Here is a 127,939-nt window from a genome sequence, read left to right as displayed (position 1 = left end):
TGGCTCCATGTCTTTCCTCATGTCTGGTTCTCCCCTAGGTTCTCCCTCCAGGATGTGGGAATGTTCCACAGGACATGCTGTCTGGTACCCACCATCTTAGCAAGGAGGGCATCATGCTCCCATGTCTCCATTAACTGCAATGTCCCACCAGGGCACAATTTCTGGTCTGGCACTCACTGGGATCTGGTGAAACAGGTCTCTTCCTCTTCTCCAATTTACACTCCTCTCTGGCTGTTCCTCTAAGAGGTCACTGTCTGAATCGCTTCCTGAATCTCATGAGTCTGCATCTTTTCCTCCCCCACTGGAAGCCATGAGGTCCCCTTGGCCATGGTATAAAGTGCCCCAATAGTACTCAAGGCCCAACTTGCAGCATTAAGCCTTCTTCCACCCCTTCCTGCTATCCTGGGGAAGACTCTGCAGCTCCCTCCTCTGGAAGGAGATCACATTAATCTCTCCACCATTGCTTTAATCTTTAATCACAGGGTCTAGAGACCGTCTAAGTGGTTTTTGTGATGTTGGTAGTGGACACTGGTTAAATGTTTAAGCCCCTTCATAGTAGCCAAAACGTGGAAACAACCCAATGCCCATCAACGGATGAATGCAAAAACAAAATGTGGTCTATCCCTAAAACAGAGTATTATTCAGCCATAAAAAAAGGCTGAAGTCCTGATACATATGATGTGCATGAACCTCAAAAATATGCTAAGTGGGGTACTCCAGACACAAAGGCTACTTATTTCATTATTCCATTTATATGAAATACGTAAAATAAGTAAATTCATGGAGATGGAAAGCTGATTACAGGCTGCCATGGACTGCGGAAAGGGTGAATGTTTAGTCGGTGTGGGGTTCCTCTTTGGAGTGACTAAAACGTTCTGGAATCAGATAGAGGTGGCGGTTGCACAACATGGTGGATGTACTAAATGCCACTAAATCATTCACTTTAAAATCATCTAGTTTTAGGGGAGCCTGAGTGGCTCAGTGGGTTAAAGCCTCTGCCTTTGGCTCAGGTCATGATCTCAGGGTCCTGGGATCGAGCCCCGCATCGGACTCTCTGCTCAGCAGGGAACCTGCTTCCTCCCTTCTCTCTCTTTGCCTGCCTCTCTGCTTACTTGTGATCTGTCTGTCAAATAAATAAATAAAATCTTAAAAAAAATCATCTAGTTTTAAAGGAATAAATAAATAAAAATCATCTAGTTTATGAAAAAATCATCTAGTTTATGTTACATGAATTTCCCCTTAATTAAGAAAAATGACTTAAGTTCTTCAAAGTTATTCAAATGCCCATTTCACCACTTGACCTGTTGCTGCTTCCGCTTGCTCCTCCCTCCAATGAAGATAACAACATTTCCTAGCTCATTTGGTGGTTTTGAGAATGCACTGAATTAATGCACACAGGGAGGCTCTGTCCCCAGTGTGTGGTGAGCAACTCTTGGATACTGGTCAAAGTGAACTCAGCCAAGGGCCGAACGCTGCCCAGGCAATCCTTTGACTGGTCAAATGACCTCTAGGCTTCAATTTATAGACGCACGATATCAAGTTGTCTACCCAACCCTGATCAAGTGGGCGACTAACCCTGAGGTCCCAGGGAAAGGCCATTAATGTGCAAGCGAGGAAGGAGAAGTGTAAGGCCTATTTCAAGTCTTCACATCCAGGGGTTTTGTTTCACTTCCCCCTCTCTCATCGCCCATTCCCATGAGTCACCAAGTTCCCGATCTATCTCCTCCCCCCCCCCCCCCCCCGCATGCCTGGATCAGGTCTTCTTGACCTTTCTCCCCAGGACCATTAAAACAGCTGCCTCCTCAGCCTCTAGGTTCCCCATTAGGCCATCTATTCCTCCCCTGCTAAACATCCTTCTGTGACTGCCCCTCTCCCTCCAGATGAGGGGTCAACTCCAATGAGAGCAACTCAGGAATTTTCACAATCTCACTGTCACCTACCACACCCTTTTCTCTCAACCACCATCCTTCACACACCTCAGCCACATCCTTGTCACTCCCAGAACATCCATGCCCTGTTGTGCTCTCCATGCTTCCTTCACATGGTTCCATCTCACTGCAATAGATGGATAAAGGGGTTTCTCCATCTTTATGGCACATACTTATCTTTTGAGATCCCCCTCAAATCCACCTCCTCAGACAAGCTGCATTTCCTCCCTGATTCCCACCCCCTGCGCTGTAGCTTCCCATGTGTTGGATTAGGGCATGGTTTAACAACCTCAATGCTATTGGTATTTGGGCATTAGGGACTGAATGATTCTTCATGGTGGGGAGCTGTCCTGTGCACTGTAGGATGTTAAGCAATGGCCTTGGCCTCTACCCCCAGAATGTCAGGAGCTTCCTCTACTCATCTTTGACTACCAAAAATGTCTCCGAACATTGCCAAGTGTAGATGGAGTGGGGAGGTTGGTGCACAAAGGTCACTGCTTGAGAAGCACTGGGTTAGTGCCACCCTTCTCTGCACTCATACAGATACTTCAACAGAATGACCAACTTTCTCTAGTTCTTCTTTTCAAGGTCACCACAAACACCACTTCACTCCTGGCCAGTTACAAAACAACTGAGTACAGTCCGTTACTTTGCATAACATCTGTGAGGGACACCTTGAGAAATCCCTACTTTTCTTCCCATTTCTTCATTCTCCAAACTTTTACTGCATGCCTATTTGGGGAACACCAAGGCGAAGAAGATAACTGTTTCGGCCTCAGAAGAGCTCAAGTTCATCCATTGGATTCAGGGAAGGGACAGAAATACACAACCTTTAAAACACAGCATGATGAGGCCTCTATAAAGATGGGAATAGGATATTAAACAGATAAGTTGAGCCCATGGTCTGAGGACACAAGGGTGAAAGCTCTGACCTCTGCCTCAGAGGTGGGAAGAGGGTTAGAAAAGGATTTTGAGGGGAAACTCTTTTCAAGCTCCATCCTGAGGGGCAAGCAGGAGTTGGCCAAGCCTAGGAGGAAAAAGCAGCCCAGGTAGTGATAACATCAGATACAAAGCAAGGAAGTGGGAGCTGACCTGGCAGCTTTTTGGGCAAGGACAGTCAGTTTGCAATAGGTGGAACCTGAGGTGAAGGAGACAAGGTTAATTTTCCCTCTGAAACTCTGGCTGGCATCTGGTCTCCAAGGGCCCCCTGTAGCCAGGCTGAGAAAGCCGGGCTTCATCCTCCAGTCTGCCACATTAAAAAAATAAATGGATTTAGATAGAAACTTTGTTCAAAAGGATTATTGCAACAAGAAAAGGAGGATTATTGCAATAGGGGAAGGAGGATTCCTCTTGCCACAGAACAAGTTTGAATAAATCTGAAAAGAAGGAAATGATTCAGGGCATCTTTTCTGGTCACAGTGGAATGAAACTAGAAATTGATGACAAGAAGGAAAACTGGAAAACTCACAAATATGTGGAAATAAAAAAACACACTCCTAAACAACCAGGGTGTCAAAGAGGAAATCGCAAGGAAAACTAGAAAATAACTCAGGCAAAAGAAAGATAAAACACAGAATACCAAAATTCATGGGATGCAGTGAAAGCAGTGCTCAGGGAGAAGTGGAAAGCTATAAATACTTACCTTAAAAAGGAAGAAAGACTTCAAATAAATTGCCTAACTTCATGTATTAAGGGTCTAGATGAGGAAGAATAAATGAAACCCAATGTTAGCAGAAGGATTGAAATAAAAAGATTAAAATGGAGATGATTGAAAGAGAATGGAGCAACAATGAGATAATCAACAAGACCAGAAGTTGGTTCTTTGAAAAAGATCAGCAAAGTTGACCTACTTTTACCTAGAGCAACTAAGAAAGTAAAAGACTCAAATTACAAAATGAGGAATAAAAGTGAGGACATTATTACTGATTCTACCAAAATAAAAAACGATTATAAAAGCATACTGTGAATAATTGTACACTAACAAACTGGGTAACCTGGACAAATGAAGACATTCCTAGAAACACATAAACACTAGCAAGACTCAATCATGAACAAATGGAAAATCTGATAGATCTATAATTAGTAAGATTGAATCAGTAATCAAAAACCTTCCAACAGGGGTGCCTGGGTGGCTCAGTGGGTTAAAGCCTCTGCCTTCGGCTCAGGTCATGATCCCAGGGTCCTAGGATCGAGCCCCGCATAGGGCTCTCTGCTCAGTGGTGAGCCTGCTTCCCCTTCTCTCTCTGCCTGCCTCTCTGCCTACTTGTGATTTCTCTCTCTGTCAAATAAATAAATAAATAAAATCTTAAAAAACAAAAACAAAAGCAAAAACAAAAACCTCCCAACAAAGAAAAGCTCAGGATCAGATGGTTTCATGGGTGAATTCTATCAAACATTTAAAGAATTGGGAATGCCTGGCTGACTCAGTTGGTAGAGTATGTGACTCTTGATCTTAGAGTTCTAAGTTCAAACCCCATATTGGCTGTAGAGATGACTTAAAAATAAAATCCTTAGAAAAAAAATAAAGGAGAATTAATACCACCCCTTCTCACACTCTTTCAAAAAGATCAAAGAGAAAGGAATATTTCCTAACTCATTCAATGAGGCCAAGTTTATCCTGATGGCGAAGTCAGATAAAAATTGAACTTCAACAACTATCACATGATCTCCCTGATATAAGGAAGTAGAGAAGCAACATGCAGAGTTTGGGAGGTGGGAAAAGAATAAATGAAACATGATGTGATTGGGAGGGAGACAAACCATAAGTGACTCTTAATCTCACAAAACAAACTGAGGGCTCCTGGGGGGGAGCTAGAGGGAGAGAGTGGTTGGGTTATGGACATTGGGGAGGGTATGTGCTATGATGAGTACTATGAAGTGTGTAAACCTGGCGATTCGCAGACCTGTACCCCTGGAGCTAATAATACATTATATGTTAATTTAAAAAATTGAACTTCATCAGAATTGAACATTTTTGTGCTTCTAATGACATTTTTGACATTGTGAAAAGACAACCCACAGAACGAGAGAAAACATTTGCAAATCAGATATCTGAATCTGGAATTTAAGAAACAAAACAAATGAACAAACAAAAAAAATACAAATTTTTTAAAAAATTTTTATTTATTTATTTGACAGAGAGAGAGATCACAAGTAGGCCAAGAGGCAGGCAGAGAGAAAGGGAAGCAGGCTCCCTGCTAAGCAGAGAACCCGATGTGGGTCTCGGTCCCAGGACCCCAGGATCATGACCTGAGCTGAAGGCAGAGGCTTAACCCACTGAGCCACCCAAGTGCCCCCCCAAAATACACTCTTAAATATGGAGAGCAAATTGGTGGTTGCAAGAGGAGAGGTGGTGGGGAGATGAGTGAAGTAAAGAATGGGAATTAAACTATACAGTTAAGGTGATGAGTAATGGAGTATTGTTGCTCCATTCTCTTTTAATCATCTCCATTTTAATCTTTTTATTTCAATCCTTCTGCTAACATTGGGTTTCGTTTATTCTTCTTCATCTAGTTTCTTAATACATGAAGTTAGGCAATTTATTTGAATTGCACATATACAATTCTATATGTACTCTATAAGGGTTTGTAAGATATGTACTCTATAAGAGTACATATAGAATTGTTGAACAACTATATTGTACTCCTAAAACTAATACCTCATTGTATGTTGGTTAAACTTCAGTTAAAAAACATAAAAATAACATTACCCTTCAGGAATGTGCAATTAAAACTACAATAAAGTATCACTACAAAAACACCAGAATGGCTAAAATTAAAAATTAGCTATTACCAGGCGTTGACAAGGATGTGGAGCACCTCTAACTCACAGGTTGCTGGCGTTAAGTGTAAATTGGTTCTTCCACTTGGAAAATTCTTTGGCAGTATCTCACCAACTAAACACATGCCTAACCTGAAATTTTTTTATTGCTGTTTTCCATTTAAGAAATATTTATTGGGGCGCCTGGGTTAAGCCTCTGCTTTCGGCTCAGGTCATGATCTCAGGGTCTTGGGATCGAGCCCCACATTGGGCTCTCTGCTCAGCAGGGAGCCTGCTTCCCTCCTCTCTCTCTGCCTACTTGTGATCTCTCTCTCTGTCAAATAAATAAAAATAAAAATAAAAATCTTTAAAAATAAATAAATAAAATATTTAAAAAGAAAGAAAGAAAGAAAAGAAATATGTATTGACAAGTACTGTGGGAGATACAAAGATGACTCCAACGCAGATCCTGCCCCAAAGGAGCTTACAGTCTGGTAGGGGAGATAGAACATGTACAGGGGAGACATGGTCAGAGCTATATTTCAGTAAGATGAATCTGATACTGCCAACATGAAACTTTGAGTTCCTGTCCCCTCGGCTTGTCCAAGATTAAATGAAAACATATCGATGAATATTAAATATCCTCAATATTCCAAGCATGCAAGAAACCACAGTGAAAAAAGACAAAACAAAACTTTGCTTACAGTGAGTTTACCTTCTAGTGAAGGAGTCAAACCATAAGCAAAACTGTAACTTAGTGGCAATAAGTGTTTTTGAAAATGTTCAGTGGAAAAAGGAAATGTTCAGTGGTTAAGAACGTGTTTAATGAGCAGAACTCATTAAACGAAGTTCTGAGGAACTCAGGAACTTCCTGAGTGAGGAAGGTAGTAGAGTAGTTTTCATTAGAAACATCAAGAAAAACTTCTCTAAAAAGAAAGCATCCGGGGCGCCTGGGTGGCTCAGTGGGTTGAGCCGCTGCCTTCGGCTCAGGTCATGATCTCGGAGTCCTGGGATCGAGCCCCGCATCGGGCTCTCTGCTCAGCGGGGAGCCTGCTTCCTCCTCTCTCTCTGCCTGCCTCTGCCTGCTTGTCATCTCTCTCTGTCAAATAAATAAATAAAAATAAAAATAAAAGAAAAAGAAAAAGAAAGCATCCACATTCCCACAGCACCGCCTGATTGGCTCAAGTCCTGCTTGCGGGCTACAGCTGCCTCATTGATTGGCTGCAGCGTGAGGACGAGTGCAGCCTTTGATTGGCTGCGGAATGGGTGTGTAGTCGCTGATTGCCTTCAGGGTAGGCCTATCCAGTCGCTGATTGGCTGTAGAATAATCCCATCAACTGCTGATTGGCTGCAGGCTAGGCACACCCATCTGAGGCGGTAGGGCAGAACCAACCGAGACTCCAGGCTCCCCCACAGCCTTCCCCGCGCCGCAGAGCAAAGTCTCTTGGCGTCACGAGCCTGTCTTAGCTTGTTGGCTCTTCTGGCAGCCGTTGAGTGCGAGATTTGCGTTGGGCCTGCCCGGACTGGGCTTACAGGAAAGCGGGGCTTCTCAGTCAGGCGGTGGGTGCCCGGTTCAGGAGTCAGGTTCGTTGGGGGTGGTGGGGGGCGACACCTTCAGGCTCCAGGGCGGCGCCTCGAGTCTCTGGTGGGGGGGGGGGGTCAGTCAGACGCGGCCGCCCCCTGAGAGCAACCACCTGCTTTTCAGTCCGTCCGTCCGTTCATGGGGCCTGACTGCCTTCCGCCTGCCACCTGGTGGGTCACCTGGTCAGCCTCAAGGCCCCCCCGGGGGTCACCAAGCGGTCGGTTGGTAATGATCATATTAGTGCCTTTAGGAGTCCACAGGTCATTGGGTTGCAGACCAGTGAATGAGTTAATCCAATAATCCGCCTGCTCTGTAGCCGTCCTGTTAGTTCACACGCTCCCTCTGAACCAGTCCCTTAACAAGTTAATCCCCAGGTAAAGCCCTCAGTCGTTGGTCCCGTGGTTATCCCAAGTGAAAGCAAGTTAATCGGCTTCACTGTTAGTCTCCGGCATTTTCTAGAAAATCAGCTTTCCAGTCAGCCTAAGTAGGTCTGTCGTCCAAAAGTGAGAGCTTCCCTCAGCAAGTCTGGAAAGCCCTCTGGGCCGCTGGGACTCCGCCAAGGAAACGCGCAGACGCAAGAAAGTGTGCTGAGGCCCATCTAGCCAGGAGCCCTTGGAACAAGAGCCGAAGGTAAACTGGAGAGGAGAAATGATGGGCCCAGGGAAGGGTAAAGGGGAGGAAAGCAGCTGGGATGCCTGAGGAGTCATCCTGCGTGTAAAGCCTGGCAGAAAAGAGCATCAATTAATTAGCATTTTAGAGTTGGATGGATCACTACATCTCAAATCATAAAACCCACGGGTGTTACAGATGAGGAGACCGACGGAAAAGCAGCAGAAAATATTTGACCAAGGTTATTCAGTGATTTACTAGCAGAGCCTGGGCCAGAACCCAGACAGGGTTCCCACGTGCAAAATGGAGTTTTAAATCGGAGAAGGTTGGGTATGGGCAGTGCAAAAAGGGAGCAGGTGTGGCTTTCCTCCATCTAGCTTTCTGCTCAGATGTCACTTCCTCAAAGAGGTCTTTTCTGACCACCCTATCTAAACTGTCTCCCCACTGTCCCCCATCCCATAATCCTCTATCCTATTATCCTGCATTATTTTTCTTGCATAGTACTTAATAGCTATCAAATTAGCTTGATTGCAAACTTGTTTACTGTCTGCCTTCCATACTAGAATGAGGACAGGCGCTGTCTCATTCTTGGTTACCACCTTATCCCCATGCCTGGCATAAAGGAGGTGCTCAAAATGTTGGTTGCTGGAGGGAATGAAGGAGCGTGCCATCACTAGGGACTGGGCTTCTTGAAATTCATTAGTGGGAGCAGACTGTGTTTGGAAGTAGAGAGCCTCCGTAGAGTGGCAGGTAGTGAGATCAGAGAAACAAAAGGAGAGGGCTATTACATGCAGAACTTTGACTTTTTCTCTGAGATGAGAATCACTGGAGAGTTTTGAGCAGAGAAGGGCCAGGAGCTTGCTGAAATGCTGGTAGGTTCCCTCCGGCTACCACTGTGGGGAATAGAATGGACAGGGACTAAAGGTAGAGCACAAGGCCAGTGAGCAGGTTACTGTAGCAACCGGCTACATGGTGAGAGAGGATGGTGGCTTGGGCCAGGATGGTCACAGTGGACTGATTTGAAGTGGTGAGATTTTGAATATATTTTTAAAACAGTGCCAGGATGCCTGGGTGGCTCAGTTGATGAAGCGTCTGCCTTTGGCTCAGGTCATGATCCTGGGGTCCTAGGATCAGGTGCCACATCAGGCTCCTTGCTCAGTGGGAATCCTGCTTCTCCCTCTGCCTGCCGCTCCCCCTGCTCATGCTTGCTCTCTCTCTCTGACAAATTTTAAAAATCTTTAAAAAAATAAAATAAAAAATAAAAGCTGTTCCAACAGGATTTTCTGACATGGCTATGGAATTTGAGAGAAAAGAGAGTAGTCAAAAAGGACTCTAAGGTTTTGATTCTTGATTTCTTCCTAGGTACAATTTCATTTGATTTAGAGATGTGTTTCCTAAGTTTGAGGTGATTGATTTTTTTCCTTCTTCTGAGATGAGAGTAAGGATGCTTAAACTTTTAATTTTACTTTCTACACTTGCCTGTTGGCCAAAGAATGTAGGTAGTTTACACATTTTCTGCTCTCTTGAAAGTTGGTGTGCGGCGGTGCCTGGGTGGCTCGGTTGGTTGGGCATCTGCCTTCGGCTCAGGTCATGATCTCAGGGTCCTTCTACTCCCTGCTCAGTCGGGAATCTCTTTCTCTCTCCCTATGCCCCCCTGCTCTGCTTGTGCTCTCTCTCTCTCTCTCTCTCTCTAATGAATAAATAAATCTTAGAAAGAAAGAGAGAGAGAGAAAGAAAGATAGCCAGTTGGTATGGAGAAAGAGGAACTTGAGTTTTAAATCTGTCTCTAACTACACTTGCTCAGTGCATTGAGAAAATCACTTATTTCTCCAACCTTCAGTTTCCTCCCCCATAAGGGGGAAATCATAAGACTTAATTCCTCAGAGTTTCTGGAAATAAATGAAGACTAACCAAATGAGAACAAACAAATTACTTACTCAGAGCTTGCTGTAACAAGAGAGTCAGCCACCAGCCCTTGCATTCGGCCAGTGACTCAAAGGCAGGCAGCATCATGGGAAAAAAAAGTTTCTGATAGGGTCAGATTAGAGACTGTGATCATGGCGAAGCTGAAGTTTAGCCAGTTAGAAGTGGCAGCACCTTATGTGATTGGATTGGGAGCAGATTTGACTTTTTTTTTATTGGTTCTCAGCTGGAAGCAGGGGCCCAAAATAGGGAACTTGGTACTCATTGACAAAGTTCTGAGTGTTCTGGGCCAGTTGCTGCAGAGACTGTGATTTGTGGACTTCCTGGACTTGTGACTACAAAGTGAGGCTCAGGGTCATATACGCCACATAGTTGAGGCTCAAGTGTCACATACGGTATGGCCATTGTCTGTATATTCAGTCTCTCAGATTGTTGGGAGGAATAAATGGGATGATGTATGTGGGAAGTTGCAGGATTTTAGTAGCTAAATAAATATTAGTTTAAAATATATTGAAATTTCATTATGGTCTAATTATGCAATCCTGTCTTTGTTTTCATTTACTAAGTCATCTTTATGAAAAGAATTGGTTGTAATACATGAATGCAAACTTCTGTGGCAAACAATGCCAAAGTGTATGAAATAAAACTGACAATCCTACTTCATTTTTTCTCTAATCACTGCTCCACTCATAGGTAAGTACTGGTACCAGCATATTATGTATCTTTTCAGATCTTTGTTTTATTTATGTATTACATATGAACATATAACTTATATATGAGCATATATATTTACATGTAATACACATATATAAAGCTTTTGTATAAATTACAATGATCAAATTTTCATTTACATGAAATATTTCAGACAAATAGAAAGGTGTAAAATAGTATTAGAGCATATATCTGCTACCCAACTTAAAATTTAAAGCACTGCCTCTTGTGTCTCGTTTCCCCAAATATATTTCACCCAAACTTGGAAATAACTGCTACCTTGGATTTGGCACTTATCATTTTGTGTATTAACGTATTTAACTTAGCCTGAAGAAAGGTCTGGCCTTTGCCCTTGGCTTCTGGAAGATCGTCTCTTGAAGTCCCTAGAATGTCATGCCTGATAGGATGTTTTTGTTTGCCTGGAGGCATCACACTGAATAGTCCAAAAATGTGATTAGCGGCAGGGGCTAGCCACACCAGATCATGTAATATGATTTAGAATGGGGTCTTTGGATCATATGGTATCAGATCACCTTCATAAGGAGCTGGAGCTGGAGGGTCACCTGGGTGGCTCAGTCAGTTAGGTGGCTGTCTTCAGCTCAGGTCATGATTTAGGGTCCTGGGATCGTGCCCCATGTCAGGATCCTGGCTCACCAGGGAATATGCTTTTCCCTCTCCCTCTGCCCCTCCCGCTATTCCTGTGCACGCTCTCTCTCAAATAAATAAAATCTTTTAAAAGAAAAAGAAGCAGTCGCTGGAGATGGAGACTTAAGATCAGCCACAGGGCAGTCAATCATGACCATATGATGAAGGGCCACTAAAACCTCTGGGCACCAGGCTTGGGTGAGCTTCTTTGGTTGTCATATTCCATGCATATTGTCACACATCATTACCAGGAAATGTTAGTTATACTATCCATGACAAGGAAAGGGCAGCTGGAAACTCTGGTTGGAACTTTCCTGGACTCAGCCTATGTGATTCTTCTTTGGGCAGATTTTAATCTGAACCCTTTAGTTGCAACAAACAATAACCATGAGTGTAACAGTTTTCAGGAATTCTCTGAGTATTTCTGGTGAATTATCAAACCAAAGAGTAGTCTCAAGGACCTTAAAACTTGCAGTTGGTGTTAGAAGTGAGGGTGGTTTTAGAGACATTTGAAATCTGCAGTTGATGTCAGAAGTGAGGTCATCTTTTTAGACTATTCACTAACTTCGCAGTTGACATCAGAAATTTGATTTGTGAGAACTTGGCTCAATGAAACATAAGTGTTGGGAAGCGCAAGCCCAAGGATGTGAAGTCAGGAGAGGATGAAACTTTCTTGTCCCCATAGTCAATTGTTGGCACAAAAATGCAACTGTTCTGCAAATAGTTTTAGAAGGTTAATGTTACCAATTTTTTTAAAAAAACTATATGGATCCAACTTTGTCTGGAAGAGTTGACTTACTGGATGCATAAAGAAATTCAGAATCTCAAGAAACAAGCTAACTATACAATCTTTTGGTTATTTTTATCTGTAATAGCAAAAATGAAAGTAAAGAAAAGGGCTAACACTGGGCCAAGCTTAGGCTCCGTCCAGTCTGAGCTATGGCTGCTAGCTTCACATCTGCTATTAAAGAGAAAAGCCATGTTGAAACAACAGGTAGCAAATAAAATTAGAGTGATTCACAGGAGAAAGAAGAAAGATGAAGGGGAGGGGTCCCTGGGTGGCTCAGTCAGTTAAGCATCCGGGTCTTGATTTTGGCTCAGGTATGATCTCAGGGTTGTGGGATCAAGCCCCGTATTGGGCTCCATGCTCAGCTTGTCCCTTCCCCTTTACTCCTTCCCCCAGTCATGCGATCTCTCTCTTAAATAAATAAATAAAACCTTAAAAAAAAAAAGGAAAGATGAAGGGAAGTGTCAAAGGAACTCATCCCAGTGGAGAGAGAAATTTTTTAAAAGATTTTATTTATTTATTTGACAGAGAGAGATCACAAGTAGGCAGAGAGGCAGGCAGAGAGAGAGGAGGAAGCAGACTCCCTGCCAAGCGGAGAGCCCAATGCGGGGCTCCATCCCAAGACCCTGAGATCATGACCTGAGCCAAAGGCAGAGGCTTAACCCACTGAGCCACGCAGTCGCCCCTGGAGAGGGAAATCTTTAAACACTTACTAAGAAATAGAGTGAACATTGATGGGGTCAAAACAAAGATCTTAGTGCAGCGCTCTTGGGAGTTTAGGTGGGTGGGGTCAGGGGGGAAAACCCCAGATGGTCTCTCAACTTTGAAGGATCTTAGTCAAGTCTTCCATAGTTACCCTGGCCAGAGGAATTTCAAAAGCCAGAAGGCAAATGTGACAATGGGACCCTAACTTCAAATTGCCTGAGGTGATGATTCCATTATCTAATCAAGATAAAGATTGGTAAAAAGATGGGGGTCCCTTGGCTCCATGCCCAACTGGAGACTCAAAGCCATAGGTACATTAGTGGTAAAATGATCTGGAGAAGAATTTCTGGGACTCTTTAAACCAGGAGGCCCATGCATTGTGAGTCCTAGTGAGAATTATAGTTAGATTGGGAAGATATGAGAATACAAGGATTGAGGGGATTAAAATGAGGGTTTAGATGAAAAATGGAATACTTGAACAGATTTTATGTAAAGCCATTGTGTCTCCTCCTTTTTCTAAATATAAGTAGATACTGTGTCTGAAACAGGACATGTATTATGAAACAGGAGGCATGTAAATCCTCCCTTCAACCACTTTGATAGGACATGCTAAATGGGAACCAATAAACTTGTCCAAGCTCACACAGGTTATTAATTTGAAAAATATAAGATATCTGATGAAAAAAGCATGTCAGAAGCCTAGTGTTTGATTGGTTTATTTGGATTTTGGATGACACATATTCAACATTTGGGGATATGGCTAATCCCAAACCATAAAATTACTAGAATGAAGTCTTGGAGTCCTTGTGCAGACAAAAGCCAATGAGCACCACCCAGTGGCCACTCCTGGGATTTTTTTAAATCAGAAAATTTCCATTTGAGAGACAACGAGCTGATATTGGGCTTTGATTGAACCTGCCCATAATACTAAAGGAAGTAAAATAATCCTGAAACCTAAAGTACTCATAATTATCTTCGGTAATGTTGGATAAACATGCTAATTAGGAAGGCCATGCCCAGAGGAGTTCAGTAATAAAATGGAAATGGTTTATAGAGGAACAAGCTACCAAGGGAATATGAGGAGGTCCTCAACGTATTCACGAGCAGGTGGTCTCCCCTCACCCTTAATTTTTTTTTTACCACCTGAGGAGCTGCCAGATCCTATTGCCACTAGGGTGATAGCAGTGAATAGCTCTCGAATGACTAACAAAGAGCTGTTTGGTTTATGGAAGGCTGTTGCAAGATGAATGGTTTCCTTTGAGTGGGAAATATCAGCAATGGTATGCTAGTAAATATTTGATAACCAGATCTCCAAAGGGAAAAAGAAGCCCTGAATTGTAGCATTGCCAACTTCCACTGTGTAGACACTCTGACCGTAGACAGTTTCAAGCTACCAACTCATGATATGAAGTTAGGAAGAGATCCAGTAACACACCATTATGTAGTATTTCCATCATACAAATACAATAGATGTAAATAACCTCAAGAACACAGATAACATTGAGATGTGCTAGAAAAATTAGGCAGTAGTTTCAAGTAATTACTGCCTTTGTTTTTAATATAATTTGTGAGTTTATATAATTTAAATCATAATAATGGCTGTTTGACAACCGGCTTGCAGTATTCTTAAACACTTAATAATCAGCTTTATAAAAAAGTTGGTTTATGCAGCTTATTATTATGGATATTATTTAGAAACCAAGATATAGGTGCTAGGGATTTTTATCACTATGGATGCGTCATTGCTTCTAGGCTATTTCAATGAACAGAATATGGAACTAGAATTTGTTTTTTTCTTTTTTTCTTTTTATTTTTAAAGAAACAATACTTTTTTTAAAAAAGATTTTTTATTTGACAGAGATCACAAGTAGGCAGGGAGGCAAGTGGAGGGCAGGGGTGGAAAGCAGGCTCCCTGCTGAGCAGAGAGCCCAATGAAGGACTCAATCCCAGGACCCTGAGATCATGACCTGAGCCAAAGGCAGAGGCTTTAACCCACTGAGCCACCAAGGCGCCCCTAGAATGTGTTTTTTAAAACCAAGAGTTTGTACCAATATTGCTAATTAAATTTAAACTTTACTTTATTCTCTTAAATTATTGTATTTTATATTATTTTTCTTTCTCATTACTATGAAAATCTTTAAAACATAAGTAGTTTCAAAATTATAATACCAATACTGATAGCTTTCTTTGTCTCCCTTAAAACCCTTTGTAGGGTTTTAAAACCCTACAGCCAGAGGCCTATGTTCAAAGGTTACTTGAAATAGATATTCTTCCAGAATTGTTCTGTTATCATTGTTTTCATTTGTTTACTAGATATTGTTTGTGCTCAATTTTAGGGTTTTGCTTTCTTTTTCCCTTCTTGGTTTAAATGACCTTTCTGAACAATAAAATATCAGTATGGTTGGGAAGGTTTTTTTCTTTGACCAGATCCGTGTCACCTGACTACCAGGATATACATGTAAGGGAACCTGGGAACATTAATATTTATTATCTTCAGTCTCTGTAATGGAGGCAACAGGGACAATGGTGCTGTAATACACGTTGAGTCAGAAGCCAGCAGGGTCTGCCCCAAAGTCTTATAGACTGGGGACACATCCCCTCATCCTGCCTTTTCCAGGAATTAATGCAGAAATGAGGGACTCATGGCCCAAAGAGGGAATGGATTCGTCTATGGTCCTCCAGTGAATCAGTGACATAGCTTACATAATTGGTGTTCAAATCCTGGGCTCTTGCTCTTAAGTCACTGCTTGTCAAAAAAGTGGGGGGGAGGTGAGGATTGTTTCATAAAAAGGGAGACTGACATTTGAACATTTTATCAGTGACTATCAAAGGTCATTTTCTAAGCTCTTCTGAGGTCACAAAGGTCTGTTTGATGTAGGGTCTTGCCTGAAAGAGCTGAGTCTCAGGTAGATTCTCTTCTAAGACACTTCGTTAGTTTCCCAACAAAAGTGACCTGACCAAATGAGAGTTTGTCTTTCTCATGTAAGGAGATGGACAGAGATAGGCTGTGAGGAGCTGGTGCAGCAGTTCCACAAGGCCGTCAGGGACCACGTTCCCCAAATTGTTCTGCAAGAATGTCCTTCATGGGCGCCTGGGTGGCTCAGTGGGTTAAGCCGCTGCCTTCGGCTCAGGTCATGATCTCAGGGTCCTGGGATCGAGTCCCGCATCGGGCTCTGCTCAGCAGGGAGCCTGCTTCCTCCTCCCTCTCTCTCTGCCTGCCTCTCTGCCTACTTGTGATCTCTCTCTATCAAATAAATAAGTAAATAAATCTTAAAAAAAAAAAAAAGAATGTCCTTCATGAGTGGCATTCATCCTTGTGCTTACGTCATGGCTGCCAAATGGCTGATCGACCTCTAGTATCATACCCATATTTCAGGGAAGAAGGAGAAGGAAGTGACAAGGAAGAAGGAAATGAGAATATCAAGAAAGAAAATCTTTCCCAGGAATCCCCAGCTCACTTCCACTAAAACAATGTCAGGTGCCCCATCTTAACTACAAAGGAGTCTAGACAAAGTGGTGCTTTAGCTTTCAACATTGCACCCCTAAACAAAGTTGGATTTGTTAGGAACGGGGAGCAGGATAGGTAGATGTTGTCTGGCTGCACAAAAACAAGTAACTCTAGTAGGTGGAGAAAACAGATTCTTTCCTCAAAAAACAACAAATGAAAAAACTTAGTAATTCTTAAAGGGGAGAGATTTACCCACTTCTGACTGGGTGGGCAGATCAGGAAAGGCTGCCTGCAGGAGATGGCACTGAACTCAGCTCTGAAATTGAAGTAGGATGTGAATGCGGATGGAGCAGAGTTGCAAGAGGAAAAGCTGTGGAAGGGAGAAATCCCTGAATGACTGGAAAAGAATGATGAGGGTGAACATTGGAGAAGGCGGCATTTTCCCTTTGGCATCGAAAATGTTGGCAAAGGCACAGGGAGACAGAGAGCAAGGGTGAGGCAAATTGTGGAGAACCTCATTTACAAAACAAAGAAGTTTGGACCTTTTCTTATCAGCAGTAGGAATTCCTGTTCATTTTCGTTTTCCCAAAGGATCTGTTAAGGCTTTTCCACCCTCTCCATCCCTCACAACCCACACAGTAACTACAACATGTCATTCTTTCCCAACCAGCATTCCAGGCTCCTCCCTGGCCACCTGGCCAGAGTTGCTCCAGTCTAGGCCATTTCTCCTATGTCCGCAGTGGGTTATTCCAAACACCCAGATTGGCCCTGCCCCTCTGAGGTACACAGCCCTTCCATGAATCCCTATTAGCTTTGAGACAGAACCCAAAGACTCTGTAAATGGGCTCCTCCCAAGTGGGCTAGGACTAGGAGGGAAAGACCAGAGGAGAGAGAAGGACACGTGGCATTGGGGCCTCAGAGAGGTCGTAGGGGAGCTGGCTGTCCCTTGATGCTCTTGAACGTCTCATCCCGTATGATTGCTGCTTCTGAGGGCGAACAGGCTTCCGGGATGACCAGAGATTAAAGCCTGTGGCTTGCTAAGAATACTTTCTGCTCTCCTATCTCCACATCCTCTTTCAGTTACTCATCTTCTCATCTTCTGAACCACACGGCTCTGATGTGAGAGCCAGCTGCGGCGAAGACTCTAGCCCCTCCTCTTCCTGAGGACCCCTGCTGCTGCCGATGGCAGGTCCCCTGCCACAGCTGGGTGAGTGGGACGAGTGAGTTCTGGAGGTGCCTGAGGCTCCAGGACTGGGGCGGCCTGGGCTGCAGGGGTATGAGAAGAGAGGACAGAAGTGTGTGGGGTACCAAATAACCAATACGGACTAGTTATCTGTGCACTGGGTTCTGGCAGGGCTGGGAGCAGCTGGGGTGAATAGCAGATTGGGCCAGAGAGCATAGTTGGGAGTGAGGATGGGCAGTCAGCCAGGGTTGAAGAGATGAGAGCATTAGGAGCTGGAAGGCCCAGGGTTAGTCAGGTTGCCCATATCTGCCAGCCACTGTCCACAGGCATGCTTTCCCAGATGTAAAAATAATCCAGAGGACAGCAGTGGGGGAGTCCCTGCAAATTCTTCATCCCCCCCCCAAGTGACCCAGATAAAAAATTCAAATCAAGGGCTACTGTTTAAGAGAAAATTAACCCTTTCTTCTAGTAACCTCAAACAACTCCAGTGGAAAAGTATGTGGAAACACTAAGAACTGATTCCTCATTGGAGACCTTGTAGAGAGTGACCGTTCCTTATTAACTGACAAAGTCACCAAGTGGACAATATATCCTACCTGTTCTACATAGAGTGAGGCAGGCTCAAATGTTCTTACCCAGAAAATGCCAAAACAATCTCTGCTTAGGATGAATGCTCAATCAAAGCCAACCTGGGGCTGGGAAGAAAGAAGTCTAGAAAGGTGTTATGTTTATTGAGTGGATAACACTTTACCATATATTCAGCTAGTAACACTGTCAACCTTAGGGCATTCATTTTTACATCCATGATAGCAGGATACAGGTTCAGCGAATACCCCTATTTTCCAAACTGGAAAAGAACAAAGAGAGGGGAAGTGACTTGGCCACCAGCGTCCAGACAGGAGAAATTGATCACAGGTGGAGCTAGGAAGGAGCAGAGCCTGAAGGATGGAAGGAAGAGGAAAGTAGGAGCTGAGGCGGGGAAGTCTAGCCTGGGGCTAGGTAAGGTAAGGAGTAAGGACAGGTAAGGAGTCAGCAGAGCAGATCCTCAGAAAGTTCCCTTGCCGTTAGTCAGGTCCAGTGTTCACTTTCAGGCCAGGTGAGGAAGAGGATGAAGAGGAACTGGTCTGTGAAGCCTGCCTCCTCTGGGCTTCCAGAAGGTCTTTCCAAAGCTCCTTGGGAATCACAAATAAGGAGAAGGCTGGGTCCTGGAGAAGTGGAGAAAGGAAGTCAGGATGCCTTGCTAACTGCTGACCCTCCCTCCCCACAGCACCCACCAGGCTACTCTATTCCTCTTGCTCCACGGAGAGGACTCTGCAGTGCAGCTGTTCCTTCCATGGTATCCCCACACCCTCCGTGCAGTGGTGGATGGAAGGTTCTCTTGTAGATGAGAACAACCCAGATGGCGACCTCCAGGTGACTTCCACCATAATTGCCCCCTGGGCCAACAGCACCATCAGCTTGGCGGAGAAGCCAAAAAAGAGCACGAAGCTTCTCTGTAAGGGGAAGAACCGAAATGGAACCCATGCTTTGAGCATCCTACTGATACCAAGTGAGGATAGAGGGGGCCCAGTGACTGTGTGAGGAAGAGTGAAATGGGGAGGAAGAAGAACTTTGACTCCAATTCCAAGGCCTCAGGAGAGAAGCCTTTCTCACAAACTCTCTTTTTCCAGGAAAGAGTCCTTCATCCAGCAAGACCTTCATTAACGGGCTGATCCAGGGCATTGTCTACGGAACCATTGCAACAGCATTGATGTTCCTCTGCTTCTCCCCACTCATGTGAGTACCAGGGCTAAAATTCTACCTGGCAGGCCCTGCAAGGCTGCCATGGAAAAGGAAAGACAGGACCCTTGCCCCCAAGGAGCTTAGAGTCTGGCAAGGGAAGAGGGCAACAAAATGGTCACCACAGTCCAGGGCCATCAGGACAATGCTGAGCCACATACAGGTCCTGAAGACAGAGGTTTTCAGCAAAGTTCATAAAGGAGAAAGTAAAGCAGGAAGTGGCAGCCCTGGAGAAGGCAGCGGAATCCCCAGGGTACTGTCTGAAGTGGGCCTAGGGGGGTTGAGTACTCATTTATTTGGTGGAAAGTAGTATATATGTATCCCAGAGACACATTTGAGGAATTGCCAGTGTCTTTGTACAATGTCAGGTACATTGAGAGTGATAGGAAATGGCTAAAAATGAAGTTGAAAAGGCTTCTTGATGTTAGTTCATAAAGACTCTTGAAAGTTGGCTAAATGTATTGGCTAGAAGCCCAGAATGAGAAGGGCAGAGTTGCCAGAGGTCAGGCCAGAGAGTTTGGCAGGGGGGCCTCTGGCCAGTCCAAGTGTCTTGGACTCAATCCTCAGTTGAGAGCCATGGAACAGTGCTAAAGTGGGAAGGAAAGCTCCTAGGGGAAGGTGTCTGTACAGAAACCAAAGAGCAGGGGCCCAGTGGCATGAAGCGAGGCCGGAAGTTGTTGCCATAGACTACACAGCAGAGAGCCAGGTTTGAGCCAGGCAAGTGATGAGGGGCAGTCAAAGAGATGGGACTTGGGACTGACTGACTATAAGGGGTGATAAGGGGAGAGGCGCAAAGCAGCAGGGCAAACTGGGGAGCTATTTTTAAAGTGTAATTAGATGGACTTAAAAACCAATAACAATCCTTTACAGTTTGCAAAGCTCTTTCATAGCTGACCTCATCTGAGCCCCACAGCCTGATAAATAAGATCTCCCCATCTTACAGGGGATAAAACCAATTCCCGGAGAAGCTGTATGGCTTGCCCTCGATAACACAACAAGCCAGTGGTGTCACTGAGGCTCTAAACCAGAACTTCTGGTCAAGACTGGAGCCCATTGCTGGGCAGAAAGCCAGAACTAACCAGGGGAGGGGGGTGTCACTTCCTTAGAATGAAATATATCAGAATGAAGCTGACAAAGGAAGTTGCAGCAATCAAAGCAGAAAACAACCCTACAGTCAGACCAAGCCAAGAAGCCAAGATGCCTCTTAAGCCTGAAGAGCCAGGAAAATCCACAATCAGCTCATCTTCAGAGAACCAAATATTGGTGGGTATCCATTGTGTCTGGAATCTAATCTATCAGAATGATGGCAATAAGACTCACAAAGAGAGGTACATACAGTGTTTAAAGGAATTATCCTCAATCCTACAGGGCATCTAGAATACCAGAATGTGCTGCCAGATCATCTTATAGATGATGAAAAGAAGAAGGATGAAAATTAAGAGAAATAGAGACTAATTAGAATCAGCAATGTACACACACACACACCCCTCACACTGAATCCATATTGAGAAGGGGGTCAAAAGAGCCAACAGTGGTTGTGACATCAGAGTAGAAACCAAAGGCTTTGGTCTCTTGAGTTTTTGGCAGGCTGTGCTCAACACAGTCTGTAGATGCCACAGACCCAAGTTAGCCAGAGTGCTTGAAGAACAGCCCAAAACCAAGGTACTCCTAAAGCCAGGGTACTCTCAAAGCCAAGGTACTCTTTCATTTACCTTGGACCCCATATCCTCAGCAGGGCTTGGAAGAGACAGGCCTCACTGTTATTTACCATTTATAAGTCTTTGGGATCAGAAATGCCCTGCTGCCCTCCTTACACACTGCACTAGGAACTCATGTTCCTTTGTGGATAAACCATGCATCTTAAATTCCAACAAAATTCCTCCATGTTGGGCAATGCTGGAGTCTCGGAAATGGGTGAGACCTGGGCCCTGCCCTCAGAGAACAATCGGGCTAGTAGGAAGGTAGCCTTACAGTAACAGGGCTGAGATGGGGGTTATGGTTGCCCAGAGGAAGGAGGGACTAACCGTACCTGGGGAAGTCAGGCAGAACCTCCCAGAGTCTGAGGAACACTGGGTGGGCTCCTGGTGCTGGGAATGTACATGGAGGATCAGCAGGAAAAGACAGGGTTGCATACTCCAGCCATGAGATTCTGAGAAAAGGTAAAGCCAGTGCTTGCTCCACATTACTGTAGTTCTGTGATCAAAGAGAGAGACAGGAAATTTCCATTTTAAGATTTGGATACCTCACCTCTAGACCTGTTCCAACATCCTTCTTTCTTTGCCCTGCTCTGTAGCATCCCTTACCCTAAACTTCCAGAAAAAGCAAAATAAACTGGAACTGGAACTGATGACACCTGTGAAGACTACATGCCTACCTGGAGTCCCCACTGTCCATGGAATTATCACAGTCTACAGATTTCTCAGCAGCCCCAGAAACCCTGGAGTCTATGACAAACCCAAAGATCCCTAAAGCCCCACCTGTCCCTCACCTTGGTTCTCCATTGAATAGGGTTACTTTGGGACCTGGTCTTAGAACATTTGACAGCAGACTCTATGATTTGCTGTTCAGGTTAACTAGAAGAAATATGCTCTGGTCTGGGATGGTGTCAAAGGAAGGGAAAATTAATGTGAGATCATGGTCCACCTAAAAGTAGCTTTTGAGCCCCTACTGTGTGCCCAGAACCTGTTGGGCACAGCAAAGATGGCGCTGGCCTGCCTTCTCTTCCGGCTAGAAAAGGCGCCACCGTGGCAGTATTGGCGCCAACGTGGCGGTTTCGGTTCCGCATATCTCTGACTACGTAACCAAACCCCATAGGCTCTCTCCCCGCTGACCTCATTTCCCATCCCCTACCCAATATAAGCTGCAACCCCGCTCAATAAAGTGAGATCCTGCTTCGACAGATCCCCCGAGCCCGGTGTCTTCTGTGGGTGCGTTCCGGGTTCGCGACACTTGCCATCCCGCTCAGCCCCAAGGAGAGGCCTCCGGCTGGCCCAGACGCTCTCCTCGTGCCTGTCAGCCCGCAAAACCTACCGGAGTCCGACAACTGGTGCCCCATGTGAGGACCCTCTCCTCGTTCTTCTCGCTGACGGGCCAATCGGTCTTCGGGTGAGTGTACCCCCATAAATTATGGGGCAGTCATCTTCCAAAAGTGACCCTGCCCTCGAATCCCTGCGTTTCCTTTTGAGAAGCCGCGGTCTTTCCCTCACCGATTCCCAAGCCCTTAAGACATGGGAGGCCTTTGTTAAGGTGGTTCCTTGGCTTCCGGAAGGTAACCTTTTTGATTGGGACACGTGGGATCGTATTGAACAGCTAATCCATAAAGCCCACATAAACAGGGGGGAGATACCCCCTTTGGGTACATATCCTACTCTGGCGGCACTAAAGAGTTGCTTTCCACCCAGACCCCCAAAGGGGCTTAAGGAGTCACCTTGCCCCCCGAAATCTTGCACCCCTCCCCCTTCCCAATCCGAGGCAACCAAACTCCCTTCTGGGACGCCCACTCCGACTATATCAGACAAGCCACAAGAGAAGTCTCCCCCTCCCGCCTCAAACATTCCTGACGGCCCCTCCGCTAGACCCAAAAAACTCTATCCCCCTCTAAACCCTTTTGATGAAGCCCCTTGGCCCCCAGATCTCCAACCCAAACCTCGAAGTAAGAGCCCCCCTGTGCGACCCCCCTCCACTACAAAAACAAAAGGGGGAATCCCTTCCCCCACATGATCAACTCAAAAGGGCACTGTTCAAATTTTTCAAAATACGACCTTATTGTCCCCCCCCCTTCCAGAACATACCTCCCCTGAGCCCTCCAGTTGTTCTCTCTTCCCTATTAATGTTAACCCAGGGGGTAACCGTCCAGCTCCATGGTACCCATGGGAGCCTGGGGACCTTAAGGAGCTTAAAAAGGCAGTGTTTGGGGACAGGCTTTAATGGTCTACTCCCCTTCGTCCTCCCCTTCCTGGGACCCATCTTAACCCTACTCCTCCTAGTTTCCTTTGGCCCCTGCATTATAAACAAGTTGGCCCAATTCGTGCAAAAGAGGATGGAAGCCATTCAATTAATGGATGTCCAAGTACATTATCAAAGATTGGCCGCCCATGATGAAGACACCTACTAATAGCGCCAACGACCTTTATTGGCCAATGACGGGTAAGACCCCATGAAGACCAGGGCAACCTAAGACAGGCCTTAGAGGAAAGTTCCCCTTGTAGCTGCCTGATATTCAATGACGGGTAAGACCAATGGGAGGGACAGAACAACCTAAGACAGAGGACATACCTTTGCTGTATGACCCTCAATGACGGGTAAGTCTGTTACCTCACCACTGGCAACCTAAGACAGAAGTCATGCCTACAAAAACAAAAGGGGGAAATGTTGGGCACAGCAAAGATGGCGCTGGCCTGCCTTCTCTTCCGGCTAGAAAAGGCGCCACCGTGGCAGTATTGGCGCCAACGTGACGGTTTCGGTTCCGCATATCTCTAACTACGTAACCAAACCCCATAGGCTCTCTCCCCGCTGACCTCATTTCCCATCCCCTACCCAATATAAGCTGCAACCCCGCTCAATAAAGTGAGATCCTGCTTCGACAGATCCCCCGAGCCTGGTGTCTTCTGTGGGTGCGTTCCGGGTTCGCGACACTCGCCATCCCGCTCAGCCCCAAGGAGAGGCCTCCGGCTGGCCTGGGCGCCTCCTCCCCTCGGCGGGGAGCCCAACAAGAACCTACTGTATGATCAGGCTTTAGACCCATCATACATGGATTGAATACCAACTTCAGGGCTTAGTGGCTATATGTCTTTGGATAAGACCTTTCAACTCTGCCCTGAGAGATACATGGGTGGAGAGTGAGTGAAAGGTGGTGTCCAGAGGTAGAGGTGGAGAAAAGACACAAAGTGAGTCCAAGGGCCTAGAAGGAGTCTATGCACTGGAGTTTAGATGGAAGGCTGAGTTCCTGAGGTCCCTGAATGCTAGGATAAGGCATTGGAGCTTTATCTGGTAGGATCTTAATCCTGACTCCCTTAGAATGTAAGTTCCACAAGAACAGGGATCTTGTCTTGTTTTCTGCTTGTACCAGCAGCACCTAGAATGGTTCTTAAAATATAAAAGACTCTCAAAAATGTTTGTTGGATAATTGAGTGAATGAATGGAGGGGTGGGTGGGTGGATTATAAGCTGTTGCAAGGTTTGAAGCAAAGTAGTGGCCGGATTTGCCATGATGTGAATGGAACTAGAGGGTACTATACTAAGTGAAATAAGTCAGTCAGAGAAAGACAAATACCATATGATTTCATTCATATGTGGAATTTAAGAAACAAAACATATGAACATAGGGCAAGGGAAGGAAAAAATAAAATGAAAGTTGAGAGGGATGCAAATCATAAGAGACTGAACTCTAGCGAACAGCATTGCTGGAGGGGAGGTTGGTTGGAGAAATGATAATTGGGTGATAGACATTAAGGAGGACACTTGATGTAATGAGCACTGGGGTTATATGCAACTAATGAATCACTAAATTCTCCCATTGAAACTAAAAAAAAAAAAAATAGTGGCCAGATACATAGTGAAAGATCATTCTAGGAGTAGTTATTGAAGATGTACTTAGAAGAAGACTGGAGGCAAAAAGACCACTTAGGAGGTCAGTGGAATATTTTTTGGCTAGGCTGAAAGGCAGTCATACAAGGAATGAGAACAGGAATCTGGCATGAGAATGGGCCATAGCTGTGTACTGTTCCCCTCAGAATGGATGACATTCCCTTCTGGTGCAAGGTGCTGGCAATTTTCAGAGGCTACGAAAAGGGTCATCTCTTCCTTGGGGCATTATTTGTGTGTAAATCCAATGGTTCTCCATCCAGCACTAATGTGGTTATCCTGTAGGCAAGAGCAGATATTTATATAAGCCCTCACATGTATGGACACCCTTTTGGCATGTGGTTCACACATTCCACAGAGACAGGAGCACACACTGTGCCAGATAATGAGTGAACAAGCCAGATACTGGCCTTTCCTCCATGAAGCTCGTGGTCTACACAGGTTCACAATGAAGAAATAAATGCAAAATTGCAGCTTAATATATTGACAAGTGCTAGGAAGAAAAAGTACCTAACACTATGAGAAAATATAAGGGACCAGGGGAGGAACCTAGTTTGGATTAGAGAATTAGAGAAGGCCTCTCTGAGAAAATGACATTTGTGCTGAGGCCGAAAGGATTATTAGAGGGTCAGCAGATTCTAGGCTCTGGGATAGAAGTTTAGTGAGTCCAAGAGCCCAGAGAGGGGATCTATGCACCCGAGCCCAGATGGAAGAGTGAGATCCTGAGGTAACAGGCCTTTCAGGGCTTCAAAGTGTCTGGTGAGAAGTTTTTAAGTTTTATCCTCACTCATGGAGAGAGGGTTATTTCCTTGTGTGCTTTGTAATTTCATAAAGCGGGCTCCTAAGGAGTGGAGAATGCCATCTAGAAGAGAAACGGGAGAGAGGAAGGGAACTAGGTTGAGAATAGGTCGGGGATAGGTTTTAAAAAAAGATTTTGACAGAGATCACAAGTAGGCGGAGAGGCAGGCAGAGAGAGAGGGGGAAGCAGGCTCCCCGCCCAGCAGAGAGCCTGATGTGGGGCCCGATCCCAGGACCCTGAAACCATGACCTGAGCCGAAGGCAGAGGCTTAACCCACTGAGCCACCCAAGCACCCCCCATGATAAGTTTTGACAGAGAATGGAGAACTGGGTCTTCCTCAGGTCTCTTGGTCCGTTGGTGAAGGAGACTCTACTTGCAGGAAGGAAAAGGGGTACCAAGATGCCTTCTGATGGGCCCTGAGGGTCAAGCACTTGGCATTTTGTTCCTTGGTAGATGGAACATCCCATCACCTGCATGCCCACAAGTACTGGCTTGAGGGAGGAGTGTTCCTTACAGATTGCCCCACGTCTCCAGGGCCGGCCGGGGTCTCGAACCTCTGGCTCAAGATAAACGAAACACCAGTAACTCCAAGCTCTCTCAAGCGCAGGAGACCAACGGTTCTACTTCATGGTTTCTCCGTGTCCCAGCAGCCCCCCACGCGCATCCTCAGGCTCTGATTGGCTCTGGAGAGATTCGTGCACGCTTACTGGTATGCCTGAGGGGTGGGGCTTTGGGGGAGCAACATCCCCACGTGACCTCAGGCCCTTGGGACGTTGGTAAGGCTGGGGACTCACATGCCACCTAATGAACTTGTTATGAGTGAGCTAATCAGTTAGGTTTCCTCTACCTTAGTCCCTTCCCAGTGAGTCACTCAGTAGTTGTACACATGCTTATTGCACATGTCAGTTGATCTGGGTTGTAGGAAGCCATTAAATCAACCAATCAATTCCTCCCTCTGGAAAGTAAGTTCCTGTAAGTAGTAAGTCAGCCAATGGTGAGTTTGGCTAAGTCCGCGTGATGCCCTTAACTGAACTCAAGGAGGACGTTGGGTTGTCACGGAAATAGCAGAGTGAAGACGTGCTGAGGACAGTCCAGGCTGGAGCTGTGGGCACCCAAGACGAGGGTAAGTCTGGAAAGGGAAATGATTATTTAGCGGGAAGAGGAAAGAGGTTTTTTTGTGGAGACAACCCATGGCTGCACCAGACCCTGGAGAAGGGAAAGAGACGTGGAAAAGATCGTAATTTTGAAGTCAGAAGGACCATTACACCTGGGCAATAACACCTGCTCCTTTTACAGATGGGGAAAATGGGGGGGGGGGGGAACCAGAGAGGGAACAGCACTGTCTAAAGTTTCCAGCGAGTTACTGGCAAAGCTTTATCTGGAATCACCTCCAGAGTTCTCCTTAATCTTTGATTTGAGGTTGTAAATAAATCACTATATTCAATTAGATTCTGAGGATTAATTTCTAATTAAATTTTTTAATTTCAAAAATAAAGACCCAATGTAACTGAAAGGAGAACTAGGCTAATCAACCCTCCCCTCTCAGTAACTGAGCAAGCAGATGAAAAGAAATGGTATGGATATAGAATACCAGCAACTGGGGTGGCTTAGTTGTTTGACTCAGTTGGTTAAGCATCTGCCTTCAGCTCAGGTTATGATCCCAGGGTCCTGAGATTGAGCCCCAGGTTGGGCTCCTTGCTCAGCAGGGACCCTGCTTCTCCTCTCTCTGCCTGCCACCCGCTGTGCTTGTGCTCTCTCTCTGTCAAATAAATAGATAAAATCTTAAAAAAAATACTATCAGCCAAATTGACTTAAGTGACATTTATAGACTATCCCATCCAACAATATAGAATACACATTGTACTCAATAGCTCCTGGAACACTTAGACCATATTCTGAACTATAAAGTCTCAACAAACTCAAATGAATTGTAATAATATAAAGTATGTTTTCTGACCCCAGTGGAATTAAACTGGAAACTAATAGTTGGAAAATCATCAGGATATGTGATTTTACATTTTTTTCAGACAAGAACCTTTTTAAGACCCTGGAGGACACAAAGATCTATTTGATGTAGGATCTTTCCTCAAGAATCTCACTCTTGGATAGTTCTCTTGTAGGATATTTGACCAGTTTCCCAAGTAAAGAAACAACCGAATGAAGAGGAAGCATATTTGTAGGCTGTACAAGGTGAATATAGCAGCTCCACAAAGCTGTCAGGGAACCAGGACCACTATATTGTTGTTTACGGTATCCTTAGTCTGTGGCTTTGATCTTTACGGTTATCTCATGGTTGTCAAATGGCTGTTCCACCTCCAGCATCACATCCATATTCCAGGGAAAGAGGAGGAGAAGGAGCAAGAAGGGACAGATTTTGGAAAAGAAGAAAGCAACAAAGAGAAAGTAGTGCTGATATCAGAAAAATAGAAATCTCAAAAGTCTTTGGCAGGTAGCCTCATGGTTGGTATTCTAAGTAGACAAGTCTCTCAGAATATTTGCTTAATAATAAATCTAGCAGAGTCCAAAGTTTTTATTTGCATTGCACATGTGGGAGAAAAGAAGAGTACAGTCCTACAGATGGGTGTACAATTTAAGAAAACAGAGATGTCAGTTACAATATTATTGTTATCAGAGCAAGAAATTATCAAATAAGACAACTGGTCAGAATTCTATTTTATTTGGATATCATTTTCATAAGACATGGAATAATTTCTAATGTCTTTAGAGTCTCATAAGACCACTTTATTTAAATTGTTCTTCCAAGGGCGGATTTGTATCAACAGAGAACAGAACAAGTCAGCAACAGTCATGAATATTCATACAAAACTGTATATTGCAAAGGAGAACATAAATTATATTCTTATAAACATTCTCAGTTTTGTACAATATCAAATCAAATTCCTTGAGTCCTTTTATAACACAAAACAATATCTTTTGATTTATAGCTTCAGGGGAAGTGAACATCTTTTTCAATTCTTTCTAAGACTTGTTTCCTTTCATTATGAAAACTTATTTTTTTAAAACCAGGGTCTGGAATTCCATTAGCTAGCATTATATGCAAAAAAACAGACCTTCAGAGCTCAGTTGTAATGGTAAAGAAAGTAGGGTAAATGCTGAATAGGCTTTTATCCACACAAGACATTTTTCTTGTACTTGTACTGGTATTGGCCACAACAGTCATAGAGCCATTCCTGGATGTAGAGGAGGCAGAGAAATAAAGTTTTTTTTTTGTTTGTTTGTTTTATTTTGTTTTGTTTTTAACTGGGAGTTGATCATCTGAACAAATTTAAAATTATAAGTATACACAGGAGGGTGGTTATCAGGTAGGCATTTCTCAGAGTTTGTCTGAGACATTGCCCTAAAAGAGATGAATGGATAAGGATATTGAAGTGAGTCTAGGAATGGAGGCTTCTTTCTGGTTGTGGAGATCATGGAAGGCTACCTGATGGAAGTTCATTTGACCTGGACTTAGAAAGAGGGCTAGGATTGAATGTGGGCAGAGGGGAGAGTTGCAGAAGAATGTAGTGAAAAGAAAAGTGGCCCAAGTAAACATACAGAGACAGGAATGTATATACTATATGTGGAAAGGTACTTCTCTCTTTGACAGGCAAAGAATAGCAGAGGCTAGGGAAAGAAGCAGTGGAGATAGGGCAACTTTTTGAGCAAAAACATGGACAGCCTCAAATGCAAGGCAAAGGAGCTTGGAATTTATCCTGTTGACCTAGACATGTCTTCTATTGCTTAAATACTACTTAAATATATTCTGTCCTCTCCACCCGCATGGCCACTGTTTCTTCCTCTTGAACTGTTTCTTTCTCCTTGATGCAGATCTATAGTGATCTTATGACACCCAAATATGTTCCCCATGGTTCAAAACCTTTGAAAGTGATTTTCACGACTTCCCCCATCGACTTGGGAGAGAGGTCAAGCTTCTCAGTCTGGCAGTTGAGGTCCTTCAAAGAGGGAAGGACCTGGGGGTAATGACAAGAGGAGAAAGAAGAAAGACATGGTACTGGGGCTCCAGAGAGAGTCTCGGAAACACTGCTCTATCCTTGAAATTCCTTAGCATCTGTTCCCATGAAGCTCCTAATTCTCAAGGTGAACAGAATTTAAGAGTGGTTGAAGAGACAAAAGCCCCTAGTAGGCTATGAATTTACCTCAACCTACACCCCATGCCTCTTACTGCTGATTCTCTTTTCAAATCCTGCCCTCCACAATATATGGATGAGACCTGAGTCAGCAACTGGATAGGTCCTGGCCCTTTTTTGTCCCTGAGATCCTGTTGGTACTTATGTCATTGCCACTGTTATGGTTGGGTAAATAGAATGAGAATCAGGGTTGGAGGTGTCTGAGGAAGTGAAAAAAGAGTGGGGGTGAGGTGGGTATGGGTGGGGAGTGGAAGACAGTGCTGAGTAAGGTGAAGACATAGAGAATTAAGTACTTGATAAATAATAAATAATAGACGTCTTCCATGTGCATATTCTGTGACTCACAGTGTGTCCCATTTCATCTACCCAAGAGCTCCCTGAGGAATTATTGTCCTCATTTCACAGATGAGGAAACAGGCCTTGGGAGATTCAGCAACTTTGCCACAAGTCATTAGAAATTTCGCTATTGGAGTACCCAACTCCTCTGACTCCTAATTCCATTTTAATGCCATGCCCATGCCACTCCAGAACTTCAATGATAGATGTATACACATCTGCTTTCTCAACACCATCATCTATATAGTAGGTGTTATTAAGTCACGTCTTAGAGAAGAGAAATAGCATGGTGTTCCAGAACCAAGAGTGTTGAGATCCCTTGTGGTGATGTTTTGGAATACTGGACTTAACATGTAGAAAACCAGGTTCTAGTTGATGCTGTTACTCCTTTCTCTGTAACCTGAAGCAGACCTTTAGCCTTTCTGAGCCCCAGCTTCTCCCCTGTCTAAGGGACTATAAAAAACCATTATCAGGATGGCTTAAACTGATTTCTATGAAGGTGTTGGAAAATCTATAAACAATTATACAGGTCAGTAATACAACCATAATTTTAGGATGGCATTACTAGAAGTGGCCTCGGCCTCCTTCCATTTTATACATAAGGGACCTGTCACCTGGGAAATGAAGAAAACAGTGAAAAGAATACTTGTTCAGTGAGAGCCAACAGCTAAGTTACAGTCTACAATTATTATAGAGAACTATGTACATCTTTAGTTAATATCTCTTAATTCCCACAACACTGTAGTATTGGTAGTATTGTGCCCATTTTTCTGATTGAGAAACTGAGATTCAGAAATGGAGCTACATGGCCAACCTCACAAAATATAATTACTACCAACACTAAGAACAACAGAAAAACCCAGCAGGCTAAATTGCGGTGGTACACTTAGGAGTCCACAAGACCACCCTCAGGTTCAATGATTCACAAGGAAGACTCACAGAACTTAGCAGAACTGTTATATTCTCAGTTGCAATTTATTATAGCAAACAAATGGAGATTAAAATCAGCAGAGGGAAGAGGCACGAAGGGCAGGATTTAGGAGAGACTAGGCATAAACTTTCAGTTGTCTTCTCCCAGTAGAGTTGTGCATACAGTATTTATTTCTCCTAGCAATAATGTTTGGCAATATGCCCAGTGTTGCCAGGCAGGGAATCTCACTCAGCTTTAGTGTCCAGGGTTTTTACTGGGGGCCTGGTCCCATAGGCATGGCTGACCTTAGTCTCTGGCTCCTCCAGAGGTCAAACTGATACCACATATGGCCCAAGGTCCCCTCCATAAATCACTTTGTTCATATAGACTATCCAGCATGACCCATGGCCCTAGGTAATAGACACTCTTATCAGGAGGACATTCCAAGGGCTTAGAGGTTACCTCCCTAGAACTGGGAAAGGGTCAAATCTTTCTAGGGTAAGCTTAATCCTTTAATGCACAAGTGGGATACTGGAGGACACTAGGTTAGTCAGTTTTTCAACTTAAATCCCTCCCCACAGGGTTACTTTCTCATGTTTTGGTGGAACTCAAGAAGATACAAGTAGAAGATGTGTGTAATCCTTTGAATATTTGAACTTCCCAAGGAATACCCAAGCAATTCTGTGCTCATGGCCTACTGGCTCAATAAAAATATCAGGTCCTGTGTAGCTATAAATCAACCCAGTGCTACCATAGATAATAACACCAAGGGCAGATTCCACACTATTTGAAATCTTGACGAACAAGACTGTACCCTGCTGATCCACAATGTACTTAAAAGGGACACCATGACATACTTATTCTGTGCAGATCTAGAACACAAGAGTCCTTCCTGTAGGAGGATATAAAACTCTCCATATCAGATGACAATCTCATTCAAATGGGTGGTTTGTAAAGGAGCAAGTCCAAGAAGATGTTCTGGTAATTGTGTGGTTTTTACTTCATAGAGCTTTATAAAATCCTATGTATTTCGTTTTTACAATAATACAATATATGGTACAATTGATAGCTTTATTTCTTTATTGATAGAAATACAAAGAGGGGGAAAGTGATTTGCCCCACACCATCCAGCAAGTAAGAGGTGGACAGGGAAGCAATCACAGATCTGCTGGAAAGGGCAGAGCCTGAGGGGAGAGTTGGATTGGGAGGGAAGATGCACTGTAGGAACTGACCCTAGGAGGTCTGGGCTTGGGGACAGGTAAGGAATCAGAGGCAATGTAGATCTCGGAAAATTCTCTCACCCTTAGGCTTGAGTCCAGGATTCAGGTTCAAGCTCTGCCTCCTTAAGGAAGTCTCCTCAGTTTGCTCACCTAGATAGTGCATAGAAGGGATATATCCATGTGAAAATATATCCAACAGTAACAGTATCAGGTTCCATGAGGTTATCAGAGTGGGGAGGGTGTACCAGGTGAACTTATGGGTGAGAAAATGCTTTGTAACCTGGAGACACTGGTGGGTCATTGAAGTATCCATGAGGATCCCTTGTTTCAGTCCAATCTGTCTTTCCCTTCAGGGCAGACCCAGAAACCAGAGCTCCACATCCTAGAGATTCTCGTGGCTGGGGATCCTATGATTTTGACTTGTACCATTAAAGGCACCGAAAAGAAAACAAAGCCCCTTTCCTTTCCTGGAATTGACCCACCATGTTCACCAGCACAGATGGCTCCAGCAACTCCTCCTCCTACTGCTGTACCTCACCCTGAAGCCTCAGGATTATAACACCACCCTCAGATGTCATTTGAATTTCTCCGCAGCTATGTTCTCTGGAAGTGCCGGGGTTGTATTCCAAGTGATCTGTGAGTGCTGGTGGGCAAAGGAAGATCCAGAGTCTGGGAGAAGTGGTGGGCTCAGGAGAAATTCCCGAGTCCTGGGGCAGGGTTGGGTGGGAGGAGTCTGGCAAGCTGTCACATCTTTACCAGGCTTCAGCGGCTGAAAGACCAGAGGTAAGAGCTGAACAAGAATCAGACACAGGTGAGGAAGAGGATGAAGGGAAACTGGTCTGAGAAGCCCAGCTTCTCTGGGCTTCCAGAAAGTTTTTCTGAAGCTCCTGGGGAATCAGGAATAAGAATAGGAATAAGGAAAAGGAGAAAGTGGAGAAAGGAAGTAAGGGTGCCTTGGTGACTACTGACCTGCTCTCCCCATAGCACCCACAAGGCTGCTTAATGCTTCTTGTTCCTTGGAGAAGACTCTGCAGTGTAGCTGTTCCTTCCATGGGCTCCCTACACCCTCTATGCAGTGGTTGTTGGAAGGTGTTCCTGTGAGTGTCAACAACACAAATAGCATCTTCAAGGTGACTTCCACGGTAATTGGTGCCTGGAACAACAGCACCATTAGCCTCACTGGGGAGCCAGATTTACTCATGAATCTCCGCTGTGAGGGGAAGAACCAATATGGCATCCATGCTTCACGTGTCTTCCTACTACCAGGTCAGTACGCAGGGGTCTACTGACTGGGCTAGAACAACAACACCGGGGCATCAAAATGAGGATGGGCACAGGGCCAGAGGAAAGAGTGGTAGCTCAGACTTCACAGCCTTAGGAGAAAATAAAATACCACTCTCACTTCCCTCTGATTCCAGATAAGCATTCAGGTTCCAGTGTGTTCGTGAAAGGGCTGACCCAGGGCATCATATATGGATCCATCATCTCCGCACTGTTCTTCTTCTTCCTTGTCCTCCTCATGTGAGTATCAGGTTAAAATTCATCATCAAGCCTTTTCCAACACCTACTACATTTATTTATGTTATTTATTTCCTTCATTATAATCCTTCCAATCTGTTCTTTTTGCCCCCTTAACATGGTCTCTTGTATCATTTAATTTAGCCAATCTTCTTCTCCCAATATGTGAGTGTAAGGCTATCAGTTTCCCTCTAAGTACGACTTTAGTTGCATCTCACAAACTTTGGTATAAAGTATTTTAGTATCACTTGGTTAAAATAGTTCTAATTTCCATTTTGATTTTTAACCCAGGAGAGATTTTCTTAGACAAAGCAATGTATTCTAATGATCCTGTTTTCTTTATTTCTAGCTTAAATCCAATAAGTGGATTTAATACTATGAATTATTTCAATTCTTTATTTTCTTTGTGGTAGTTTTTATAAACATTCCACACAGGCTTAAAAAGAATGTGTATTCTACACTTGATGAAGACTGTTTTCAACAGATACATAGGCGTTTTCTTTCTTTCAGATACATAGGCTTTAAATCGAGTTCATCTTTTCTAGTTGTATTGTGACTTCTGCTCAGTGCCCTTCTCTGCACTTCTCCTCCCATCCCTGCTCCCTTCTCTCACCAGGCTGACATTTACTCATCATTAAGGGCTCAGCTCACAGCCTTTACATTATGTGTTCCAGGAAACCTTTCCTGGCACTGGGCTGGGTGCCTTTTCAGGGCCCCCACAGCCATCTGGGCTTTTGGATAGTATTAGTGCTAATGTAATGGTTCTACTCTGATGTGACTAAGTGTGGGTATCTGTTTTGTTTGTTTGTTGTTAGGTACATCTGCTTTGCCTCTTTCATCTGTGCTCTCGTGTCTGTTACCTCCATCAGTTCCTTTCACTGTGGGCTTCTCATTTAATATTTCTCAGATTTTCTTTTTTCCTCTGTTTGTCCTTTTGCCCTATGTCCTGCATTTTCTAGGGATATAGACAAGAAAGCAAGTGCTAGGTTAAAGGTCCATACAAGGGAGATACTAAGGGGACCCCACCCTTCAGAATCTCCATCCTTGTAGGGGAAGGTGGCATCCATACTGCATAGAAATCCTCCCACACAGGACACCTGGGTGGTTCAGTCAATTAAGTGTCTGACTCTTGATTTCAGCTCAGGTCATGATCTCAGGGTCCAGGGACCAAGCCCCACATCAGCTCCTTGCTGAATGGGGAGTCTGCTTCCTTCCCTCTCCCTCTGGCTCTCCTCCCCACTCTCTCTCTAAAATAAATAAATCTAGGGGCGCCTGGGTGGCTCAGTGGGTGGAGCTGCTGCCTTCAGCTCGGGTCATGATCTTGGGGTCCTGGGATCGAGCCCCACATCGGGCTTTCTGCTCGGTGGGGAGCCTGCTTCCCACCCCCCTCTCTGCCTGCCTCTCTGCCTACTTGTGATCTCTACCTGTCAAATAAATAAATAAATAAAATCTTTTTAAAAAAATAAATAAATAAAATAAAATAAATAAATCTAAAAAAAAAAAAAAATCCTCCCACACACCCCCGAGAGCCTTCCCCAATATGATGCCTTATCAGTATTACAGATGTTTTCTTTCCTTCCCCTCTTCTCTTATCTCCTTCCCCTCACTCGGCAACAAGTTTTACCTACTTCACAGGAAAAAAGCAACTCCCAACACCTACAGAGTTATTGCCACTGGCACTGGTGATTTACTTCTTGCCTTTTTCAGAGAAAGAGGCATCCCTCTTCCTGTCCAAGGTTAGCCTCACCTCCTTTGCCTGGGAATCCATCTCCTCCACACTCCATTAATCATCTCTTCTGTCTCCTAAATTTTCAGTCATTCTTTCTTCACCAGTTCTTTCTCTGAAGGGTATAAACGTGCCCAAATCTCTCCAACCTCAGCCCCACAAACACCCTCTATGTACCATCCAATTTTTTTTGAGAGAAGAGCTTACTCCCACTGCCTGATTCTCATCACCCTTACATTCGTCAGTCCCCTACAATCTGCTCACTAGCACCACGCCATTGAAATGGCACTCTCTAAAGCAGTCATTTATCTTTATTCTCAGAATTATTCTCAAAATCCAATGGCAGATGTTCTATATTTTTCTTGTTCACTTTAGGTAGTGTTTATGATTCTGGTGGGTGGGGTGAGGCCCTCCTACCCATGGGCTTTTTTTTTTTTTTCACAGTGAAGGAGGATGGTGAGGCCATCTGCTGAAAGATGTGGGTGGGAGCAGGGGTGAGGGGAAGGGATCAAGAAAAGTGGTGATGGGGATGAGATGATTGGAATAGCCACTGAGGAGAATGAGTGGGATCCACATGAAGACAAGGGAAATAATTGGTGACCAGCAGCAAAGGTCCAATGGTGACTGGAGATTGTTCAATATTAGCGGCAACAATGCCATTGCTGTGTGATGTTTCCTCCCAGTAGTGGTCATTGGAAGAAAAAGAGTGAAGGGTGGCATTGATCTAGATTTGGGAATTTGCAGGCAGGATGCCATGGAAGGATGATGGGGTGGAGCACCAGAGAGATATGAAAGCTGGGGGAAAGAGCACTTCGAGTGGTAGCCATTGTTCCCCGTGAGGCAGGGAAAAAAGGAAGAGAAACCAAGGTGCTAGAGAATGTGGTATCTTGGATCCGAAACCTCCGTCTGTGAGATCAAGGAACAGAAACCAAAGACTGAAAGAGAGCATAAGGAACCTGAATAGGACAGAAGGAGGCACAGCATAGAGTATTGGGATTTTAAACTGTCGTAGGTGGAAAAGTTTTGGGGAATAATGCATGAAGGATAATGGTTAAAGGAGATAAGTCACATTAGTTAGGACTCTTCCAGTTGTGAGTAATAAGAGCTGAATTCAGCAAGCTCAAGGAAAAAGGAAACAGTTATTGCTATATGTTGCTATATTATAGTCCCCTAAACTTAGTGACTTTAAACAATGGTCATTTTAGTATATCGCACAATTTCATGGATCAGGAATTTGAGTAGGGCCCAACTGAATGATTCTTCAGCTTCCTATGGTATCCACTGAGGTCACTTGGTGGTATTTAGCTAGCTGCTGGGCTAGGGCAGAGGGTCCAAGATGACTACACTCTCATGCCTGACATTTTGCTGTGGACAGCCGGAGGACGGGACTCACCTGGGCCCCTCTTACTTTCCATGCAGTGTTAGAGACTCATCTGTCATGGTCCCTTCCAAGGCAAAGTTGCCAGTCCTTTTAAGGCTAGGCCTGGAATTGATAGAATGTCACTTCCATCATATTCTCTCAGAACAAGTCACAGACTGGCCAAGATTCAAGGGGAAGGGAAAATAGACCCCATTTCGCCATGGGAGGAGTGCCAGAAATTTGCAGCCATCTGTACATAATCTGCTACAGGAACATATTGACCATCTGTTAAGTCTAAGACTTCAACAACAGAGATTTATTTTCTCATGGTTCTGGAGGCTGGAAGCCCAAGACCCCAAGTGTCAGCAGGATTGGTTTCTCTTAAGACTCGTTGGCTTGCACATGGCCACCCTCTTACCACTTCACCTGATCATCCCTGTGCACACACACACCTGGTGTCTGTCCCTCTTCTCCTTTTTTTTTTTTTTTTAAGATTTTTATTTATTTTAATATTTTTAAAGATTTTATTTATTTATTTGACAGACAGATCACAAGTAGGCAGAGAGGCAGGCAGAGAGAGAGAGAGGGGAGGAAGCAGGCTCCCTGCTGAGCAGAGCCCGATGCAGGACTTCATCCAATCCCATCCTGGGATCATGGCTTTAACCCACTGAGGCACCCAGGCACCCTGGATTTTTATTTATTTTAGAGAGAGGGCAAGAGAGAATGAATTGGGGGAGGACATGAGAGAGAAGGACAAGCAGATTTTGTGCTGAGTACAGAGCCCAGTACAGAGCTCCATCCCACAACCCTGAGATCATGACCCCAGCCAAAAGCCAGAGTCTGCCACTTAATAAGCAACCCAGGCACCTGTCCCTCTTCTTACAAGGACACAAGTCCTATTGGATTAGGACCCACCTAAAAGCATCAATTTAACTTAATCACCTCATTGAAGATCTTATCCAAGTACAGTCACATGGATTAGGGTCTATCCATATAACCTCATTTTACCTTAATTACCGTTTTAAAGGTCCTTTCTTCAAAAACAGTTACATTCTGAGGTACTGGGTGTTGGAATGAATTGGGTGGGATAAGGAAGACACAATTCAGCCCGTAACAGGGAATATTTATACTTCAGACATGGCTGGATCTAGGTATGCATATGACATTAAGAGTCTGCTGTCCCCATGCCTTTGCTCTGCTTCCTTCTGTGTGTACTTGAACCCTGGAGGCGCTCTCCACCTAGTGGCAAGATGGCCAGGAGCAGCCACATGATTGTATCCTATCTCAGCAACTCTAGCTGAGACAGGACTTGTCTTCCTCTTGAGGATATATCGGTCCAGAGAAGACTCTGATTGTCCCTGCTTCAGTCACAGGGCCATCCTCGACTAATGTTTAGGTGGGTGAGGTACTTTGGTGGGCCAGTCCTAAACTTGCCTACTGTGCCATTCCAGTCCCATAGAAACCATAATAAAAGCTCCCACATGTGCTTCCCCCTTCTACTTCCCTGAGCAACCCTGGAGCTTCCCCATGTGGCCCTGTGTGGCATGGTGTGTCCCTCTTGGGAACTTGGAGAATTTTTTTTAAAGATTTTATTTATTTATTTGTCAGGGAAAGAGAGAGCACACACAAGCAAGAAGAGAGACAAAGGGAGAGGAAGAAGCAGACTTCCTGCTAAGCAGGGAACCCAGCACAGGGCTTGATCCCAGGGCCCTGGGATCATGATTGGAGCCAAAGGCAGATGCTTAACCAACTGAACCCCCTAGACGTCCCACCTCTTGGGAACTTTGAATAACAAACTGTCTGTTCAATGGCAGCCATTCCCCAATCTGTTAGCTTCATTACAGCTGAATCCAAACAAAATCCCATGTACATTCCCACTTCCGGGGAAGAGCCAGACTGAGCAAAGCAGGGGGACCAATGAGCAGGGCAATTGCAGTTGCCAGGGCAAGAAAGGAAGGGAACCAGTTATGTAACCAATGATACATCTACACAACAGAGCACCACGCAGCTGTGAAAAAGACTAAGGAGGCTGTCAATGTACTAACATGCACAGATACAGTGGAAATATTAAGAGAAAGAAAAAAGGTGTAAAAAATTAGTCTAGAAAAAAAAATCATATACATATTGAGACATCACAGGGCTGGGAGAGAACCTGAATAAAGGCACCACCATGAAGGGACTTGGTTGGGGAGGGCTGGGACTTTGTCGTGAGGGTGCTGGGGAGCCATGGGATGGTTGGGAGCAGGGAAGGTATAGGTCAGCTCTGGGCCAGGAGGCTGGAAAAGAAGCTAGGAAGAAGATCCAGGCCAAGAGAGTGGGTATTTGTATGCCTGGTTGAGGAGGAGAGGGAGTTGCTGGTCACAGAACTAGCAAATGGAGGGAAAGGGTCTGGGTCTTCTGACCCCCAGCCCAGGGCTCCTTCTGGGAACAAGGAGGGGACGGGGAGATGGAGCACAGTATTAACCACAGGGCTCATTACTTTAGAGTGAAGATGCTTCAATGGTGGGAGGACAGGAACATTTCCAAGGCTAAAGAGGCCCCAATTATCCAGATACCAGAGTTGCTGGAAGAGCCAGAAACAGCTGTGAAGTCTGAAGCCAAAAGCACTGAGCGTCAGTTGGAGGTAAGTCCCTGGGCTGGGACGGACACCAGACAGACTGCTGCCCAGCTGAGGCCAGCTGAACTCCACATCCTGCCTAAACTCACCCACTGCCTGTTGACACCACCAGGGAACACTCTTTAGAAACAAAGATTGTCCGGGACCCCTAGACTTGCAAATCCAACCCCTCAGGGTCAGAGCCCAGAGGTTCTGCACTGCCAGCAATGTCTCGGACTCATTCTGACACATGGCCACTGGCAGGACTGGGCCTTACCCGAGTGTCTGTCTGGTGCCTCAAGCTGAGTCCCCTTCCAGCAGCAGAGTCCCCTTTGCTGTGGTTGGTGAAGAGCCTGAGGGGCTCTGGGCCCAGCCCCTGCCCCAGTTGGGAAGGCAGACTTGGCCACAAGTGGCTGCTGCCCTTCCGGGAGTGAACAGAAAATACTAGGGCATAGGCCTTATTATTATTAGTCTGCTCAAGGCTGCCATAATGAAGTGCCCCAGACTCAGGAACTTAAACAGCAGGCCTTTTCACAGATCCGGAGGCCAGAAAACCAAGATCAAGGTGTCGGCAGGGCTGGTTCCTTGGGAGCGCTCTCCTCAGCTTATAGACGGCCACCTTCTCCCTGTGTCCTCAAGTGGCCTTCCTTGTGCACGTGTCTGTGTCCTAATCTCTTTATGTGAGGACACATGTCATAACGAATTAGGGCCCACCCTAATGGCCACAGTTTAATTTAATCATCTCTTTAAAGGTCCTGTCTCCAAATAAAGTCAGTGAGAGGTACTGTGGGTTAGGGCTTCAACATATGAATTGTAGGGGGAAGGGGCTTACAAGGGGGAGGGCACGGTTCATCCGATGACACAGGCATCAAGGAGTTAGTCATAGCTTTCCATTGGGGGGTACCCAGAGAGGGTAAGGGCTTGGCCAAGGCAGAAGAATGCCAGGATCTGGTTCTCCCACAGTCTAGGGCTCTTGAGCCAGAAGGACTGACCACGGGCAAGAAAGCTCCCAGACTGATCAAGACAGATGCGTGGCTCTCAGACGCCTAGATCCACTAGCCCGGTCAAACTTCCCAGACCTACAGAGCAGGAGCAGTATCTCCATCCAGAGACTCTAAGACCAGAAGTCAGCGCCAAGAGCTCACACATTCACCCCACAAGGACTCCCATGCGCTGGACCTGTTTGTCAGTCCCCTCCCCAACCAAGGACCTGCCTACTCTCTGCCCTTGAGCAACATGGTCTGGACAGGCCTGCCAACGCGCAGGACCACTGGTGACATACACGGGACCCTGGCGGGGAGACAGCACTAGCAGAAGGGCTAACGCTATTGTCCACACGGGCACTGTGACCCAGAGTGACAGTGACCCTCCTGCAGCTTCAGGCACTGCCAAGCAAAGCTAGCCTCCGCACTCTGCAGAGGGAAACTGAGACCCGTGGAAGGTAAGTGCCTGAAACACTAAAGAAGCCCAGAGGTCTCTCTGCAGGGACACTGGAGATCACGGGGCCGCCCTCCACACCCCCAAGTTGCAAATAGGGAAACAGAGGCTCACAGTGTCTCAGGCCACACAACAAGACTGCACAGCCCAGGACACCCCTCCCCCAACCCAGGACCCTTGCTCCCTGGAGCAGTTGTCCCTGTCCCCTGGAAATTTTTTCCTGACCTTATAAGACTATGGTGCGGAGGCTGCAAACTCAAAAGCCCACAGGGGCCGGGCAGGTAACAAAATAAGTGCCCCTGATCCACATGAGAACCGAGTGGTCCTGAGAGCAGGTGTCCCACCTGAAGGGGGAAGCAGAAAAACTCAGATCCGACTCTTAACCTGTCCCCTCCCCCAGCAGGAATGAGATCTGCTGGGTCTTCTAGTTTCTCTTTTATCTATTTATTTATTTGTTTTCAAAAAAATCCAGACATCTAGATTCCAGTGTGAAATTTCTGGATTCCAACTGTTAGTAACGGTTTTTAAAAAGCAGCACGGGCCCCCAAAAAGTCATATGTGGACCTATCATTTGCAAGTCTCATCAGAACCATAGACTTGGAGGAGACACCTTTCCTCTAAACACACCTCTTGCCCAAAGGTATTGTTATTCAGAATGCAAATGCCTTGCCCAGTAGAAACAGAATCCCCAGACCCTGGGCAGAGGCTTGGGTCTGGAAGGATGAGGAAGAATTATTTAGACGGAGAAGGACATTCCAGGAATTCATTCATAGGTGTTACTGCAAACAGCTGTGGTGTCCCCATGTGGCAGGCCTTGGGTTGGGGACACCGGTGAGTGAGGTTCATGTCCTGCCCGCAAGGCATCCCCTGGTCTGGCTGCGGCCTGCAGGGTCAAGGCTGCAGAAAGGGGGCATCAGGGAGGGGCAGGGGCCAGTACTGGGAAGAGAGAGTAAGACTGGGAGAACTGGGAGCTGGAGCATTGCCCTCTGATCTGGGCAGACATGCTGGGAGCTGGGAAGCCACAAGACGGAAAGTGGGGGACCTGGGGTGCTCCAGCGAGGGCAGCACAAGCAGGGGGCAACAGTGGGAAGGAATGAGCCAGTCAGGGCACCCCAGGCTGGCCAGAGGAAGCTCCTCTGCTCTTGGGCCTCAATCATCATCCAGCCGGCTCTCAGAAGCAAGAGGGACTGCTGCCTGAAGGACACACAGGGCAGGGACAGCACCCTCGAGCTCAGCTTCGGAGGCCTGGCAGCCTGCCAGTTTCGGACTCAGGGATACCTAGCTCAGGAAAAAAATATGCTGTCCCCATGTGTGGGTGGCAGGGAGCCAGCAGCAGCTCCGCAAATGAAGATGAGGTTGGAAAGTGGATCTTTGACCAAGGAGCAGCTGCCCTGCAGGGTCTCTGGTTCGCCACCCACCCCTCCTCATCACTCTCTGCCTCCGTTGCCACCCCTCTCTCACCCACTCCCCCTGTTCCTCATCTAATACACGTTTTCCCAGGGCCCCCAAGTGCCACACTCATGCTGAGCCCTGCAGGGACACCGGCATGGGTCCCTCCCAGTGCAGACTGAGACACAAGTGCCTTGCGGGGAGGGGACTGTGAGTGGGGGACCACTGAGGTTCAGAGATGGATGCCCAAGCTGCTGAGAACCTTTGTCCATCAGAGGAGGATGCTTCTGTCCCCATCTAGCCTGAGGTGACTACTCACTCCCCAGGACAAACCTCCGGTCTCTGATCGTGATATAACAGTCACTCATGTCACTGGGCAAAGCTTGCTATTTCCTCACTCCACCTGAGGAGAAGATCATGGGGTAGATGGACTTTATAAACAGCCCTCCCTCATTCCTTCAGGAGATGACAGGCACAACCACGACGATGGCACTGGCCAGCACCCAGTGCCTTATGGGCCCTTAGGCCTTCATGCACAGAGCCCAGCAGCACTGTGCAAAGGGTCTGGTGGTCAAGGGCATTTTACAGAGGAGGAAACTGAGGCCCAGAGAGCTTGAGAAACCTCCCTCAGGGGGCGGGGCGTGGGAAGGAGGAGAAACCTCCCCAAGGTCATACCTCAACTTTATGAGACAGGAGCTGGTCCCCCAGCTTTTCCCACAAGGAAGCTGACATTCAGAAAGGGGAGTGTCCTTGCCACCTGCTCCCCCACTTCTGCCCTCTCCTGCCCACTCCTGGGAGCCCTGTCCATCAGGATGACTTCTGCTGATCATCGGGAGACCTGAAGGCTGCAGTTCAGGCTGGGGAACGAATCTCTCTGGGAGCAAGTCCCTACCCCCCACCCATCTCATTCTCATTCAACAGCCCCCATCTAGTTCCCTTCTCAGTTAACCCTTTTTGTGCCTACACCTTGCTAGGTTTGGAGGATGGTGGAGGACAGGGCTGCCACTGTCCCTTCCTCTCCTGGTTAGGGATCCTCACTGGTCACTGCAGTGGGGCTGTGGGCATGTGAACCTTTGTGGCCGGCCATGGGGCGCTGGAGCTGGGCTACCGGTGATGGGATCCCAGCACCGCCCTGAGTGTGGGCTGATCATGCACCCCGTTCCCGGCTTCATCTGAGGAATGGGAGCATAACATCATGTGTTACTGTGAGCTGGGAATGTGTTCATGGCTGCCTGGCACCAAGCAGGGCACTGGGGCCACCAGAATGGCAGCTCATGTTTGTTGAGCTCTGTGTGTGCTCCAGGTCCTGTTCTTAACATGTTAAGACCCATTTGTATCCATCAGCGTTCAACCCAAGAAACAGAATCAGTAGCTGACCCGTATTAAGAGATTCATTGCACGGAATTGGCTTATGTGACTGTGGGGCTAGGCAGGTCTGATGTCCTCCAGGCAGGCAGTTGTCAGGCAGGCGGGAGACTGTCAGGCACAGGATCTGTTGTCCCCAAGCAGAATTTCTTCTCCTGGGAATCCTCCTTTCTGCTCTAAAGGACTTTCAACCGACTGAGTCAAGCCCACCCAGATAATTGAGAATTATCTCAACTGATTATATATGTCAGTTACATGTACAAAATACCTTCAGGGCAACAGTTGCTGGGGGTTTGACTGATGGAGGACTCTGGTCCAGCCAAGTTCATGGAAAAAACTGGCCATCCCACCATTTGATCCCCACCCTAGCCCTGTGAGGTGGGGGCCATTTTGCACATCCTCTAGAGAGGGACAAGGAACCTGCCTGATTGAACACAGGTGGAGGAACTGGGAGCTGGGGCTCGGACACCCCCACCACCCCCACTCTGCCTCAGGCAGTGAGTGTCTTCAACTGCTGTTACTAACACCTAGCACAGTTCCAGGGACCTGCCAGTGACAGGAAAAGGGAAAGTATATTACAAAGTGGGTGACCTTGGCTGACCTTTTGTGGGGAGGAAGCCAGTGAAGAGGGTAAGGAGTTATTCTTCCAAAAAAATGTATTGAGAGCTCTACTGTGTGTGAGGCACGGAAGGCATAGCACCCATGGGGGCAGACAAAGTCCCTGCCCTCAGGGAGCTTAGAGTCCCATGGGGGAGAAAGACACTAAGCCAGTGAACAAGAATAAATAAATGGGATACGTGACAAGTAAGGGGTGGTAAAGAAAACCGTGGGTGCCCCTGGCCAAGGGGCCAAAGGTAGAGGTGGAAAACGTCTCTGAGGAGGTGAAGGTCTTAGAAGAGAGTCTAGGCAGAGTGCAGAGATGAACAAAGGTCTAGGGGCTGAGTTGCCAGTGTGTTTGCAGAGAGGAAAAAAGTCAATGCAAGAATTCTCCAGGAGGAAGCTGCAGTTCCCACAGGACCCAACTGAGAGCCCCTTGAGAACCTACAAACACAAGGTGTGGGCCACTTCCAACACCACCTGTTCTGATTTTAACTGCCAGCTTTTTGCTTTAGTGAGTTCCTCACTTTCAAAGAGGCTTAGCAGGAACAAGTTACGAAGGGGAACAAAAGGAAAAAGCAAGACCCCTGCCTCATCCCACTCCCAAGAGACAACCACGGTTCCTGGCTCCTGTGTTTCCTCCCAGAGCGGTGGTTCCTCAAGGGAGCAACTTTGTGCCTCCCTGGGGACACTCTGGGTTGTCCTGACCATTATGGGTGGCAGGAAGAGAGCTCCTTACATCTAGGGCTTGAGTCCTGGGTGCTGTTCAATATCTTACAATGCCCAAAACCTGATGAACACCGAGTAATAACACAGCCTGTGCTAGCCTGGGACAGCCCCTCCAGTAAGGTTCTGGTTTTTGTTTTTTTTTTTTTTTTTTAAGATTTTATTTTACAGAGGCACAAGCAGAGGGATTGGAAGAGGGAGAAGCAGGTCTCCTGCAGATCAGGAAGCCTGATGCGATGCAGGGCTTGGTCCCAGGACCTCCAAGATCATGACCTGAGCAGAAGGCAGCCACTTAACGACTGAGCTGCCCAGGTGCACCTCCAGTAGGGTTCTTAAACACACTTCCTGATAAGGATGCCACTTACAGAGGTATGCACAGGGTTAGGGATTCCAGGATCCAGCTACAGAAGGAAAGGGCTCCTTCCAGATTCTGCTGGATCCTGGAGAAACCAGGGGGAGAAATGTGCCCCTGGGGCCTCACTGAGAACCAGGGCTAGAGCAGAGGAGCCACCCGACAGGAACCAAGGAGAGCAGCAGGCAGGGAGGACAACATTCTCCAGCCATACTCCAGTGTTCAGTCTGTGCCTCACTTTGGCCAAACCCCCCTTCAGGTCCAAGGGGGAGGGGCTTGTGTCAGAGGAGTGGAGGATGGTGGAGGGATGCGGTGAGAGGCTGAGTAACGGTCTCCAAAGATATCAGAGCCGAATGCCTGGAACTCATGAATGCTACCTTACAAAGGGAAAATGGTCTTTTCAGATATGATTAAATGAAGGATCCTGAGGTGAGGGGTTTATCCTGGATGACCCAAGTGGGCCCTAAATACAATCACAATACCCTTATATGAAGCTCCAAGCTCCAGAGCTTGGAGCCACGCAGCCTCAAGCCAAGGAATGCAGGTGGCAACCAAGAGCAGACAGGCAGCGAACAGATTCTCCCCTGTCCCACTCCAGAAGCCTCCCTAGGGAGCATAGCCCTGTAGACATTGTGCTTTTGGCCCATGGAAATTGGTGTTGGACTGCGGGCCTCCACAACTGGGAGGGAACAACGTGTGTGGTTTTAAGCTACCATGTTTTTGGTAATTTGTTACAGCAGCCACAGGAGGCCCGGGCAGATGGGGATGGTGATAAAGGGAGAGACAGCAGCACTGCAGAAACCATGAGAGCTCTCCCTCCTGGCTGGGTGCTGGGATGGGTGCTGTTCCAATGTCAGGAAACTCCCTTCATGCTCTAGCAACTCCAGGAGCAGGAATTATTACCCTCAGTTTTTTGGGTGTTGAAACGAAGATACAAAAATATTAAGTAAATTGCCCTACCAAGCATTTTCTTTTTTAATTTGAACAGGGAAAATTTAATATAAGGAATTATTAACTTTAACAGGTAATATTCTATAAAGGGGTAGGGGAATACCATAGGATTCAGGCCCAAGGAAGGAATGAACTTGGAAAGGAACCTCCCCACCAAGGCTGAGGTGCAGCCCACACTGTAAGATATGTGGTTGTGGACCCCTGGACGGTGGGGAAGTTGGCTGGCTTGCCCAGACCAGAGCTGGTCCACAGATGCTGAGCAATCAGAGAATACCCCTCCCAAGTGCTGGCAGGATGAGGCTGGAAAGACAGCTTCTAGGACATATCAGGAAGGAATCAGTTGGGAAAACACTGAAAGTTGATGAGCTGCCATCCACATGGGCACCACTGAAACCTGATGGAAGTGAGCTCATGTGTCACTGGTGACCCTAGATAAGAGCAAGAGGAAGCCCAGGGAAAAGTCAGAACAAGGGAGAAGCCCTGTTCCTTCTGCAGTGTCCCTCAGGCTCTCTCTACTGACAAAGCTTAGCAGCCAACTCACTGCAAAGGGAGATTATTTAAAGGTTCCAGCCCTATTCTTGACAAGCAGGTAGCAAAGGTTGGCTTTGGAGCATAGAGGCAATAGAAGTAGTATGATTATCTGTTCATCGTGCCAGGTCCGGGAGGGATGGGATATTCTTTTTCTGTGATAAGCAGATACCCTGTGTGTGTGTGTGTGTGTGTGTGTGTGTGTGAAGTGCCTGTTCAAGTCTTTTTGCCAAGTTTAAAAAATTAGTTGTCTCTTGTTGATTTGTAGTAGTTCTTTATATATTCTGGCTACTAGTTCATCATCAGATGTACATATGACACATCTCTTCAGCCATGTCTAAAGCTTTGGGAAATTAGTTCTCTATGTCTCTATTTCCTCATCCATGAAAAAAACACAAAACACACCTTATAAGGATGTCATGAAACTTCAAGGATCTAATATCAAAAAAGTGCTCAGAGAGGCGCCTGGGTGGCTCAGTAGGTTAAGCCTCTGCCTTCAGCTCAGTTCATGATCTCAGGGTCCTGGGATCGAGTCCTGCATTGGGCTCTCTGCTAAGCAGGGAGCCTGCTTCTTCTTCTTTCTCTCTCTCTTTCTCTCTCTCTCTCTCTGCCTGCCTCTCTGCCTACTTGTGATCTCTCTCTGTCAAATAAATAAAATCTTTAAAAAAAAAAAAGTGCCAGAAAGATGCCGGCACATAGTAAACACACACACGTGTTGCCATCAGCCCTGGCATGGGCCAATCCAAGAAGAGGAATCCCATCCTCATCCTAAGTTTGGATGGTCCTGAGTTCAAGGGGAGCAATAAATGATCTTTGCCAGGGCCACAGCAGATTCTGTACAGTGGTGTACTGATGAAATGACCCTCCAAAAAAAGGTCTGATTTGTAATGTTTGCTAGTTGCCATGGTATAAATACTCATTTCACAGCCAGTTTCAAACTAACAGTGGTTTAACATCCAGTTTGCAAAATTACTGGCAATCTAGCAGTCAGTACTCCAGAACCAGTGCAAGCCATCTGCAGTGTCCCCCTGGGTCCTGTACCACCTGGTGGGGTTAACTTGGGTGGATCTCTTCTTCTCTGTGGATCTTCATCCCCTTATCTGCCTAAATAGGACAAGTCATCCAACTCATCCCTGCAGTACTGATTTAGTGAATACCTTCTATGTGTCAATCACTGGGTTTGGCTCTGGGGACGCAGACCTGAGCAAAAGCAGAGAAGACCCTCCCTAGCAAAGATATTCTGAAGGTAGTGGTTGTGTACTGTGGTTGGGTAATGACTGAAAATAAACAGCAAGTTCATGAAATAAGGGAATCATAAAAGCAATGGACAAAATAAAGCAGGTATCCCATCTCTTGTGTTGGGAGGGGGTTTACTTTGGTTAGCATGATTGACAAAGTCTTCTTAAAGGTGACATCTGATATGGGGTACCTGGATGACTCAGTCAGTTAAGCATCTACCTTTAGGTCATGATCCCAGGATCCTGGAATTTAGCCCAGCATTGGGCTCCCTGCTCAGCTGGGAGTCTGCTTCTCCATCTTCCTCTGCTCCTCTTGCTGCTTGTTCTCTCTCTCTCCCTGAAATAAAATCTTTAAAAAATAAAGGTAACACTTGATAGAGTTTGGTGCCAATGTGGTAGGAAGAGCATTCCAGCAGAGGGAACAGCCAGTGCAAGCACCTGTGGCTGCCACAAGTTTGGCTTGTTTGAGGAACAGAATGAAAGCCAGAGCAGCTGGAGCTGAGTGAATGTTTGATGTGGGGGAGGGGCATCGGCTGGTTTATGTGTTCAGTGGTTGTGCATCTGAAGGTGGAGGGTGGACCAGGACACTGGCTGCTGTAGTCAGAGCAGTCCTACAGGGGGAAATGGTGGCAGCTCAGACCAGTGAGATTACCCAGGACAGGGAGGGGTGGACAGAGTAGAGACCGATTTTAAAAACAGAGCAGGCTGCTCTTGCAGACATCCTGGATTGCGGGGGGGGGGGGGGGGTGATGTGTTTGTGCAGTACAACAGCCCCTGTGGGGTGACTTCAGAAACTCCTGCCTGCACCTGCCAAGACACGGTGGAAGCTGAGACTTATCTTGCTTCAGAGGTCAATGCAGGGGACAGGAACAGGGACACCTCACCTGGCAGGCCCAGAGGGAGGACCTTACTAAGTGACATAGGGAAGACATTAAGGCTTGAAGTGATGGCCAAGAAAGAATTCTTGAGACATCTTTGGTGCAAAAAAAGTAGTTTTATTAAAGCACAGGGACAGGACCCGTGGGCAGAAAGAGCTGCACTGGGGTCATGAGGACTGGCCCATTATATACGTTCAATTTGGGAGCCAGTTAGGGATATGTGTAAGGCTCCCAGGTATTTTGGAAATGAGGTTTCCGGGATCCGGAAAGGGGTTAGCTATTGTTAGGAAAATGTCATTTATTTATTATTGTTTAATAAAAACTAGGTCATGAGACCCTTCAGATGTATGTAGGTGGGTCATATGCTTGGAAGAGATTGTCAGCATGTCTCTTGAGGGGGTGGAGATAAAGGAAGTTTCCAAAGGAATCTTTATTTGTTAAAGTAAACTTACAGGATCCTGGGGGCTGGGCTAAGATTGCCTTTTGCCCTTAGCAAAGTATCAACATCAAGGCAGCTGAGTTCCTAGAGGAATGTCACTATGCCTGATTCAAGGACTTGTCAATGGGCTGCAGACAGTAAGGAAACTTAATAAACTTTATTCTGCCTCTGTTTCCCACATCACCTAGTAAGTGTGCGCCTGGTGGAACCAGGAGGAAAGAACTAACCACAGGTTTTTGGGACGCCGGGCAGAGCCAGCTATGTCCCCAGGATCTCTTCTGTTTTCAATAACTTTGGGAAATAGAAATTATTCCCTCTTGCAAGGCAGCCACAGAGGTTCTGGGAAGAGATGTGACTTGTCTAAGGTCACACAGCCAAGTAAGTGAAAGAATGGGGAGTCTAGATTTTCTGCACCTTACCATCTCCTCCCCACTCCCACGACCAGGTCCCCACTCCTTCCCCAATTCCCTCTGTTATGCTGAGGAGGAGGACTGGAGTAAAGAGAGAAAAGGGAATTTTACCCCAAAAGTCAATGTTATTCCTGAAAGTAGAGAAACTGAACCGTGTCCCACAAGAAGAACTGTGCCCACAAGAAAAGGAACTGGGATCCTAGAATCCTGGGTCTGAGAGAAGAGGGGCTGGGGGCCTGGACTCCCGGGTCTGAGGGAGGAGGAGCTGGGACTGGACTCCCGAGTCTGAGGGAGGAGGGGCTGGGGGTCTGGACTCCAGGGTCTAAAGAAAGAGGGGCTGGGGACCCGGACTCTTGGGTCTGAGGGAGGAGGGGCTGGGGTCCCAAACTCCTGGGTCTGTGGGAGGAGGGGCTTGGGGACCAGACTCCTGGGTCTGAGGGAGGATGATATAAGGACCTGAAGCAGAAAGGAGGTGGGCTCAAGAAGAGTCCCCGACCCGGGGTTCTGGGGATTCGAGATGGGAAGACGTGGGGACGCCCGGGGCGGGAGGGGGTAGGGGCCGGGCCGCAGTAACAAAGGCCTCTCCCTCCAACAAGCAACCCCCCCTCGGCCCCGCCTCCCCGGCCCCCCGCCTCCCCTGATTGGTCGGCCTTCCTGCCCGTCAGCACCGCCCCCCTCCCCGGGTCTGCAGCAGCTCCGGCCGCCTCGTCGCGCCCCCCCAGCCCCCTCCCCCCGCCCCCGCCGCCCCCCGGGCCGGTGCAGCCGCAGGCGGGGTCCCCCTCCCCCTCCCCCTCTCCCCCCGGCCTCGCGCGCCCCGGACCGGCCCCCCCTTTCCCCTCCCCCTTCGCGCCGCCGCTGCCGCGATGCCCCCCCCTGCGCCCGGGGCCCGGCTCCGGCTTCTCGCCGCCGCCGCCCTGGCCGGCCTGGCCGTCATCAGCCGAGGTACCGCAGCGTCGGGGGCGGGGGGGCTCGGCCGGGAGCCGGGGTCCCGAGCGGGGATTGGGGGTGGGGGGCTGCATCCCAGGCGGGGAAGGGGAGGCCCCCCGAACGCTGAGGTCTGGGTCCGGGGGCGGGGGCTGCACCCCCTGGCTGGGAAGGGGACGCCCGGATTTGTGCCCCGGGGGCAGGGTTCCGCGTCCCGGGGCTGAAGCCTGGGCCTAGGGGCGGAGGTCGGCTTCTCCCGGCAGGCGAGAGGGTCGCGGACACCTGATCCCGGCCTGGGGGCGGGAGTCTGCGGCTCCGGATCAGGGAGAGGGATCAAACGCTAAAGTGCTTGGGCAGGCTCTCTGAACTGAGTTGGGGTGTGGAGGGGAAGGGGATGCCCCGTCGGGGGTTTTCATCTCTGAGTGAAGACAGTCCCTGAGGGGGTCCTGGCCTGAGGGCTGGGGTGGGCGTTTCTGGGCAAAGGTGGGGGGATGGTGTCTTCCCAGGGTCTGTAAAAGAAGGCGGCAGGGGTATCCACAGACCTCCTTCCCAGGGCCAGGAAAAGAAGAGGGGCTCTGGCCTCCCAGCTGGGTCATCGAGGTGGGGAGAAAGTGCCCGCGTTTGGGAGGTTGCAGTTATGTAGGGGAATGGAGCTGGTGATCCAGGAAGTTGGGGGTGCTGGGCTGGGGACTCAGACGCAGGAAGCTCTGGCTGAGTAGCAGGGTTCAGAGGCTGGACTGAGGATGAGAGGGGCAGATTGGGAAGGGAGGGAAGGAAAGGGTTAACCTGGGGTCAATGGGTTAATCTCAGCCCTGCTGAGAGTGGGGAGGAGTGGGGCTGGGGGTTGGTGTGTGGAGTGGGGAGGGGCGAGCTGGGCAGTCTTTGGAGAGCGGATGTGGATGGCTGCTGGGACCCTGTGGCTCCCCAGTGGGTTGGCAGCCAGGGATGGTCCAGGATGTGCCCCCTGGAGAGAGGAGGCAAGAGCAAGAAGGTGGGAGGCAGGGATCAGGGTTAACTCAGAGCTTCTGGAGGATTCCCCCAGGCCCTGCCTTGAACCAAGGATCACAGTCAGGGACACACAGTCAGGGACAACCTAGAGACCTCAACAGTCTCAAGGAGGCAGCCACTCTCAGTCTCCCACCCACACAGACCAGGTCTCGCACAGACACATAAACACCCGTCACCGGTCTGACCCAGAGCTGCGCCTGCAGACACCCACAGTCACACAAACAGAGCCCAGTGCGCAGGACCCCCCAGCCCGAGGGCCTCAGCTGACTGGAGCCTCAGTGGGTTGGAGCAGGTTCCAATGTTCCTCCAGCCTGACCTGTCTGAATCACCGTCTGACGCTCTGTCTGTCTGTGTCTCTCTGCCTCTGTCACTCGTCTCTTTAGGTCATTTCCAGAGGCTCCCTAACTCTGGGGGATATCCCGCTTGTCTCTGTCTCTGGGTCTCTGTCTCTCCATCCCTGCCGTCCTCAGTACAATTTCACATCTGCCCTCCCTGCCTTGGGCCCTGCTTCTCATCGTCACACACACGCACCTGTCTCGTCCTGGCCCCCTTATTCTTCGATCGTTTCACTCCTGGAAAATCACGTCCCATCTTGGTCCCTGACACCTCCCATTTTTTGTCCTTGTCCTTTCCTTGTCCCTTGTCTTCTCCTTCTTTCCATGTTCCTCATAACCTCGTGACCCCCATCCTTCTTCCCCTCCTCCCTTCACCACCCCTTCTTTTCCTTCAGTCTCAAGATAACTTCCCATTTTCTACTTTGAATCTTCCAGATCCCAGAAATTGCTGTTGTACACACATCCTGGGCTGGGAGCTTCTTGGAGCCAGGAGGCGGTCTGTGACCTAGGACCAAGTCCTCTCCCACTGCCAGGCCTTGGGTTCCCCATCAGAGACTAGGGCAAGAGGCATTGGGGGTTGGTCTGAGACAGATCTAAGTGGCAGCAAGCAGCCCCACCCACTGACAGCTGGGGCTCTCTGAGAAAAAGCTGGGTGTGGGGGGGCATACACAAAATTGCATTTCCTCTCCTCACCGATTCATTTGCTCTTTTTCACATTCCAGAAGGAATGCATGCAAGTGAGCACACACATACATCCTCTACAAGTATGTATTAGAGCAAACCCCACCTTGTCCTGGCCCCGCCCCTCCAACATGCACTCCCTGCACTCTCTTGAGAAAGCCCAGGTCACGGCTTCCCTCACTCAAAGTCAGACACGCAGAGTTGAACACATGTAAGGTGTTGGTTTGTTGGCTGATGCTTTCCCTGAGACAGAAACAAAATAAGCCCATTTCTCCGCAACTGGCTTTCCCCCCCCCCCCCCCCCACTTAACTTAAGCTCCCCGGCATCCAGAGATATGGTTCTATCTTTAGTTTCTTTTCTAAATTCTTTGTGCCAACACTCACACTCACACATACATATATTCACTTCTAGCCGGTGAGGGGTGCTGGACGGAGTGGGGCAGGCAGAACAGGGCATGCTGGCCACTGTCCATGTTCCTCTGAGCACCTGGTCTGTCCGGACTGGATATTTGAGCACAGAGTCTCTGTTCTGGGCACTGGGGATGTGTATATACGCGACAGTGAGCAAGCCAAATGAAGTCAAGGAGCCCTCAATCTTAGTGGGATGGAGAGAGATCAAAACCTAGAAACAAGAAAAACAAGCAAATAAGTAAACAGGTAATCTCAGAGAGTGACGAAGGGTAGTGTAAAGAAATTAAGAGTGATTTCAGGGACGACCATGGGAGCTCTGGTGGTTGAGAGAGCCCTGTCTGAGCTGCAGGGAGCAGAGTTCAGAAGGAAAGGAGAGAAGTCAGCCTTTAAAAGATCCCAAGGGAACAGTGGAGGCAAAGGTCCTGAGGGGGGAACCAGCAGAAAGGAGCAGCCATTATATAATGGATAGTTCCAGGGTTCTTGGCTCAGGGAGTCCAGACATCTGTCCTGGGAAGGCCCCTACACTTGGAGGTCAGCAGAGAGGAAGGGGGATCTGGGGGTGGCAGCCCCTTCTCCCCAGCTCTTCTCTGCCAGAGCCACACCCCCTCCCAATGCATCCCCCACCGCTCCCTGAGTCCAGCCTCACTTCTGCCACAGCTCCCTGAGTGACCGCCACAAGTCACCCACCCTTGTGGGCCTTGGCTTCCCATTGGTGGGTTCCAGAACTGTGGAATCCAAGCTTCCCCCCACTGGAGAGTCCCAGCTTCACCAAAGTTCCCCCTTTGAGGGGTAGCAGGAGGTGCTTATCTCCAACCAGAGGCCCTCCATCTGTTAGAAATCTCTTTCTCACTTAAGGGGAGGAAACTTACCTACATGTGACCTTCATCGCTTGACTTATCAAGGGGTATGAAGGCTACTAGTGCAGACTGGCATGGACCCGAGTGGGTCCTTCCAGTCACCACTGGCCCCCCAGACCAGCTGGGGCACCTGTCGCACCACCATCCCATCAGCCAGCACACGTGGGGGCTGTGGGCAGGCACTCAGCTAGCAGGCTCTGCATTGAACCTGTTGCTTGGGTGACCTCTTGTCATCCTCCCCACCACCCGCAACACCATGCAGGAGGCACAATTATCATCCCTACTTACACAGGGGGAAACTTGAGTCCCGGGGAGGTGAAGGAATTTGTGCAAGTAACTGGCGGTGAGGGGGCTCGAACCCCGGCAGCCCGGGTACCCAGTCTGTTCTTTCAGTGGCCTGGTTATGCTGGCATGGTGGTGTCAGAGCAGATGCTGACAGGGCAACCAGACATGAGTCGCCGACTCAACTCTGGTGGGTGCAGGGCATAGAGCAACGGGTCCCCCACCCCCACCCCCGGGGGACTGACACCGAACCCCAGATAGCAATAGATGTTTCTTAAAAAAGAAGGTGCTGTTAAGAACAGTTAGCATTTAGTGGACCATTCCTGCATGCTAAGCGCTGAGCTAAACATTTTGCTTGCATGTTCTCATGGAATGCCCCACAAAACCCTTAGAGGGAATGACTGTTGGTTTTTTTTTTTTTTTCCTTTTTATAGATGGGGGAAACTGAGGCTGAGACTGTCTAGGGCTCACCCAGCCAGGAAATGGTGGGGCAGACATTTGTTGTCTTAGCACAGATTCCTCCCGGCTTTCTTATCCAGTCTCTCAGGACCATTCATTCTTCCTACAAACACTTCCCTGTTCTGGGCTAAACCCAGCTCTGGGGGACACAGCCAAGATTCGGGCTGGGCAGGCACCCCTGAACACTGTCCCAGCTGAGTTAGAGGGTATCCAGTAGAAAGGGTTGAGATTCTCTGTCTTGAGCAGTCAGGGAGGCCCTCCTGGAGGAGGGGGCATTTGAGTTTGGGTCTTGAAGGATGAATAGCAGTTCAAGAGTTGGAGACACATGCTGTACGTATCTCTTTACATTTACTCTTTCAATAGGTATTTCCCAAGGCCTTCCAGGGTCAGGCCATATGCTGGGAGATGCTGAGGATACAGACCTGAGTTAAACCCAGGCTCTGCCCTCAAGAAACTTCTAGTCTGAAGGGGGAAACAGACAACAGATGGCCACCATGGTGTGATATGAGCTTTAATGGAGGTAGTCCAGGCACTGTGGGAATACAGACCAGGCTTAGAGGGGGTAAGGAGGGCTTCCCAGAATTAAGGGAGAGTTTTCTAAGCAGAATTCCTACAGAGTGGATCTCATGTGCACTGGCTTATTTATTTTTACACTAAACATCTTTTGAGGCCTCCTGTGGGCCAGGCCCAGAGCCAGCAATGCTGGAACCCTGGAGGTGGGTCAGACCCAGGCCTCTCCCTGAGGGGCTCCCATCTGTTGAAGGACACATGCTCAGACAGGATCCGGGGTGAAAAGGACCGAGACAGAGGGAAGAGCAGTGCTCAGGGACTGAGTGGGTATGGAATGACTAACCCAACCCCTACTTCCACTTACCGAAGCCCAGGAAAGAGCAAGGACTTACCCAAGGTCACACAGCAGGGAGGAGGGTCCTGATTCTGGAATCTGGGAATTGTGTGAGACAGGCATGCAGATTCATGACACAGGGACCAAAAATCCAAGACCTGTCTGAGACATGGATTCCTTCATCTCTTACCTCCTGGGACTGCCCTCAGCTGAGCCTGGAGCTGGGCGTGCTGGGGATACAGATGGTCTGAGCCAGGCTCTGCCCTGCAGGAGCAGGTGGGAGAAGCAGATGACTCGGATCCAGGGTCCCCTGGGAGCTGTCTCTCCTAGGAGAGGCGTCATTATAAGAGACCCTTGGAGAAGGAGAAGCATTTTTGTCATAAGCGGTGGGACAGAGGGACCAGGAGAAAAGTGGGGAATGTGGACCTGGGTCACACACCCAGGGAGACAAAGCAGGAGAGTGACTCCAGGGTCTCGGACCCAAGTTGAGGGGGGCTGAGTTTTGTCCTGGGGGCAGGAGGGAGCCACGGGAGAAGCGGAGGCAGCTCTGAGTGTTAGGAAGATCTCTCTGGAAGGAGTGTGTGTCTGTTTCCGTCTGCCAGGACATAGGATTGAGGTCCGCCTGTGTCTGCGGGCCTTGCTCTCGCCAGCAGCAGCTGGTGTAGCCCAGGACTTAGCTCGGGAGCCCTGGGCCCCTGAAGCCTGGGGGACCTTGGACAGCTCCGTCTTCACGACCAGGCCTCCTGTAACCTTGGACAGTGGCTGTCACCGGAGGAGGAGGGGGGATTTTGTCCCCTATGGGGCATCATCGAGCAATGTCCAGAGCAGTTGTGATCGTCACCACTGTGAAGGGGGGCAGCTACTGGCATCCAGTGGGTAGATCCCAGGGATAGCGGTATGGAGCCCCTACAGTCCCTGGTGGGGACAAGACATTCCCTAAAGGGGAGAAGCACCTGTCCTCAAACGTCAGTGGGGCCAAAGTGGAGAAGCCCAGGTCTGTGAGTGTGTGAGCAGGAGTATGACAGGTCCCGTGGCATGTGTGTGTGTGTGTGGGAGGTGTGTGTGTGTGTGTGATCTGATCGTCGGTGACAGCGTGACTGCCTGCACCCGATTCTTGGCCCAGGGTGGCTCCTTTGTATTTGAGAGGCTGTGACAGGGTAACCGTTTCCTCGCACACTGTAGCTTTCTGCACGACTTTCCAGAGTGCAGGGGTGGGGGGTGGTGAGCATGGCCCTTCGGCTGGTAGTGTCAGCGTGACTAATGAGGCTAGTGTGTATGTGTGTGTGTGTGAGAGAGAGAGGGAGAGAGAGAGAGAGCCAGCAATGGCCCCCAGATGGGGCTGTAACCAGTTGCATGTAGACAGCCCCCACCTGCGTGTGGGGCTGTTGGTGTCAGTGCGACGGTGTGGGTCTATCTGTGTACAGTGGGCTGACCTTCTGCTGGGCATGGGTCCTGGGCTGTGTGTCAGCAGGAGTGTGTGTACACGGGGCCCCCGAGCAGGCCCCATTGCCCTCTGGATGTTGGAGTGTGAGACTGTTTCCTGGCCCAGCCTGGGTTCTGCGTGTCTTCCCTGGGCCCCGGCGATGTGTCTGTCTCTGTGCGTGTCTGTCTGCTGGCCGTCTCCTGCTGTTACCATGGCTGTGTGGCCGTGTCCACTCTGCACAGCTCGGGTGCAGGCAGGCCCCTTCCCTGCATCCAGAAGTGACTCTGGCCACGGGGCGGGGCTGCAGGGCCCACCCCAAACCCCAGGACCTGGGGAGCCCTCCACACTGGCTCTGCCCCAGCCCAGTCCTGAGGGGCTGCTGATGGGGCCCATGGGAGTCATTGGGGCTGCATGGGCAATTAATTCATTAGATTAATTAGCTCCTCATGCGAGGGCGGGGGCAGGGCAGCCCCATGCTGAGCCCTCCTTCCCCAGGCATCCAAGGTCATCCAGCCTCTCCCCACCCCTGTGCGGCTCCATCCGCCTCCGCCTCTGTGTGCCCAGCCCCCACTCCCTGGCCCTGGTCCAGCCCACTGGCCACGGTCCACAGACATGAATAGATGGGGGTGTGGGCTCTGCTGGGCGATGGTGCCCATGAGCTGCGCTGGAGGGTGCGGGCTGGCGTGGGTGTGTGCCTGCAGGTGTGCCCCGCAAGCACGGGCAGGCGGGTGTGTCTGAGTTGCGTCCTTGTGGCTGTACACAGGGCCCAAGGGCGAATCTGTGCATCCGCGATAGCAGCGTGTCTGAGTGGAGACATGCACGCGCCTGTGTTGGGGAGCATGTGTCCGCATTTCTGTGTCCGTAGGTCTGTGTACACATGTGGGTGACTGTGTATTTCCCTGTGTTTCTGAATTGCTATGTGTACATGGATCTGTGTGTGTGTGCGCCATGAGCCTGAATGTGTCGGTGCCTGTGTACGTGTACATCTGTGTGTCTGTATGTGCACCTGTGTGAGTCTATATATGGCTCCGTGTGTCCTTGAACTTTGAGCGTGTGTGTGTGTGTACACTGTGAATATGTGAGCAACCGTGTGGACACGTGTGTGCATGTCTGCATACACATTTATGCGATTGTGTATCTGCGTACGTATATGGGTGTGCCTCTGGGCATGACCTCTGTGAATATGTATATGTGTGTGTGCACGCGTGTGTCTGTGTGCCGTGATTAGGATGTGGTCTCAGTGTCTTTGGAGGCATGTAGGCCTGTGTATCCCAGTCTGTCTGAGTCAGCGCGAGCTTGCGGAAAGGGACAGGCTGCGTATGTTTGCTCCGAGTGCGTCTGCAGCACGTCTCTGGAAACATCGATGACTGCGTTTGCCACGGGGTGTGGGAAATGTCTGCGGGTGTCCAGACGTGTCCAGTCCCCGCTGAGCTGCCCTTCCTGTCCACAGGGCTGCTGTCCCAGAGCCTGGAGTTCAGCTCTCCCGCGGACAACTACACAGTGTGCGAAGGTGACAACGCCACCCTCAGGTACCTCTGATCTCAGGGACTCTGAAATCACCCAGTCCCGCTCTGTTGCCTTCCTCAGAAGACAATCCTGACTTGCACGGACAGCCTGGCCCCTGTCAGTCAGGAGAGGTGGTTAGGGGCATGACACTGGGCCTGGTTCTGTGCCTGGGCCTGGGTGTCCCCATCCGTGAAATGGGTGGAGGGATGATAACCACTATGAGGGCTGCCACAGGGATTCAAGATTTTGTACACACATTCCAAGTTCGGAGAGCACAGCACACAGTGACCAATTAACAGATGGGAGCCAGGCTTATTCCCCCCGCTCAGTGCTGCTCCCTACGCTAGGTCTGCCCTTGCTCTGGGTCTCTATCCCCCTCTCCCTGGGTCTCCATTCCTCATCTCTGCATCTCTGCCTGTCTCTCCCAGAGTGCTCCAGATACTTTTCCAGTCTCTAGCACACAACATTCACTCAGTAACCATCAGCTACCCTTCCTTTGCGCACTTGGGCTCAAACTCGAGGCTCAGTTTACCCACCTGTAAAGTGGGCCCAGTCACTTCTCCCACACAGGGCTTCAGTGGGAACTGGCGATGCAGTGAGCCTTCCTCTCCCCACCTCTGAGCCCCCACGATGGCAGAACCTGGAGGGCCTTCTGGGGTGGAGGAGAGAAGAACCCTCCACCCTTGTCCTCCCAAAGCTGCTTCATTGACGAGCATGTGACCCGTGTGGCCTGGCTGAACCGCTCCAACATCCTGTACGCGGGCAATGACCGCTGGACCAGTGACCCGCGGGTGCGGCTGCTCATTAACACGCCCGAAGAGTTCTCCATCCTCATCACCCAGGTGGGGCTCGGCGATGAGGGCCTCTACACTTGCTCCTTCCAGACCCGCCACCAGCCGTACACCACTCAGGTCTACCTCATCGTCCACGGTGAGCCCTCGGCTGGGCCTTGGGTGGCAGAGGGGACGGAGGGCACGAGGGAGAGGGAATCCTCACATCCTTGCCAATTGTCTGATCCCTGATCCTGGGGATACATGGTGTGGGAGGCAGACACACACCCTGCCCTCGCAGATTTCAGCCAAGCGGAAGGAGGGACAGCCACCCAGAAAGTGACCTTTCAGCATGACAGCTTCTAGGGCAGGAGAGCTGCAGGGGTGAGGGGGTGCTCAGGGAAGACCGGCTCCCCTCAACTCTGTTTACTGAGCACCTACTATGTGCTGGCAGTGCTCTAGGCGTGAGGGTTGGAGAAGGAGCCAGGCGGGTTCTCCCTACCCTTTTGAAGCTGACTTTCTAAGGAGGCGGCTTCCCAGACATAACATCTGAGCTGAGACCTTCAGCTGGGTGCAATGCTGGTACCAGACATGGGGCAGCGCTGCAGGGATTGGGGGGAGAAAATGAGTCGGGTGTGCAGAGCAGGTCCCATGTGGCTAGATGCCCCAGAATTCAGAGGGAAAGGTGGGCAGGAAACAGAGAGATCAACAGGGGACAGAGCTCAGGAGGACAGGGAGCAGTTGGAAAGACAGAGACCCAGAGACAGAGACAGCCCAGGGGGCCCATGACAAGCCCCGACTCAGAAGCCAGACCACCCAGCTGCTGAGGAACCCTGAGCAAGCCAGGCGGCCTCGGACTCCTCATCTGTAAAATGGGATGACTCTGTCATGTATCAGATCCAAGACATGGTCAGCTGGAAGGGGCATCTTTATTTTATGCTCTGCCAAAAAAGAAAAGAGAAATAACCCCGCCAATTAAACTCTGGCATTCTATGTTGGCAGACCTTCCTGATTGGAATAAGGTTCCAGTGGGTGGGAGAAACAGACATATGTGTTAGAATTGATGACTATAGCGACATCTACCCCAGGGGGTGGCAGGGTGGTGAAGGTTTAATGAGCTAATTTGTGTAAAACACTGAGAACAGGATTACCATGCCAGAAGCACCGTATGAGTATTTGTTATAGAAATAAATTGTCTAAAATAAGAATAATAACAATTAATAAATAAAAATAGACAGAGATAAGGTGGGAGGAGTTCCGACCAGAAGGCAGAGAAACCAAGTTGGGATGAAGAGGGACAGAGAGAGACAGAGAGACAGAGACTGCAAACGAACAGGAAAGAGAGACCAGCAGTTAGACAAGGAGCCAGACCCAAGAGTCAAGGGAGAAACACAGAGGAATTCTCAGAAAGATAGAGAGAATGTTGGCTGATCCCCTGGGTATAAGGGAGGAGGGGCTGGGGGCCAGGGCTCTTGGGTCCTTGGAGGCCATATTCGGCCTCTCACTGACCTCTCCCCTTCTGGCCTGCAGTTCCTGCCCGCATCGTGAACATCTCCTCGCCTGTGACAGTGAACGAGGGGGGCAGTGTGAACCTGCTTTGCCTGGCCGTGGGACGGCCGGAGCCCACAGTCACCTGGAGGCAGCTCCGAGGTGAGGACCCCACCCTGGCCCCAAACCCCTTTCCCTACTCCGCAGTCCGGGCCCCTTGATCCCCCTTATCCCTAGCTAGATTCCCAGACTCCCCTTTTCTTCCATCCCTCATTCCCCCAAACCTTGTCATGACCTGCTTTCCCCCTTCCCCACTGACCCCGTTATGTCACCAGCAGCCCTCAGAGCCTCAGAGCCTTCAGCACCTGCAGGGCTGAACCACTGTCTCTAATTCACTTGCTGGACCCCAGCCTGCTCCCTGTCCCCACCCCAGTAGCCCTGGTCTCTTCCCCACCGGCTAACTTAATTCTGGGTCCTCAGTCCCTACCACTAACCCTAAGTCAGGTTATAACCAGTGGCCCCTGCCTCTGTTCCCATCTCCTGGTCATTTCACTACATCTCCTCTGCCAGATGCTCTAGCCCAGCCATTCTCAGACTGTGGTCCCCAGATCAGAAGCATCGGCATCACCGGGAGCTTGCCAGAAACACCCCTTCTGGACCCATTGCAGGCCTAATTAGAAATCTCCCTCACCCACCGTCACCACCACCAGTCTGTTTTAACAAGCCCTTCAGGTGATTCTGGTGATGGAGCTGAGAACCACTACTCTAGGATCCCCCCAAACATAGCCCCCACAGTACCTGAACGTGATATGCAGCACCTTGTGTGCCTGGATCTCCACCCCCACCCCCCAGATCCCTAGACCCTCAGTCACTGGGACTTTAGAGAGCAAAGGTGCCAGTCACTCTATCCCCGAGACCCAAGAACCCAATAACTCAGTCTCAGATCCTGGATCCTTTCACACCAGGTCATCTGAGCCCCACAGTCCTGGGCTTGAGATCCTGGATCCCTAGATGCCCTTTGTCCCAAAGGGTCTTCCAAGCCTGGTGATGTGTCATGAGCCCCGAGATATCTGAATTACTGATCCCAATTACTTGATCCTGATTCCCTGAACCCAAGAATAAGCTCCCAAAACTCTGGACCACCCCCTCTTTTGGTCTGTAGTTTCTGGATCTTTTTGAGCTCCCAAATCCTGGGATCCCCCCAACTGGGTTCTGTGAGCCTCATGATCTTAATGGTGAACTCCAGATCCCTGGATCGGTTGCATCCCCAAATTCTAGGACTCTCCCCATTGGGTTCTAGTTACCAGGCTCCTGACCCTCATTCCTTGCCCCACCCCTAGCAGGAGATCCCAGGCCGGGATCCACACCCCTGCCCCAAACCCCTCCTGGCTCACACTGACCCGGGCACTCCAGGCCCTGCGGTGCCTGCCCCGCTGATGTGTGTCCGTGTTGTGCCCGTGTTGTCCCGTGTTAAGTGTTTGTGTCCGGCCCCGCCCCCTCCCATTCCCTCCCCGAACAGACGGCTTCACCTCGGAGGGCGAGATCCTGGAGATTTCTGACATCCAGCGAGGCCAGGCCGGGGAATATGAGTGCGTGACTCACAACGGCGTCAACTCGGCGCCTGACAGCCGCCGTGTGCTGGTCACAGTCAACTGTGAGCCCCCTTGGCACTGCTCATGAAAGGGGGGCAGGCCCTGGGTCCCTGGGGAGGAGCATGGGAGTGCTGGACGCCTGGAAAGGAGGGAGGAGGGGGATGGGGACAGAACCCCTTAGACCTCACCTCGCTAGGAGAATTCACTGAATCTTGCCCCTGGCCAGATCCTCCAACCATCACGGATGTGACCAGTGCCCGCACGGCCCTGGGCCGGGCTGCCCTCCTACGCTGTGAAGCCATGGCCGTGCCGCCTGCGGACTTCCAGTGGTACAAGGATGACAGACTGTGAGGACAGCACCCTGGCGTGCTCTGCGGGGTGGGGGTAGGGGGAAGGTAGCCAAGCCCTAGATCCCGAGAACTGGGGATCCAGCTTCTAGGGGATGGGGTCCTCTGGGCCCCAGGGAGGTCTTGGGGAGCTTACTGAAATCTTGGGCCCCACAATATGAATTTGGAACCTTGTCTCTTCGAGCTGTTCAGGGAAATTTGGGGGTCGTTGCTCATGATATGGCGAGGAAGCTTCAGAGACCATTGGGGTTGAGGTCCACCAGGGTCTGAGAGCCTGTAGAGATTGGGGGCACACACTGGGAGAGTCCAGTGACCCTGAAGGGTAGGGGTGCCTGGCAGGGGTGCCTGTGGGAGTGGTCCGGGGACCCATGGGGAGCTAGATCCCGAAGCTAGGGGTCTTTGAGGTAGGGGGCAGAATGAGGGGCTGCCGAGAAATGGGGGAGGATGAGAGTCGGAGGGGTGGAGTGGGATCTGCACCCCGAGGGAGTCCCACGCCAGGGTCCCATGGCCCAATCCCTGACCCAGATCCCCGGCAGGCTGATCAGCGGTGCAGCCGAGGGCCTGAAGGTGCAGACGGAGCGCACCCGCTCGATGCTTCTCTTCGCCAACGTGAGCGCCCGGCATTATGGCAACTACACGTGTCGCGCCGCCAACCGGCTGGGAACGTCCAGCGCTTCCATGCGCCTCCTGCGTGCGTCCGATCGGGAGGGGGGGGGCTGGGGGGGGGACGAGGCCGGGACTGCCCCCAGACTGACCGCGAACTTGGGAAAGTGACCCAAGCTGAGACCCAAGCAACGTGACTGAGCGAGAGACGCATCCATTCAGTGGATGTCGATTCCTTGAGGGCCCACTAGGGGTCGGAACTGAGACTGGAATGGTAAGAAGCAGCCAGCCCCGCGGAGATCTGCGGGAAGAGTTTTGCAGGTCGAGGGAAAGCTGTAGGTACGCAAAGGCACAGCAAGGAGGCTAGCGTGACCTGGGCAGAGTGATCACCGTGGAGTCTCAGGCTAAAGAGGGAAGGAGAGGCAAAGTCTCATGGGCCATGGAAAGGATTTCGGATTTTATTCTATTGCAGGGTGAGGCCCCTGGAGGCTGCTAAGCAAGGGACTCACCAAGGGGTTGACGGTTCTGAAGAGTCACTGACTGCTGTTTGAGGAATAGCCTGTAGGGGGCGCAAGATGGAGGCCAAGGGACCAGGGAAGGGGCGACCGCGGTAACCCAGGCCTGGAGCGGTGGCGCAAAGTCGCTGTGGCCTGGAGATGTTTCGAAGGCAGAGGGAAGCAGGAAGTGGAGTCGAGGCAATCGCAGGTGTTGGCTCCAGTAGCCGGGAGAAGGGGAACGTAGTAGTAAAGTATTGAAGTGGGGGCCGTAGCCAGTCTAGGGAGACAAGCCAAGGGTCCCGTGTCCAGCGCGCTGACTGCCAGACGCTTCGTAGCCATACTGGATAGTATCTGTACTGGATGGACCTCCACGACGTGAAGATCTGAGAAAGACAGGGGCTGAGAGAGGGACTGAGCAGCAGAGTGAAGTCATGTTCGGCGAGATGCTGAGACTCAGATCAGAGTGGGAGAGCAGGCACACTGAACAAAAGCCCCAGGAAAGCCCCTAGAGAGGGAGGCTCAAAGACACCCTCAGAGACAGGGCAGACACAGGGAACAGCGAGACACACACGGGGTCTCCCCTTCCCAGGCCACCCCTGTGACGCTCTCTCCTTCCCCAGGCCCAGGATCCCTGGAAAACTCAGCCCCGAGGCCCCCGGGGCCCCTGACCCTCCTCTCCGCCCTGGGCTGGCTGTGGTGGAGGATGTAGGAAGAACCCAATGCAGCTCGCCTCCCCCTGCGCGGGGCCTGAGGCCAGGAGCGAGAGAGAAAGGGAGAGCAAGCACCGTGGGTCTCGAGGGGGCGGAAGAGCTCTCTGCCACCGAGGAGAAAGAAGAGAGGAGGAGGAGGAGGAAGAGGAGGAAAGCTCTTTAGAGAACCCATCACTGTGAGGGATAACGCAAAATTATGCATCTTTCTACAGCCATTTTCGCCACCGTTCACGTTTCCGACTGTGACCCACCCCTGGCCACCCCACACCCCTCTCTTAGCTCAGGCTGTCAACCGGATCGTGTGTATGTAGTGGATGTGTGTGAGCATGAGCCTGCACGCGTGTGTATGTGTGTGGGGGGGAGGGGCTCAGCAATCTTCCCTCCCCCAAAACCCCCACGCCTACTGCCCCCAATGCTGCTGCCTCTCACCTCTGGCTGGAGGTAGGTATGTGGGCTTCGTGGCAGAAGCTGTGAGGATTTCCAGGATTTCCAGGCTCCCCCGTCCCCAGTATATGCACGCACAGCACCCCCTCCCCTCTCTGTTGAGAGTGTGTCTCCTGGGCCGGTTAGGAGTGAGGAGGGGTGTCGCGCACTTGCCTGTCAAGCTTTCATTCAGCCTTTGTGAGCAGGTGGGAGAGCTCCGTCTTGGCTCTGGGCCTCCTTGCTGTCCACCATCAGCTGCCTGCAGCCCGAGCGAGGCCCTGTCACTGGCTCAGCAGCCTGAGACCTTCCCACTCTCTCTGCCCCCCCTTCCCTCCCTTGACTTTCTGGCCCTATCTGGGCCAATCGGTGCTTCCATCCAACTGTCAGACTGGTGCCTGTGGTCACCTGTCTGTCTCAGTGCTTTGCCCTACCCCACCCCTAGCTCCCCTCAGCCTGCTGCAGCCACCCACAGGTGTGGGCTTGCTGGTCTACCACCCCCGACCTCTCCACCAACTGTACCTCCCAAAGGCTGACCTGACCGCCCTCACACACACTCCAATAGACACACACATACCAGCGACTGTGACCAGCAATAGCCCCCCGGCTCCAGCTGTCCTGCAGCTGGTGACCAGCTTATAGTTCCCTTGAGAGTGGGCAACTTGTCAGGAGGAGGCGCTGAGAGGCTGTAACTTCAGCTCTGATGGGAGGAATATGCAGTATGCATACCACTTACACAGAGTGGGGAAGAGAGAGGCATCACAGACATCCCCAGTCCAGACCAAGATGTCAAGTCGCCAGCTCTGACTCCTGGGAGACCCGCTAGAAACACTCACCCCAAACCACACACCCAGAGCTTGGGGAGGAAGAGATCAGAGCAGGGGTGGGGGGAGGGGGGCAAGGGGCAGTGACTGTACCTCAGACGGGGGCGTGGGCCCCATCCCACATTGTCTTCCATCCCCAGGGTCCAGGGGGTTGAGGAGGGGTGGGAGAGGGACACCAGGGAGGGGGTGGGGGGGCCCTGGGGGCCGTGTGTTCCGACTCATGGGGAGTGTTGAGACCACCACACCAATAAACGCCTTTTTCCAAAGTCTCTGCCTGCAAGTGTCAGGGTCATTAAGGATTTGGGTGAGTGGAGGGCCAAGGGTCTTTTGTGGTGCCTCCTCGGCATCATTTCTACCCTCTCTCTCTTAAAGTAGATTTGAAATTGACCCATTACACAATGATGTGAAATCTATCTAGATATGCACCATTGCTTTTCCCTGTTACATGGAAGATCTTGGGTCTGTGGGAATAGCAGTGGTGGGGAAGGTAGTATGTACAGGCCGAGAATGGTAGAAACACTAGAGTATAGAGAAGAAGGTCTAAAGAAACTGAGTCCATGGTGACATTGTTTGAGTAGCTGGATCAAAGCTTACCTGATGCCCACCTTCATTTATATAAGCAATACACTCCCCTGAAAGTATAAGCCAGTTTGTGTTAGGTTTCTTACCATTGATTAAAAAGGAAATGAAAAGTCTGATATAGAAAAGATATAGAGGACCCAGGTACCCAGTACCCCGGGCTTCACCTTTCCAAAAAGATCCAAGAGCTCTATTTCCCTAAAGGCCTCTTTCATCCCAATCTTGAACCAGAATACCTCACTTTTATCCTTTTCTTCCCTGAGACAGATGCATTAGTTTATTCCTCCTTTGCTAGAAGACCCACCTCCCATGATATAAGCTGAGATGTTTGGTTTCCCAGCTTCCCTTGCAGTGATGTGGCTAATTTGGGGTCAATAAGGCAAGTTTGCTAATGGGTTTCCAGGAAATTTCTTTCCTCACTCACGAGGCTGGTTGAAGGAAGGAGTGTGGGAAGAGAACCTTACTCCCTTTTGTCTTCAGATACAGTTGCATGAAGAGGTGATGTCTGGAGCTCTAGCAGCCATATTGCCACATAAGACAATATGCCAACCCGGGTCGCTATGTTGCTGAGCCAGCCTGAAATCACCACTTATTTTGACACTGTTTATTTTGTTACTTGCAGCCAAGGGAATCTTCACTGATGCACTCCCTACATTTCCAATGAAAAACCCGGCTAAGAGAGAAAAGGCATCACGCTGGGGAGAACAGTGGTAAGCCCAGCCTTCACTGGCGCCAAAACATTTGCTCAGTCAACCAGTGTTTATTGATTGCCTGCTGTGTGCCAGGCTCTGTGTTAAGTGCTGGGGATAATGACATGGTCTCTGCCTTCATGACATACTCAGCTGAAGGAGGGAGGCAGAGAGTATACGAGTTTAGTACATACAAATTTATGTGAGAGAAGCCAGAGGTTCAGAGGTTGTGAGACTGAACCCATAACCAAGTCAGCCTCCTAAGCTAGTAATGGTTACATTTTTAGGATTTCTGGACCCAATTCCAATATTGGGGGGATCCCCCCACACACCAGTTTTCATACACCAGCAGGTGTCTGAGAATTCACCTCCATTCTGACACCATCTCTCCAAAGATAGCTTGAGATTCCAAAGGTGAAGAGTCCCTCCTACAAGACTGACACCCCCATTCCCCACTTCGGATTCCAGCTGCAAGCCCCAAACTGCTACCCGGGCTTCTGAGAGACTGCCTACAGCTGGAGGTTCCAAAGACCTCTTCTTTGGATTTGATTAATTTCCCAGACTGGCTGCAGAACTCAGGGAAACACTTCTTACATTTACCAGTTTATTAAAGGATATGAATCAACAGCCAGATGAAGAAATACCCAGGGCAAGCTCCCAAACAAAGGAGCTTCTGTCCTTGTGGAGCCTGGGACCCGGCTTATGGCACAGGGGAGCATTCTGGTTCCCCCAGCATGGAAGCTCTCCGGAAAAGGATCCAAGAGCTGGCCTCCTGGGTTATACGAAGGCTTCATTATATTGTTATGATTGACTAAGTCACTGGCCATTGGCTGATTCAACCTCCAATCCCTTCCCCTCCTAGAGGGGCGGGCAGGGAGGGGTGTGAGAAAGTTCCAGTCTTTTAATCACAGGTTTGGTCCTCCAGGTAACCAGCTCCCCCTTTGGGTCAGGTCCAAAAGTCACTTTCATTAATAACAAGCCACTCAATTCGCCTTTAGGGCTCTGAACCGTTTTTCAAGAACTGTGGATCAAGCAAGACCAAAGATATCTGAGAAACATATTTTGGTCATCTGAATGAGCAAATATATATTTCCTATAAATCGTTGTAGCTCAGTTAGCATTGTTCTTGAGAAGTGTATAACCCGGGGCAAAAAGTGGTATTCCAGGCAAAGCAAACTCTGGGGCAAAGCCCCAGATGCAAAATAGAGCCGGGTGGACAGAAAGCCTGTTGTTAATTGAGTGGCAGGGGTGAAAGTGCCAGAAGGGGAGGTCAGAGGTCAATAGAAGCCCAACCACAAGGCTCTGAAAATCACAGTGAGGAGTCGGGACAATATCTGAAGGGCAATGGGCACTCCCAGAAGGGTTTAAAGAGGAGAGGATGTGTTCTGAGCTATTTCAAGATGCAGACACTGGCAGCTGAATGGGTATGGCCTGGAGGAGATGGGGGGGGGGGGGGATGTAGGAAGACCTTCTGAGAGAATGAGGCTGGGCGCCCCCTGGGGCTTGAAGCAGCACAGGGCAAGACTTGCCGGTCCACCAGTCTGTCCAGCACCAAGCCTGTAGGTCCTGCCTAGAGGCTGTGCAAACCACATGGGTAGATCGGCAGCAGTCTCTCCCAGCCTGGAAGCCACAGCGCCTTGGTTGCGCAAATACAAGCTGCGCAAATACAAGCAGAGTCTTCTGCCCTGAGAGAGAGACAGGAAGTCCCATGCCCAGAGCCAGTCTTCAGTCACAGCAGGACAGGAGGGCTCTGCCTGCTTTGGGGATGAAACAGGAGGTCCTACCCCCCAAAAAAATTCCTGCGCGGTGCGGGCCTTGGTCACACCTGCGTGGCTGCCCGAACAGTCCTCGGGCCCCCACCCGGAGAGATGACTGGACAGAGACCAGCAGCCTGGAAGAGAAAGGAAAGGAGGAGGACAACCTCAGGTGTCACCCTGAATGCGACATGACTCACCTTTTTCGAGGGCTAGCTCACATCAGTCAGAGTTAGCCAGGTTCTCCTCATTTACAACAGGGAAAAAAGAAATGTCCGCCCACCCTTGGGACAGGAAACAACCCAGCTTTCACCCGGGAGAAGACATTCCATCCCACATCTGATAGAAGATGGAAGTTTGGCCAATTTTTATGGAAAAAAATAAAGGAGTTCTCCCTCCTTTGGCGGGAAATTGGAGTAAGAAATTGTAGTAAGAACTATAGCAAAAATGTGATGGGAATTCCTGTCCAATATTTATGTATTAAAAAGGGAGGGGTGTTATTTACCGACTTTGTAAACCAACAAGTAAAGCTGGAGGAAGAAGACTCAGATCATCTCCTCTCCCTAAAACACAAAAAGTTCCAGCCCATTCCAGGGCACTGGGGCACTGACACTCACTTGGTGGGCTCCGTTTGGGCTAGGGTCCTCCAGCGGGACTTTGAGGGGCAGAGGCTGTGAGGTCTGCACTGGAGTTACGCTCTGCATCTTTTTTTCCAGTGGGGGAACCACAGGGGTCAAGGAGGGCGGATGCTTCTTTTTCTTGAGAGAGTCTCCTAGAAAGAGGAGGAACGAGAAACAGAAGCACTTCATTGGCTCTTGCAACACACCAACCCAGCTAATGACCAGGAGAGATCGGTGAGGGGCGGGGCCTCACTCTGATAGGCTGATATGGAGGTAGAAGGCGGGATGAATAGCCTGTGGCCATGCAGACGGGTTCAGCCTGCTCTCGTGCTAGGGACCCTCTCCAGTGGGCCCTCACTTACCCCTGAGCCTGCACAGGCAGCATATGCACAGGTAGAGAAGTGCTGCCAGGAGCGCCAGGCCCAGAAGGGAGCCCAGGACGATGCCAGCAATGGCCCCGGAGCCCAGGGTGGGACCTGGAAGAGACAGAGCGATGAAGGATAAGAGAGCAGGAGCTAGGGCTGGACCCAAGTTTCCTAAGCCCCCTGCTCCAACTCTTTTGGAACCCAATTCCTGGGACCCCAGACTCTCAATTCTTTTAGCATTTACTAAGTAAGCGATGCGCCGGGCGTTCTACCAGAAGGTAACAGTCCACCGGTGAGCAAACCCAGATACCTACTCTCATGGGGATTAATTTTTAGGGAAATCAGAAATGAACGTACCAATTAATAACAATTACAGGTTGTACTAAGAAAAAAATGTGCTATGACAGAAATAAGGTGCTATCACAGAAATAGAGTCAATTTTCTGCGAAGACTCTGTTTCCAAATGAGGCCACATTCACAGGTACTGAGGGTTAAGATGTCAATTATCTTTGGGGGGAGACACAGTACAGCCAATCAAGTCAAGAAGAGATCATCAGGATGAGCCCAATCCGAGATGACTAGAGCCCTCACAAGAAGAAAACAGAGACACACACAGGGAGGAGGAGGCTGTGGGAAGCTGGAGGCAGAGACCAAGCAATGCAGCTACACTCAAGGAAGGTCAAGAATGGATGGCCACCCTCAGAAGCTGGGAGAGACCCGCAAAGACTCTGCCCCAAGTCTCAGAGGGTGCACAGCCCTGATTTCCCTGAGATGGAGCACTGACCCCTTGATTTCTGACTTCTGGCCTCCAGAGCTGGGAGAGACTACATTGCTGTGTGTTCAAACCATGCGGGTTATGGTCCGTTGTGACCGTAGCCCCCGAAAAAGGATACAGACAGACAAGCAAGATACAAGGAAACAGACTGAAGGGAGGTGGCCCAGGAAAAGGCTCCAACAGCCCCAACTCACTGGCCTGGTAGACTCGACTTTGTGATGGGGTCCCTGGCTGGCCCCCCAGGGTGGGGAGGATACGGAAGGCCCAGGTCCCAGGGTTCCGGCGAGGAAGAGGCACCACGGCTGACCGCTCCTGAGGCCCCAGAAAGAGCAGGGAGATCCAGTCTTTGTAGGTAGTGGCTCTACCCAGGTCGGGGCCCTCTTGTCGTGCCTGGATCTCAAAACCACTGATCAGGGCCCCACGTTCCACATCCCAGGTCAGCACTGCTGCATTCTGGGCTCTCTGCAGCCTCCATGAGGAGATGGAAGGTCCTGGGGAGGATTAAGGTGGGGGCTGAATTTATGGGTCCTAGAGGGGAGAGGGAAGGGTGCTGCAGGCCTGGGCTCATATGTCTTGGGAACAGAGGGTCTGGGGAGCCTTCTAGGCCTACAAGAGAAAGGGACTGAGGACTTGAACTCTTGGATCTGAGGGAGAAGGAGCTGGGGACTGGATCTGAGGTTGGAGAGGGCTGGAGGACTTCTGGGTTCTGGGAAAGGAATGCACTCACCAATGAGAGTAATCTGGTTGCCCCCAGCACCCAGCGCCCCGCTGCACAGCACGGAGTAATTTCCCAGGTCCCAGTCCAAACTGAAGTTGCTAATGAGGAGCCTGTGCCCATCTTGGCTGAGCCGGAGGCGACCCCCACCTCCAGGGGCCACGGGCCGCCCTTCCCGGGTCCAAGATGCTCTGGATGGTGGAGGGCAGCCAGTGGCCTCCAGCGCCACTTCTGCCTCCCCAGATGGTGTTTCCTCCACTGTGGGATGCAGCAGCACCTCCCGAGGGGCCTCTGCAGGTAGAAGAAACCCAGCCAAGTCAAGACGTCACCCTGGAGTCCAAGCCCCACCCTTCGGGGAAGGAAACCGCTGTGAAACTTTAGCCAAACAAGGAAGCACTGCTCATTCACTCACTCTTGTTCAGTCATTATTGGATGTCCTTAATAAGGCCTTATGAGATAAATACTATGGACCAGGTTCTGGACTGGGGAATTCATATTGTTCTCGAGCCTTTATTGCTCGGGACAAGTAGGAAGGTGTCAGCCCTCTTCCTGGGTCCAAGAAAGAAACTGTGACCCTTTTCGCTGCTTGCAGTATAGGAACAACCTTGGTCCTTCTGTAGGGTTTAAGACAAAGGAAATCTCTTTTCCTGGAGTTAGAAGTCTGCCTTTCTCATTTCCTAAAGGAACTAAGAAATACGCCCCTCCTCGGGAAACAGGAAATAAGTCCCACTGGCTCTCACCCGGGGTGACAGTGCAGGTGCGTGTGGTCACCAGGTGACGAGCGACGCAGGTGACGGGAACACCGCTGAGCCGGGGGTGGGCGGGGACAGCCGCCAGGAGCACGGAGGGCACCGGCTCTGCGCGGACGCCTTCAGGGAGACCCTGGAACTGCAGGGAGGCGGCGGGGACCCCGCCCGGCCACGAGCAGCGGAAGCGGAGGCTGCGGTCCCCCGGACCACCTTCGACTGAGCACTGTGGGGACCCGGGAGGCAGGTCTGTGGAGCGTAGGGAGAGATCAAGGGGCCAGCCTCTCCCCCCTCACCCCTCCAGCCCTCCTATCCGCGCGTTCGCGCCGACCCTTCTGCACCTGGCACCGGCCCGTAGGCGCCATCCGCGCCCTATTCTCTTGCCACCCAGCTCCCTCTCCCAGAAACGTCCAGGCCGAGCGGGCAGCTGCAGCCCCACCGACGGCCTCTCTTTCCCGAGAAGGCTACATTTCGGCCCTGATTTCTTTCCTCGCAAACATAACCCCTTCCACCGAGTTACTCTGGGCCTTCAGCCAGACGTCTGTGCCCTCCAGTTGCGCCCCGTCCCAAATGAAAGACAACTCGCTCATTTCTAGAACGACCCCGCCCCCTCTTGTGACTCCGCCCCCTTCCCAGGTAATTCCTTTATTTGCTGATCCCACCCACGGGCCGAGCTCACCCGCCACGGTGAGGTTGAGCAGGGAACGGCGGCGGTGGCCGGTGCGCGGGTTCGAGGCGAGGCAGGCGTAGGTGCCGGCGTGGCCCGGCCCGACCGCCGGCAGCAGGAGACGCGGGCCTGAGGGCACCGCGGCCTCGGCCGGGTCTGCCAGGCTCCACGTGATGTCGGCGGGCGGCCGCGAGGCGGCGGTGCAGCGCAGGGTCACGTTGCTGCCGGCGGTGACATATAGGGCGGGGGCGGCGTCGCGATCCGAGGACACCTTGATGACCGGCGCATCCGGGCCGTCTGGATGAAGTGATCCGGACCGGGAGAGTCAGGGTCATCCGGAACACCGCCACGAGCCTGGGGCGCTCCAGGGGACCTCCAATCCCCCCTCCGCCTGGGACTCAGGAGGCTGAGCTCCCGGATCCCGGCCCCCGACCCGAGGCACAACCCCACTCACAGAAGACACTGACGTCGGCCGCAGCCTCCGTGTGGCCGAAGGGGCTGCGGATGCGACAAGTGTACCGGGCCTGGTCGCCGCGCACAGGGCGCGTGATGAGCAGCTGGTCGCCCTCTGTGCGGATCCGGGGTGGCTCTGCTCCCTCAGGGTCCGCCGTTGCCTCCAGGGTGCGTCCGTCCCGGCTCCAGCTCAGCTCCCCACGACCCGGCCTCCACCCTAGGCAACGCAGCCGCAGCTCGGCCGCCCCCTCCTCTGTCTCAGGGGTCTCAGGCTGCACTGACAGCTGGGGCAGCTGCTCTGGGAGAGGGAGACCAGTTCAGGACCTGGTCCAAGGCCCCCTCTTGCTATATAGTCATGACTCCAGGCCCCAGCCTTCTCTACTCCTTCCACCCAGGACTTCCCGGCCCAGCCCCAGGAGTCCCCCACTCTCTCCTCTCAGAGACTCAGGATTCTGAGTCTCCGGGGGTCTTGATCCCCAGGTCCAACTTCCCTTAAGAAACTCTATCTTGACCCCCAGCCCCTCTTATCCCTCCTCCCTCCAATTCAGAAGTCCTCTCTCCCCTGTCAAGGGACCCCTACCTCAGGGGAGAAAACATGATCAGACAGCAGCCACCTTCCTAAAGGGCCTGCACTCTGGACCTCTGTGCCCACTTACCATACACACCCACGGTGAACTCCCGAATCTGCCGGGAGACCCCAGCCCGGATAACCTCAGCAGTGTATACCCCAGCATCCTCTAGCTGGGCAGAGGCAAGTTCCAGGCTCCCCTGGGCCTGGTCAAATCTTAAGCGGTCTCGGTGAGCAGGGTCCAAGCTGATCAGGGGGGCCCCTGGCCCCAGGCCTCCGGCTGCCAGCACCTTAGAGCCTCGACGCCAGACAACCAGAGGAGCAGGAGGGCCGGGGCTGGGAACTGGAACTAGAGGGAGCTGGATGGCGGTCCCCACTAGCACCGAGAGAGGCCTCCCCACTTGCTGGGGGAAGCTTTCCACAGGGTGGGCTACTGTAGTTACTTTGGATTCAGGGTTCTGGGCAGAGATTTCAAGATCTTGACCCTCAGGGGAAGATTTTGAACCTGGGGTCTCAATGGATGCTCCAGGATCTGGGCCTTGGGCTGAAATGTTCGAAGTTGGGGTCTTAACAGAGGAGGGCTCTGAGTCTTTGGCAGGAACTTGAGAACCCAAGACAGAAAATACTTCAGAACCCGGGATTTCAGAGAAGGCAGGATCCAGGCTCAACTTTTGGCCCTCAGCAGAAACATCTGACCAGATGGAGAGAGGCACATCACTCAAATTCGAGGCCTCAGGAAACCATTTGGAATGAGGAACAGCAGCAGTGGTTTTTGGACCTGGAGAATGATCTGGAAATTTCCAGCTGGGGGGTTGGATGGAGACTTTTGAACCTGGGATCTGGGAAGAGCTTTCTGAGTCCATGGAGAAACTGGGTTGCTGAACTCCAGAAGAGGCTCGGGAGTTGAGAACCCCTCCTCCGGAGGCTGCAAGGACAGAAGGAGAGGCCGTTAGGGGTCTGCTGAGCAGGGGAACCAGTGGGGAAGAGGCTGAGCAGGGGACTTACCCAGGAGCAGGAAGAGCAGCAGAGCCCGTGAGGTGTCCATGGTGCTGGCCGCACCCGTGAGGACACTGCAGCGAGACTCCGGGGCCTGCACCTGTGCCTCCCTGGTCGACGAGTCCGACAGGACTGGTAGCTTCCTGGGCGGGGAAGGAAGCCAGACCCAGTGGGACGTGCCAGGATCCCCCACCCTCAATCTAGTGGCAGAGCCAGCCACCCTGCCCCACTGGTCCTCATCAGCTGGCCCCATCTGACCCAGGCACTCCCCACCCCTGCGTGAAGACAGGGAGAGCTGGGTCTCCCAGCAGAAACGTGGTAGCAAACTCATGGGGAACAGAAGCAGGAAGACCTCTTGGAGGGTGAGGTGACCCTTCAGAGAGCGCCATCTGATGCCCTTGGCCTCAGTTCAGGTTTCCTCTCACCAGACTGTGGACCTGAGCCCACTCTAGCCTGCCTGCAGCCTCAGATACCTGCATCCAACCCTCTTCCTACTCTGCTCCAACTCCTCCCACAGCTCCCTGCTGCCCTCAGAACAAGTCTCCACAGGCTGTCTCCCACCCTCTCCCAAGACCCAGAGTTGCATTTCCCTGCCCCCTAGGGCCTCAAATGCCCTGTGTTCCACCGAACTCAGCATCTTCCCCCAACACAACCCCTTTCCTGGGTTCTCCATCTCAAGTGTGGTTCCACATCTATGCAGAGGCTGGGAGCCCTCTTCCCTCCTCTCCCCTTCTGCTCTGTCCCTTCCTCTCCAATCCCACTGGCCGGATCCATCCTCTCTCCCAGCCTCCTCCCTCCAGCCTCCACCACCTGACCCCTTGATCCACACTTGACCCCTTTCTACCCCACCCCTCCTGTGCGTGGCTCCCCTGTGCCCTCAGGAAACATCCAAGATCCCTTCCAGACCCAGAGTGGCCCAGACCTACCCACTCTGGTCACACCATCTATCCTCTTACTCTTTGAACATCCAGCTATTCCTATGCCCCATCTCTCCCCTCCCAGGTTTGCAGGCAGTCTCTTCTTTGCCTGGACTGCTCTGTTCACTTCCTCTGCCACCCCCCAACTTGTCCAGCGGCCTCACCTAATTAAGAATAATAATAATAATTACCACTTTTCCTGCGCCAAGAACCATGTGACATGCTTCCCAGGCATTATCTGCCCGAACACTTCCAAATGCCCTATGAGCTGGGGTATCATTATCCTCATTTTACAGGCCAGGGGACTATGGCTCAGAGAGGTCCAGGGACCTGAAGAAGGTTGCACAGCCAGAGGGTGGAGCTGGGCTTTGGTTCAAGGCGATCAGATGCTCACTCCCTTCAGAAAGCTCCGACCACTCCAGGCTGGGCTCAGGGCCTCTGCTCAGCTCACAGTCAGTCCTCTGAGCTTATCAGTGAGTTCTCACCATACTGATGGTAACGACAATGGGAATCATAGAGTGCGCACCTTCCTTGTGTCAAGTGTGGTTCGGGGGGCGGGGGGGGGCTGCACTAATGGGCTAAGTTTTATAGCTTAAAGATGCCTGCATCTTTAAGGAGGGGTCTATGTCCCCTCCCCTCGGATCCAGCTGGTTTCTGACTACCAGGCCAAGAGAGCACAGCAGAAGGGACCCCATGCCAGGGTCTACATCTCGGCCCACAGACTGGCATTTTCCACTTCACGTGTGATGGAACGCTCCCTCTTGGAACCCAGCCACCATGTCATGACAAAGCTCCTACAGCGCCCCACCCCCATCGTCCCAGAGGAGTCCTGGCCTCTGGCCAACAGCCAGCTCAAGCCAACAACCCCGGCCGGCTTGTAGGCTGCATAACTGAGTCATCTTGGATGTGGATCCTCTGGCCCCACTTGAGACCCCAACTGAGGCCGCCTGGGGAGGTGAGCTGTCCAAGCCCTGCCCAAATTTCAGATTTATGGGCAAAATAAACGATTGCTGGCTTAAGCCCTGAGTTTTGGTGTGGTTCGTTATGCCATGCCAGACAACCAGAACACTGGTGTTATTACGTACTGCCCCGAGGGAGGAGGGAATTGGGGCTCAGGGAGTGGGAACCTGCCAGAGTCCTCCCAGAGCCAGGGAGTGGCCTGGCTAGGGCCTCGAGAGCGAGACGCAGAGCCTTTAACCACTGCACTAGGCCCTTCCTATTCTGATCAGCCAGATGGGAAACCGAAGCTCAGACATGGGACGTCACTCACTCGAGACCCCCCAGCCGGTAACTGCGAGCGAGGCTCTCAGATCCCCAAGTTTGACTCTGGGCCCCAGCTCTCCATCCCCACATGAGGTTTTCATTGTTGTCTGTCTCCCCAACCAGACCCTGCGCTTCCAGCCTCCTTCCCTCTTGTACCCGGAGTCTCAGTAGGGGCCTGGCACCTGGGAGCCCTGGCAAACACTCTGTAGATGAAAGCCCTTCTCCCCACCTCATGGAAAGGCGTCCTTCAGGACTCAGCAGCGATGCCCTCTCTCTGGGAAAGCTCTCTACCCCACATGCCAGCTCAGGTGCCCCAGGAGGTCTCCCAAGCGCATGATGTCACCTGTGCCCAGAGCGTACAGCATGCAGCTGCCTCTGTCGGTGTCCGTCCCCCCACCCGCCCCCCCGCCACGGCCCTCTTCAGCATGGAGCTTTGCAGGGACTGGATTTGACTCACCTGGGTCACCGACATCACCCAGTACAGGGCCTGGCACGCAGGAGATTTAAGCAAATGTTTGTTGACTGAACCAAAGATCAGGTCTCCAGGGAATGAGTTAAACAGAGACAGTCATCGGGAGGATCATAGTTTTATTGCTGAGTTTCAGGAAAGGGGCTCAAATCCGCCCAATCTCCCTCAGCTTGGCCACCAGGTCCTCTGTGGTCTCTACCTTGACGCCGGCTGTCCGCTGGGGTGGGTCCTCCACGCTAACCACGGAGAGCTTGGAGGTCAGGTCCACACCTAGGTCTCCGGCCTTGATCACCTCGATCTTCTTCTTCTTGGCTTTCTGCACACGGGCACCCGCTGTTCACGCGGCTGCTGGAGCCCCTGCGGCCACTCCGGCAGCCTCCTCCCCATGACTGCCACGTCTGCAGAACCAATCCCACTGCCCGAACTTGTCTGGACCCACCCACCCACCAAGACAACCGGGACCTCTTCTGGGGCCGGTAGAGATCATGTCTGTGGGCGGGGATGGCCCGGGAAGCCCTTCTATTGAGGGTCCTCCCCAAGTCAGCTGCCTTGGGAGGCCCTTCACGGGCTGAAATGGACTGGCAATGTCAACCTTCTGGCAGTAAAGACTCAATGGACTTTGGGCCAAGCAGACTCACTGAACGCTCCCTATTGGCTGACCTAACTCACAGAGCCCACCCTACTGGATGAGATGACCACCGTAGCCTCCTATTGGCTGGGATGACATGCTAAGCTCTCCCCATTGGCTAGGATGACCCAGTGAACCCATCCTACTGGCCATGACGGTCAGTGAACTCTTTTAGCCAGATGTGCCGTTCCTTCGGATCAGAAGTCCCTTGGATCCCCTCTCCCCACATCTGAGCACCAGAGAGGCACTGGGCCTGCAATGCACTCACCCACTCCTAAGCCCTCAGGGACCCAAGCACCAAGCACTCACCATGATGTTGGGCAACGTGGCGTAGCGGGGTTCATTTAGCCGCAGGTCAGCGGTCACCACGGCAGGCAGCTTCAGCCGCAGGGTCTCCAGGCCCCCATCGATCTCCCGCTCCACTTTCAGCTTGTCCCCTTCCAGTGTCACCTGGGAGGCGAATGTGCCCTGGGGAGAGGAGGGTGGGGGTGAGGTTAACTCAAGACAGGCACAGAGCAGCAGGAGGATGAGGTAATGAATGAGAGAACAGGAGAGAGTCCCACAAGGTAACCTATAGACACAAGTTCATAAACAGGACGAAGCCACAGAAAGGGATCTCAAAAATCTAGGGCGGGTATCTGTAATTTCACTGGGAACCAAGATGCGGGTCCTAATGACCTGAACCTGCCAGTTAGGTTCCTGCCTATCATCAACCTAGCTTAATAATGATGAACATGTATGGAGGGGAAGGGCGCTGTTCTAAACAGCCATCAGGCCCTCTTGGGAACACTGTAAGGTCAATGCTATTGTCCCCATTTGACAGATGAGGAAAACTGAAGCAGAGAAAGACTCCAAAATGTGTTCACTGTCACCCACCAGGGGTCAAGCCAAGAACTGGCTCCATGCCCTGCTCCCGGTACCCACCATTCTGTCCCCTGGGGCTCCCTTCCAGGCCCCTCTGCTAGGCTGACCCTAGGAACATCTGCCGGCATCCGGTTTTCTTTGCTCGGTGCCCAAGCTCTGGCCAAGCCCCTTGGTCCCCCAGTCCTATATCAACACTGGCTGATAGACCTGCACCTTCTCTTTGTCCAACCAACCTGTTCTCTCCACTCACTCACTCACTGGACAAAGCTTTCAAGTCTTAGCTGGAATGTTCCATCAATCCCGAGGGCCCCATGAACTAGCCTTCGGATACACTGTGAAAACGACCAAGGCCCAGGCTTTCGTGCGCATTTTTTCTGGCCAGGAAGGCCGCCAGAAACCAAATACATACCCAGCAGCCACAGGACTAGAGTGTCTTCTGAATGTAGGAAATGTGGTTAGTAGTGCAATTGTGGGATGGGATTTTCCCTCTTAATTAATTCATTTAAATTTAAAGACCGAGAGGCGCCTGGTGGCTCAGTCAGTTAAGCGCCTGACTCCTGATTGCAACTCAGGTCATGGTCTCCAGGTCGTAAGAGTGAGCTCAGCGGGAGTCTGCTTCCTTCCTTCTGCCCCTCCCCCCATTCTCTCTGTCTCTCAAATAAGTAATAAATCTTTTTAATAAATAAATATATTTAAAGATCCGTAAGCCAAATATATTTTCCTGATCGTGATGATGGTGTGTATGTGTGTCCAAGCTTACCAAACTGTCACTTTAAATATGTGCAGTTTATCATTAAGTCACTTAATCTCAATAAAGTTGCTATTAAAAAAAAAAGATATTTGATGCAATTCCAGAAAACTTGTAAGTCTATTTGGAACAACCTGGGGTATGTGAGCCTACTTTTTTAATTGTGAGTTTTGGGAATCTAAACTAAGTATTTCTGATAGAAATTCAGCATCTGAACTGAGATGGGCTGTAGATATATAATTCACAATGGATTTCGAAGACTTCATACAAAAAGAGAAAAGAATGTAAAATAGCTCAGTATTTTCTTATACTGATTATATGCTAAGATAGTCACACTTTAGATGTGTTCAGTTAAATAGAATATTACTGCCATTAATTCTGCCTGTGTCTTTTTACTTTTTTAGTTTGGCTATGAAACATTTTAGATCAAAGGTGGCTTATGTTCCTATTGAACCGGCATAGGTGGGGAGGGGGCACTGGAATTTCATACAGGGTGGGGAAGGAAGGCCTCTCTAAAGAGCTAACAACTGAGCAGAGACCTGAAGGAAAGAGTGGGAAAGCCATGAGGCAGTCTGAGAGAATCATGTCCTAGACTGCGGGGGAACAGCAAGTGCAAAGGCCCTGAGGCGGGGATGAATTTGGTGCACTTGTGGAGTGACAGGCTGATGAAAACAGAGCACCAAAGGCCTAGATAAGGCCTAGTGTCTTGGCTGTGCACATTTCTTTCCTGCCCACTGGAGAAGTCACCCTGTCTTACTAAGCCTGCCTCCCTCCAAAAGGGCAGGGACAAGAATGGCCCTTTTCTGAGCCCCCAGATCTGGCCCCGAGGAGATGCTCCCCACTCCAACCTCACCTGTGGCCAGTCTAGCAATCCAGCTGTCATCTGTCCCGTCTGATTACAGTCATCATCAATGGCCTCGGTGGAGAAAGAGAGAAGACTGTATGACAATATGGCTTTTCACATACCATTCAGGCCTTTGTCTAGATGCGGGTTTGGCCACACATCTGTCCATGGTCTGCCGGCCTCCTCTTCCACGTGGACCATCACCACAACCCTGGGGCTCCGATCCTACCTCACAGGACCCCAGGAGTCTTTCTGACGTCCACAGTCATCCTGCCCACCCCGTTCAAACCCTCCACTAGGCCTGGGCCCACTGTCATCACAGCGCCTGCCCCCACCTCTGGGGTGCTGAGCAGGGAGGGCAGTGCAGGGGTGGAAGTGCACTCACCTGCTTGCCCAGCAGCAGCAGATCGACCTTCTCCTTCTCTGCCAGCTTGGCCAGGACCCGGGCCACCTGTAGGGGACCCAGGCGGTCTGCCTCTGCAGCTGGCACCTCCACGTGGATGCCTCGGTCCGCACCCATGGCCAGAGCAGTACGGATGGTCTCCTGCCAGGAGAAGGGATGTGACGCAGCTTCCAGCCCCAAGGGGCCCAGGAGCCTGGTCCCAGGCCCTCCTCCCCCAGACCCAGGACTTGGGGCCCTGGATGGCACCTTCTCCCCAGGACCTGAGCACCTGGCACTGGGCGGGCCCACAGCTGACGGCGATGACCTCTTTCACCAGCTTCTTCTCCTTGAGCCGCACGGCCTCCTCCACGGCGATCTCACAGAAGGGGTTCATGGAGTGCTTCACGCCATCCGTGACCACGCCTGTCTTATCAGGCTTTACCCGGATCTGCCGAGTCAGCAAGGGAAGGCGCGGGGTCAGGGGAAACAGGCAAGAAGGCAAGGGCTGGATGGGGACAACCGGGACCCTGAAAGGGGCAGGGCCTTGTCAAGGTCCCGCAGCTCTGGGGACATAGCAGATGAGAATTCACAGCCAGAGGGTCATCCTCTCATGATGTCACTCACACATTTGTGGAGCACTGGGGGACATCGGACATGCTTGCCTGACTCTGTCACTGATCCTGGGGCCCAAGACAATGTTTCTCGAATTTTGGTTTACTGTAAACCACAGTGTGAAATACACTTTAGGATACTCCTGAGTGTATTACAAATACACAACATATACTTCCATACCAACATAAATATGGCAACGCAAGGTTCGGTGAACAATGCTTCCCCTGATTTGTACACTGTACCCTGACATTTTCTGCTCTTTCTTTAAATGTTAACCCTCCACACGGATCTCATGACTGATCTAGTTTGCAAAACACTAGCATTAAAGGCCTATTCTGCCAAACAGGCAAACTCTACTCACTCCTTTCCTCACATGGTCCGTCTTAACTGAGCACCGACTGTGGGCTGGCCCAGAGCCAAATTCTGGGGACACCGCCACCAGCAAGGGAGTGAGGCCCACTGGCCTGGGAGCTCTGGGTCTAGCATGGGGTGGAAGGCAGTATGAACAACTAACCGTCCCCCTATTAATTTCCCATGGCTGCCATTCCAAATTACTGCTAACTCAGTGGCTTATTGTGTCATAGCTCCTGAGGCCCAAAGTCCAAAATCAGTTTCATTGAGCTGCCAGCAAGTTTGGCAGGGTGGGGGTCCCTCTGGAGGCTCTAGGGCAGAATCCATCCCTTGGTTCCTCCAGTTTCCTCTGCCCCTCTCTTATGCAGACTCTGGAGATGGCATTAGGGCCCACCTGTGTGATCCGGGGTGACCTCCCCATCTCAGGAGCCTTAACTCAGGCCCAACTGCAAAAACCCTGCTTCCAAATCAGCTACCATTCACCCACGGATTGGGGCCTGGATAGCCTGCTGAAGGCCAATTCCTAGCCCACCATATTCCTCTTAGCAGCCAACGGAGAGAATATTACTGGCCACGCACTGAAGGAGAATCACGCAGGAGCCCTGTTCTAAGAACCTAACTCATTAATCTTGGTGACAGCCCAGCAAGGGAGGAGCAGTCATTGTCCCTGTAGACAGATGAGGAAACTGAGGCGCCCAAGCAAAGTAGCTGGCCAGTCAGTGGTTTCTAGGACCCAAGCGCTCAAATCCCCTGCTCTGCCACCTGCGAATCCATGAAGAAGTCTGGGGAACTCAGAGAGGATGATGGGGGCCTGTGACCCAGTCTGACGTGGGAGGCTATCAGGAAGGCCTCCCAGAGGCAGTGGCACTAGAGGGGACACCTTAAAGATGAACTGGAGTTGAATAGGTCAAGAGACAAAAAACAAGGCCGATAAAGAGGCGAGTGGATGTCCTTCCGGGTTCTCGGTGGGGAACTGCAAGCACAGCAAGGGTGGAAAGTGGGGAGACGGCTGGGTGGCTGTTAGTCAACGAAATGAGGAATGACAGTGCCTTGGACCGCAGAGCCAGCAGAGACGGGGAAGCCGATGGACGGACTGCAGGGATCCCCGGAGGTGGGAGTGACAGAGCTCTGTGCTGGGCAGGCGCAGGGAGAGGGAAGAATCCTGCAGGACTCTGGAGCGTATCGTGGCTACATCCTACAAGCGGGACGGGGAAGGCAGGTGGGTTCTGCATCTAAGAAGCCCACGAGATGCCCAGGGGAGCCTTCCTTGGACGCCTTCACGATCCAGCCCAGGACCTGGCCTGCCTCTCTCCTCCCGTGTGACTGCCACCAAGGGCTCAGGCCGCAGAGACCTGGGATGACAGCCTGGCCGAACTGGGGACTCTGTGACACTATCTCTTATTACCTCCTTGCACATTTCGTCTCTTCCCAGTCTGGATGCACCTCATGGACCCATAACACTGATGAGGAGGAGAAGGAGGAGAAAAAGGACAGCTATCATTTTCTATCACTGTTTGTTCATTTTTTTAAAAAGTCATTTTAAGATTTTGTTTATTTATTTGAGAAACAGAGAACATGCACAAGAAGGGGGAGCAGTAGGCACGAGGCTCCATCCCAGGACCCTGAGATCATGACCTGAGTTGAAGGCAGATGCTTATTAACTGACTGAGCCACCCACGGGTCCCTAAAAGTCATTTTAACACCAAAAATAAGGCTCACATTTCAGAACTAAATAAATTCATTTTACAAAGTACAACTGGAGCCAACACCATGTTCTGAATCCATGCTTTTCCACTAGGACCTACTTTGAGTGTGTGGCACACGATCCCCAGAATTTGCCAGAACATGCACTGGCTTGACCCTGACCTCCTCCGCTGTCCCTCACCTCCTGTGTAAACCCCGTCCCTTCCAACTCTCCCATTCCTTAACCCTGTTTAACTCTCACCATAGCACTGACCACCCCTGACATACGACATAGGCTGGACTGATTGAGAGTAACTATCAGTCTTCTCCCCACCAGAATGTCAACTGCCCACAGACAGGGACTTCCATCAGCTCTGTTCAGGACTGTACGCGAAGGCCAAGCACCTTCCAGAACCATGCATGAGAACCACTCAAACACTTGGAAACAGCAGGGGAACTAAACCACAAAAGCCTTCTCGTTACCGAAATAAAATCCAAGTCAGAGGTTTCCCCTTTCAACAAGAAAAGCAGCCCCACCAGTAACAGCCAGAGCTGGTGAGCCAGCGGCTGGTGGAGGGCGCTGATCCTGCTCTTGTTCTGAGGGGGCTCCTTGCACCGAGCTCCTGACACCCATGAACCAAGGGATGAGAGCCTCTGGCCCTGGGAAACATGCCAGCGCATCTTCTCGGTGGAAGACATTTTAAGCCTGAGTTGATTTCAAGCTTCAAAAACACTGTTTAGTTAAATTACGTAAGTCAGGAAACCATGGTTGGTCTGAAAGATCAGGGCGAGTCATTTTTTTCTATTATTATTATTTTAAATAATGAGGTTTTATAAATCAAAGAAGATAATCCTGCATGAAGCTTTTACTCTTTCTCTTGAATTTGCAAAATGTGAACCTTCAAAAGAAACAGCCATGAGCCAGACAGGTAGTGCTCCAAGGACTTTAAATATATTAATTCATTTAACTGCCCTAACTGCCTGGGAGGTTAGTTGCTGCCATTACCATCCCCATTGACCAGATGGAGCAACAGACGCACAGAGAGGCCAAGCGCCTTGCCCAGGATCACACAACAAGGAAGTGGCAGGACCAGGGGCCTAACTCCAAGTCTGACTTGGGAATCATGAGACTCTCTAGGACGAGAAATGGGCCCTCAAGAGGTGGGGGAGCCAGTCCTTTTATTCCTGGCCATTTATTCGTGGCCCTCTGTCTCAGAGCAGGTGTATATAAAGTGACTTCTGAAAGCTCTCCCTGAACTTTTGACACAGCTCAAGGACTTCTCTGTGGTTCTGTCCTCTGGTTTTTTTCTGTCAAGCGAGTCACTCACTGGGCATGTGCTGGGACTCTGGGCACAGAGCACCCGGGACACAGAGTGACCAGGAGAGCCAAGGCCAGAGGGGGAGACGGTGGCCAGGGAGTGATGCCAGTGACAGATGACTAAAGCGGTGGTCACCACACTGAGACCCTTCTACAGCAGATCTCATCTCGGGAAGGCAAAGAAGACCAACAGCCTCATGGAGCTGACACGTGTGACCTGAGGGATGATGAGGGGCCAGCCCTGCCAAGAGCAGGAGGGGCAAGGGGGAAAGGCCAGGGGCTCCCAGAACTGAGGGAAGGCGTGGCTGTCTGGGGTTAGGCCCAGAGCTGGAAACAGGTTTTCTGGGGCCTGAAGTTTCCAGCCTTTGGGAGAGCCTCTTTAGGAAAATGCATACCAAATCATGAATGCAAAATTGATCCAGTCTCTGCCTGGGCCTTGAAAGAAACGCTGAAGGTTACAACCTCATCAGCTCATGGAAGATGTAACCTGGCCAGAACTGAGTATTCCTGGGTTGCCAAATGCTTATGAATTAAAACCCTAGACAAATAATCGTAAACATACACACAGACACACACTGAGCAGAGCATTTGTGTTCTGAACGGACGAGTAAAAGAATGTCCATTACCAGTTCTACCAATAATAGCCACCCTTCCTGAGGGCCAGCCAAGGCCGACTCTTACCCTGAGCCAAGCGCTATACTAGTAGCCCATTTAAACTTCACTGCCACCCAATACAGGAGGTAGTAGTACTGTTATCCCCTTGGTAGAGAGGAGGAAAATCGGGCTCTGAGTGGTTAAGCAACTCCCCCAAGGTCACACAGCAGGAAGCAGACTTGATTCCAGCTGTGGCTGGCCTGAAGTGGGCCCTGAACTGAGAGCCTAACGGGTATCTAAGACAGTGCTGACTACGCCAGACAGACTCTCCTCCGGACCCTGGGGCTCGAATTCTGGAAGGACACAGACACGAAAGTGAGCGATCAGAAAATCGCCCTGTGGATTACAAAGTGACAAGAGTATGGGAGAAATTACAGCAAGGGAGGGCACAGGAATGACATTTTAGGTCAGTGTCCAGGGAAGGCCTCACAGAGAAGGGAACATCTGAGCAAAGGCTGGAAGGAGGTGAAAATCCATGCTGGGAACAAAGTGGGTGAAACCCGGCACTCACCCCAAGGGGCTGTCATTCTGGACGTGGGGGTGACACCTGGGTGAGCACAGGATCCCAATCCAGTGTTTGAGCAGAGCTGAGAGAGGCAGGCCCAGGGGCTGCAGGAGTGTCCAAGGACACATCAAGAAGCCTGAGAGGGTTGGGGTAGAGGGGTTCCCTGGAGGAGGTGATCCCAGAGAATCACTAAACTTTTGATACAATTGATAGATCAGAGTGAAGCAGGAAAAGGGAGGTACAAGGAGCACAGATGGAGGGAAGGGTGCCCAGGCAGAAGGCACAGCGAAGGGCAAAGATCCAAGGCAAAAAGGGGCCAGGTCTGTCAGGAAAGACCAGGTGAGGGAGCCATGGAAGCACAAAGGGTCAGCACGGGACATGGCACTGTGGACAGCAGAACAGGGGCCGCAGCCAGACCATGAAGGGTCTCAAACACCAGGCTGAAGGGCTGTGACTTTGTTCTTAGGATGCTGGGGAGCTTCAGGGCAACTCGGGGGTAGGGGAGAAAGAGCCCTGAAGCTGAGAGAGGATGGACCAAAGGAACCACTGAGAACCAGGGAGGAGACCCTGTGTGGGGCCAGCTGGGAGGAAGAGAAGCCTGAAATGCTGGGCCCATGAGGATGGAGAAGGGGACCAGCTGTTAAGTAATAGGTGGCGGGATTGGTAAGGGAGGGAGGGCAATGGTGCTGGGGCTCTGGCCCGTGATCAGGTAGTTGGCAATGTTTATTTCTTCAGAAAGGGCACCTACACACACAGCCAACAGATGGGATGCAGTGTTGGGAGCCCCGGGGCAGCACACCCCCCTGGGATAGGACAATGGCTGATACCTTCTCTTTGTTCTCTCATTCAGCACACACCTGTGTGCCAGGCCCTGTGCTGGGTAAGGCTGGGACCCAAAGCTGGTCATTTTCGGGTCTGCCGGGGGGGAAGACAAGATACGACAAAGGCACCTCAAGCCACGGAGACCAGGGCTGGGGTACAGGGAGGCCCAGAGACCAAAAGAGCCCAAAGCAACAGCTAGAAGTAGGAAGAAACCAGGAGAGAAGGTCCCAGGACCCCCAAGAGCAGCTAAAGAGAACACCCCTGCCCTTTGCTGTCAGGGCTTTGCTGCAGCCCTGACCTGACAGTGAAAAAGGAGGAGGGATGCCTGGGTGGCTCGGTCAGTTAAGCTTAAACTCAGGTCATGATCTCAGGATCCTGGGATCAGGCTCCCTGCTCAGTGAGGAGTCTGTTTCTCCCTCTCCCTTTGCCCTCCCCCTCTTGTGCGCTTGCTCACTCTCTCAAATAAACAAATAAAATCTTAAAAAAAAAAAAAAAAAAAAGAGGAGCAGAGACTGGTGCACTTCGATCCTGACGATACCTGCCTGGAGTGGGGTGATCCAGCAAGCAACAGGATCTCCGAGGGCCTCACTCTCCTCACCCGCCCAACCGGCTTCATAATATCAAGCAAGAGGATACTGAAAAGTACTGAATGAGTCAGTATCCGTCAAGGACTTGGAGTGCTGCCCTTCGCACAGTAAGCATTCACTAAACGTGAGCAGTTATGATCACTGAAGTTTCCCTGCCAAGTCGGGCTCCCAGGCCCTCACTCCCCAAGTGGGCAGGGATCCAGGTTTCATGCATCAGGAGGCCTCTGGCATGACAGGCCCGTACTGCACAATGCTGGGGACATATAGGTGGAATCCCAGTTTGATGGTGGGGACAGACACGGATGCGCAGTCACCATCTACAGTAGATGGGGAAACCACCTCAGTCTGCTTTAAGCCAAGTATTTTGAGAAACTGGCGGGAGAGGCTATGTCTGATTTACCTCTGTCCCCACCAGCTACTCTCAGGGTCAAGCCAGGACCGCAAAGACGCTGCCTCCCACCCCGGCCAAGCCCTCTCATGGGGAACAGGAGCCATTCCACCAGCTCAAACAGAATTTCATCTCCAGCAAACATTTCTCCCTCCCTTCCTGGCTAGAGCCTCCTCGCTCACCCCGCGGCTCTGTAGGGTGAAGGCTTCTGGGTTCCCAAGTTAAGGCAACTGAGTGGGCAGTGAAGCATAACAGGTGAAGTGTGGCTTGTGTGCAAAGCACTAGTCGCGCTGAGAAGACAGACGGACCTGGAGGGGAATCTCAGCTCTACCCCATCCTAGCGGAGTGACCTCGCCTCGGTTTCTCCAAATGTTACACAGGGACCGCGGCACCTCCAGCGGGTAAGAAACAGAGAAAGTAACTCGTACTGTACATAATTATTAAGACAGTGAGTCCAAAACCTTGAGAAAAGGGAGCGGGGTCATGACCCCAAAGGGGCTGGGTCTGAATTAGGAGGGTCTGAAGTCTGAACCTCACGGTCCTTGATCTTTGCCCTCAGGTGTGACTTTGACTTTCAGGAGGAAGAGCGGCAGAGATCAGACGTACGAGAAGACCCCCCATACAGTTTCGGGATTCCCGGGAGGTGCAAGGAGGGGCCCGGTCACCTTCACGGCGAAGTCGATGACCCTCTTTACAGCCACGAGCGCGCGCAGCTCCGCCATCTTCCTGCGGCTCCCACCTGCGGGGTCAGTAGGCTCACTCGGCCTCTGGAGCCGGACGTCCCGGCCCCCTCTCCCGCTCCCCTCTTTGCGCGTGCGCCCCGCGCCGCCGGCCAATCAACCGCGACGATGCCCGCCTCCGCCCTGACAAAGGACCAATCGGGGGCCCGGAGGGAAGGGAGGTGTGGCAAGAGGGTCCGGACCAATGGAGAATAGAGTCCGGAGAAAGAGGCGGGACCTGAGGGAAGGGGAAAGGGACTTAGTGAAGGGGGCGTGGCCGGGAACTAGGGGAAAGGTCGTGCGCGTCGGGAGGTGCTCCTGCAGCGCAGCTCCTCCGGAGGCCTCCCAAACCTTTCCCAACGCCCTCGCATTTATCCCTCCCCCAGTTCCCCACTGTTTCCTCGCCTGTTTAAGTCGCTGTGCTCGCATCCCCTGCGCCCTCTTGTGTCTGTTTCCCCATCTTCTTCTTGTCTTGTTCCTGGTCCCAGGACCATGCCTCTTCCGTCCCCCTATATCCGTTTTTCCGCGTCCATGTCCCTACATCCCTTCCGAGCACCCATGTGCTCTCCTGACCCCACCACTCCTGTGCCCCCTTCCCCCTCCGAGCCCAGGCGCCTTGTCCACTCCACCCAAGCTCGTGTCCCCATGTTCCTTGTTCCCTATAGCTTCATGTGCTTATGTCCTCCCTGAACCCCCAGGTGTCCCTGTGTCCCAGTCCCCCGTCCTCTTCATATCCACATTGCTCCCGCGTGCGTTCCTGTCCTCCGTGTCCTCACGGCCCCCAGAAAGCCACGCGGAGCCGCGGCGGTGAAAGCCGTTCCTTTATTCTGCCCCAGGCAGGCCGCGGTCACAAGCACACGGGGAATCCACTGAGGGCATCCGTGCTCTGCAAGACCCTGTCCGCCAGCAGAAAGCAGAAGCCAGGCGGGAGGGGAACGGAGGGCAGAAGCCTGGGAGACGGTTTGTCCTGGGGCAGATGGCCGGGAGCGCCCCGGGGACTGGGGCTTGGATCCCCAAGGGTGCTCCTGCCGGTTCTGCGGATGTCGGGAGCGGAGTTTGGTGAGGAGTCCCTGGGAGGGCGGCTGGGAGTCTGCGGGGGGCGGGGGGGGGGTCCACCGGGCAGTGTCCTCCACCCTCTTCCCGCTGTCCAGGTTACCCGCGAGAATAGAGAAGGGTAAAGCCAGCCACCCCGAAAAACAGGACCACGAGAAGAAGACATCGTTCTTCCGCGCGTTCTTCACTGTATAGCCTGTCAAGGCAATCAGCAGCAGCAGGCCTGGGCTCCACGCACCAGGGGAGCTCCGCCTGGGCTGGGAGGTGGGGGGCGCACCCAGGCCCCACCCAGAGTATGCCCATCCAGGGCCACGTCCTTTTCCCTCAGCCACGCCCCCTCCTCTGGGTCTCTGGCCCCTGTCCCCACTCGCATCCCCGCGACCCCTGGGCCCCTGTCCCCTGCAACCCCCAGGCCCACCCTATGACTGTGGGCCCGCTGCCGTCCCACCGTAGAGGAAGAAGATGCCGCTCGTAGTCTGGCCCCGTGAGTCGCCCTCGTGGCATAGGATCCTCAGCCCCATCACCAAACACCCGATGCCGCCAGCACCATGCACGCCCCTGTCACCGCCAGCATGGCTGGGGAGAGGGGCCGCCTCAGCCGGTAAGGGGCTGGGAGCAGAGCTGATGGTTTGGATGGGGACTTGGAAGTTACTTCATGAGGGAAGTGGGTCCCGAGTTGGGGGATGGTGGTAGTCTCTGTCGCAGAGGAGCAGATGGGCCTGAGACAGGAGTGGAAGGGGTAAGGGTTTGGTGGGCAGGATGTGTCCTGCTGTTGAGCCATCTGTGGTCTGTGCTGGGGGCTGTCTGACCAGTAGAGGACATCTGGGCGGGTCGGACCTCCCTCTGGCAGGGGATGTTAGAGCAGGTGCCACCATTACACTCCTGCCACAAGCCACTATGGCCCCCGGGGTAGCGGATCCAGTAGTTGGTGGTAGTGGAGAAAATCGTGAGGATTTTGGCCAAGAAGCCTAGCAAGGTGCCCCCGCTCTGGAGGCTCCGCTTCACGCCCATGCCAGCGCGGCTGCTGCGGAGGGCCACACACGCAAGATTGGCTGATACTCTTCTCGTCCCCAGACCCCTCTCCCGGGTCCTTCAAGTCCTTGAGACACCCTCCCACATGTCCCTCCATGTGTGATTGCACCCCAGCACTGCTGCCTCCTTCAGGCCCTTCCAGAGACCTTCATGGCCTACTGCTCCTACTGGGGGCCTTGAGACCTTACCCCCAAGGAATCAGTGCTTAGAGACCTCCCTGTCTTTGGAAGATCTCCATGCCCCCAGGAATGTCCCTATAGTCTGTCCAGTGCCCTCCTCCCCACCCCCCACCCCCGCCCTGCACACACCCACCTAAGTGACTCACACTCAGCTCCCAGGGCTTCTTAGACACAGAGTCCAGAGGGTGGGGGAAGGGAGACCACATCTCTGTGACACAGGAGGAGTTCTAAAATCCCCTCTCCCATCAGTCATTTAAAGAGATAAACCTCCCCCAACACACACACACACACACACACCCTAAGCAACTCTACTAGCAGAGAGACCGCTCAGAGTCAGATAACAGGTCTGGGGAGAGCCAAAAGGCCATGGCATAACAGACCATAGCCTTGTGAAAACTCTTCCCTTGATTCCATAAGCTCTGCAGGTCCCTGTCTCTGTGACTGTGCCCTCTTAGGTTCCCATACAAGCTCCTGCTCCTCCTCCCTCCACTTCGTGCCTGTTGGTCTGGAGCCTCCATCCTGCCCCTTCTCACCAGAGGAGCAACCTCACCGAGTCTCTGTCCCAGACCCCCGACAACCACATCCCAACTGAGCTCAGCATCTTCCACCAAACCGGGGCTGACTCCGCCATCCCACCCAGTTGACTGTGCCAGATCCCTTGGCACTGTCCTTGCCCCCTCTGACCCATCAATCCACGAAGCCCCCGAATCCCTGTGTCTGGTTCCTTCTGCCCCCCTGCATCTGGCTCCTTCCATCTTTCCCATCTCACGCCCTGGTCCCAGTCGCACCCATTGGATGCCAAGCTCCTCTCTCCCTTTGGGCCTCCCTCCATGCCCCAGAGGAATCTTGGCACCTGGAACTGGCGTTGACCCTCCCCAGCTCACAACCTTCTCCTAGCTTCCCACTGGCCTCAGGAGGGAGTCACTGTGACCATTGGGGCTGTTGCTCCCACCTCCTTCTCCATCCCCTGAAAACTTTGAGCCTTTCCACACCTCCCCCTTTGCGTCTCTCTGTCTGGATGATCTTTCCTTGGCCCTCAAGAAGCCCCTGAACAGCCTTCCCCCAGAAAGCTCCCCTCCACCCCATCCGACAGAGTCAGTCTTTCTCCCCACCATCCTGGGCTCTGCCTGCTGTCTTGCTTCCCCCACTGGACTTGCAGCCCCCCAGTGGCCAGGGCCTGGGGCAGCCTCTCATCAGCATCCCCAGTGAGACCAAGGATAAAGGAGGAGCTCAGGAAAAGCCAGCTGAAGGAGTAAATGAATTAATGAAGTAAGTGAGGAGGACCAGAGTGAAGACAAGGGTGACAAAATCAGAGAGGGAGTGAGAAGGTAAAAGCACCAGAGTGGGAAAGACAAAGGAGGAAAGAGAAAAGACAGGGTCTCAAGGTAGAAACAGGGAGAAAGACAAGGACCGGAGAAGGGAGCCGACATGGGGCCGCACCAGCCCCAGCTCCATGCCCATCTGTGCCCATCCATGCGTGGGGGCTGCCTGAGGGCACACAGGGGTTCTGACTCCTTCCTGGGCTCCTGGGGTCGCCCACCAGGGAGCTGCCCTGCCCTCAGCTTATGTCTTGGCTGAATTAATCTCAGAATAACCAGATCTCAGCAAATTGTTGTTGAATGGACGAAGAAACAAACAGCGGGGTTGTGGGAGGGCTGGGGTAGGGGCTAGGAGGAGGGCTGTGGGTGCCTGTGGCTCCTGACGAGGTCTTCCCCGAACAATGCTTTATCCTGCCCGACTCACCTCTGGCTTACAAGGTCTCATAGCCAGACTGGGGGCCACTACAGTGAGCATGCAGACTCAGGCTGCCTGGGAGGGGGGAGCAAAGAGAGGTTAACATTAGCCCCCACCCTGCTCTCTCAGAGCCCCCAGCAAGCCTCTCCAGGTCCCGGAGCAGTAGTCACCTGTACAGAGACAGAGGACAGCTGAAACCCAGCCCAGGTAGAACGACCAGGAGAAGAAGGTCTGGATCTGAGGGTGTTGAGGCTGGTTCCACCGCTCGCTGGTATAGACCGCCATGGCCACCACAGCAAAAATGGCTGGGGATGAAGATGAGAGAGGGCTCAGACCCTCTGCAGAAACTCACCAGTCCCCAGAGCCCAAGTGCAGCCCGGAGCCTACCTGCAGCAAAAGCCATGATAGAGGAGGAGAGGGGCCCGTAGCCTCGAATGGACAGTGAGGGGACGTAGGACAAGATCAGGAAGATCACCGACACCAGCGCCGACAGTGCAGCCAGAATGCTGAGGCTCTGCGTCGCGCGGATGTAGCCTGCCCCGAGGTAAGACTTCAGTGTCTGCCCTTCCTTGGGCAGCCCACCACCCGCAATAGGAAACACCACTGTCCCTTACCTGGTACCTCACTGTTAGACTTCTCTGGCCAGAGCCCCGAGTGAGACGAGAAGGTGGGCCCCATGGCCACGAACCAGAAATCCGTGCTCAGAGCAATCAGGATGGTCACCAAGGCCAGGGAGCCAGTGAGGAGGCCCAAAGACCGACAGAGCTCCATCGAAGTGAGTCCTGGGCGTCCAGGTCCTGCGGATGAAGGGGCCAGTGATCTGGACTCTTGGGCCCTCTGAGATCAAGAAAGAGAAGCCTTTAAGATTTTAAAACCAGGCCGTTTGGTTTCACACAGTTCCGGGTTGATGAGTCTTGCCCTGTACCCCCCCTTCCCGGTTGCCTTGACAGCTTCCTCCCCCCACATAGGTTGGGTTCCCCTCACAGCATGTGGTGGGGAGGGTGTCACATCATCAGTGGTTTGGTGGTGGTTCAGAGCTTGCCTCTGCTTTAGGTTCTATACCTCCCACCTTGGAACCCTCAACATCAGAGGAGACTTCCTGGAAGAGGTGTGAAAGAGGCTTGGGGGCCCCAGGGTGGGAGGTGGTAGATGAGACCAGGGTGTGAGCTAAACAGGGGGATGTGGCCAAAGGGGACAGTTGGTGGTTGTGTCATGCTCTCCTGTCGGTTCTGTAACCTTCCATTCTGGAAGAGGGAGGCCCCAACTCTAGTGTGTCCACAGAAGGAGGGGGGCTGGAGACTAGGTTCTTGCAGCTGAAGGAAAAGAGGGCTGGAGGCCTGGTCTCGTGTCCTGAGCAGGAGGCAGGGAGTCCTGGATCCCTGCCTGGAGCTTATCCCAAAGGCAACCAATGGTGGAGGATCACAATCCTGCAAGTCTGTGGAGAGCAAGACATGTCCACATCATCCTCTGATAAGAGTTCGCAGACAGCTCTGACTTGAGCAGGGCCTCATTGCAGGATCAGGGTGTCTCAGGGGCAGAGGTGGGCACACAGGACTGTCCCACCCTCCCAGCACTAGCCTCCTCTTCCCATCCCGGCAATAGGTCCTAGACAGAGCCTCACCTCACCGATGAGCAGGAAGAAGGCGAAGGTGTCGCAGCCCAGGTGGAAGGTGCAGGCTCATGTGACTTCCAAACCAAGGGAATGGCCTAGAAGAAGACCTCTGTCACAAAGATGACACGAGCCAGCAGTCCCACAGCAGCCGGTAAAGGGGAGACTCAGAGGGACTCAAGAGGCCAGGGCCTCTTCCATTACTGGAATCTCCAGTTTGCAGGCCCCCCATCTCTCACCCAGACCCTCACCACCAAGGTAACTGGCCAGTCCTGAGCACGTGCTCACGAATGCAGGCTTTCAGGGGCAGATTCGGGTCATAAGGAGCAGGGGCACCGACGCAAAAATGGCGGTATGTGTACCTCTAGTGGAGAGCAGTGGACAGGCTTCAGGAATCCCGGCCAAGGGAGTGTCAGAGCCCAGAGGTCACCTGCAATCTCTACCCCATCCTTAACTCCACCCCTGTCCTCCAACACAACCCCAGTATCATCCCCAGACCTAACCCCAAACTCAGCCCCATCCCTAACCTCATCTCCAAACCAAACCCAACCCTGTCCATAACCCAGCTCTACCCACAAATTCAACCCCGTCCTGATTCCTAAACCAAACCCTATTTTCATTGCCAAGACCGGCTCTAAACCCAGTCCCATCCCCAACCCCCAATACAACCCACTCCTTAACCCCAGCTCCAGCCTCTAATTTAACCCCATCCTCCAAACTAACCTGACCTCCATCCTCTTATTCACAAACTCAGCCCCAACCCCATGTCCAAATCCAAGTTCAGCCCCAAACACAAACCCATCCTCATTCTGAGACTTAATGCTAACCTTGTTTGGAACTTCACACCAGATCACACTTCCAGCGCCACCCCAACCTTCCTCCTGCTCTGTCCCACCCTTTATAATTCCGACCTCAGCCCTACTCATATTCATCTCAATCCCACCTATTTCATCCCCCCCCCCCCACACACACACACTGTAGAGAATGGACTATGGAGGCAGGCGGGGGGTGGGGGACAGGAGGAGGGGCAGAGCTGGTTAGGAGACTGAGGCCATAAGCCAGGTGAAACAAGATATGAGTCCTAACTGGGTGATCAAGGAACCTGGACACAGTTTTAAGGTAGAGCCAATGCCGCTTGCCAGTGAATCAGGTGTGGGACGCAGTAAAGCAGCTGCTGATGATCCCAGGACTCTTGGCAGGAGCAGCTGGATGACAATGAGGCAAGATGGGGAGATATGGGAGGAGTTGGTATGGGATGTGGGAGAGACCAGGACACCTGAGATTTGAGATGCCTCTTCTTTTCAAGTGGACACTGGAGATGAGTCTGGAATTACCACATCATTATTATTGCTAGAATAAACTCCTATAAATATGATTCCTGGAATAAGCCTCAATAAATATGTCTCCTTAAATAGGCCTCAATAAATTACCATTAGAGAAGGCCTCAATTGCCATTATTAGTAGAGGAAGCCTCTATAAATACAGAACTATTGTTATTTGTGAAGTCCCCAATAAATATTTCTAGGGAGTAGGTCTCTGTTCATATGACAGTTTTAGCATAGACTGTAATTAATATTCTTATTATTAGAATGGGCCTTGCTAAATAGTCTTATTAATTTATGGTAGATATTAGTAAATCTCACGGCAGTTGGGCACAGCTTATTGAATGAAGTAATGAGCGAGTGAATGAGAAGGTCAAGGTCATGAATGGTATGTGAAGAGTCAGGATAGGGTGTGGATCAGAGATCTGGCGCTTCTAGGTGTGGGGTCCATCCAGGGAGGGGAGGGGCTGTGAGGAATGCTGACTGGAGATGGTGTGAGCAGTCAGGTGGTTTTTTTCACAGACCTTTTCATTTATCGTATTATCCCACTGATATTATGATTCATAAGAAACACATATTTGTTCTTTGTACTGTTCCTGACATGAAGCTGCTAAAAGCCTTGGTATTTCATAGGCAACGAGGGCCTTGCTACCTTAATGGTTAATGAGGCAACTGGGGGCAGGGAGGTGGTGGCAAAGCACTGGAAGGTAAGGTCAGGTTGCCGGGGGAACCAGCCAGGTGTCTGGAGGGTTGGAACTTTCAGTCCCAGCCCCCAACCTGGGTAGGGAGGGGCTGAAGACTGAGTAGTCACCAGTGGCCAGTGGTACACTCAGGATGCCTGTGTAATGAAGCCACCATGAAAACCCAAAAAGACTGGGTTCAGAGAACTTCCAGGTTGGTGAATGTGTGCGTAATAGAGAGAGTGGCCCCCTGAAAAGGGCACAGAAGCCCCTTGCCCCTTTCCCATACCTTGCCCTGTGGGTCCCTTCCATCTGGCTGTACCTGAGTTATATCCTTTTATAGTAAACGGGTGATCTAGTAAGTGGAATCTTCCTTCGAGTTCTGGGAGCCACTCTAGCAAATTATTCAAACCCAAAGAGTGAGTCATGGAAACCTCCACACTACTGCTGGTTGACCAGAAGCCCAGGTGACAAGCTGCACTTGTGAGGGCATCTGAGGTAGGGGTGGGGGGCAGACTTTAGGACTGAGTCCTTCACTTGTGGGATCTGACAATACCTTCTTATAGAGAGTGTAAGAACTGAGCTGCTTGGTGATGTGGAATTAGGAAAAAAAAAATACAGAATTGGACCTACACATCTGTTTCCTAGAAGTCGTAGTTAACCCCTGGGTGGGAACTCTGTGGTTCATGTCTGTCCCCATCCTTACAGAGACTGAGCAGGTTGGCCTGCAGTCCTCCAGACACCCCCACCCTGTCCACCACTCACACCTGTTTCTCATCACCCCAACCCCTCAAGGACCACACCTTAGTAGTTTCACATCAGTTTTATTAGATTCTCAAAAAGTCGCTCTAATGGAGATCCCATTTCTCTAACACCCCCCCTTCATGGGCTGGGCCTTGGGTCTTCTCAACTGCCTCCCACCAGGCCCCATTCTTCCTCCCTCCCCCTTGGGACACAGGAGTCAGAGGCCTCTGCCCAGAGTCCACGATTGAGCCCCCTCCTGCCCACAGGAACCAGAACTTCAGGCCTCTAGACCTTCCCCCTCCTTTTCTGTGGTCCTATTTAACCTCCAGATGAAGTTGGGGGTACATTGGGCTCAGCGGGGAGCAGACAGGCGCCGACATTCATGCATCCGGTAGGCACACATGTAGAAAATCCCTGCATGAGAAGAGATCCCATTGGCCCCCCCCCAAGTCCTCCTAACCTGGGCTCCTAGCCCAAGACCCCAAAACAGCACTCCCTTTCTTCCTGGGTGTCTGCAGCATCTCGATTCTGTCTCCTGGCTCAGTGCTGGGGGGCCCATGTGGGACACCCCATCATCTGGCCCTCTGAAGTGCTGCCCACTCTGCCACAGACACTGACCTTCCCACCCCCAAACCCTCATACCTGCGAAGAAGGCCATGAGCAAGGCCACCCAGCCCAGGATGTAAGACCAGGAAAAGCGCCAGTCCCCAAAGCGGCGACCAAGGAAGCTGACAGTGACTCCAGTGTAAATGGCCAAGGCCAACAGGACAAAAAAGGCTAAGGGGAGAGGATGGGGGGAGGTGGGTAGGAAAGGGGGTAGGGGTGGGGTTTGCAGATGGGGGTGGGAGTTAGATAGAGGAAGGGGAAAGGCCGGGGAGGAGTGGGAAGGGGAAAGGGGGAGGGTGCCCGGGGAGTAGGGGTCAGGTGGGGATGGGACGGGGCTGTGCTGTGTAATAAGGAATTTGACTGGGGCTGGTTTGGGGCTGGGACAGAGACGCTAAATCCCTGGAATTTCCCGAGTGATAGGAGTGTCTTTGTTACTGCTGAGCCTCTTGGGTTTTTATTGATGAGCTGAGATGACAATAGGTAGGACCTGGTCCCCAGAAGGACCAGCCCCAGGAACAGAGCAGCCACCAGGGGCTGTGAGCCACTTGGTATCGGACCACCTTCTGGGGAAGGTAGCTAGAGACCAAGTTCAGGCACAGGGTCAATGACACAATAGGGCCTTGGTAATGAAACCCCAGCAGGAACTCCAGACATGACAAGTGTGCCAGAGTTTCCTGGCTGGTGAGGCACTCAGTGGGATGCCGTGGGGGAAGGATGCAGAAGCTCAGCCTTCAAGACCCTCTCAGGTTTCACCCTGTGCTTCTCTCGATTTAGCTGGTGCTGAGGTGTAGCCTTTATAATAAATCTGTAATTGTAAGTATAGTGCTTTCTGGAGTTTGGTGACTTCTGGCAAATCTTTGAACATGACTGGGTTCTGGGGACCCCCGAACCCGCAGCCAGTGGGTCAAAAGTGCAGATGACCTGAGGACCCCTCTTGCAACTGAAGTAGGAGCAGCCTTGTTAGGAATCGCACCCTTAAACCTGGCGGGGTGGGGGCGGGGGGAAGTTAGTGCCTGCACCGGGCGACCGGACAGCAACTGATATAAGAGGCTGGCATTAGGCTTTTAGAACCAGTCTTGGAGTTGGGGTTGGGGTCGGGGGGAGACTAGGTTGGCCATGGAGCTGAGAATGAGGAATGGGGCTGGGGATGGAAATGGGCTGGGAAGCTGGGGGTGGGAGTGGGGAGATGGGGAAGTTGGGTCCACTCACTGGAGGCGAAAAACATGATGCCGGCAGAGAAGGGCCGGGAGAGGCGGGTGAAGGTGGGTTGCTGAGCGAAGGCCAGGATGCCCATGATGATGCCCGAGGTGGCACACAGGGAGGACAGGATCATGAAGGCCCGGGTGGCATTCCAATAAGCTGTGGTAGCACCGATCGGTCACTCCCGCGCCTCCCCCAGCCCAGGAGGCCTACCTCTCTGTCCCTGACCCAGCTCCTCCCTCACCTCTGCAGTCCCTCTCTTTACCTGCAAGCCCCTAATCATCTTCCACAGCCCAGCTCCCAAATCCCCTCTGGGAAGCACCCTTTCACCCCTCAGGTATCGTCCTCACCCCCTGCTCCTGGCTGTGGCTCTTGGGGCTGTGGCTCTTGGCTTGTTCCCCCTTCCAGTCCGATTGCTCCCTGAGGCCAGGTTTCTACCTTGGGAATACTCCCAGCACAAGACTGGTTTGCAAATGGGCCTGGAGAGATATTCGTTGGATGGATGGATGGATGGATGGATGAGTAATGAATCAGTGTTGATTCCCCGCTATCTGCCTGCCACTCACTTCCTGTCCTCTCTCCCATCGCTCGCTTTCACTTCCCAGATAACCACTGCCCATACTTGAAAATGACCTATTTATTTATTTTTAACTTGTTTATATCTGTCTTTCCCTGCTGATCGCCCAGTTTTCTGAGGACAAAGGTCTTGCTTCCTCATTCACTTCCTCATGCACGGGTGCCTGGCACATAGTGGGGGCTCAGGGCACATGCTGAGTGAATGAACGTGGAGCCTGGAGCCTGGAACGTTGTGCTTGGCACTGAGCTGACCCTTTAGGACATGCTCTGGGAATAATCGGTAAGATTTCATCCTTCATTTAGCAGCTACCAAATACGTGTCAGACACGCATTCCTTGAATGAGCCTGTTCATTCCTTCCAAGGGCCCTATGCTGTATGTACTATTTTTAATCCCCGTTTTTCAGGTGAAGAAACTGAAGCTCAGAGAGGTAAAGTGACTTATCCAGGGTGCCCTAATTGGCAGTGGGACTGGCGTTGACACCCAAGCATCAAAGCCCTTGTTCTGATCTGCTTGACCATACTGGCTCTTGGAGGACCCAGGACACCTGCAACCCTGGGACAGAGCCTGGATCCTGCCCCCGAAAAATAAAAAGTCTGGATCTTTGCAAAATGCATTCTTTTGCCTTGTGTGAATGTCAGTGAGAAAAAAAATTGCTGGCTGTTTCTCTGTGGATGTTGTCATGGGTTGAACCGTGTCTCTCCCCACAACCCCCAAACCCCCAAATTCGTATGTGGAAGGAAGCTGCAATCCTCAGAGTAGGACCTTTTTTGGAAATAGGCTCATTGCCAAGGTATTTAAGGTCTCACTGTAGCAGAGTGGATTCCTAATCCTAACTGACTGACAAGTATCCTCACAAAATGGGGAAAGCTGGAGAAAGACAGACATGCGGGAGGGTGGGGAGCACCATGTGAAAATGAAACAGAGATCAGGATGACACACTGACATGCTAATAAATGCCAAAGAATGCCAGCCAGGAGAGAGCCAGCCTCCACCAGAAGCCAGGCAACAGATCCTCCCTCATGGCCTCGGAAGGAACCAACTCTGCTGACCTCAGTTATCAGACCCCCAGCCTCCAGAGCTGTGAGATGGTACGTTTCTGTTGTTTGAGTCACTCAGTCCATGGTCCTTTGTCACGGCAGCCCCAGGAAACTACGGATGCCTCTGAGTATTTAAAAGGCTGGAAGACTTACGGGACATGTTTTTGCCTATGTCCTCCCCGTGGTCCCACTGAGGTAGGAGTGCAAAATGCAAACATCTCTGAGGGTTGCCTCCAGCTGCAAAAAGAGAGCAGCTTATCTGTCCCCCAGCAGGCTGAGGTAGGGGCTGCGGCGAACAGGGCACCTGTGTCCCATGCCAGGTGACCCATTACTACCTCTGAGCTCCATCTTCAGAGAAAACTCTCCCTGTTCCAGTCACGGTGTGCCACCTATCTCCTGAGGGCCCCTGACTGGTAGACCGCCTTCAAAGGAGGCAAAAATGGATTTTTCAAAGACAGCCGCAAGTCCAGATTTTTCTGGCGACATCAGAAACTTTATAAAAAACACTATACACACGTGTCTGTGGCTGGAGTTGGCCCCGGCGAGTTCACGTATGCCTGCTCTGGGCCTGGTGAGCCAGTTACAGTTGACCTGCACCGGGAGCCAGCTGTGTGGACAGATACCCAGCAATCTATCAGGGTGAGGATTTTGGCTTCAAGGTCAAATGGACTTGCAGACCTGCATCCTGCCTTCCTCTCCTCCATCCCCAACAGAGAGAAGATAGACTGGGATGTGGGTGTCCTTAGGGCATTCCCAGGCTGAAGCAGGAGAAATGGTGGAAGTGTGACGAATGAGACCTCCGGGAATGAAAGGGATGCATGAAATCGGGAGGCTGACCGAGCCCAGGAGCTGGCGGCTGGGGTACGTCTTTCCATTGCTTCCTGCCTCAGTTTACCCCTCCTGCACCCGGGCATCCTGTTTCCTCTCCCAGACAGGTTCAGTGAGATGGGGCAGTGAAATCTGCCCTAAGGGCTCTGGAGGGTTGGCTCCTCCTCCCAAAACCCCCTGGAGAGAATGTTTGGCTTTTTGAGGGCAAGGCTCATGTGTTTTTTTTTGTTTTTTTTTGTTTTTTTTTGTTGTTGTTGTTGTTCTAAGATTTTATTCATTTATTTGACAGAGACAGTGAGAGAGGAAACACAAGCAGGGGGAGTGGGAGAGGGAGAAGCAGGCTTCCCACTGAGCGGGGAGCCCAATGAGGGGCTCCATCCCAGGATCCTAGGATCATGACCTGAGCAGAAGGCAAACACTCAAGGACAGAGCCCCCCAGGTGCCCCGAGTCTCTTGTTTTATTCACACACACAGTGGTACCACCCTCAGTGTTGTTGGGAGACCAAAGGGCATTAATCCAAGTCAAGCACTTAGAATAGCATGTAGGACTCAATGACTTTCAATTAATGCCAGTCATCATCATCATTATTATTACTACTACTACTATTTGGTACATAGAAAATATGTGACATTATATATTCTTAATTTATTAATATATAATACACCTTATATATTCTTAATTTATTTTTATATAATGTATATTGTGTATTAATTTATTACTATGTAGTGCATATTATATATTATGTAATATAAAATATATGTAAGTATATCTCCATATATATGAATGTACATATGTATATGTATATGCATATGGAGAGCTATACATAGAGATATAGAGTATATTATATTATATATTATATTTATAATATGTTATTATAATGTAGCTTGCAAGAACTGTATGTTGGAAAAGCTATTTTTTGCCATTTTTACAACATATATTATAATGTGCACATACACACACATATATATATAGACATACAGACATATATATATATTACAAAGCCTGGTGCACAGTAGCTATTAAAAACTACCATCCGGGGGATGCCTGGGTGGCTCAGTTGGTTAAGCCGCTGCCTTCAGCTCAGGTCATGATCCCAGCATCCTGGGATAGAGTCTCACATCGGGCTCCTTGCTCAGCAGGGAGCCTGCTTCTCTCTCTGTCTCTTCCTGCCACTCTGTCTGCATGTGCTCCTTCTCTCTCTCTCTGACAAATAAATACATAAAATCTTAAAAAAAAAAAAAAACCCAAAATCTTAAAAAAAAAAAAAAAACCTACCATCCGGTATTTAGCAAATTTAGGGTCCCTATTGCTTCTGTATCCCACAGTACGCAACCTGGTTCCTGATACATCATGGATATTTAGGAAACACTATTCTGACAGCCCTGTCCCCGCAGCTGCTCCACTGAGCCCGTGCCTGGAAATGTCACCTGTCTACTTAACCTCTAGTACATTTCATAATTGTACCGGAAAGAAATTCCTGAAATCCCAGTTCTTTCCCTTTTGTGCAAAGCGATCTCTGGCTGGTCCCTCTCTGAGCCACAGAGTTCCCCACCAGCCAAACAGGTGGCGAGGGTGTGCCCCGAGGGGGCCTCTGAGCCCAGCCCCAGCCCAGCCCCAGCCCCGGAGCCTTACCAATGCTCTCTGTCTGCAGGTAGCACTTGTTCCCCAGGCAATATCGCCACAGGCCCTGGTGGGCAAAGGACCCCGACAGCCGGTACTGCATCCAGTGGTCTGTGGCTGTGGCCACCACCAGGAGGATGGTCCCCACCCAGGCACAGAAGAGGCCGCCACCCATGAAGCTGTACATGGTGATCTGTGGAGATGGGAAGAGGTGGGGTCAGGAGCTGGACTCCCGGTGGAGGGACGAGGAGTTGGGGACCTAGACTCCCGGATCCCAGATGCGGAGGTTGCTAATGGCTGGGACAGCAGGTCCCTAGGAGAGGAAGGAGCTGGGGGCCTGGGCCCTCGGTTCCTGGATGGGGAGGAGGTTGGAGCCCTGGGCTCTTGGGTCCTAAGTGAGGAGGGAGCTAGGGGCTGGGATACCAGCAGGCCCCTGGGGGAGGAAGGAGCTAGAGCATGGATCCCTAGGTCTGGGTGGAGGAGGGAACCTAGAGGTCCAATGCTGGTCCTTACCTGAGTGGCAGAGCCTACCACAAGCCCTCTGTCTGCCTCGGCCCTTCTGTGCAAACTGAGCCGAGCCAGGTTGCTGGCCTCTCTGCTCCCTGGGTCCCCCAAATCCCTTAAGCCTCCCCACACAATGGCCTTGTGACCCAGCAGCTTCCAGCAGGCAGAAGTGCAGTGGTGGCAGAGGCCCCAAATGGAATTCGCTGAAACAGGGATCCAAGCGCTCCCTCCCCGCAGCCCCTGGCCCCACTGGCCTCTCTCTGTGACCCTCCCAACGACCCCACCACCCTTTCACAGGTCTTGCTCACAGCACCCACTGGGTTAGCCTGAGCTGCGTAAGCACACACAGAGACACAAGACATAGGGGCAGCCATCCATTTATTGTTCAACCAGGGGTGAGGGAGGCGGGGCAGCAGGTGTCTGGGTATGTTGGGCCAATGTTCTTTGCAGGTGGGTCACAGGGCATGTCACAATTGGGGCTGGGACCGGAAGAAGGATGGGACGGTATTGGCTGGGATCAAAGATGGGCTGGGTTTGGGGTCAAGTTTAGGAGGCAGTTAAGGATGAGGACTGGGTTGGCCTGAGGTAGTCGAGAAAGAGTGTGCAGAGCTGAGACTGAGGGTGGAGATGGGGACAGAAATGGGAATGAGTGGGGCTGGGGATATGGCATTGAGAGTGGGGATGGGACTGGGGTTACAGAGGCGGGTGGGGATGGGGTTGGGGCTGTCACTGTAGTTGGGGTAGTGCTGGGAATGGGGACAGGCATGGCTTTGGGTGGATATGAGGCTCAGGGCTTTTGTTGGTGTGGGATCCCAAGTCAGCTCCGGTTTTCACGGGGTGACTCGCAAGACCCACTCCTGAGGCTGTGGTTTTGGGAGAAGAAACATGGGAGGGTGGTGTTTCTTGGGGTATTTCTGCCATAGCTGAGGTCACCCTGGGCTCCAGGAAAACCCTCCTGGTGACCCTTCTCAGGAGTCTGGGGAGCTGGACTTTCAGGGTCCTAGTACTCTGCCTCCCAGTCTTCTGCTGCAGCAGGCGGCATGTCCTGGGGTGGCTCTTGACCTCGGGCTTCCTTCTTCCCATCCTGACCAGGCAGAGTTGGTGGTGATGTTGGCATCGCCAGTGGAGTCTTGGGGCCAGCCCCAGACCCCCGCGGCCAGCCCCTCTCAGCCCTTCCAGGTTGCCATCGCTGCAGGACCTGGCCCCGGCCTGGCCTGCGCTGGACGCCCCAGCCCCCGCGTCCCCTGGGTGGCCTTGTGGCCATGCCTGGCTGGGTGTAGCTTGCCTGGGGGGTGCAGCATGCCTGGGGGTTGCAGGGGCAGGAGGGCAAGGACTGTTGAAGGGTGTAGGCCCCCAGCAGGGCGCTGTGCAGGAGGTAGGAGAGGGCGTCCAGACGGATGGGGACAGTGACAGAGGCCAAGCTCTCAGGGAGCCCCAGGTGGGCTGGATCTGGGATGCCCAGGGGGAAAGGTGGCAAGGCTGGGAAAGGTGCAGGGGGGCACGGCTCAGTCCTGGGTGATGGCGGGGACAGGTTGTTCCTGGAATGACAAGAGTACAGGTCAGTAGTTCTCACCATCTCTCCGGCTTTCCTACTGTGGTCCAGCCCTTCTCCTGGGAGCCCATTCAGCTCAGCGTCCACCTCTGATTCCCGTGCCTTCTCTCTCTCTCTCTCTCGCTCAGTCTCTCAATCTTTCTCTCATCTGTTTTTTCCATATCTCTTTACAGAGAGACAGACAGCTCAGTCAGGACGTCAGAATCAGACAGAATGAAATTCAAGCTGCAGGCTGCCTCGCTCAAGGTGTGTTTCCAGGTCAATCACTTCCCTGTGCTGAACCTTCATTTTTCACATCCAAAGATGGCTTTTGGTAGTACCAGAGGTGCATAGGCAAGGCCTAGGTCTGAAAAGTATTATTTCTCCAGCTCTATGGCTGTTCCTGACATCTCTGATTCTCCTGGCTCTTTCTTGAAATTTCTCCCTCTTCCTCCAATATCTGTTTCTAGCTGTGTCCCTTCTAAGTATCTTGTTCAGCTCGGTCAGTAAGATCGCTAAGATTCTGTTTCTAACTGATGATACGTGAGCCTTTTTGTTGTTGTTGTTCTGATACTCTCTTTGGGTCAGTCCACTCTGCCTCTGATTTTCTCCGCCCCTTCCCTCGCTGACCTCTGTCCTCCCCATGAGGAAGGTCTTGCGTCTCACCCCTTGGGCCCAGTCCCTTTCTCTTGCTGTTCCATCTTTACAAGGGTGTCTCAAGCGTCTTCTAGCACCTTCGCCACGATTTCTCCAGGGCGCAGGGAGGCGCGGAGGGGTCTGGAAAAAAGTGCCCGGGACTTTGTCTGGAGTGGGGCGTGGCCGGCGGACGTGAAGAGCCCCAGGCAAGTACACCAGAGTTGCAGGATCTAATGCCTCAACCCTACATATCTTAGTCTGCAGGCCCCATCTCCCCGAGACGCAGAAGTCTGGTCCCTGAGCGTCTTCCACGCTCAGACCCAGGAATCCGGACCCCCAGACCTCTGCTTCCTCAGACCTAGAAGTCAGGACCCCAACCCTTTCCTATCTTTCCACCTGTTTCTGGCCTTTTCTTCTGGGGGCCTGATGGTGTTCTTTAGGACCAAAGGGAAATCAGGACATCTGGATGCTCTTTAGGACAGAGGGAGAAGTAGATGGGTTGGAGTTGAGGCAGACGCTTAACTCACCGAGCCACCCACGCGCCCCTCTCTTGGAATACCTTTGTATTCTGTTTACAGAATTTCTATTTCTGTTTACAGAAAAGTTACAAAGTTAATACAGAGAGTCCTCATACAGTCCTCACCCAGCTTCCCCCAATGTTATCTTCTTACATGGTTGCGGAAACTTTGTTGCAACTAAGAAACTAACATGACTATTAGCCAAATCCAGACTTTATTTGAAATTTACCAGTTTTCACACTCAGGTCATCTATTTTCTGTTCCAGAAGCTGATGCAGGTTGACATTTATCATCCAATCTCCTTTGTCTCCTCGTTCGGCTGCAGCCTCTCTGTCTTTCCTGACTTTTTACAACCTTAACAATTTTGAGGAATGCTACTCACTTATTTTATAAAATAGAGGTCCATTTTAATTAATAATTCTAATTTATTTCTTTGAGAATTCTAATTTATTTAATCCTCCCTTCACAGATGATCAGACTGTGCCTCAGAGAGTCCAAGTAAATTTCTCAAGGTCAGAGAGCTAGGAAGTGGCACAAGTGAAATTTGAACCTCAATTCTGTGTTCTTAATGGAGACTCAAGTAGGAGCCAGATTATGTAGGACATGATAGGCTGCAGTGAAGACTTTGGGGTTTGGGGGTGTTGGGTTTTTTTTGTTTTGTTTTGTTTTGTTTTTTTCATTTTAGAACACTGAGATGGCTTCAAACATTTGTAAGCTGAGGTGTGACATACTTTGACTTATGTTTGAGGAAAAGCACTGTGTCAGCAGTTTGGAGAACAGGCTCTGGTGGAAAGCAAGGGAGCATGCTGATATCCTTCAGGCCAGGAGTGGTGGTGACACCCAAGCAGGGGTGGGTAGGGGAGTGGGGATGGGAAGATATGAATGGATTTAGGATGTTTTTTGGAAGAACCATCAGAATTTGTTGCAGGGCTTCTGGGGGTGATTAATGAGGAATCAAGGATGATGCAAAGTCCCAGATGCCTGAGTGGCTCAGTTGGTTAAGCATCTGCCTCTGGCTCAGATCTTAATCCCAGGGTCTTGGGACTGAGTCCCACATGGGGCTCCTTGCTCAGTGGGATGACTGCTTCTCCTCTGCCTGCAGCTCCCCCTGCTTATGCTCTCTCTCTGCCAAATAAATGTTTTTGTTTTGTTTTGTTTTGTTTTGTTTTTTAAAGGATAATGCAGAGCTTTTGGCCAGAGCAGTGTCTTTGAACATAATTTTTTTTTTTTTTTTAACAGAACTTCACAATATCCCTCTTTAGGAATGGGAAAGCCCAGATACCCAAGACCTTCCATTTATTGAGTTCTCTGGAATCCACGACCTGTGCTGGGTGATGCTGGTGACTCAGAGACGTCACCTGCCCTCTAAGGAGTCTGTCTTGAGGGGTGGGGGTCAGACACAGAGATGGACGGTAACATTCCCAGGTGATGAGAGCTTGCAAACAGAACAGGAGGCGAGCAATGAGTGATGCTCCTGAGGTTAAAGGGGTAAGGTTGGGGGCCAGGAAAACATTGCTGCGCAGGTGTGGGGCTTCTTTGGGTTTTTTGTTTTGTTGTTTTGTTTTTAGGAAAGGTGGCCTTTGATCTAGAGTGAGTGGGTATTTGATGTAGAAGAAATGGTGTGAGCAAAGGCCAGGTGGCTGGGATTGAAAGGTTTTTTTGTGTTGTTATTGTTGTTTTTTAAGATTTTATTTCTTTGTCGGACAAAGAGAGCACCAGCAGGCAGAGGGGCAGGCAGAGGGAGAGGGAGAAACAGGCTCCCGGCTGAGTAGAAAGCCCCACGCCGGGATCGATCCCACGACCCTGAGATCATGACCTGAGCTGAAGGAAGACGCTTAACCGACTGAGCCACCCAGGCGTCCCTGGAATGGGAAGATTTTTTTATCCCAAAGCAGGGGCTTTCCTTTCCGGGCGAGCGTGATTAGGCTTCGGGTCTCATCCAACCGTTATGTCCTATCCGGAAGAGGCAGGACTATTTTGTTCAGACGGGTCTCCAAAATGGGGTTCGAATCCCCGCTCCGCCACCGACGAGCGCGGGACCTAAGGCAAGCTGCCTAAGCTTTTCGAGTTCCCTCTTCGCCACTTGGCGCTTCCTGCTCGACTGCAGCAGAACGGAACTGCTTCCCGTTCTGCTCTGTTTTCTCCTACTTCTCTCATCAGGGTCCGATCGTCAATTTACCAAGGACCCGGCGCTTTAAGATCCTCCGCCCGCACTAGAGAGTGGAGGCGGGCTCTTGGGTCTCTAAGGGAAGGTCCTTTCTGCGTCTTCCAAACTGGACAGGCACCTTCTGAACGCGACCAATCAACCCCTGAGTCCCGGGCAGCGAAACTTCCGATTCGCTGGGGAACGCAGCCGGCTATACGTTGGAGCTCCGCCCACTCCGTATGCGTAACGCATCGCAAGATAGTCATCCTTGGCTCCGATTGGCGAGTGAGCTCGCGCTGCTTTCGAGTCCCCGCCCCGCTGCCGTCCTGTCGGCGAGCCAGACCTCTTGCTCTTTGATTGGGTATATTTCTGAGCGCTCCCTTGCTCTGTGATTGGTTATGGTCTCTCCGGCCCTTCTCCGGGCCTTCTTGCTCCATCGTCCAGCGTCGTCGGATGCCATTGTCACTGTTGTGTGGCGTCTGTAGCATGCTGGGGCGGGGCGGGGGGGGCGGGGGCGGGAGGCGGTGGAGATTCTCCCCAGGCCTGGAGATGCCGAGTGAAACTTGGAGGGGGGATCCTGCCCAGGGGTCTTCTTGGCCCACGAGGGAGCCCACTGCCTCATCTCCACCCACCTTAGGATCCCCTTCCTTTCACGTCCCCCACGGGCCTCGGGCAAAGTCCCAAGACTGGACCTTTAGAGCCTCCATTCATTCCCTTAAGTCCTCGCTTCCATCCCCTCCAGGGGACCCTGGGATGCCCTTGGGGTCCCTGCTCTCCCTTGAGCCTTACCCGCTCTTTCAACCCATCCAACTTGGGGGCCCTCAGGAGTGCAGGGTAAGCGTCAGGGCCTCTGGGTCTTGGGGGCTCCTCCCACTGCCGCCCCTACCCTTACATCCTCCCTCTCCCCCCCCACCTCTCTTCCTTACCCCCTTAGAGACTCTCCCCACCTCTGGGGGCTCTGGCCTCACTGCGTTCCTCCCAGCCCAGGGGTCGCTAGACTTTTACCCAAGAGTTACCCCCTTCTTCCTAAAAGAGTCCTGCAGACTGAGGAGTGGTTCCCAGCCCACAAGGTCAGGATTCCCCCCCCCCCTTGTTGTTTATGCCTCCCCTCCCCCAACTTCTAGGCCCTTCAGAAAGGAGATGGGACCTCCCCACCCTCAGGAGTCCAGCCTCCTCTCCTTCTAGCCCCTTTCCCCTTCCTTCCCAGCCCACCATCCCCTTGGGAAGTCCTTGAGCCCTGTAAGGGGGGACAGCCATTCTGAAGGCCCCCACTCCTTCAGGAGATCCCAGGTGTCCTTCATATCCAGGGGGAGAGGGTCTCCAGGGACATGTCTGCCTTCAGACCTGTATTTCTTCCCCTTCTTATTCCTTAGGGCCCAGCCCCTCACTGCCATTCTCCCCTCCCCCAACCCCATCTTTCCAGGTGTTTTATTGACACTTCTGAAATTCAGGAGGTCATCTGTAGGACACCCTTACACTTTCATATACCCACTCCCCCGACCTGAGGGTCTTCTCTGCCAGCTCCTCTGCTGGGTTCCCTCCCTTAGACATCCCACTGTCTCCCTAGGACCTCTGTCCTCACTGCTAGCTCCCTCACACTCAGGATGCCCCAGGGTATCTTTCTCGTAAAGGGGGTCATTCCTGCCCTGTGAACCTCCCTCTTTCTTGAGGCCTCCCTTCTCACAGCCCTCTCCCTGCACTGTCAAGAGGTGTGTAAAATTCAGGGTCTCTCCCTTCTTTGGAATCGCCCCTTTCCCTTTGCCATACATTTGGGATGATCCTTTCCATTGTCATCTTTTTTTCAGGGTTACCTGCATTCAGGGGGGTCACCTGGGGAGCTCCCCCACATTTGGAGAACTCCCACACAGCACTCCTCAACTCAGCGACAGTCCCCTCAGCCCTCAGAGCAGAACCTTCTTGGTGCAGAGAGTGATTCTCAGGGCCTCCCTTAGCTGCAGCAGCTTCCCCTCTCCTGGGCTTCCTCTTACACTCCCAGAAGACCCAGCATCTTACCCCCATTCTTCCAACTTTCTCCCACAGTCACTGTCCTAAGACCCCTCTTTCCTTGGTTTCCCTATCATCTCACTCACTTTTAGCATCCCTGAGTCATCTTCAGCATCCAGGCCATCAATCCCAGGACCTCCTGTACCTTCCACCTCATCAGCATAACCTCCTGCACTCTCCCCTTCCCCCCACACCTGGGCCTGCCTGCTCTTGCCCTCACACCTCCCCCAGAATTAACCTTGGGGCACTCCCAAGGATCTTCTCCTCACACATCACAGATAGAATTCCCTCTCTTGTCCGCTTGGCCTTAGGATTCTCAACCTTCTCACTCCTTCCCAGCCTCGTCCAGACTCTAATTCGCACTCCAGGTTCCCAGTACCTTTGTCTCATACATGGGAAGGGCTTTCCTGCTGGCTTTCATGAGGAAGTGGAGGATCCAGGTTACTAGGCTCCCAGTCAAACATGCTTAGGTCAGCAGTCACTGCTCAGGCCTGCGTCCCACATTGGGCCTTGGAGCAGGGCACTTTTGCCCCCACCCTGTGGTGGCCAGAGTGCTTGGCAAGAGGTTACTGGAGTGAAGGGGTCAGATTTGTGGGCTAGGTCTGAAAGGAATCCCCCTAATGCCATTTGGCTATGAATGATTTTCAGACCACTTGAAAGTTGAGATTTGCTAGAAGCGTCTGCTAAAGTGGCAGTGGGAGTCTGTAGGCCTAAGGGTCCCAAAAGGGAGATTACGTAGACATGTTCCCTTGTATTATCTCATTTAAACTTTACGAACATAATCTTTCAAAAAGTGCTTAATATGTTTTATATTTATATTCATATTCTTTTAATACAAGTAAATGAACTCTTTCTGGTGTATAGTTCCAAATTTTGGACAAACGCATCAAATGCATAGCCATGTAACCATGACGACCACCAAGACACAGAATACTTCTCTCATCCCCCCTCCCAAATTCTCTTGAGTTGTCCCTAAGTCATAATAACCTAAAAGACACAAAACAAACAAACAAAAAACCAGTATCTTCTGGAGGGCAGTTTGGTCTTATCTAACAAAATAAAAAGGCACAGCCCCTTAGACCTGATGATACTACTGCATGGGGGTTACCTATACATGGATTAGTTACCCCCCCTGTTTGAAAAAAAAAAATTATTTATTTATTTGAGGTGGAAGAGGGGCAGAGAGAGGGGGAGAGAGAATCTCAAGCAGGCTCCCCACTGAGCACAGCACCTGACTCAGGGCTTGATCCTAGGACCCTGAGATCATGACCCGAGCCAAAATCAAGGGTCAGCCACTTAACCAACTCAGCCACCCAGGCACCCCTAATTACCCACCCCTCACACCATTTTACTGACCAATAAACAATGCTCAGAGAAGTCACTCATGTCATTTTGGCAAACATGCAACAAAACCAGCCAAGATAAACTTGTTTTGATGCCAGAGCTTTGTCTTCTTCTGTATGCTGCATTCCAGACCAGCGACAATGATGATGTCACAGCGGGAGAAAATAACACATTTTTTGAAAACTTGGAGGTAACTGGACTCTATTCCAAGTGGCTTTATCTAGTCCAATCTCACAGCAGCCCTAATAGGTATTATTCTCATTTTACAGGTGAGGACACGAAGGCACAGAGAGGTTAATGTCTTGCCCAAGGTCAGAGCTGAATGTATGGCCTTTCTGAGCTATTCTGGCTACCTTCCTTCTGAGTTTTTATGTTCTCTTGGAGCAATTTGAGGAAAATGAAGGGATTTTTGAGATGACAAATTAGGTGGAAATCCACCAGTAGAGAATGAGATCTACTGAAAGCTGCTGGGAAAGAAAGTGTTGAAAGCAGGCTCAGAGAGAACAGGACAGGATACCTGTGATGTAAGATAAAAAATGGTAGTCCAAAGCTGGTATGTGTTGTACAATAAAGATTTTGTCAGGCCTTTGTTCCTGGCTCCTGGAAGGGAACCTCTAAAACTCTTGCAATTTTCTGAGCTACAGAAGTGTCTTTGATATTTACGACGGGCCCTGAGACCACACCTAAGTTTATGGTAACAGGGCGACTCACGGTGGGACCCTAGATGGTTTGAAGGTGGGGGCTTTCCATGCTGGAAAGACCAACCATGTCCTTAGGGCTTTGGGGCTTTGAGCCTTGTGACGTCAGCCTGAACCCCCTGGGAGGGAAAAGGGTCTAGGGACTAGGGATTGAGTTCAACCACATCATATGACCAATGATTCAACTCATTATGGCTACATTAAAAAAAAAAAAAACACTAAAAAAAAACCACTAAAAACTCTGGACACCAAGGCTCAGGTGAGCTTCTTGGCTGGTGACACACATCCACATGCTGAGAAGGCAATGCATCTTGAGGACACAGAAGCATCACAGTTGGGACCCTCCCTGACCTCCCCCTACAAATCTCATTTGGCTGGTATGAATTTGTGTCCTTTCTTATTTTTTAAGATTTTATTTATTTATTTATTTGAGAGAAAGAGGGACAGAGAATGAGTGGGGGAGGAGGGGCAGAGGGAGAGTAAGAAGCAGCCCGATGTGGGACTTGATCCCAGGACCCTGAGATCATGACCTGAGCCAAAAGAAGACACTTAACCGATTGAGCCACTCAGGTGCCCAACTCACCTGTAGCCTTGATTTTATCCTTTTATAATAAGTCAGAAAACATAAGGAAGAATTTCCCTGAGCTTTGTGAGCTATTCTAGAAAGTTATGAAACCCAACAGAGGGTAGTGGGAACCTCCATCTATGGCCAGTCCATCAGAAGCGCAGGTGGCATCTGAAGCAAGGGAGAGGGGCGCCCTCGTGGGACTGAGACTGTCCCCTGTGGGATCTGATGCCACCGCCAGATAGGCAGTGTAAGAGTGGAATTAAATTGTAGGACACCTACCTGGTGTCAAAAAATGGCTCAGTGTGTGGCAAACGCATACCTCTGGGGTCGGAAGTGAAATGTAGTAGCTGCATGGGAGTAAAGGAGAAACACATGGGGCAGAGAGAAGGGCCACCGTTCTCATGTCAAGAAGCAAAGGAGTAACCAGAAAACTTCACTGAAGCCACCAAAGTCCTCATAGTTTTGCCTCATGAAAGAGCCAGTCTTTGGACACCTGCCACACAGGACACAGCCAGGATTAGCCAGAGAAGCGGCTTCAGCCCACAAGAGGCCACTGCTGTGGCCAGTTGGGTCAAGAGTCACTTGTCCCCATGCCTGTCCCTCTTCCAGGCCCCCAAACTTTGGGGAACCAGGGCTTTAAGTGGGATTAGAGAAAAGGTGTGTCTGGGGTGACTGGTCTCCCTCTCTTCTCCGAGGAGGCAAGTCCCAGCTTGAACCTCCACTGGATAGAGAGGGAAGCTGAGGGGAAGGTGTAAGGAGCTGTAATAATCAGAGTTTTAATAACCAGAACTGACTGGAAAGTTAGGGTATCTGACAAAGCTGAGACACCATTAGGGACTGAGAATAAATGTTTTGACAGAGAATGATTGTGTCAGTGATCAGAAACATAGAACAGTTTATTTTTTAAGATTTTATTTATTTATTTGACAGACAGAGATCAAAAGTAGGCAGAGAGGCAGGTAGAGAGGGGGGCGGGGAGCAGGCTCCCCGCCGAGCAGAGAGCTCCGATGTGGGGATCGATCCCAGGACCCTGGAATCATGACCTGAGCCAAAGGCAGAGGCTTTAACCCACAGAGCCACCCAGGCACCCCTCATAGAATGGTTTTTTATTTATACTTCCTGGGGCCGATAGTCCCTGGTTAATTAGAAGGGGTATCTGGCAACACAGAGAATCTATGCTGAGACTTCTGCCTTGGAGCCTGCCTTCACTCTTATTTTCATTTACACGACTTTGCCTTTCCCCAGGGTCCCAGGTAACCGCCCCATTCCCTCCAAGTCCAGTAACTACTGCAGAAGTCAGGACCTTAGCTCACATAGTTCAAGGTTATGACCTTGGTCAAACCTGTTGCCCTAGCAACACACCCTTTGAAACTTCCCAGGTCACAGCAACTTTGAAGGACGACTCTCATGTCAGGATCTGGGGGTTCAGGGGGGAAACAGAAGCTCCCCAGCATCCTCCCCACCCCAACCATGGTTCAAGGAATTCATAATGTTCAGTGCTTATCCATTTTAGGACCTGTCTGAGTCTGAATTTCACTTCTGCCATTTCCCCACGTGGCCTTAGGCAAGCCGCCTTTATAAAATGAGGTGGTTGCATTGGGGGACCCCATTCGGAGTTCTTTCCCTCTGTGTATACTGACTCCTAGTGGCCAACTGCAGTCTTTGCAGCTAATTTACTGTTGAATTTTACGCAGTCCCCAGCCGGCTGCAGCACTAAAAAGCATGACAGAGTAGGTATCCCAACCATGTATATCATCAACCACCCAGTAACGACCCCATCAGGGCTCCTAGGATGACTATGGAGGAAGAACAGAGAGAGCATGGAAGACAGTGAGTTCTCGTATCTTGTTCTCGCCCTTGCTCTGTATCTTATTCTCCAAAGCTATTTGCATTCCCGCTGCAGATTGGAGCGCCATGGCTGAAGCAACTAGGCAGGCTTTTACAAGCTGATAAGATTTAAAATATTATAGTTGCCATTAACAAATGTGAGATCTGGGTCTCAATAAATTCTCTCTTCTTTTGAATCAAAGAAGAATACCTCCCCCTACTTAAATAATCACACTTAGGGATACTCAGATTATCATAGTCAATGTATGGGGGATGGTTTGCAGTTTGTGAAGTACCTTCATCTATGGTTTCTATTCAGTCATTACAACACGACTTTGAATAGGGGTATCTCCATCATTTCCATACACGGGGAAAAAGTCACTTGCCTTCACTCAGTCGGGAAGTAGGTGGTAGAATCTGGACACAGGTACAATACCTTTGTCCTTGCCCTGTACCACAGTTGCACACCTCTTTATAAGACACCCTCTGTCCAACCATCCACCAGGAGGCTGCTTTAGGGTCATGACCAAGAGCCTGGGCTCTAGAGTCAGATTGCCTGGGATTGAACCTTACTAATCATGTGTGTGGTATGGTGCAGGCCTATAACCTTTTGGTTGCTCAGTTTGCTCAACTGTCAAACAGAGTTAATAGTATCTGCATAAGGGAACCCTTGGAAAATTTCAACTCAAAATCTCCCCCTCCCTTTTTTCCCCTTAAAGATCTTATTATTTATTTGAGAGAGAGAGAGAGCATGAGTAGGGTAGGTGGGGGAGAGGGAGAAGGAGAAGCAGCCCTGTGGTTGAACAGGGAGCCTAATGCCAGACTAGATCCCAGGACCCTGGGATCATGACCTGAGCCAAAGGAAGATCCATAACCGCCTGAGCCACCCAGGTGCCCCTTTCCCCCCTCCTTCCTCCCTCCCTTCCTCCCTCTCTCTTTCTTTCTTTCTTTCTTTCTTTCTTTCTTTCTTTCTTTCTTTCTTTCTTTCTTCTTTCTCCTTCTTCTTCTTCTCCTCCTCCTTCTTCTTCGTTATTTGCTATGTAGTGATCTTCTGGGAACCAGAGTGATTCTGTCACCAGGAGATCCTTCATACCACAAAGCTCAGGCCATTTCATTGACAAGAGGGAAGTTTTATAAGCTGTGACTAATAAAAGGCAGAAAGTTAGGAGCTGTTCTTCAGTTTTCACATCTGACCCTAGTCATAAGCATTATTACCTGCTAACTTCTTTGTAATATTTATATTAGAGAAAAGTCAGAACCTGCGTTTTAGTGGCTCGAATGAGGAAAAAAGCTGTGATTGAACATGAGCCCTGTTCATGTTCATTTCAGATATAAAGAGAGGAGAGCCTGTCACCTCATCTTGGGAGGAAGCTGTGTTCAGACTATGTCCATGCAGCTGGTCACTGTTGATGATTTCTTTGTTTGTTTTTTTGTTTCGTCTTCCTAAGAGTATGGTGGTGGGGATGGGAAGAAGGGAAGAAGGATGTTCATCCTTAAAAAGATGAACAGAATTAGATAAGGAAATCTTGGGATACCTGGGTAGCTCTATCGCTAGGCATCTGCCTTCGGCTTGGGTCATGATCCCAGGGTCCTGGCATGGAGCCCCACGTGGGGCTCTCTCGCCAGCGGGGAGCCTGCTTCTCCTTCTCCCTCTGCTGCTCTGCCTGCTTGTGTACACACACACACACACACACACACACTCTCTCTCTTTGTCAAATAAATAAGTAAAATCTTTTTTAAAAAAAAAAAAGAGTTTCGGGGCGCCTGAGTGGCTCAGTCAGTTGGGCGTCTGCCTTCAGCTCAGGTCATGATCCCAGGGTCCTGGGATCAAGCCCCACATTGGGCTCCCTGCTAAGCAGGAAGCCTGCTTCTCCCTCTCCTACTCCTCCTGCTTGTATTACCTCTCTTGCTAACTCTCTCTGCGTCAAATAAATAAATAAAATCTTAAAAAAAAAAAAAGAGTTTCTGTATTGAGTGGGTTAAGCATTAAACAAAGCACAAAGTGAGGTAAGCAAAGTGAGGTAAGCGTATATATGTCAGTCAACGGTACAAACATTTCCACAGATATAGGTGTGGAATTTGAGAGGGTTTAGCTGAAGTGGGGTTATCTCTGAACAGCCTGTTATTTTCTCCCTTGGGACACACAGCCTCAGGACCCCAGCCCAGCACCCCTCCCAGGCTTGGAAAACATATCCACCACCAGCTTCTTCCCTCCCCAGAGTTGTAGCCTTTTGAAATCATATGCCTTCCCTTCTAAACTTTCCTCTGCTCTTTAGCTCTTACCCCCGTTCACTATAAATTTGGTCAGAGATGGGCCTTTCATGCCTCAGTCCCTCCAAGTGCCCTGGATTACCGCCTGGGGGTCCGAGTCCTTGTCACTCAAGAGCACCCCCTTCAGAAGGGATTGCGAAGCAGTGGGGAAAACTGGGATTAAGAGCCAGACAGCCTTTGCTGAGGTAGGTGGCACTCTTCCTTCCACAGATTTCTCCTGTGTGGCTTTAGAGAAGTTAGTTCACCTCTCTGAGTCTGACTTCTCCACAACAGGGATGCTCTTTACTGCACACCAGCTGTTACCGAAGGAGGTAATTGTTTATAACTGGCTCGCAGTGTGATACATGGTAGATGCTCAAAAATGTTATTTTCTCCTTCCTTCCCCTTCCCTTTCTCTTATTATTTATTACATGGCAACTTAACCAGGGCGAGTTCCCTGAGAAAACTCTCTTTGACCTCCGTACCTATTTTTCTGCATTACGCATAACCTCTTCTGCTTTATCTGTAATTTTTTTTTTGTTTTCCAGCTCTCCCTGTCTTCCAAGTGTGTAATTTAAAACTTTTTGAGGGGGTTGGGAAGAGGAGCCTGGATGGCTTAGTGGGTTAAGTGTCAGACTCTTGGTCCCAGCTCAGGTCTCCATCTAAGGGTCATGAGTTCAAGCCCCACATCCTGCTGCAGCCTACTTTAAAAAAAAAAAAAAAAAAAAAAAAGATTTTTTTAATGCAAAGTCCAACATCTATTCTGGGCTCCTCAGTTTTCTGCCTGATAAGTGGTAACCATGCCCCAAGAGAGCTTTCGGAGAAGCATATAGAATTCTGATCTCTGGGGAAGGAAGAAGGGAAGGAACGCGTCTGTTCTGAGAAACAGACCCGTTTTCTCTCTTCACCAGCCCGTTGATTCAGAGTACATTCTGAAGTGTTTTGTTGTTGTTGTTGTTGTTGTTTAAGATTTTATTTATTACTTGACAGAGAGAGACACAGCGAGAGAGGGAACACAAGCAGGGGGAGTGGGAGAGGGAAAAGCAGGCTCCCCCCAACTGAGCAGGCAGCCCTATGCAGGCGTGATTCCAGGGGGATCACGACCTGAGCCAAAGGCAGACGACGCTTAACGACTGAGCCACCCAGGTGCCCCTGAAGTTTTTTTTTTTATTCCACTTGGAAAGCATTTCCACTCCCACGACCCTCATGCGTTTGCTCTTCCTGGGTTGGAGAAGGCATCTTCCCCTCAACCTCCATCTGGTGTCCTGGCCCTGAAAGACCTCACTCTGAGGACTTCCTGTCTTGTCACACAGCTAGTCGTTGTGACTGCTCTTGAACTCATTCTTGGCATCTGCCTCTGTTCCTCTTCTGTAGAAATAAGGGGCTGTGATTACTCTAGATTAAGATTCCGCAAACTCTTCCTGCAAACGACCAGACAGCAAGTATCTCAGACTCAACTCTGCCAGACATAGGCTGTGGACATACATAAAAGAATGCATGGTCCAATAAAACTTTATTTATGGACACTGAAATTTGAATTTCATATCATTTCCACACATCACAAAACATCTTTCCTCTTTTGATTTCCCCCAACCACTTATTTTTTAAGATTATTATTTTTTTAATTTTTATGGTTAATAATCTCTACACCCAGCTTGGGGCTCACACTTGGGGCTGGGAGATCAAAAGTCACAAACTCTTCCCATTGAGCCAGCTGGGTGCCCCTCCCCCCTACCTTTTAAAATGTAAAAAGCACCCCTGGCTCAAAGTTAGGCAGACGGCCAGACTTAGCCTCTGAAGTTAGCTTGCTGACCTCACAGAGCAGTAGTTTAATTGTCTTTAAAGGCCCTCCCACCTTTGAGAAACTGTGGCAAAGCCAAGACTTTTCCTTGCCTCTCAGAATAGTGTGCTCAGGTCTGGGATAGGAGAAGCCATCCTTGGAGGACGAGAGAGAGAGAGAGAGAGAGACTGACTGGTGGCTCATTTTCTCACCCTCTCCAATCTGCCTGACCTGGGTCCCAGCCCTGCCATGCCGCAGCCCAAGACAGCCTCAGTGGAACTTGACATCTGTGTACTCTGAGTGGGTATCCTTGGGCTCCTGGGTCTCTCGTGGTCTGAGGCCTGAGAAGTAGAGGGTTGCATAATGGAGCTCCTCTTGGTTATTCTGCGATTCCGAGGCTTGAGTGAGTGATTTGGGCCCTGGACAAGTGTGGGCAACAACATGGAGCTCCTTCTGGTTCTTCTTCAATTCCAGGGAGTGAGCACCGGGAGGAGGGGCTTGGGAAGGACTGCGTGGTGTGGCTTTCCGATTCCCAGCCTGAGGGGAAAACAACCATCCTTCATTCAACGGCTGCTCGAGAGCTTACCATGTGCCAGGTGCCTCGAGGACCTGGGGGTTGATTACATCTTGGGGCAGGAACAAACAGTAAATAACGTCTGTGTGGAGGCCAAGAAAAATAAGGCTGTACACACCTCAAGTCTAGCCCTGACATAAGTACAGCCATCTTGGCAAAGCAAAAGCTGGCACCTTGCACCCCCTCTCTACCTGCTCCCCTCCCCTCGGTAGTGTGTGTGACATCCCTCAGCCACCCCTGGCTGCCCTAAAAGAAAAACAAATAGTTAACTTGCAGAGATCACAATCCTGCAAGACAGGAGTCTCCCTCGGTTTACAAATGTCCTAGTGATCTACAACAAAGAAGCTATCTTATCAATAGTCCAATTTCCAGAGGCAAGTAACTCAGTTCCTCAAGCCCTAATGTCGCCCTCCCCTCCATAAAAACTGAAGGAAGCTAAGGCAGAAGGAAATGTAAATAAAGTTAAATTTCTTCTAAACCTAAATCTCACTAACAAGGTTACTTGATAGGAGAAATGTGAAACTTTATCTCTAAATCTCCAAGATAGTGTCAGTGATCATTCCCAAGCATATGACCCACTGATATACATATAAAGGGTCTCATAAGAAGATTTTTATTATTGGTAATGAATAACCTTTTCCCCAGACAACAGCTAGTCCCTCAAGGTCCTGGAGACCTCGCTTCCAAAATTCTTTAGACTCTTACATCATTCATAACCCCCTTTGTCCTCACCCACTGCAGAGTCCACCCCTACTCCGCCTTTAAAAACTCTGACTATAATATAGTTCAGGGTCCAAGTCCCTACTCCGCTGTGTTGGGTATACTTGGGCCCAAGGTTAAGCTTGCTGAATAAGCCCTCGTGTGATTGCACTGGTGTTTGGCTCCTTGGTGGTCTCTCAGATGTGAAAACTCAGGTATAGCAGGGCTTAAGCCACCCGTTCTGTGGTTCTTTGCTGTGGCAACCTGAGCAAACAAACACAGGCAGATTCCTGTGGCCACCACCACAGTCAAGACGAGAACTGTCCCATTGCCGCAAAGCTCCTCGCTTGCTATTCCTTTATGGTCCTCATCAGCCTCCTGTCCCCAGCCCAGGCAACTATGAATCTGTCCTCCATCTCTACAATTTCACCATTTTCAGGGTGTTATAAATATGGAGTCATGCACATATGACCATTTGAGGTTGGCTTTTTTTTTTTTTTTTTGCCTCTAAGGTTTTTCAACCAGTAGCTTCTCTTGTTTGTTCCTTCCTTTTTTTTATGACTTTAGATTTTATTTATTTGACAGAGAGAGAGCACAAGTAGGCAGAGAGGGAGAGAGGGAAAAGTAGGTTCCCTACTGAGTAAGGAGCCTGACACAGGGCTTGCTCCCAGGACCCTGAGGTCATGCCCTGAGCCGAAGGCAGATGCTTAACGTACTGAGCCACCCAAGTGCCCCTCATTTGTTCCTTTTGATTGCTGAGTAGTACCCCATGGGGGTAGAGGTACCTGTTTGGGCTTGTAAAGGATAGCATGCAGGAGAAAGAGAGACTGGCGGTGAGAGAGGAAGCAGGGGGCATGCACAGGAAATGGGTGGTGCATGGTCGGGTGTGGGGTGGGAGAAGTGGTTTGGGCATATTTTGAAGGGGATTTGCTGATGGGTTAATTGTGAGGTGTGGAGAAGAGAGGAGCAAAAGATGACTTCCAGGATTTCAGCTTAGGCAGCAGGGCGGATGTGGTGCTGAGATGTGTGCTAAGATGGGCCGGGGGGAGGGGAAGCCTACAGGGAAGAGTTAGTCTTAAGTTCTGTCTCAGGCAGGCTCAGTCCAAGATGCCTGTTAGACATCCAAACAGAGGTGCTGCCTCAACAATCAGCTGTCAGTCTCAAGGTCAGGGGTGAGTTTGAAAGATGTAAATTTTGGAGTCATCGGTGTATTAATGTTCTCTCCTGAAACTCTCCAGCATCTGTAGAACACTTGCTAGATGCCAAGTACTATTCTAAATGCTTTACAGTTACAGTGAGCATGGTGAACCCTTAGAACGATCCTAGGTGGAAGAAAAAAAGAAAAGAAAGAGCATGATCCTAGGTAATAAGTATTACTATTTTCCCCCATTTTATAGGTAAAGAAACTAAGGCACAGGGAAATTAAGAGATTTGTCCATGAACGCACGATGATAATACCAGGACTGAACCCAGACCAGCTGACTTCAGAGCCCTGCTCCTAATCACTAAACACACTGCCTCTCGACAATATTAATAATGATCACATCATTAGTTATAATCAGTAACATCATCAGAGTGGTAATCATGGTATGGCCGCTCCATTTTAAGCAAGTACATGCATTCTAATCCTTGAACCAACTCCCGGAAGGAAGCAGAGGGAGAAATGGAGGCTCTGGGGGAGCGACCGATCTGGTCAAGGTCTCACAGAGAGTAGGTGCCAGAATCAGGACTTGAATCCAACACCTGCTCCTTTTCCACCTTGACATCCCTCGGGGGAAACATTGGGACAGGACAGGACAGGACAGGAGAGGGGCCAGGGGAGAAGTCTGAGCCGAGAAAGCACAGGCAGCCCAAGAGCAACTCACCAGGGGGCCAGGGTTAGGGAACACGTTGATATAGTCCAGGATTGTGCTTCTCCGTGCAGGCCTGGGCCTCGGCGGCATCCCTGCCTGGGCCGGAGTCCCAGCCTGGGCCGGAGTCCCAGCCTGGGCCGGAGTCCCAGCCTGGGCCAGAGTCCCTGCCTGGGCCAGAGTCCCCGCCTGGGCCGGAGTCCCAGCCTGGGTCTGTTTCTTCCTCAGAGTCTTCCTGCTGGGGAAACAACCAGCATGTGCCCCTTGGAACCTCACCAGCCCCAGCCCCACACACCAGCCCCACACACATTCTGGCTCCTCACTCACATGACCAGGAGGAGGCAGAGGAAAAGAAAGGTCATGACGCCAGTTCCCAGAAATGCTCCATTGGAGAATGCTTGTGAGACGAGACCCTTATCTGCACAAGGAAACCATCGGCCATCTCTAAGCCCCTCCCATTAACCTGGAGCCTCACACCCACCTGCCACAGGGCAATCGGGCTTTCAGCTCCCTTCCCAGACGTTTTATCTGAAGCCCCTTCTGTCCAAGTCTTGGAAACCCTGGGGCACCCCAGGCCCAGATGACAGGACTTCCAGTTTAGATTTCCCTCTGCATCCCTAGCCACAGGGGCTGAGTGCCCTTTCCCAGCTCCTGCTCTAACCACAGAACCTTGGCCCCTGCCCCATTCAGCATCCAGTTGCCGTCCGGACCTGGGAGCAGCAGGACTGTGGCGCTCTGTTTCCCGTGCACATTCCAGGCCTCACAGGTGACTCTGAGGCCAGAGCCCAGCGGCCCACTGAGGCTCAGGGAGCTGTTGGCCCAGGGCCCCGCAGAGTTGGAGGTGACGGTCCAGGAGGCGTTGCTGTGGTTCCCCTCCAGCAGCTCCTCCCCCAGCCGCCAGCGCAGGGTGGGGGCCGGCTTTGCTCGGGAGGAGCAGTTACAGCGCAGCCCCTCGACCTCCCAGGAGCAGGAGGGGCTGAGCAGCCGCGGAGTGTCTGCGGGAGAAAGGGGAGGGGTCGGCCGTGTCTCTCCTCCCCAGGCCCGGGCAGCCTGCCCCCAGATGTCCCCACACTCACAGATCACAGAGAGATGCAGGGAGATGTGCTGGGAGCCCAGTGCGTTCTGGGCTTGGCAGGTGAGGTCTCCTTCATGCTTCATTTGTATCTGAGGGAGCTCCAGGATCCCAGGGTCTGCGGGCTGGGAAGGGCTCAGAGTCTGTCCCCCCAGGACCCAGCTCAGCTGGGCTGGGGGGTTGCTGTGGGTGACACAGAGCAGACGCAAGCTTTGGCCCTCCAGGACTGGGAGGGATGTGCCATTCCCGAGGTTTTCCAGGACTAGGAGAGGAAAGAGACAGGACAGATGCTCAGCTGAGGGCACAGGGGCGCCAACATTCCAGACACTGAGGCCCCCAGCATGGCCCCATGAGGCCCTGGTTTCTCTGGTCCCCTTCCTACCTGTTCTATTTGCATACAGGGTCATCACTCTCAGGTTCTCTGGGGCATCTGAAACAGACAGGGTTCTGGCTTTAGACAAGGGGCTGCCCTCTGGACAGAGAACGGTCCTTGGAGACCAAGATGGCAGGATGGGGTTGAGGGGGTGGGGCCGGGGGGGGGGCGTGGATTGAGTCACCAGCTGACCAATTCTCCCCTGAGTGGCCCAAGGGAATAGATAGGTAAGGAGGGCTGGCATCTGTGATTTGTGGTTTATAATAAGAAATATCTGTTTGGTCTCTGTCTGGTTCCTAAAATCCTTGGAATTTCCTACATGATGAGAGTCATAAAGGTGTCTTGATATTAATAACAAACCCCTTTCCACCATACCTGGATTTATGCAAATGAGGCAATTTTTGGAAAGCACCTCCGTTCCACCCCACCCCTGACTTCCAGGGAAGGGAGAGAGGCTGGAGGTGGAGCCAGTCAGCAATGGCCAGTCATTTGCTCAATCCTGCCTTATTGAAACCTCCATAAAAACCCAAAAGAACACACTTTGGAGGGTTTCCAGGTGGGTGAGCACGTGGAGGTGGCAGGATCAGGGTGCACCTGGAGAGCCGCCATTGCCCCATGCCTGCCCACCCCCCACCCCACCCGCGTCTCTTCCACCACCCGCGTCTCTTCCACTGGCTGTTCCTGTTCTATCCGCTTGTGGTAGCCTGAGACCATCAGTAAAATGTTCCTGAGTTCTGTGAGCTACTTTATCACATTAATTAAATCCGAGGAGGGAGGGTGTCACGAGAAACACCAATCTATAGATGACGGTTGGTCAGCCTGGGCTTGAGGCTGGCCTCTGAAGTGGCGGGGGGTGGTCTTGTGGGACTGATCCCCCCCACTGCGGGATCTGACTCTGCCTCCAGACAGAGTGTGGTGGAGCTGAACCCCTAGAACGCCTAGATGGCATCAGAGGACTGCCTGGTGGTGTGTGCAGGGGGAGCCCACATCAGAGATGGAATTGGAATCGTCAGCCCCAAAAGGCCTGGGACCCTGCCCCCAGCCCCAGCCTCCTCATCCCTCTCCCTTTCTGGAAACCAGGGCCTGGCAGGTCACACTCACACTGCACAAAGAGGTCCAGGGTACGGCTCCGGGAGCCAAGCCTATTCTCTGCTTGGCAGGTGTAGCAGCCCGAATCCCCAGGCTTTACCGCCGGCAGCACCAGCTCCAGGGTTCCAGAGCCCCCAGGGTGGGACCTAGAGAGGACCCGGTCCTCCCGGGCCCAGCTCAGCGTGGCTGGGGGCTGGCCGTCAGCAGCACAGAGCAGTCGCAGGAACTGGCCTTTCTCAGCCTCCAGATGTGGGCTGTTGCCCTGGGGCTCCAGGGCTGGAAACAGCAAGAGAAAGGCTGCAGGGAGGAACAACCTCTCCCTCACCCTCCTGACACCAGCTTGTCCTCCTGCCAGGACTAGCCCCTCCCTGCCCCAGGTCCTCTGTACCTGACGTGTTGACTCGGGAAACGCTGATAGCCAGGTCTTTGGGGGCATCTGCAACAAGATTGAGAGCTGACTCTGGGGAGGAAGATGGGGTTCCTTACAGTCTGAGAGAACGCCCGCGGGATGGAGGCAGGGAGAAAGTGGGACTACCCTCTGGACACAAGTGACAAACATGCGCTGAGGCAGTGTGCTGGGCACCTCACTGGCCTCTCTGGGCTGCCCCCACCACCACCAGCTGCTGCATCTCTCCACCTGCACAACCTCCGTGCCCATCAGCACACTCCGATGCCCCGCCACCAGACTCACAGGCGACATTAAGTCTGGCGGTTCTCTCTGTGCTCACGCCCTTCCTGGAGAAGTACACACGGCAGGTGAGGTCGGTGCTATGGTCCTGGGGTCTCGGAGTGAGAGTAAGCACTGAAAAGTAGGAGGACTTGGGTCTGGGCCCTGGGGCGGAGACGGCGTCCCCCAGCCAGGAGAAAGTAGGGGCTGGACATTCCTCAAAGTTCCAGTTAAACACACAGATGACTGCCACCGGACGTCCTGGCTCCAGGATCTCTGGGACGTAGACATCTGGCTTCTGGGTGAGGTCTGGGACACAGAGAGGGCACATGGGAGCCCCGGAAGGGGATGTTGCAGGGGGCGACCCCTGGTCTGTTCCCCACAGTACCCCCTTCCCACTGGGCAGGAGGTGGGGGATGGCAGGGAGGAGGAGAGGCCCCACCCCCGGTCAGTTCCGCACCTGTCACTTGCAGATTGAACTGGTTTCTTACAAAACTGTATTGCGCATAATAGCCTCTCTCCACCCGAAAGAAGTACCATCCCGAGTCTTCCATCTGGGCCTCTCTGATCAGCAGGGAACAGCTCCGGTTCTGGGGATTGCCAATGAGCTGGAATCGGTCCCTGGGCACGGTCTGCACTGCTCGATTCGGGTTGTTTGTGGCCACTGGCCTCCCGATGCTCGAGTCTGTCCCGGTGAGGAACCAGTAGCCAAGAGCGGGGGTGTCCTCTGTCCAGCCAATCGGGGGGTAGGAGAAGGTGCAGGGCACAAGCACACACAGGCCCTCCTGCACAGTCACCTCCTTCTGTACTTGCAGTGAGAATCCCCGGAACTGAGCCAGAGACCCTGTGGGAGACAGAGGTTTAAGCTCCAGCCCCTGGCCCCGGGCCCCCACCCAGGCCCCTTCTGGCCCTTGGCCCACTCACCACTGGACAGCAGGGCCAAGAGCAGCAGTGGGAGCATCTCTACACAAGGAGGCCCTTGGGCTGGGCCCCCAGACGCTGGGACAGGCAATGGGCGGGGCAGAAGGGGAAGAACCCGGCAGAGGAAGCTGAGCCCCAGGCGCCTGATGCTGGGCCCCACATGACACTCCCCGACCTTGCCACTCCCCACCCGTGCTCATCCACTGGGACCCAGTTCTTCCCTGGGGTGCCTGCCGGGTGCACAGGACTGCAGAGCTGATCCTTCCGGCAGTCACCTCCCCAGGGAGGGAGTGGAAGGCCTGTGAGGCTGTGAGGCCGTGGGGCCGGGGCCAGTGGAGGGTAGGGGCTCTCCCCCTGCGCCCTGGGTCACTGGGGAAGCAGAAGTGAAAGTTCACAGTGAACCCTTCTTCAGACAGGGGCCCTGGGGATGGTGGTCAGTGCAGAGGTGGCTTTTGGGGGGATGGGGGAAAGGCTGGTCTAGAAATTTAGAATGTCCAGCTAAAGTCTTTTTGTTTTTTAATTTTTAAAAAGATTTTATTTGAGAGACAGCAGGAGAGGGAAAGAGAGAGAGGATGAGCAGAGGGGAAGGGTGGGGGGCGGGGGGGTGGTGCGGACAAGAAGACACACCGCTGACCCGGGCTGGATTCCAGGACCCAGAGATCATGACCTGAGCCAAAGGTAGACAGACGCTTAACCAATGGAGCCACCCAAGCATCCTAAAGTTCACTGTCAATTAAACAACGAATAATTTGTTTTGATGTAAGTATGTCCCAAATATTGCAATGGGACATTCCTGTATTAAAATTATTTGTTGTGGAGCCCCTGGGAGGCTCCATCAGTCAAGCATCTGACTCTTGGTTTCAGCTCAGATCATGACCCCTGGGTCCTGGGATCAAACCCTGAGGCAGGCTCCTCACTGAGCAGGGAGCCTGCTTTCCCTCTTCCTGCATCCCCACCCGGTACCCCTGCTCCTATACACACACACTCTCTCTCTCAAATAAATAAATAAATCTATTTAAAAAATTATTTATTGTTCATACCTGAAATTTGAATTTAACTAGATGCCTTGTGTTTGTAGTTGCTAAATTTGGTAACCCTAGGCCAGTCTCAATTCCATCCCTTCCTCCCTGATTGGTGGGCTCACCGATCCCATGGTCTGTCAGAAGCTCCCACCCCCAAGACCTTAGTCTACTTCTACAGCTCCTCTTCTTTTGCCCTAAGATTGGATGCATTTACTTGTGTTTTGTTTTGTTTTGTTTTGTTTTTAATTTATTTCAGAGAGAGAGAAAGCTCAGAAGCAGGGGGAGAGGGGGATCGACCCCAGGACCCTGGAATCATGACCTGAGCTGAAGGCAGATGCTTAACCGACAGAGCGACCCAGGAGTCCCTGGATGCCCTTACTTGTAATACTTGTGATAAGAACACCTGCACCCATAGGTAAGGGGGATGGGACTGAGTGGAAAAGCTCTCAGATGTTGTCCCCCTCACCCAGTCCTTCTCCTTGAAATGACCCGGGTCACATAGAGACACGTGTTGGTCCACTGAACCTCTGCACCTGGGGACCTAGTACGTGGCAGGTGCCATGGTACACGCCAGAGACACAGGCAAATCAGACACGGTGTCTGACCTCAGGGGTAAATGAAGCTTCTGAGAAACAGAAAAGCACTGAAGTACTCATAACTCCTCCCACTGCTGATCCCCTCCCCCACACTTGCTAGGAGAGATGGTGATGAGGAAGGCATGGTCACTTCTTCCTGGAAAGCCAAGAGAGGTCTCCTGGGGGAAGGTGACCTGTGGCTGCCTCTGTCTTTGCTCTCATATCTACAGTGTTCATGTGCTCAGGCTGCCATAACAAAGCACCACAGACTGAAGGGCTTAAACAACAGAAGAAATTTTCCCCAACTGCTCTGGAGGCTGGGAGTCTAAGATCAAGGTATCGGTGTCTTCCCAGGCCTCTGTCCTTGGGGGGTGTACATGCCATCTTCTCCGTGTGTCCTCACATGGTCATCCCTCTCTGTGTGCTGATCTCTCTTTCTTTCTCTCCTTCTTCCTTTCTTCTTTTCTTTATTTCTAGTAGGCTCCATACCTAGCATGGAGCCCAAAGCAGGGCTTAGACTTATGATCCTGAAATCAAGACCTGAGCTGAGATCAAGAGTTTGACGCTTCACCAAATGAGCCACCTGGGTGCCCCCAATGTCTTCTTAGGAGAATGCCAGTCCTATTTGATTTGAGTTTGCTCTATGACCTCATTTTAACTGAATTACCCTTTTAAAGGCCCTATCTCCAAATACAGTCACATTGGTCAGGACTGGGGTTAGGATTCAACATGTGAGTGGGGCAAGGCGGGGGACACAATTCAGTAGCTAATAGGCACCTTCTGCACTCTGATCCTGGTCCCCACTGCCCAACCTGGGCTTTATCAGGGGACAGCCCAAATCC

The 127,939-nt window shown here is 50.9% G+C and overlaps 10 protein-coding genes and 2 long non-coding RNA genes across 28 annotated transcripts; 4 read left to right on the top strand and 8 right to left on the bottom strand.

Moving 5' to 3' along the window:
• Window positions 1–6,910: 6,910 nt before the first annotated feature.
• Window positions 6,911–21,960, top strand: SIGLECL1 (SIGLEC family like 1). 3 transcript variants are annotated; one of them, XM_059151147.1, is made up of 8 exons: window positions 6,911–7,271; window positions 7,729–7,899; window positions 10,368–10,494; window positions 17,178–17,304; window positions 18,548–18,829; window positions 18,951–19,056; window positions 20,166–20,322; window positions 21,353–21,960. In XM_059151147.1, the coding sequence occupies exons 4-8, from the start codon at window positions 17,280–17,282 to the stop codon at window positions 21,365–21,367; spliced, it is 585 nt and encodes a 194-aa protein (XP_059007130.1). In that variant the 5' UTR covers window positions 6,911–7,271; window positions 7,729–7,899; window positions 10,368–10,494; window positions 17,178–17,279; the 3' UTR covers window positions 21,368–21,960. The 3 variants fall into 3 exon arrangements, with proteins under 3 accessions (XP_059007130.1, XP_059007131.1, XP_059007129.1); XM_059151148.1 differs by lacking the exon at window positions 10,368–10,494 and having other exon boundaries at window positions 6,911–7,247; XM_059151146.1 differs by lacking the exon at window positions 10,368–10,494.
• Window positions 17,983–26,096, bottom strand: LOC131817611 (uncharacterized). The gene is made up of 3 exons (XR_009348561.1): window positions 25,955–26,096; window positions 21,089–21,252; window positions 17,983–18,485 (listed from the first exon to the last, which is right to left on the bottom strand). It is a non-coding gene; the product is annotated as an uncharacterized LOC131817611 (long non-coding RNA).
• An 87-nt stretch (window positions 26,097–26,183) lies between these two features.
• LOC131817596 (SIGLEC family-like protein 1) lies at window positions 26,184–41,388 on the top strand. Of its 3 annotated transcripts, none has more exons than XM_059151145.1 (7): window positions 26,184–26,563; window positions 27,561–27,630; window positions 32,408–32,690; window positions 33,039–33,320; window positions 33,473–33,575; window positions 39,143–39,281; window positions 40,218–41,388. In XM_059151145.1, exons 3-7 carry the CDS (start codon window positions 32,651–32,653, stop codon window positions 40,302–40,304), a joined length of 651 nt encoding a protein of 216 aa, XP_059007128.1. In that variant the 5' UTR covers window positions 26,184–26,563; window positions 27,561–27,630; window positions 32,408–32,650; the 3' UTR covers window positions 40,305–41,388. The 3 variants fall into 3 exon arrangements, with proteins under 3 accessions (XP_059007128.1, XP_059007127.1, XP_059007126.1); XM_059151144.1 differs by having other exon boundaries at window positions 27,468–27,630; XM_059151143.1 differs by lacking the exon at window positions 27,561–27,630.
• Window positions 41,389–50,371: 8,983 nt separating this feature from the next.
• IGLON5 (IgLON family member 5) lies at window positions 50,372–65,794 on the top strand. Its single transcript, XM_059151102.1, has 8 exons — window positions 50,372–50,506; window positions 58,239–58,317; window positions 58,992–59,224; window positions 60,595–60,714; window positions 62,072–62,206; window positions 62,371–62,491; window positions 63,028–63,182; window positions 64,212–65,794. The coding sequence occupies exons 1-8, from the start codon at window positions 50,428–50,430 to the stop codon at window positions 64,298–64,300; spliced, it is 1,011 nt and encodes a 336-aa protein (XP_059007085.1). The 5' UTR covers window positions 50,372–50,427; the 3' UTR covers window positions 64,301–65,794.
• Window positions 65,795–66,995: 1,201 nt separating this feature from the next.
• Window positions 66,996–77,003, bottom strand: VSIG10L (V-set and immunoglobulin domain containing 10 like). Of its 4 annotated transcripts, none has more exons than XM_059151023.1 (10): window positions 74,482–77,001; window positions 73,565–74,401; window positions 72,910–73,206; window positions 72,468–72,752; window positions 71,783–72,037; window positions 71,055–71,333; window positions 70,522–70,639; window positions 69,550–69,663; window positions 69,185–69,339; window positions 66,996–68,704 (listed from the first exon to the last, which is right to left on the bottom strand). In XM_059151023.1, the coding sequence occupies exons 1-9, from the start codon at window positions 74,801–74,803 to the stop codon at window positions 69,204–69,206; spliced, it is 2,643 nt and encodes an 880-aa protein (XP_059007006.1). In that variant the 5' UTR covers window positions 74,804–77,001; the 3' UTR covers window positions 66,996–68,704; window positions 69,185–69,203. The 4 variants fall into 4 exon arrangements, with proteins under 4 accessions (XP_059007006.1, XP_059007004.1, XP_059007007.1 ...); XM_059151021.1 differs by having other exon boundaries at window positions 70,522–70,818; window positions 74,482–76,998; XM_059151024.1 differs by lacking the exon at window positions 70,522–70,639 and having other exon boundaries at window positions 74,482–77,003.
• A 220-nt stretch (window positions 77,004–77,223) lies between these two features.
• Window positions 77,224–88,328, bottom strand: ETFB (electron transfer flavoprotein subunit beta). Of its 2 annotated transcripts, none has more exons than XM_059151130.1 (6): window positions 88,173–88,328; window positions 80,877–81,035; window positions 80,591–80,749; window positions 80,215–80,277; window positions 78,059–78,217; window positions 77,224–77,519 (listed from the first exon to the last, which is right to left on the bottom strand). In XM_059151130.1, exons 1-6 carry the CDS (start codon window positions 88,227–88,229, stop codon window positions 77,358–77,360), a joined length of 759 nt encoding a protein of 252 aa, XP_059007113.1. In that variant the 5' UTR covers window positions 88,230–88,328; the 3' UTR covers window positions 77,224–77,357. The 2 variants fall into 2 exon arrangements, with proteins under 2 accessions (XP_059007113.1, XP_059007112.1); XM_059151129.1 differs by having other exon boundaries at window positions 77,224–77,437.
• Window positions 88,329–89,029: 701 nt separating this feature from the next.
• CLDND2 (claudin domain containing 2) lies at window positions 89,030–91,941 on the bottom strand. The gene is given in 5 exon segments (XM_059151162.1): window positions 89,030–89,150; window positions 89,386–89,502; window positions 89,728–89,820; window positions 89,823–89,855; window positions 90,122–91,941. Coding segments are annotated over 5 exon segments (489 nt in total). The 5' UTR covers window positions 90,291–91,941; the 3' UTR covers window positions 89,030–89,073.
• On the top strand, window positions 89,744–95,245 carry LOC131817610 (uncharacterized). The gene is made up of 3 exons (XR_009348560.1): window positions 89,744–89,880; window positions 92,354–92,768; window positions 93,827–95,245. It is a non-coding gene; the product is annotated as an uncharacterized LOC131817610 (long non-coding RNA).
• NKG7 (natural killer cell granule protein 7) lies at window positions 89,861–93,134 on the bottom strand. Of its 2 annotated transcripts, XM_059151158.1 has the most exons (5): window positions 92,839–93,134; window positions 92,612–92,758; window positions 92,395–92,529; window positions 92,234–92,299; window positions 89,861–89,998 (listed from the first exon to the last, which is right to left on the bottom strand). In XM_059151158.1, exons 1-4 carry the CDS (start codon window positions 92,993–92,995, stop codon window positions 92,241–92,243), a joined length of 498 nt encoding a protein of 165 aa, XP_059007141.1. In that variant the 5' UTR covers window positions 92,996–93,134; the 3' UTR covers window positions 89,861–89,998; window positions 92,234–92,240. The 2 variants fall into 2 exon arrangements, with proteins under 2 accessions (XP_059007141.1, XP_059007140.1); XM_059151157.1 differs by lacking the exon at window positions 89,861–89,998 and having other exon boundaries at window positions 92,090–92,299; window positions 92,839–93,133.
• A 1,686-nt stretch (window positions 95,246–96,931) lies between the features above and the next one.
• Window positions 96,932–102,636, bottom strand: LIM2 (lens intrinsic membrane protein 2). The gene is made up of 4 exons (XM_059151159.1): window positions 102,462–102,636; window positions 98,395–98,544; window positions 97,222–97,356; window positions 96,932–96,993 (listed from the first exon to the last, which is right to left on the bottom strand). The coding sequence occupies exons 1-4, from the start codon at window positions 102,634–102,636 to the stop codon at window positions 96,932–96,934; spliced, it is 522 nt and encodes a 173-aa protein (XP_059007142.1).
• Window positions 102,637–103,953: 1,317 nt separating this feature from the next.
• On the bottom strand, window positions 103,954–105,248 carry C16H19orf84 (chromosome 16 C19orf84 homolog). The gene is made up of 2 exons (XM_059151155.1): window positions 105,151–105,248; window positions 103,954–104,491 (listed from the first exon to the last, which is right to left on the bottom strand). Exons 1-2 carry the CDS (start codon window positions 105,183–105,185, stop codon window positions 103,954–103,956), a joined length of 573 nt encoding a protein of 190 aa, XP_059007138.1. The 5' UTR covers window positions 105,186–105,248.
• Window positions 105,249–114,962: 9,714 nt separating this feature from the next.
• On the bottom strand, window positions 114,963–125,776 carry LOC131817546 (sialic acid-binding Ig-like lectin 10). Of its 8 annotated transcripts, none has more exons than XR_009348547.1 (12): window positions 125,504–125,774; window positions 125,040–125,423; window positions 124,604–124,888; window positions 124,301–124,348; window positions 123,925–124,209; window positions 122,833–122,880; window positions 122,455–122,712; window positions 122,089–122,373; window positions 121,706–121,796; window positions 121,394–121,616; window positions 118,468–118,792; window positions 114,963–117,843 (listed from the first exon to the last, which is right to left on the bottom strand). XR_009348547.1 is itself a non-coding variant. In XM_059151031.1 (12 exons), exons 1-11 carry the CDS (start codon window positions 125,538–125,540, stop codon window positions 118,526–118,528), a joined length of 2,211 nt encoding a protein of 736 aa, XP_059007014.1. In that variant the 5' UTR covers window positions 125,541–125,774; the 3' UTR covers window positions 114,963–117,843; window positions 118,487–118,525. The 8 variants fall into 8 exon arrangements, 6 of the variants coding, with proteins under 6 accessions (XP_059007014.1, XP_059007015.1, XP_059007018.1 ...); XM_059151031.1 differs by having other exon boundaries at window positions 118,487–118,792; XM_059151032.1 differs by lacking the exon at window positions 114,963–117,843 and adding an exon at window positions 117,913–117,948 and having other exon boundaries at window positions 118,487–118,792.
• Window positions 125,777–127,939: the final 2,163 nt, after the last annotated feature.

Source organism: Mustela lutreola, chromosome 16, assembly GCF_030435805.1.
Source record: "Mustela lutreola isolate mMusLut2 chromosome 16, mMusLut2.pri, whole genome shotgun sequence".
NCBI classification, from domain to species: Eukaryota; Metazoa; Chordata; class Mammalia; order Carnivora; family Mustelidae; genus Mustela; species Mustela lutreola.
This window is presented reverse-complemented; position numbering and strand designations above follow the sequence as displayed.

Bases quoted from the DNA above. Each gene is read 5' to 3' on its own strand.
- LOC131817596 (XM_059151143.1), top strand. From the start codon at position 32,651: ATGTTCTCTGGAAGTGCCGGGGTTGTATTCCAAGTGATCT. The intron at 32,691-33,038 runs GTGAGTGCTGGT...CTCTCCCCATAG, and splicing joins GGTTGTATTCCAAGTGATCT to CACCCACAAGGCTGCTTAAT. The intron at 33,576-39,142 runs GTGAGTATCAGG...TCATTACTTTAG, and splicing joins TTCTTCCTTGTCCTCCTCAT to AGTGAAGATGCTTCAATGGT.
- IGLON5 (XM_059151102.1), top strand. From the start codon at position 50,428: ATGCCCCCCCCTGCGCCCGGGGCCCGGCTCCGGCTTCTCGCCGCCGCC. The intron at 58,318-58,991 runs GTACCTCTGATC...GTCCTCCCAAAG, and splicing joins GGTGACAACGCCACCCTCAG to CTGCTTCATTGACGAGCATG. The intron at 63,183-64,211 runs GTGCGTCCGATC...CTCCTTCCCCAG, and splicing joins CGCTTCCATGCGCCTCCTGC to GCCCAGGATCCCTGGAAAAC.
- SIGLECL1 (XM_059151148.1), top strand. From the start codon at position 17,280: ATGGCAGGTCCCCTGCCACAGCTGG. The intron at 17,305-18,547 runs GTGAGTGGGACG...CCCTCCCCACAG, and splicing joins AGGTCCCCTGCCACAGCTGG to CACCCACCAGGCTACTCTAT. The intron at 19,057-20,165 runs GTGAGTACCAGG...TCACTTCCTTAG, and splicing joins CTCTGCTTCTCCCCACTCAT to AATGAAATATATCAGAATGA.
- C16H19orf84 (XM_059151155.1), bottom strand. From the start codon at position 105,185: ATGGAACAGCAAGAGAAAGGGACTGGGCCCAAGGG. The intron at 104,492-105,150 runs GTGAGACGCAAG...TTGTCATTCCAG, and splicing joins AAAGGGACTGGGCCCAAGGG to GAACAACCTGTCCCCGCCAT.
- LOC131817546 (XM_059151031.1), bottom strand. From the start codon at position 125,540: ATGCTCCCACTGCTGCTCTTGGCCCTGCTGTCCAGTG. The intron at 124,349-124,603 runs GTGAGTCTGGTG...ATCTTGTTGCAG, and splicing joins CGCCAGACTTAATGTCGCCT to ATGCCCCCAAAGACCTGGCT. The intron at 122,713-122,832 runs GTAGGAAGGGGA...TTCCTCTCCTAG, and splicing joins CCTGTATGCAAATAGAACAG to TCCTGGAAAACCTCGGGAAT.
- ETFB (XM_059151129.1), bottom strand. From the start codon at position 88,229: ATGGCGGAGCTGCGCGCGCTCGTGGCTGTAAAGAGGGTCATCGACTTC. The intron at 80,278-80,590 runs GTGAGTGCACTT...TTCTCCACCGAG, and splicing joins TGCTGCTGCTGGGCAAGCAG to GCCATTGATGATGACTGTAA. The intron at 77,438-78,058 runs GTGAGTGCTTGG...GCCCGTGTGCAG, and splicing joins CCACGTTGCCCAACATCATG to AAAGCCAAGAAGAAGAAGAT.
- LIM2 (XM_059151159.1), bottom strand. From the start codon at position 102,636: ATGTACAGCTTCATGGGTGGCGGCCTCTTCTGTGCCTGGGTGGGGACC. The intron at 98,545-102,461 runs GTAAGGCTCCGG...GTGCTACCACAG, and splicing joins CCTGCAGACAGAGAGCATTG to CTTATTGGAATGCCACCCGG. The intron at 97,357-98,394 runs GTGAGTGGACCC...CTCTCCCCTTAG, and splicing joins CATCATGTTTTTCGCCTCCA to CCTTTTTTGTCCTGTTGGCC.
- VSIG10L (XM_059151021.1), bottom strand. From the start codon at position 74,803: ATGAGTTTGCTACCACGTTTCTGCTGGGAGACCCAGCTCTCCCTGTCT. The intron at 74,402-74,481 runs GTAAGTCCCCTG...CTGTCCTTGCAG, and splicing joins GCTGCTCTTCCTGCTCCTGG to CCTCCGGAGGAGGGGTTCTC. The intron at 69,340-69,549 runs GTAAGTGAGGGC...TCCTCTTTCTAG, and splicing joins CTGCCTGTGCAGGCTCAGGG to GAGACTCTCTCAAGAAAAAG.
- NKG7 (XM_059151158.1), bottom strand. From the start codon at position 92,995: ATGGAGCTCTGTCGGTCTTTGGGCCTCCTCACTGGCTCCCTGGCCTTG. The intron at 92,759-92,838 runs GTAAGGGACAGT...ACCTCGGGGCAG, and splicing joins GTCTAACAGTGAGGTACCAG to GCTACATCCGCGCGACGCAG. The intron at 92,300-92,394 runs GTGACTACTGCT...CCCCCCTCCCAG, and splicing joins TGTCCTCTGTCTCTGTACAG to GCAGCCTGAGTCTGCATGCT.